Source organism: Leucopleurus acutus (genome assembly GCF_964270905.1).
Source record: "Leucopleurus acutus genome assembly, chromosome: 19".
NCBI classification, from domain to species: domain Eukaryota; kingdom Metazoa; phylum Chordata; class Mammalia; order Artiodactyla; family Delphinidae; genus Leucopleurus; species Leucopleurus acutus.
This window is the reverse complement of record NC_139161.1, coordinates 30,052,628-30,196,806: the sequence shown is the minus strand read 5'-3', so window position 1 is coordinate 30,196,806 and position 144,179 is coordinate 30,052,628. Positions and strand designations below refer to the sequence as shown.

The window sequence follows — 144,179 nt, the reverse complement described above, 5'->3', positions numbered from 1 at the left end:
GGGCCAGCGAATCCACTGCCTCCCTGTGGATTATCTCTGCAGAGACGAGAAGAAATCCAGGGACCGCCCCCCTCCTTCCTAACAGGGAGGGAGCGTGATTGGGTTTCCATTTGCGTCCACAGAAACGGCGGCCGGTGAGCAGACGGCCGAAAAAAATGCATATTTAATTATTTCTAACAGCTCTTTATGTATGTTTCCACGTTCCAGCTGATAATTTACGTTTTGTGCAGCTTTTAGCATTTAGATACAGTTCCTTTACTTAAGATCATCTGTAGGAGATTGTGTCCTTTTTTTTTTTTTAAATTTCACCCTATGGGGGCTTCCCTGGTGGCGCAGTGGTTGAGAGTCCGCCTGCCGATGCAGGGGACACGGGTTCGTGCCCTGGTCCGGGAAGATCCCACATGCCGCGGAGCGGCTGGGCCCGTGAGCCAGGGCCGCTGAGCCTGCGTGTCCGGAGCCTGTGCTCCGCAACGGGAGGGGCCACAGCGGTGAGAGGCCCGCGTACAGCAAAAAAAAAAAAAATAATTCACCCTATGGGATGCTAAATGCCTTTCTCTCTGGTTCAGAACTGGGCACCAGACAACGACCGCCTTTAACATACCTTTCCTGGAGAAGCAGAAGGGGAAAATGTGCTTTGTGAGGAGGAGAGCAAAGGACTCTCCAGGCCCTGTGGAGTTCTTCATACCTGCAATAGCACCACCTCTGTTGATCCTCGCAATAGTCCCGTGTGTAGGCAGAGGACAGTCATTTGTGTTTATCTGAATTGGAGCTTTGGGATATAAATAGTTTCAGGCCCTGCTGCTCTATCTTCCCAACCAGGCCTCCTAAATTGAAACTGAGCTTCTTCAAGACCGGTCTGCTGCTGGTGCCCGTCCCATGTCGTGCTCAGATGGGCTCTGTGACTGGGGTTAGGATGTTCTCTATCACTGCATACATTCTACCTTGGAACACAGTTCACTCGTCTCACGGGAGCTCTCCAACAACTCCGTGAAGTGGGCCCATTTCATGGGTGGGAAAAGGCCCCAGGGTATTTGAGTATACTCAAATATATCTGAGTATTTGCGCAGGGTCACAAAGAAAGTCACTGAAGCATTATAGAGTGTGAAGTAAACAGTACAATAATAGTACAGATAACACACTGAACCACAGTGAGAATCCAGCCGTGCTTTCTCTTTCCCTGATCTCACTAAACCACGCTTTTAGGGGCTTACAAGCCAAGCCCACCACTCTACTCCGTCCTTTCATAAATCAGAGCCTAGCCTCTGCTATCAGGAATAATTTATCTTTGCCCACGTAGAAGACAAAGTTGTTACCCTGAGTGACAGTCATGACAGAAGAAAACGACGAGACCAGATGGAATTTATGGATAAATATATTAGCAAATAAATACATTTCTCAACATAGTGCCTGATTCAAGCATCTTTCTGTCTGTTCAGATATAAATACCCACGTGGGTGCCTAGGTGCTAGTTCCCCACTGACTTAGAGGGAAGAAGATTCCCAGGTGGGGTCCTGTGCCCACTTTGCTCCCACATTCACATTCCAAACGGGATAATGCCTGAGGGGCCAGCAATGGTCCAACTTCCCTGGGGTGCATGTCACCCTGAGGAGGCCCCTCAGCCCTTGCCCACTCGATACCAGCTGCCCAGGCCAGGCTTCCTGCTGCAACTCCACTCCTTCCTGTGTGTCTCTGGCCTGCATGGCTTATACTGGGAAGCCGGGCCTCTGGGCCGTCTAATCCCAAGGGCCCCATATTACCTCTCCTTTGTTCTCCCGTTCCCTATCCCTGGTCTGAGAGAAAACGCCCAGAGAAAACTTCCTTGTTCAGCTGTAATTTTGCCTTTCCTACCTTCATTCCTTCCTTCTTCTTCCTAAATAAAGTACAGCAGAAATCCTCTTCTTTCCGCCTACTTTGGGACTTTGAGATAGGAGGTCCCCAAGGAAGAGCTATTCCCTTCCCACTACCCTCACCCCTACCCCCAGAGGAACTGAGGCTGCTGGAGTGACAAGGGAGTTTGACGATCAGAGGCTTCGACCCAGTTTCTTCAAGGTGCTGTACCACATCAGGGACAGAACTGCACACCCTGGCTTCCCCTCTGACTTAATATAGTGGATGTGACAAGTGCGGACAAGGAGGGACAAACATCCTCCCTTGTGCACCAGGGGAGGCCCTGCCTGGTGAAGCTGCAAAGCCCCCCTTTTCAGGGCTCAGGGCTCACCTATGCTCCTGATCTTTTTGCAAAGAAGGAAAATGATAAGAACCAGGGTTGCCGCTGATGCAGCAGTCTTACCAAGGAGGAGCCAAAGCTGGTGTGCAGGACTCTCCCAAGGAAGGAGGTGAGAAGGGTCATGCATTCAGCTGGACCCGTTTGCTGGTATGAACATGAGGCTTGGAATGAGGGAGACCTGCTGGGGCTGGGGAAGGAGCACCACCTTTATAACACCTATCTACCTATACCTAGCTTCCTGCTCTCAGAAAGTCCCAGCCTGCAGGGGAGCCAACCCACACAAGTGGTAGCTGGTTGCCTGGCTGGACACAGACTTGCTGCACTGCAGATGCTTCTGCAGACAAGGTCTGGAGCTGGGACCGGGAGACAACACCTCCTGCCGCCCACCATCACACTCCTCTGCCAGTGGTTCCAGGAAGGATGGCAAAGAAGAGGGGTGTTTTCTGAGGTCCTTTCTTTTCTCAGGAGCAGGACTCTGTGCCAGGTAGGGCCCTGAGTCATCTGGCGAGCACTCTTGGTTGGAGCTCGGCCTGAACATCTCACACGGCCTGTTCACACAGCTCCTCGAGCTCCTCCTCTTCTGAGCCTGCATTTAGAGAGAGAGGAGGAAAGAGGTCACTGAGGGTCAGGCCAGTCTTCTGCTTGTTCCACCGGCAAGAGAGTATGGCTGGGAGGGAACTACAGAGGCAGGAGCACGGAATGGGTCCAGAAGGGTGATCAGATTGAAAGCTGAGAGCAGCCCCCATTGGGACACAGGGGAGAGAAAAATGAATCTAGAGAAAGAGATACATAGATAGCAACAGTGTGTTACCCATACTTACTATTCATTCATTCGCCCAGTAAATATTTATTATACACTTGTGGATCTGGCCTGCTACCATGTGCCAAACAGAAGACCAAGAAGACTAAGCAGGGACCTGACAACCTTGTAGGAGAAAAGGTGTGCACGTAAGTGGCAATTATGCCAATGGGGGCAGGACTGGGGTTGTAAGAGATGAATCACGGAAGGAGAAAGGTCATGTCCAAGTGGAGCATCAAGAAGGGCTTCCTGAAAGTGGGGATAAATGCACTGGTCCTGCAGGAATAGGGAAGAATTAGATTTATGGGAACAGGAAGGCAGCAGAATATTCTGGGCTGCAGAAACTGCAGGAAGTGTTTACCTAGTTTGGCTAAAGCCTGGAGCAGGGGAAGGGAAGGGGAAGAGCGGAAAATAAGGTCGGGAAGGAAGATGGGGGCTAGCTGGTACTAGGGCCTTGAAGGCCAAACCAGGTTGGATTTTTCTTTACTCTGAATAAAACAGAACATCTGAAGATTTCTAGAGAGTTTGTTTGAGGAGGATGGCCCCAGCAGCAGAATGGAGGGTAGGCGAGCAGGATCACAGTGTTGCGTGGCACTACAGGACACGACACTGATGTGCAGGGCTCAGCCTTCACGGCCCTGTGAGAGGGAAGGGAGGAGCCAGGGGGCTCCCGGCCCGACCTTTAGGCTGCACCTAATACGTGGACAGGCGCCAGCAGTACTGGAGGAGAATATGGTAAAGCTAGCAGAGACATGGTTAACAGAACCTGGCGTGGATTAGATCTGAAGAGCAGGGGAAAGGGAGGCACTGAAACCAGTTACGAGTTTGAGAGAGAGAGGGGAGGTAGTGGTCTGGCACTGGCAGCACTGAAAGTATACACATGACAGGATTCAAAAGGCACCATCAAACACATGGCCAAATCTGCATTACGTGGCCCTGTGGAAGCAATTGTTTTCTGTACTATAACAGCTTGCATGCCTATCTCTCCACAGACCTGGGTCTCCTGGTTGACAAGTTCCACGTCCTCAGAGCCTGGAACCTAGCACATAGCAAGCACACAACGCAAAAAGAAAAATGGAAGGAAGAAATGGATGGACGGATGATAGCAGCTCTCAGGTCCTGCCTGTAGGATTCCTAGACCCCGAAGTCTTATATTTCAGGACCTTTGAGGGCAGAGGGGTCCTCCTAGTGACGGCTGTAGGCGAAGAGCTGTGTCATCCACACAATGGGAAAAGATGGGGGAGAGTAGGGGTTGGGGGATCCGGAAGAGGAAGAGGAGAATTTGAGCAAATAAATACCCAGCTAAAGTCAAGGATTTACATTATCACCATTGGCTGCAATACAGTAATAGGGACACACTGAGTCCCCAAGAAAATGAAGTCAGTCTTATTAACAAAGATGCATAGAAGGGAAAGCCCTAGTAGTTCTTTTCCCCGGGGGAAAGGAGAAAACCACAGGGCTGCTAGGAACCACCTGTGATCGCTCTCCTTTTTTTTTTTTTTTTTTTGCGTCATTCACATAGCTCTTCTCATATAACCCAGAATTATGGTTATCTGTAGTTATTTCTCCTGTAAGATCTCATATGGCCTGGGATTACGGTTTTCAGTAACTATTCGTCCACGCTCTCCTCAAGAGCAAGGAACAGTTCTTGGCCTTCTTTGTATTTACAGCTGATACTGAGCTATAGGCTCAGCTGTACCAATTTTTAAAATACTGAAACACTCACGATTGAGCTGCTGCCCCGAGCCGCCCCAAGTACTTTCTGCTGTCTCAGCCACACTGGTACCTCACCGGAGACCTCCCGAGGATCTGGCAACTAAAGGATTAACACCTGGCAGAGCCAGCATCCTACGCTATGCCCGTTGTCCACTATTTTGAATGTCACCCCTGTTGGACCCTCCTCAGCTTCCATCAACCCTCTGGATGACTTGACCCGTTCTGCCATACCCAACTCTAGTCTCCTGTCCCCGCCAGACCCACTTCCCCTGAAAACTCACCAGGCTGGGCTGGCAGCACCTGGCAGTGTGGGTAAGGGCATGGCCTACCCTCTGGGGCGCCAGACCTCCATTCGGAAGGCCCCTCCCCAGATGGGTATGGTCCTAGGGGCTGGCGTGTAGTCAGACACAACCACACCGGCTGTGAACTTGGGTAAGTAGGGCCTGGGGTTTCTGGTAGCAGCCTCCTGTCCAGGCCCGGAGGTCCGAAGATCAATGGGTGGGCCTCTGGGGACCAAGGATATGCCAGGCTGGGGCCATAATGGGGAAGAATCTGGCACACTCGGTGTGCGGCCAAGTCCTGGGGTCGAGAGGCTGGGGAGGGCTCTGAGGGACTCCCCCGCCGTTTCCTCTGTGTGTGTCGCACAGGGAGGCTGGATTTCTGCAAGTGGAAGAGGCTGCTGGGACCAGGGCTGGGGCGGGCGGCGTCCGCTGGCCCGGGGGCTGGCTCGGTGAGGGCCCTGGGCCGTTGCGGGCTGGGGAGCTGTCCTGACGGGGCTGCTGGGCTGGGGCTGGCTGCTTGCGGATCGGGTGAAGGCAGCTCTGGCTGGAGTTGTGTCCGAGGAATGGCAGGCCTGGACGGCGGGACTCCAGTTTCTGGGCCAGACTTCCTGCCGTGCCACTGGAAACGCTTTTTGTAGTGGCGGTGCCGGTGGCGGTGGTAGTGGACATGGCTGGAAACCTGGGTTTCCCCTGTGGGCACCACCGAGTCCAAAGAACGGGGCCGAGAGGTCATGCTAGGCTGAGCCTCCTCCCGCCGGCGCTCCCCTTCGGGGCTGCAGTACACCAGGGGGTCAAAGTCACTGCTCAGGGAGCTGCGGAAGGTAGAACTGCTGCCGTGGATGCCCTGCAGGCTGATGTCCGTGCAGTTGACCACTGAGTCACTCGAAGAGCCGTGACAGGGCCCTGAACTGGAGTCACTGGCTGGCCCGTCTGCCAGGTAGCCACTGCGTTCTGTGCAGTAGCTTTCTCCAGACCCGCTGCTGTCGTGAGGCCTGGCCCGGCGTGGGGGCATGGGGCAGGTGGCAGGGTGCTGCAAAGTGCACCGCAGGTGGCTCAGCCCCCAGCCCTGCGCAGAGGGGCTCTGGGCCACCGCCAGGCGCTGTGGTTCGCCTGGAGCCCGGGGATGTGCGCCTCTGGGGAGGCGGTGGTGCCGAGGGCCCACGCCTGGCTCCTGGGATGGTAGGAAGGGACCAGGCCGTGTGGGCCGAGCCGCTGCGCTCCGGGAAGGGCCCGACAGGTAGGCAGCAGGCAGGTGGTAGTGGGCATGGCCGGGATGCTGGCGAATGAGGTGGAGTCTTCGGCCTGGTTCTTGGTAAGATCTAGACGGTCCCAGGGACTGAGAAAGGGAATCTCCCTCTGGAAGAGAGAACCAAGAGCACAAGTGTTTGACTCCCCAAACGGAAGGAGGGTACATTCAGAAAAGCGTGGCTGTAACGTACTTATTGAGCCTGCATTGCCCGCAAGCTCCGTCAGAGTTTGGACGACCAAGGACACTCCTACCCTGCCTGTGCCCGGGGATGCCCTTGCTCCCTCCAGCCAGTTGTCTCCTTGGGAGTTCCACTGTGCATGGCAAGCCCTGCTCCTCCCATCAGCCCTTTGGGGACTTGCACCCAGGGCCACTGCTAGCCCACACTGCACCTTTGGGTGAATTAGAAAAAGGCTCTCTTTCCTCAAGATACTTCACTTTCATCTTTTAGAAGATTGTCATAATATCCTGGTTTTGTTCGAACAGGATACTTTATTGCCAGAAAAGTAGAATAATAAATATACAAATCTTGGAATTCCCAGGTGGCACAGTGGTTAAGAATCCGCCTGACAATGCGAGGGACACGGGTTCGAGCCCTGGTCTGGGAAGATCCCACATACCGGGGAGCAACTAAGCCCGTGCACCACAACTACTGAGCCTGTGCTCTAGAGCCCGGGAGCCAGAACTACTGAGCCCACGTGCCACAACTACTGAAGCCCGTGCACCTAGAGCCTGTGCTCCGCAACAAGAGAAGCCACCGCAATGAGAAGCCCACGCACCGCAACGAGAAGCCCGCGCACCGCAGTGAAGAGTAGCTCCCACTCACCACAACTACAGAAAAGCCCGCGCACAGCAACGAAGACCCAACGCAGCCAAAAATAAATAAACAAACAAATCAGTCAGATTTAAAATCAACAAAGTTGTCATGAAAATACATCATAAAGATGACTGCAATGGAATGGCCGCCCCCTCAGATGAGGCCCCTTCGAGCAGTGCACAGCTTAAAGAACAACTGAGGCAGTCCTGCCTTCTCCTCAGCTTCAAGGCAAAACACTTGCCCAGAGGGAAGCCCCTTCTAGACCCATCTGCCTGCGCACAGGGGAGTCCTCGGCCCACCTCCTACCTACGATGTTGAACATGCAGAGGGGGCAAGTGCGATGCTGGTGCAGCCAGGGGTCCACACAGGTACGATGGAACTCATGGAGGCAGGAAATGACCCGTAGCTCCTGGAGAAAACAAGGGGTCTGAACCAGAGTTGTCTGTAGCTACAGCCGTGGCCAGGAAGCAGGGCATTCCCGACTCCCTCTGGCCTCTCCTCACTGCCGCCATCTGCTTTCAAAGACCTCACGGTAGGACAGAAATGGTATGGGCTTTGATATCAAGTAGACCTGGTTTTTGCCACTTAGCTGCACGACCTTGGGCAAGTTTCTTAACAGACAGTTTTCTGCTGTAAAATGAGGCTAAAAGACTAATCTACCCCCACCCCTCCCTGTCACGAGGCTAAAACGAGACGATGCCTGTAGAGCATCCGCTGCAGAGCCTGCCACGTGGTACACACTCAACCAGCAGTAGTTCTCTTTCCCTGGAAAGCCAGGAAAATAACCAAACCTCAGGGCTGTCTGTGCACATAGATGCGGCTCGAGCACTCACACCAGCCTTAAGCGCTTCCTCCCCCAAGCTCCAGCCTCCCTCCCCAGCCTGCTCCTGGAGGTGAACCACGGCCCTGCCTTACCTGGCCCTCCGAGAACTCCTCCAGGCAGATGGCGCACACAGGGGCTGAACTGCAGCTGCTACCTGAGTCTGGCCACTCGGCCCGGGCCCTCCTGCAGCCGGGCTGGTACCTCCTGGTGGCCAGCTGGCTGATGGCCCAGGCTGTTCGCTGCTGAAGGGGATCCTGGGAAGAGGGGTGGGGCCAGAATGGGGCAAGGGCTCCTCTTCCCTCAGCCCTGGACTCCAGCTTGTACTCGGTTCCCGGCCACCCAGTTAGATCCCGTGACCGCTTGACCACTCCGAGGCGTTTGTATCCTCGGAGTTCCTACGTGGCTCTGGCCAGCAGGCTAAGCCCCCCCATCCCATTCCCCACTCCTACTATTGATTTTCCTTCCCTCGATGACCCATGAGAGCAACTTTTTATCCAGCTGCCTCCTTGACATCTCAACTTGGATATCTAACAGGCACGTCAAACTTGACAGGCCCCACGCTGAACTCCTAATCCCATGAACCGCCCAACCACACACCTGTCCTCCCGCAGTCTTCCCCACCTCAGTAAAGGGAATTCCGTTCTTTTCATTGCTCAGGCCAAGAATCTTGTTGCCATTCTTGACCATTCTCTCGCACTCCATGATCAGTCCATTAGAAACCTGTCAGCTTTGCCTTCAAAGTGTATGGAAAGTCTAACTAATCCTCACCACTTTCACTGCTGCCTCCCTAATCCAAGCTACCACTACTGTCCCCTGGATTCCTGTAACAGCCTCGGAGCTGGTTTCTCACCACAGATCAGGTGAGGTCAGATCATGGCTCTCCTTCCGCTCAAAACCCTCCCGTGAGTGAAAAAAAAACCCTGACAACGGCCTTAACAGTCCAATACCACTGGGCCCCATGAACTCTCTGCCCCCACCTGCTGCTCTGCCCTCTCACTCACTGGATTCCAGCCACAGGACCGTCTTGCTGTTCCTCAGACATAACAGGCACACTTCTGCCTCAAGGCCTTGGCATTTCCTGTTTTCTCGCCTCAATCACTTTCTCCCCAGGTATCTGCACAGATCACCCCCTCACCTGTTGAGGGTCTTACCTGTAATGTCATCCTCTCAATTAGGCCTTCCCTGGCCTTGCTTTTAAAATTTAACCCTGTCCCCTTTCCATTCCCTCCCCTTTTCTATTTTATTTTTCTCCCTGGCACACAGCACCGTCTAAATTATTGTGTATTTTACTTTTATTTATTTACTCATTCATTTTACCTAGAATGAAAGCTCCCCGAGGGGAGGAATCTTTTGTTTTTTTGTTCACTGCACTATCCCCAACGCCTGGAACAGTGTCTGGCACAGAACAGGCGCTCACTCTATTTGGTGAATGAATGAACAAATGAGGACTCTTGTGGAGAGAGGCTGCTGGGAATCAACAAAGTCATTTGCCGGGGGATTTAGGTGTAAACTGTTTCACAGGCGTAAGGGCACCTTCTTTCCTCACTTTGTCCTTCCTGCTCCCCACCTTGCCCCACACGTGCACTCGCCCACCTCCACCAGGGAGCCCACCCGCCTCACCGGTCTGCTGTGACGGGGGCGGCACCGGATGCGCAGCACCGAGGCCAGGATGACCACAAAGATGGTGCCCACCACCGTCAGGAGGATCCACACGTCATAATCTGGCTGGGGGAGCGAGCAGAGAGGGAAAGGGTCACACTTCTGGAAGGAGCCCAGGAGACACACAGAGAACTGGAGGGCCCCTTGAGTCTTCCAGCAGAGGGGATGAGGTTGCAGGTGGGCTTAGGTGGTCCCTCTCTGCCCACGGGCACTCCTCCAAACGTCTGCTGTGAGAGGTACTATCTCGAGACCCACGTGCTTGGGAAAAAGGGGACAGGGACCCCTCTACAAGGTGGAAGCTACCCAGTGAGCAGCTGGCTGAGCTTCCCAGTCGATGGAGAAATACCAGCCAGGATTCAGGGGGCCTGGGGGCGAGGGTTTCATTCTGGCTCTGCTACTCTGTGCCATGAGACCATGACGCTGAAAAACAACTTTAGAGCTCAGCTGACCCAATCTGTTCATTCTGCAGATGAAGCTCAGAGAGGGGAAGACACTTGCCTAGAGGTGCACAGCTGGTGGACAGAGTTGCGCTAGAGGGTTTCCAAGGTCTCTTTAGCTCCAGGAGTCTAAGGGCTTTTGGTGAGAGTCACCGCAGGAAAAAGTGCGGGTGACAGCAGGTGCTGGGGCCGGGGCTGGAGACCTGGCGTGCTTACCGACGTCGTGCGCTCCTTCAGCTCAATCCTCACGTGGGCCTTTCGGTTCTTATACACAAACTCCATCAGCTTCTCGGCATCATTACCCCAGATCAACACCACTGGCCACGTCAGCCCCAGGGGCTGCTGCAGCTGCAGGAGGGAAAGTGCCCACAAGGGTGGCTGTGTCCTGACTCCTTCCCCGGCACATTTCTCTTCCTTCGTCCAGCCCCCTCCTCAAACACCCCACGTCCCGGGTACCTGTTCAGCAGCAGCTCGATCCTCCGTGATGTCAAAGAGGACGGCGCTGGCTCCCCGCTCCCCCGCCATCCGGGCCTGCAGAGACACACAGCAGAGGTCCCGCAGGGGTCAGACACACAGCCCATCCACGCCCCGGCCTCGCCCCCTCACGTGCCTTCCTAGGATTTTGCACACACCACACCTCTGTACACTCCCACATATAACACACGCAAGGGGTCGGTGGGGTTAGGATCCCCTGCCCCGCCCCAAGCTCACCCAGGTCCACTGCCTTCCAGGACAACATTCAGTCCTTCCTTTCGTAATGGAACAAACCCCTAACAGGGTTTAGTAGGTGCCAGGGGCTGGACTAGGCTCTAGGCCTAAGGACAAATAAGACACAGCCCCTGCCGTCAGGGTGCCTCCAGTCCGCCTTCACGAAGAAGTGTGAGAACCGAGAGCAGGGAGCGACCAGCAGCCCCCAGGGCCTGGGGGTGTGTGGTGACCAGTCGCCAGTACAGAGAGGTGGACAGCTCCTCCAGAACAGAACTGGGCTTTCCAGGGTCCAGCCCTGCCTGACAAGGGGAGCCTGCAGAGCATCCCGTCCCCCACCTCAGGCCAAGCTCCTGGATCCTGGGACACTGCTCTCACCCAAGGCGTCTACGACAGCCCCAGGCTCAGCCCGTCTCTCACGGCTCTCTCTCCCTGCCACACTCTAGTCTGCAACTCTTTCTCTGGCTCCTATTCAAGGACCTACTGGAGTCCCTGTCTGGTGCTTTATCCCTTCACCCCCTCCCTGAGGGTGGCAGTAGAGACTCGGGTTGGGAGGGACCCGAGGGGCTGTTCCCACAAGGACACAAGTGTGCGCACGTGCACATGCACATGCACATGCGTGCTCGCCAAGGCTCTGAGAGGATCTAGCCAACCAGGCAAAGCAGAGGGCAGAGCCACAGAGAGAACACAAAGCAGGAATCTGGGGGCTCTGGGTGTGGGGTAAGACCAGGGAGATAAGAGCTGAGGGGGCGGTGGAGGCACGAGGGCAAAGGACCGACAGACAGACCCTGCTCCGGCCTCACTGTCGCCTCTCTCCCGGGCGCCAGCGCTCTCCAGCGCTCCTCCCTAGGGCAAAGGCTCACCTTGCGAAGGCATCAGGCTGGGACCTCAGGCCCCTGGGGCCTGCTGATCCTTTCGGGCCTTCCTGCAGGCACGGAAGGAGTTAACCCTTCCGCAAGTAGGGCAGTCAGGAAGAGGAGCTGGGGCTGGGGCTTACACTCCAGCGCTTTGATCTCTGCTTCCCTTCCCGGTGAGAGCCTGTTGGGGCAGGTCTCCTGCCAGGCAGGCCAGGGGAGCGGCTGGGCTCCCGCTCCCTGATCCCTGCTCCCCAGGCGGCCGCAGAGGCCAGAGGGCCCCTCAGAACAGGCAGCCTGCAGGCAGGAGAGCCCCGGGAGGGTGGTGGAGACGCTCAAGTGGGGCCTCTTCGGCCAGGAGGGTACCTTCCCTCTTCCCTCCCTCCTTCCCTGAGGAGCTGGGCTAGGCCCTCTCTCTACCAGCACCCAGGCCCAGCCCAGGCCCAGGCTCGCCAGGCTAATTGACTGGAAATTCACAGGCCTGGAGAATGGAACTGCTGAAGAAATGGAGAGGTCACAGCCTCCATCCTCCTCTAGCCTGCTTGTTCCCAGGAAGTCTCCCCCGCCGAGGCGACCCCAGGCAAAAAGAAGCTGTGCAGTCTTCAGAGCCCTCCAAACCAGGGCATGGGAGCAGCCCTAGGGGAAAAGGAGAAGGACTCCTTCTGCTAATCTCATAGTCCATGACTTAACCAAGGGGTGGGGAGGTCACCCGAGTAGTCACAGAACTGAGACTCCTGGATCCTCGGTGCTACTAGGGCCTCGTGTTTCTCATCCCCAGAATGAGACCCTGAACCCAGCCCAGCCTGGAAGAGCAGGAGGGAAGGGCAGAGACTTCCTTCTCTGGAGATGTTCTTACTTCCCTACCCCTCTCCTTTTGAAGGGTTGGGGTAGGAACGGTGGAAAGTAATTACCCTGACGTTCAAACACCCCAGCCGGTTACAGCCCATAATTACAAAGTTGTAAAAGTGATCAGAGAGAGAGGGTTGGCCAACAGGGGAAACAAACAGGCCTTTCAGACAGTGGGTGCCTGTGTTCAGAGTTCTAGGACTCAAAAAGCAAGATTTGGGGCCCGATGGCAGCCCACTCAGGGGCTACCCATGCTGCCCTGCAGTCCGCCCGCACCCAAGCAAGAGGGAGGGAGGGAGAGAGAGAAGCACTTCTTCCAGACCAGAACCTGGAAGACAGAGAGGACGGGCAGGCCCTCCAGACAGGAAGAGTGGGCTTTAGAAAGACAACCCAGAGACCTCTTTGGGAGCTGCAAAGATTCAGCCAGCCCTCTAAGAGCAGCGCGCAGGGTGCCCGTGGCCTTCAGCATTGGAAGCCAATACGTTCCAGGACTTCTGCACTTCCCTGCACCTTAGATTTTCCTCTCCAGACACAGTGACAGTCACTGTGTATCTCCTCCTCATCAAAGACTGACTGAGCACCCACTGTGCTCAGGGCACCAAGCCAGGGAAGGCCAAGCCCTCCAGAACAACTCATAATCTAGCTGTGGAGACAAAGCATATACGTACGATTATAATGCTGATGACAACATTCTAGAGTACAAATGAATGAAACAGACCAGTCGTTTCCAAACCCTTTTTTTCACTGCAGAAAGCCCTTCCCTCCATTGTGCCCCCCACAATACACACACGCGCACACACACACACGCGCGCGCACACACACACACACACACACACACAGAATGACACAAATCGTCAATACAAAACATACAAAAGCGAGCTGAGGTTGAGGGTGGGATTAGGGGTAAGAAGGGCCCTTGGCTTCCCCCCAGCCCCAGCCCCTGCCAAGGCACCTCCATGAAACCTGGTGTGAAAAGCACGGCCAGAGACCCTGGCAGCACGCCAGGAGGGAAGCCAAGCTCCCAGTAGCCCAGCTGGGCTGAGCCAGTTAGGAAAGATTCAATACAAGAGGTGGGATTCACCTAGGCTTGAAAGCAAGGGGAGGAGGAAGTAGAGGGGATATAAGCGTTATTGAGACCCACTCTGCCCAGACTGTTTAGGTTTGAGTACTAAATCTGCCATCGACCATTAGCTGTGAGACTTTGGGCAAGTCACTTAACTGCTCTGTGCCACAGTTTTCCTTTCTGTAAACTAGGGCTAATAACAGGACCTACTTCACAGGGTTGTTCTGAGGACTATATAAGTTACTCCACGTAAAGCCTTATAATATGCGCCTGGCACACAGTAAGTATTCCTTAAGTATTTATTTACTTATTTGTATCTGTCATTAGGCCACTCTTAAGTATTAGTTATCATCATATCAGCTATCGCCATGTGCTTTGCGTACATGATTTCATTTACTCCTCACAACAACTCCGTAAGACAGGCATCAGCTCCACTTTTGAATTGAGGAAAAAACAGAGGCTCAGAGAGGCTGAACAACTTGCCCAGGGTCACAGAGCTGATAAGCAGTGGAGGCAGAATTCCCACCCAGGACTTCAGCCTTCCAAGTACCTGGTTAGCAGGGAGTGTTCTCTGTGGTAAGAAAGGCAGGCCTTGCACCCAACTTTTTTGCCTCCAGAGCCAGCTCCTTCCACCAGGCAAAAGGCCACTGCTCCAGCCCATGCATGAGGGGCTCAGGGCCTGGGGAATCACAAGGATGGCTGTGGAGTTGCTAATAAAGAAACAGAAACCAATCTGGGTGACTGGGTAGGGGGAGGAAGGTGGTATGCTGACAAGAATGAGAGTCCAGAAGAACTACAGTGAGGGTCAGAGATCAAAAGAGGGAACCATGACAGAAAAAGGCCAACCTTGTTAACTATGAAAGCATAGGATGATGCTGCCAATGACAAGGACAGCAGTGACAGCTGCAGTCATTTATTGAGTGATTGCTGTGCGCTTGGCCTCTGTACTGTCTCCTCAACTTCTCATAACTACTATAAGATATGAGCCCTGTTATTGTTCCCCTTTTACAGATGGGGAAACAGAGGCTCAGAGAGCTGAGCTAAAATGTCCAGGTCACACTGAGGGGCCGTGGAGAAGCCAAGCTCCAGACCTGCGGCTGTCTGGCTCAAGAGCCCCAGTTCCCGGGGATGGGGACACCACCACTGACACTAATTGATTTGCCAGAGCAGAGCTGACTGAGGTCAGTGGTTTTTGAATTTCCTCACCAAAGACCCACCTTTCCCCGATGCCTCCCACAAGCCCTATATTTAAATATGTTTTACCAAGCTAACTGCATTTATTATGCACAATTCATTTTCCTATGAGATAACTTGTATTAACACATTGAACTGATAGAATTCAACCGAAAGCAAAAAAAATGAAGAGTTCAGTTAAGCCTGTGGGAAGTCTAAAATATTGGAAGTAGCCCAAAGATCCACATTACTACCTTCACAGACCTCCTCTGGGCCAGGGGATCCCAGGTAGGAGCTACTTGGTCAGGTCACAGGATGAGAGAGCCGGGGGATGCCTTGGACCTGACCCGCGAGAGAGCTTGGGGCCAGAGCAGTCCCGCAGAGTGACGCGGGGAGAAGACGGGCGAGGGGAAGCAGGGTGAGTGTGGTGCAGGGGGCAGGGGTGGGCACGGGAAGCTCAGGCAGTGACCTCAGAAAGAAAAAAGGTCACAGGGCAGCAGCCAAGGTGCTTCCTCTGAACTCCTGACGGGTTTTTGACTTCGTGTTTCATTTAGCTCAGGGACTATTTGGGCACTTGACGTGCACTCTTTTCATCCTCACCATGATCACTGGGGTAGGAAATAAAAGTCCCGTTTTATGGTAGTGGAAACAAAGGCCCAACAAGGTTAATCGAGTACCTCAAAGAGCACTGACCACATGTTCCTCGTCACCCAGTGTCTGTTCACATGGCTCATCTCTCCTACAGGAGAGTGGTCCTCTAGGGGCGAGAAGAAAACCTCCTGTGTGGACACATCCCGGCGGGTTGCCGAGTGCCCACACGCATGTGAAATCATACGCTGCTTCGGAGGGACAGCAGAGCTCTCAGAACTCGTCCTCCTCCATCTGTCTGTCTCCCTCCCCTCTCTCTAACTCATACTTACCTACCTAACACTGGGCACTCATCTACCAAATGAATAAATGAATGACATTTGCCCATATTTTGTCAAGCAATGGAAATGAAATGGTCAGAGGTTGGGTAGCTTCAGCCTAACAAAATGCTGCTGCCAGTAGGACGCTTACCATCCTGCGGAGACACCACACCCTCCAGCTGCTCAGGTGTGTCCTGGACCCCATCTCCCACCTCCCCAGGGCCCCTTCTGCATCAGCACCAGGCTGGGAGAAGATCTTCCCCTATCCGTGGGCACCACATTCCGAGTCCTGCCCGAGTCCCTGCCCCCTGGGGGATCATGTAAGAACCCAGGCTGTTTCCTTGAGACTCATGGCCCAGGAAACAGCTCTCGGGAGGATCACAAATGCCCTGGGCCAGAGTTCAAGGAGCAGGCGCATAGGGCGGGACTGTCACCCTCCTCTTTCACCACCCCTGGGAGCAGGACCCCCGCCCCAAGTCTGCCTGACAGTGCCACCCACAATCTAACCACACTCTGGCTTGGGTCACCATGGGACTCTTTTCACGTATGTTCAGTTTTTCCAGCCAGAATGGGAGGTAACAGAGCGCAGAGGTTAAAAGCTCAGGTTTGAGAAGTGGACAAGGCTCGGTTCAAATCTCAGCTCTGCCCCTTCCTATCTCTGTCAGCCTGGCAAGTTACTTAAGCTTTCTGATCCTCATTTGTCTTATAGGTCAAATAGAGAATAACAATGTCCAGTTTTCCTGATTGTTGTGAAAAGTAAATGAGAATTGATATATAAGAAGTATCTATCCCATGTCCCACCTGGCACACGGTAAGCACAAAGAAAATAGTAACTAATGTTAAAGCAGGGGTCACGAATGCAAACGTTTACAGGCTCTATGAGGTAGCAGGCCAGTGGGGAGCATGGCAAACCAGAAAGCCCTTGACAGTGGGAAGGTGGCAGCTGCGGCCGGCTCCAGCCAAAGGTGCCCTGAGGAAGCGTGGGGCTGCCGGTTTGCGATCTCGGAGGAAGAGTGTTTTAATGGCCTCTGTTTCCACTCTTCTTGCATGGTGCTCAGTGAATATTTCTGAGAGATGGAAAAGCCCTCCAGCTGACCCCCTCTTTGCTCTGATGCTAGGCAGGGGAAGGGATGTAGGAATGTCCAGGTGATGGGGGAAGAGCTAGGATGGGGCACGTGCTCTAGATGACAGCCAAAACGTTCTGCTGGCACATGGCCGGTGGGGAGAGGACAGTGGCCTGAATTTCCACGTCTCTTAGACCAGTCATGGGTTATAAAAGCCTGAACTGAGCACATCACTCTCAGGAAACAAGCAGACAAAGAGCACAGGACCTCTCGCGGTCCAGAGCTGGGCGCGCAGGGGTTCAGGGTGTGCGGGGGTCAAGTGCGAGTCTACCTTGCTGGCCAGTGACAGGCAGGGGCGGGGGGCCCGCTGGGGGCTCTCCAGCTTGACAATGCTGATGAATCCAGGCTCCAGATTGTCGTCGTCGCTGGCGTTGCACAGGTACAGGGGGTGGGACTGCAGAGAGAGAGGGAGAGACAGGTTAGGGGGCTCTAGGGAGCAGAAGCCACAGCTGGGAGAGCCACGCACGTCCCCACTGGTCTCACAGGTACCTGGCGGGTCTCCTGCTGCCACGAAAGAGGGGGCCTTCTTATCAGATGGCCTCATGGTAAGCCAGGAGCCACCAGCTGTCATTTCAGGGGTGCCAGGGCCAAGGACACACAGAGGTGGGGGCAGATGGGAGCAAGGGGTGTGTAAATGAAGAGCCTGCTGCAGAGCCGTTCCAACAAGCCTCAAGCCCTGCTTTTCCAAACTGGTCAGCTGCAAAGGGCTCTTCTCCTGGCCCCAGCCTCTCTCACCTCCTAATTCTGCTCCAGCAATCCCAGGCTGCGAGCCTATATCAGTGGCTTCAGAATCCTGCTTCCCTCCTCGCTCCCCCAGGGCGCTGCTGGGTGCTGCTGGGGCCTCCTGTCTCCTCGGCAGCTGTTGCCATGGAGATTCCCATCTCTCCTGCGGCTTGGGTCTTCTCACTTGGTGCCATCTTGCTCCCCTCAACAGCCCCCTTTGCTTATCCTGGGATTAAGCAGGGTGCTGATAGGGAGGAGAACTGTTTTGGCATGAGGCTTGGCTAAGGGTTAAGCCTTGAATAGCACAATCCCTAGGAGTTTGTCCTGTCCTCAGCAATGATGCGGCCTGCTCAGCCCACCTGCTCTGAGCGTATGGCAGGTCCAGTCCGAGACCCTGAGCCTCTAGCCCGGCTGGTGCTGAGCAACGACTAAGGGGAAGTGGGCCTTATACATGTTAACAGAGACCAGAGGGCCCCGCATCAAAGGGATGAGACTGCCCTTCTATGCACACTCTTCTCCTTCAGGGTGATCCTAATACCCCCTTGAATCTAATTTTCCTAGAGTCCTGTGACAAAGGATAATCCTATGGGCCAGGGGTTCCCACATGGTGGAAACCCAGTGTATTCTGGCAAGAAAGGGAACTTCCTACTAGGGAGCTGCCCACGATTCCCTGGCTACTGCTGTTAGACTAAAGGACTTCCGGAAAGAACCATCAGAGGAACCAGAGAGAATTTTGAATTTACGAAGATGTTTACGAACATGATAATGTCAATGATGGACTGAAAAGCACAGTCAGGGCTTCCCTGGTGGCGCAGTGGTTAAGAATCCACCTGCCGGGACTTCCCTGGTGGCGTGGTGGTTGAGAATCCGCCTGCCAATGCAGGGGACACGGGTTTGAGCCCTGGTCCGGGAGGATCCCACATGCCACGGAGCAACTGAGCCCGTGCTCCACAACTACTGAAGCCCGCGTGCCTCAACTACATGGCCTCCAGGCCTGCATGCCTGGAGCCCGTGCTCCGCAACGGGAGGGGCCCCCGCAATGAGAAGCCCGCGTGCACCACAACGCTCCCTGCAACTAGAGAAAGTCTGTGCACAGCAACGAAGACCCGACACAGTCAAATAAATAAATAAATAAATTTATTAAAAAAAAAAAAAAAGAATCCGCCTGCCAACGCAGGGGACACGGGTTCGAGCCCTGGTCCAGGAAGATCCCACATGCCGTGGAGCAACTAAGCCCATGCGCCACAACTACTGAGCGTGCGCTCTAGAGCCCGTGAGCCACAACTACTGAAGCCCGCGCGCCTAGAGCCCGTGCTCCGCAACAAAAGGAGCCACCACAATGAGAAGCCCGCACCGCAACAAGAAGCCCGCACACCACAACGAAGAGTAGCCCCCACTCTCTGCAACTAGAGAAAGCCCGCGCACAGCAACGAAGACCCAACACAGCCAAAAAAATAAAATAAAATAAATAAAAGCACGGTCACTTTTTGAAAGCACTTTCAGGCTATTTCCTCTCACTGTATCACTGCAGTCCCTTGAACATAGTAGGTTCTCAATACATATGCACTACCTCACTTTGAACTGTATCCTTGTGAATAGAAATCTTTGGGCAGGGGGTGATGAGATGGGAGGAGTGTCCATTCTTGCTCCCAGAAATTAAGGACTATTAGTCTGGTGGTGATCGAGGTTTAGTGTGGGAGAAAGGTTATATATCCCCCTAACCCCCAGAAATGGGCTGGGGCATGAGGTTGGGGGCTCTAGGGAAGCTGTAGCCCCCATCTCAACAAGCTCCGTTAGTCTGTCTGTCTGCCCATGCATTTCTTCATTCTACCAACACTGAAGGCCCTCTTGGTGCCAGGCACTGTTCAATGCAACGAGGAGTCTACAATGAATAAGACAGGCCCCTTGCCTTTAAAGCTCAGAAGACAAGCGTGCAAACACTGTGTATTGTGATGTTACAATGCAGGTTCATTCAAGGGCCTGGGGGAGGGCCTGAGGAGGGGGACCAACAATCCCATGCAGGAGGGCAGAGTGACCTCAGTGCTTCCTTGGGGACTAAATAGGTATGTGTTCACCCAGTGGACCCACAACCAGGGGGGAGGGTACGCTCCTGGCAGAGGAAGCGGCCTGCGCTGAGGGTTGGGAGGGGCAGTTAGGTCCGGCATGAAAGGTCGGCAAGAGCTGGGACCACAGATCTGTGTTTGAGAAGGATCTCCCTGGTGACTGCAGAGGACAGGCCGGTGTGGTGAGATGTCAGGAGTCAGCTGCTCCAGCAGAACAAAAGATGTGAGACCTCCCTTCAGGAGCAGCGAAGTCCACTGCTGTGCGTGCTCCCACACCCTACCCATGGTCCAGCTTTCTCAAGATAACTCCAAGATGCCTCTCACTAACCAGAGGGTCAGTGGAGACGGGGAAAGTCACTTTGGAGAAGAGAGGTCTTTAGAGAAGGATTTTCAAATACTTCACCACCACGCTGCCCCCAGGCCGTTGCGGGGGAACCAACGTGTACCGTACTGTGTAGTGCCACATGGTAGGATGCTGAGATAGAGGGGAAAAAACGTGGTGCAATCACCAGACTTCCGTGGTCCTGAGCTAACTACTATGGAAGAAGGAAGAGGAGGAAATGAACCATTAGTAAATGCCTTTGGCATGCCAGAGCCTGTAGATGTTATCTCATTATGAGGTAGGTGTGCTCATCCCCACTTAAAGAAGAGGAAGAAGCTTGAGGCTCAGAGAAATTAAGGTCACACAAGATTAGAACCCAGCTCTGACTCCACCCTCTGGAGTTATGCAACTCCAAATGAAACACATAGCAAACCCACCACTGTCCATGCTAACGCTGCTGCTGATGATGAGAGTGTACATTTACTGAGTAAATATGGTGGGCCAGTGAGTGTTCGAAGCGCTTTTGTGTATTACCTCTTTTTATCCTCATACCAACCCTATAATTGTCTCCATTTTAAAAAAGAGGAGGACGTCCCTGGTGGCGCACTGGTTGAGAGTCCGCCTGCCAATGCAGGGGACACAGGCTTGTGCCCCGGTCCGGGAGGATCCCACGTGCCGCGGAGCGGCTGGGCCCGTGAGCCAGGGCCGCTGAGCCTGCGCGTCCGGAGCCTGTGCTCCGCAACGGGAGAGGCCACAACAGTGAGAGGCCCGCATACCCCCCCTCCAAAAAAAAAGAGGAAACTGAGGCACTGAACAGTTAAGTAACATGCCCAGGATTACACAGCTGAGAGCAGAAGATCAGAGGAAATGGAAAGAAGTAGGATAAAATAAAAAAAAATAAAAATTAAGAACAATCTCCATTTGACTTTGAAAACATGATACCTTCCCCCAATTCATAACCAAGAAAATTTGCCTTCCTAATTATACATTCCTAAAGCATACAGGCCCAAACACAAGTCCCCGAAATATTGGTGGTAACTTCCAGGAATGTCTTAGGCCCTCTTCTCTTTTCACTTTCCATGGTCCCCCGGGTGACCCCAGCCAATCCCATGGCTTTGGTTTCCACGTAGAGGTGGTTAATTACATATGTTCAGCCCAGACCTCTCTGAGTCCCAGACCCCAGGAGGGGCCTGGATGTTTCTGCCTGAAGAACCTTAAATGAGACACCTCAAACTCAGCATGTTCAAAAATTGAACTAATCATTGTATCCCTCAAAACCGTTCCTCCAGTGTTCCCTGTTTGAGGGACCTGAACCACCACCCACCTATTACCCATGTCAGATGTTATCTTCCTCCTCTCCTCTGACCTCCTTCACGCCCTACCGCTACCACCAACCACCAATCACCGAATTCTAAAAATTCTAAACATTTCTAAACATTTCTCTTATTTGTCCTCTTTCTGCCATTCCCACCACGGCTACTCTGACACAGGTCACCATCATTGCTATCCCAATTTACTGAAATAACCGCTTAACTAGGGTCAACCCACTCCCCAGCCTCCCCCTGCCCCCAGTTCCCTATACTGAAGCCAGAGGGGTCTAAGATGCTAATTTGGGCGTGTCACTCCGAAGCACTGAAAAAGCTCCTCAGAGCTCTTAGAGTGAAGTCTGCACTTTTGTTTTGGTTTTTTTTGTTGTTTTTTGCGGTACGCGGGCTTCTCACTGTTGTGGCCTCTCCCGTTGCGGAGCACAGGCTCCGGACGCGCAAGCTCAGCGGACATGGCTCATGGGCCCAGCCGCTCCGCAGCATGTGGGATCTTCCCAGACCGGGGCACGAACCCGTGTCCCCTGCATCGGCAGGCGGACTCTCAACCGCTGCGCCACCAGGGAAGCCCGAAGTCTGCACTTTTAAACACAGCTTAAAAGACCCTGCCTGCTCCGGTGCCGTCATGGCCCGCCTCATGGCTTACCATCCCTGTCAGTACCTCTTCCCCCGGCAACCCACGCTCCAGAAACACCTTGTTTCACGTCCCCAAACACTCTGGTGCTTGCTGCTCTGTCAGGGTGGGTTGGAGGCCCTCATCTGGGCCACCCTTAGTACACTGTATTTCCCCAGTCCTATACTCACCCCAGCGTGTTTCAGTTGTCTGCGTACATCCCTCCCTCTCTCCCCCAGCTTTGACAGACCTCCACTGCCCCTCCAGTGCCTGCTACACAGGTTTTAAAATTAAATATTGAATGTCTACAACCAAATACCTATAAAGGCAGCACAATGCACACCAAATCCTGACAACCGTGGCTTTGGGAGAGGAATTACAGAGGAAATGGTGAAGAGACTTTGGTGTTTTGCTTTGAGTACTTCGATCATAGGCTAATATGTGGAGATATTAACTTGAGTTTCATTTTGTGCTGTTGTGGAAGACTAAAAAAGAATGACAGCTATTTATACGTTGTTCCTGTCTTTTCCCTCCTCCCGTTCCAAGAAGAGAGGCTTGCCTTCTATTTCCTTGCCTCAGGGGCATTGGCCAAAAGCAAATGTTGCTAAAGACCTATCTTCCTGACTTTCCATGAAAGACTGAACTCATTGAGGAAATGTGTCCTGAAAGCAGAAAGGAGAGGCGGCTTGGGGGTGGGGGTGGGGGTGGGGAGCGGCGCAGGTGGTCAGAGTCCCTGGAATCTTGAGGGTGGGGGGGAGGAGCCTGGAGATGTGCCAAGTTGTCGGAAGCTACAGCCTGTGCCCCAAAAGGGGTGGACCCCAGGAGGCTGGACCCTAGCAAAGATGCTGTGCCTACCTGGATTGTGCTCGGACAATGGGCATATTTGTGGAGACCAGAGTGAACAAGTATCAGAGATGTCCCTTAGCTATTTCAGTTTGGCTGCTCTATGAGGGGAGTTCCCATGAAAACAAATTTCCATTGACCTAGCGGGATAGGACCTTGAAGTCAGGTTTAATTCAATTAAAAAAATAATAAAGTACCATGGTATTTCTTGTATAGTCATATTTGTGGCATGAAAATCATGCTCACTATACTTCTGTCTGGTTTCTTTAACAGTGAGAGCTTCTCAAGTACATATTCTCAGATTAAAAGCAAAAGCCAAGAAAAGGCCATTGAACCCAGGGTGCTGTGCATTACCTAGCAAGGCAGTGTTAGTCTCCCTGGGGTGTAACACAGGGGCTGTCTTTGCCCCCTCCTCCAGGGAATTTTCAGCTGGGAAGAGGGCTCCTGAGAAGAAAACAGATCGAAATGCATCTGCCTCCTTGGGATGCAAGGTGCCCTAATAACAAAGATGCAAACGTGATTTCTACATCGGCCACCCGTCCTCTCAGTGACACTAGGAGAGGGCCAAGAGAGATGGGCTTGCAGGATTCGGGGTGGGTGTGGCTGGGGAGCGTTCCTGGAAAGTTGGTGAGCTTAAGGATTGGTTATTTGCATATTCCTAAAAGGCCAGGAGATGCGACACCCCCGTTCCAGATGCTGCTATGAGAAGCAGATTAAGAGGACTGGCTCACAGTGTCCAGGCCACTCTGGCTGAGAACTCCGCTTTGCACACACATGTTAAACAGCTATGTAAAGATGTAGGTCTTTAGTGGTGTGTGTTGTATTTCACGCTCTTGTGTCTGTTCTCTCTGTCTCTGTCCTCCTCCTTAAACTTATTGGTTCTGATTTTTCCCTTCCCTCCCCAAACAGACCTTACGTACATTTTCTGACTCCATCATTTACCTGTGTGACCCGGGGCAGGTTGTTACTTAGCTTTTCTGAGCCTCATACTCCTCATCTTCAGAAGGGATAAAAAAAAAACGCCTGATTATCACGAAGACCGGATGTAATGGCCATAAGCGCCTAGCCCAGAGCCCGACACTCAGTAGGGACTCGTTAAAATGGTAGTTGTTTTTATTATTGCATCTGCAATGGTAAAATCCCTCCTTATTCCTGGAAGGGACAAAGCCCCTTCTGACTACTTCTCCCTTGGCAGTCGTCACAGCGCCTCTGAATGCCAGTGTTCCACAAGGCACAGTCTGGGACAGCTCATTATCCACGGTCACTTCCCTCCTGGGCTCAGCCCTCCGAACCCCACTGAACAAGCTCTTCCAGTTCTCAGCCTGCCTCCTTCCCATGAAGGAGGCCATGTGATCTCATTACCTCCTCACAAAGGGCATTCCAGGGCTCAACTGAGCCCCGAACTTAACGCTGGTCTTATTTTATCGGTGGCATCTCCTCCTCTTGGGGTGTGTGCATTTGCAAGCAATCCTTTACTGTCTCCTGTTTCCCAGCCCAGCTCTGCCGCAGTAATCTCTCACTTCTCTGATTCCACTTACAGACCTTCACCCAGGCCTTGGACAGGTAACTTTACTGCCTGCTACAATTTTGCTTTTGTAATCAGGAACATTGGCCAGGCATCAAAGGCACCTTCTGCCCATTTCCTCTTTTCAGATTTTATAATCATCCTGTCCTGTGCAACCTCCATTACCTGAACTTGGAACTACCTGACTTTTATCTCAGGTGGCAGGACACACCAGCTTCATAAAGTCAAGCTCCTGTAGCTGGGGGGTTGGGAAAAGCAGACAGGCCTGGAGTTGCTGCTTCTGGCTCCCAGTACCAGAACAGTCTCTGAGGTCCAGTTTGGTCTTCTTGCCCTTTAGTTAAAGAGGTCAATGCTCACATCTACAGGTTGATCCTAATGGCAATTGTTTAGGCTTTGGAAGCTTCTAGACCTCATTCCCATCCATACGTTAGCCTGCATCTCTACCTCTTTGGGATGGCTGAGTTTCTTAATCAATTAAGTTGGGAGGCTGGGGAATTGTCAAGAGAAGTTTCCCTTTATCGATTTTGTTAAAATGCTTTTACAAGGAAAATGTATTCCTGCTTAACTGTGTAACTTTTTTAAGGTACAAAAGAAAATAATGTTGGTGGGGTGAGAGAAGCATAACCCTGATGGAAAGGGACTAGCAAGAGAGAGGATGGATGACAGAGGCCTCCAGTATTTCTAACCTGATCCGGAAAACTTCCTGGGGGCAGGGGCACTGGTGAGCAAGAGGGCTGTTAACAGAAGACCTGAAAGGACCCGCCAGCTTCCAACAGAAGGCAGGGCAACCGTCTGCGTGGAGGAGCTGAGCCCACCAAGGGTCCCGTCAGGGGGCTTTGCATGTTGTAGGCCCTTAGTATTTGGTGAAAGAATGAATAAGACTCAACTTGCATCCAATTGTCATACAGTTTATAAAAGAGATGTGAATTGCTAACAGCTGAGCCTGGTCCAGACCTGTAAGGGACCTTTAAAACTTGCTTTACGCAGATGAGGAATGCGAGCCTCACCTTACAGACGGCCCATGGTTACATACGGAGGCGCTCAAAGGAAGCCGAGTCCTCCTAAATTCAATCCCAGCTCCCTGACTACTCCACCACGCCACCTCCAGGTCTACGCGTCGGGAAGTATTCCGTGTGGTACAGCAAACACCAGCCGAGTACTACAATGCCTGAACAGAAGGCTTCAGGGGGGCCTACGTTTCTAGAATTTTCAAACTTGAATCAGTCTTAGCAACAAGACAGGAGCCAAGTCTGTCTGCTTCTTCTCCCTCTGGGCCTAGGCTCTCTCTGCCCAGCATCCTCAGCTTCCTTCCTCTCCCCTAGGGCTTATCTCATCTCTTCTAGCCACAGCAAGGCAGCCAGACCCAGACACTGCTCAGAGGTGCTTTCCCAGTGAAGAGTCCGTGTTTGTCTAGGATACGAAAGGTGTGTCCTAAAATTAGAGGTCACAGAAGCTCAGACCCAGATAATGGACATTCAGCTAGACTGCCATCTCCCTCACTGTCTCCCCCCCACATTAGAGCCTCCATTCTTCAAGTTAAAAATTCACCTCTGCTTGTCTCAGATCGTGTCCAGGCTCCGTGATGGAACTGGGCCTCTTTACCCTACGATGGCCCCGTGGTGGGGCTTTCCTGACCGCACACTCTGCCTGCTGTCTTTGTAAGGGTGGGTCACAGGGTCATAAGCAGAGCCACAAGCAGGAAGAAGGAAGGGCGGAGAAAGAAGAGAAAGCTAACCATCTGAGCTCTTTTTGAAATAAATTGATGTCAGAGAAGAAAACTTCTTTGGCAGTCACCAGAGAGAGAGAAGGAGAAAAGTGACAACTACCCAAGAGGTGGACCTTTTTGTCCACTATCTTCCCATATAGAAACAGGTTTTGTCCTGACTCAGTCCAGAATGACCTCTAGTTACAGGGGCACCAAGAAGCTACTCATGAAGTTAGGAGCAAAGGAGAGGGAGAAGCCCATCAAATACCATTTTAGTTACGTCAGCACGCTTTGGAGGGAAGGCTGTGAAACAGAATGCCAAGGCTCTGAGGCCCACAGACATCAAGACCTTAGGAGACACGCCAGTCACGTGGTTTGGACTCTTTCCCTCCACCAGGTAAGGCATTTACCTTGCCTCAAACTGCTAGGAATCCTACCAAGAGGTCCTGAAATGTCAGCTGAGTTCTGCACTCCGTGAGCGACCACTGTGGTGGGAGATGCTGACGCCCGCCCTGACCTCCATCCTACGGGAGGCACCGCTTTTGAGGCCCCTCATTTAGCCGGGTCTTGTTCAGAGAGGCCCCTGCAGAAAGGCTGAGGTCTTCACACAGGTGGCAGCATCGCGAGGGCTAATTCCTGCCCCTCACGCTTCCAGGGTAAGGGCCTAAGGAGGCTTTGGACAGGGCCCTTCCCAGGCACGGCCTTCACTCTTACCACAGTGAGAGAGTTCACTGAACTCTCACATTTAACCCAATGTGCTGTTTGCAAACAGCCTTGACACAGTTTGCTTTATTATTTTGTTATGCTTTGTTATTCTAGCCAAACTCATGCCAGAGATGGTAGGAATTTAGAAACCTGCTGGAAGCAGGGACTGTTTGTTTTTAAGTAATTATTTAGGTTCAGATTTTAATGCTGAAAAGGCCAAAGACTAAAACCAGACAGTCCTTGTGAAAAAGACCAAAGAAATGAAACTTGAGGAAATCAGATGATTCATTTAAATATGCCAGAGGTGTACCGGGACTATCAGCAGAGCTACTCAAGCGTTGCTAAGTTTGGTGATTTCAGTGCAGAGTGTGAAATGGCTACATTAACCTGGTTGTTTCGCACACACATTCCACGTCTTTCTGGCCTAGTCTCCTGCTCAGAGGTTGTAGGGATTTCAAGTTGCCCTGCAAACTCTGCTCCATACTGCCGTCTGCCACGACTGGCTTAGAAGCCCTTGGAGGGCAGATACTGTATCCAAACGGGCCAGCGCAACCAAATCGGTGCCCAGGTTTTAACTGTCCCATTGTGAGTGGGGATGGGGTGAAGCTATAGAGTTTGCTTGGCTGACCACAATCCCCAGCTCCTGGGCAGTAACAGACTACTCCATTTACATTGCAAAGTGGAAAAAAAACATGGAGCATGGGCCTGTGCTTCAGTACAGAAACGACGGAGGAAACACAGGGATAGCTGCACTTAGAAGTTACATCAGGAGGAGGAGGACAAAATGATTCAAGCCACAGCCAACACGGATGCCCAGGGTGTCTCCTCAAAAGCCACTGGGGTTTGAGATCAGGCCAAGGAGGCTTCTGTTCAGAAGAGGCAACTGTCAGGGGAGGCTTGTGCTGGAGGCAGCCCAAGGGCTCCAGCCTGACTGCTGACAGCCCTTTGACCACAGGTCTGAACCCCTGTCCATGGGGTGGCCCTGGGGAAGAGGCCTGCTTTGGGGGGGCTGTTTAATGATTTGCCAGCAAAGAACAAGGCAAACAGACTGCTGGCAGCTGCCTGGATGCAACAGGAGAGTAGATTTTTATTCCCACCCATGGTGCAGCCTTCTAGGCAGGGGATAAAAGAAAAAGTAAGAGTTAGTGTTGTGAGAACCTAGGAGGTACTACCACTTTGGGCTCAGCACTCCACTGGGTCTCTATGGATGGTGCCTGGATATCTTGGCATTTGTGCCATTGCTATTTCCATCCTCTGAATACTTTAGTAACTCCTAATAGCAGCAACTCTTGAGCTCCTAGGAACTAAAAAGTAAGACATCGAAGTGGCCTCCTATGGCAGAGTTCTAGGCATTAAAGAGAATGAGACCAGAAAAACACTGCCTTTGCTCTTAAGAAATCTTTTACAGGAAGTGTATAAGATGGGAAGCTAGTTTGGTTCACTGCTATATTCCTTTTACTTTCTCTTCCTGTGAACCTTTCCCCTATCTCCGTGGCTCTACAGAGAGAAAAGTGGCACCTCCCCTTCCCCTGTGAGCCAGAGACTCCAAGATCTAAGTCCTACAGCTCCCCACCCCTTTTTGCCCTTGACCTCCCAGCCCAGCCCAAACTGGGTCCTTCTCTAATCCTCTCACCAGCCTTCAGTCCCCCAAATTAAATGCTTTCCCCCATATAGTCTCCTAAAGTGATATATTCAAAAGCCTTAAATGACACTTACCTTTTACAGTTAGTTGTTTCAGTGTTCCACTGTGACCCACTCTCTTACCCATTTCCTTCAGGAGAACGCCTGGTTCTTAATAGATGTTCAACAAAACACTAGTCCTTTCCTCCTTCCTGTAAAGTAGATCCTGAGCTCCTTCAAGTCAGGGACTAGGTATTATTCATCCCTTAGTACACGGTAGATGTTAAGAAAAATATGCATGTTGAATTATCTGTTTTAGTAAACAGATCTGAGATAAATAAGTTTGGTGGTTGCCTTGTTATTTGATCAGGATATGAATATTTTCAGATTTCTGCTTTCTCTTCAGAAACCTGTATATTCCCTCTAAGTTTTAAAGTCAGCTTTATAGTATTTTGACCTCTTAGCAAGGGAGAGGTCTCTTCCTTCCCTTTTACATGATGTCTAAATCTTCTCCACAACCCTGAACAAAACTCACTTATTTTAGGAGGAACTTCCTACTTAATAACCCATCCCCGGACACTCTTATTTATTGTCTTTCCTCAGTATCAATGTGCAAAGTCGAGCATAATCCTTAACACATTTCCCTGCCAAAAAAAAAAAAAAGGGAATAGCTCCTGCCCTCAAGAGACTAGAATCTAACAGCAGATCTATAGTCATGCATACACCCGCTCATGTAAAACAGTCCTAAGACCATCTGTGAAACAAGACATGCGGAATGCAAATTCACAGAGCACAGCACGTACATACTAGGAGAACATGGAATGAACGGGTAGACTAACTTATTCTTGCTATGTCGCTTTGGAAGTGCTCTCTTGTCACTTTGGGTCCTTTAGTCTATCTCCTAGCTCTGATGGGGAGCTCCTTCAGGGCAGGAGCCATTTCGATACTATTAAAACAACTTTATTTATTTATCATCCCTATAGAATCGACCCAAAGAAAGTCTTGCTCCCCACTGGCTTTAGGCCATAGTGTCGGCTGAGTGTCTCAGGTGAACTTCAGTCCCTACCAGGATGTTATGAGGACTTGGACCAGTGATTTGCACGGAACAATTCAGAGCTGATTTACTCCCAACAGTATTCCATGCTTTTTCTGAGTGCGTTCTTTTAACTTACCTTTAGTGGAATGAGCGATGAATTATATTTCTTTTCTCCATTCTTTATACCCTAAGAAGTTGATGTGTCTGAAGTCCAGAATTTAAAGACTTCAGTTGAGGGGCCATTTGACGTCATCCCCTTGCCTTTGTTTCAGGTTCCCGGCAGCCTGATCAGCTCGCCAGCCTACCCTGCCCTGAGTAGGATGTAGGGAGGCTACCTCACGCCAAATATGACTGTATGCTCAAATATTCCAAACATCCCTTGACTTGTTCTTTGTGAACTATGAGTTCTTTGTTACTTCCTAATTGCCCAAACCCCTTTATTTTTCTTGCTAAGCGCAGATGGTAAGAGATACCAAAAGATAATCAAAGTGCTGATAAATGGAAGAGGAATCTTCTCAGTTACCAAGTTAGTTCTGCTGAATAGAAGTTCCTGTTTGCATTTGTCAGGAGATTCAGGGAGGTACCATCATCAGACTTAGTGGGTGAGGGAAGTACTTAGAGAGTTAGGGAGGGGAGCCAAATTCCTGGGTTGAGAGTTCACAGGGCAATGAGGATCGATAGCAGCGCTCTGTGATTGGTACACTGTTATCAAGGTACAAAGCGACACTACCCTTTGTCCTTTTCATTTTTACTCTGCTAATGGAACCCTTCACCCTAAATTAAGACTATTATTCAGCTTTGATGTTGCAGTTTGTATTAGCAAAGTGCTTTATAATCCTTCATTAGCTATTTTATTCTCCTTTATTAGTACTACCCATATCACAAATTAGGTTGAAGAAACAACACAATGCATATTGGGCTTGCAACCAGGAATCCTGAATTCTGGGCGTGGATTCCGTGTACTGAATATAATGAAAGGAGACTGGATGGATCACAGGAAGAATCACAGAGTCAAGGAACAGAAGCACCAAAATTACAAGAGCCTCCTTGGGAACTAAACCTCCAATGATTTAGCGCAAGACTTGAAATTTTTTACTTTATTTTGCTAGCACAAAAATTGAGAGCTTTCACTAGCTTCAATTAAAAATGTGACCACCAAACACATCCTTAATAGACAGTTCTCTTGATTTCCTGATTTCCTCCATAACAGAGTTAAAAGCAGGGGAAAAAAAAAAAATGACATATCTGAACTTAATGGTGCCAGCTGTTTCCTAAGAAAAGGGACTGAGGCTAAAGGAAGACAAATATTCCTAAATTCCTTCTGATTTGTTGACTATCCATTCTTGACACCCTCCTCACCTGCGGTTCATGACATAATGCTACTTCTCTGACTGTCCCTTATCTGTTGCCTCTTTCTTTTTCTTCTCTTCTTCCTCTCATTTAAATATAAAGACATATTCTCTGATTTCTATTATTTCTCTCTGGTATTCTTATCACCCCAATATCTTTGATGATAATTCCCAAATTTGTCTCCAAAGTCAAATTCTCCTGCACTTCAAAAGGCCTACTGGACATTATTTCTTTGTCATCTTACTGGTACCTCAAACTCAAATATTGCAAACCTACAGACCATCTTCGCCCTCTACTCTACCCTAAACCAATAAGCCCTCTTACCTTACCCTTTTTGTTAATGGGGACATCATTTTCCTAAAGATCTAGCCTGAGCATCTCAGAGTCATTATGATTCCTCCTCCCCATATCCAATCACCTAAACTCCTATTTGGAAACCAACCTTCTCTATGTCTCTGGAGTCTGAACAATTACAATAGGCTTCTAACTAGTCTCCAATCTCTCACTATTCTAAATCTCTGTATATCTCTGCAAGAACAACCTCCTAAAGATAGCACTGATCATATCACTGTCCTGTTCAAATACCATAATGACTCTCCACGGCCTTCTGAATTAAACTCAGACTCAGCCTATCAAATCAGGGCTTTAGAATCAGACAGCTTGGTTTCACATTTCAACTCTTGTCACGTACAAGATGTGTGTGACTTTGAAGGGTGGCCTAACCTCTTGAGTCTTGGTTTCCTTATGGGTAAAAAAATGAGGGTACCACCATCCACCCAAGAAAATCATTCTACAGATTAAATGAAATAAATGCAATTAAAGTACCAGCCATTCCTGCACATAGTAGCCACTCAAAAAGTACTAACTCCTTTCTCTTCTCCTCTCCCTTTTCAGCTTTATCTCCATTTCCCTCCTAAATGTACTATACTACTTGTCCAACCAAATTGTATTACTCACTATTCTCTTACATTCTCTTGGAATGCCTCTTAACTCCTATCCTGTCACTTTAAAACATCCTACTTATCTTTCAAGGACAAGCTTATATGCCACCTCTTTCATGAAGAATCTCTTCTTCAACTGAAATGTCCCAATCGACTTGCTTGTATTTATTGTAAGGCACTTTTCATCTTCTGCTTTATATCCTCATCTACTACATTGAGGTCAAGGGGCTTCTTTATATCCCACGTAACCCAGTGCCCTACCGTAACAGGCAATCAATAAATGTGTATTGAATTATTACTCGAGCTTGAGCTTTTGGTCTCCCGAGACTCCATTCATTTGTGATTCATACTTCACACTGAGAACTCTTTAGAAACAATCTCTGGCGGGATATCAGAATTCCAAACAACTTTAACAGAGAAGCTGAGTCAGTCTAGGATTAAGTTCAGCCCTAGTTCAGCCAACAGGAATTGTCTGGACCCTGTTCCTGCTTGAGATATCATAATTTGGCAACCTGTGTGAGCCATAGGGGCTCATTTGAATACATTGAAATGAAAACATACATTTGTCTTAGGAAGAGGCAAGCAAAAACGTGTGATACCTATAAAAAGCAAACACTGTTAGGTTGACAATGACAATCGCTCCACTGGTATAGAAAGGAGTCCCAAAGAGCCATTTGGCTTCATGGGTTTCGAATGTGGCTCGGCTAAGAGATTACTCTACCTTACTCTGGCTTTCATCCAGTCCATTTCCTCTTGGCTCAGTTAGTAACTAGGTAATTCTAAAACATCAGCCACCATGGGGTGGCTGGAACATAAGGTGGCTTCATGGTGCCACATAATGTGGCAGCAAGTTTCTAAGTCACTAACCACAGGTGCATCAGCTCCTCCCCTCACCGCCCCCCCATAAAAAAACCACCTTATCGGATACTGCTGTTGACACAGTGACTACACTGAGGTCCTGGGCACTTTCCTTTGCTGCTTCTTAGTGTCTGTTCGGGTGGGTACCTCTGGGCAGATGCCTATAAATGAGTTCTTACACTGCAGGAGTCATCGGGCCCCCAGTCATCGGGCCACGCTTTTGCCTTTAGGTAGGCTTACCTCAGAAAGTAGCAGCATATCTAATTGCTAAGCCCACACCTACCCGAAACGCTTCAGACGCTGAACTCCCTTCCTAGCCAAATACCTAACTAGCGGAGTTGCTGTCTGTCACTAAGTTTATTCTTAGCCTGGACATTATCAAGCCTGTTTCTGGAGCCATCTTTCTCCCTAAAATATAGCAACTGCTACAATTCCCCCCAAAACCCTTTATAACAGGGAAGATCAATAGCTCCCCAATGTTCCTTGTCAAGATAAAGAGAGTCACGTGATGTCACTATTGAGTAGGAGGCTAGATGGGGACTCATGGAGATTTTCCCCATGGGCACTTCAGAATGGGCCTGAAATACGGCCTCTTAGTTGGCAAGTATTTATAAACACCTATCTCCCTCCCAAAATTGTGTTAGGTCCTTCCCAAGAGTCACAGTTTTCTTGGGGAGATGATACACACATATACACAAACTAAATGGTGGTACAAAATGATTTATCATCAAGTGTCACATGGTGTGGTACAGCCAATAGGTCCTGTGGGCTTTGTGGAGGAGACAGATCTTAAGCCAGCCCTTCGAATAGGAGAAAAATAACTACGTAAGTAAAATAAGCAGGATTCTGGTCCACTGGCATCTGTCAAATGGATTTGGGGAACTTCCCAGCTACAGCCTTGAGAAAAAAACAAGGGTCCAAGTGAGAGGAAAAGTAGGGTTCTTGACCAGTTTTTCTCAAGTCTTCAAGGTACATGACTTGTATGACTAAAAAACAGATCTGCAGAGATGGTTTGGATAGCTGAGGTAGGGTGTCCTTGTGAAGGCCAGTGAGTGACAAGATAGGAGTTAGACCTTTTTGGCCATCTGTGAAAAAGGAATCATCCTAAACTCTGAAGCAAGGGGAGCTCATGATCAAAACAGGATTCTAAGCAGAACAATATAGTGTCAGAGTAAAAACTACAGTGGAATGAAAGGAAACCTGGGGGTAGGAAAACCAATATGAGAGCTGTTCCAGTAACCTATTACTGGCATGATGAGAGTGTGAACTCTGGTGCTAACAGTTCAAAGGCAAAGGGATGAATCACAGAAATTATGAAGGAAGTGTTGAAAGTACTTGCTGACAGATTGAACTATAGGGATGAAGGAGTTAAAGTTTCTAAACCTGGAGAACTGGGGGGAAATGTTGCATCAACCAAAAGAGGAATATAGGAAAAAGAGGTTCATTTTGAGCAGGGAAAATTTAATTCAGTCTTGGGAAGGCCGAATTCGGGGTGAACATGTAAATCCTATAGGCAATTCGAAATAAGAACTGGAGTTTGAGTCAAAAGACGGGGCTGGGGCTACAGATTTGCCAAACACTGTTTATATCTTCAGATATAGTACTACTGACGTAACACATTAAATGTTAAGTGTAATGCATGAAGACTTAAGGTTAAAGTGGCTGCATAAATGAATCCTATTAAAAGTAGAGTTTGTGGCTGTTGGTTCACTTGAGCAGGTCCCCCTACAATAAATCCCGAAGAGAAGGTGCTGTGCAGGCTGCTACACTAGAGTGAAACTCGAATCACTTAGCTTCTAAAATGATCTAATGTACAGCCTAAGGGGTTCTGTAGTTCAGGGAAGTGGAAGGAAGAAAAATGAGAATTCCTAAAGACAAGGCAACCTTGGAATCTTCTCTTTGAGGATGACACAGAAACTAATCAAAAGCACTGGTTTATTCTCCTTATGTCATATTATTAGTTCTGTAGCCCAGCTAATAGGTTTTCCAAGAGCGAGCTCCCACCTGCTACCTGCTACCTGCTGCTTAAAAGAGTTGGTAAGCCATTTGCCAGGTGCCTGTAGGTAGATGACCTAGTCTTCCGGCCGCTTAATCTCTGCAAGTAGGACAAAATCTCTTGTACCTAACTGTCCACTTCCAGACAGTAAAGCCTCAGTCACTTCAACACAAGTTGGATACTCTGGCCCTGTGAAGATGGTCGGTACCTGTTAAAGTCATCATGGTTATAAAGTAGGCAGCAACCTCAAGCACTGGATCTCAAAATGTGGTCCCGAAGACCCAGCACCATCAACGTCACCTGGGAATTTGTTTCAAATGTAAATATTCAGGGCTCGCCTCAGTCACACTGTATGAGAAACTCTGGGGACAGGGCCCAGCAATCTGTGTCTTAGGAAGCTTTCTAAAACTGATTCTGATACACATTAAAATGTGTGAACCACTGATCTAGAGGGACCAAAATAATGGTAGGCAGCTTCCTTACTAACATGTACAAGGAAAGGAATGAGGGTGGGGAGCCAGAATTTAAGACTGATCATTTCCCAAAAGACAGGCTGTATTCAGGTGGAAGAGCAGGGCTTCCTCTATTATTCTCCATCATATTAAACCTGTAAACGACCTCAAAATGAACCAAGGCATTGAATTGAGTGGATCAGATAGCAGGCCTCAAAGCTTCCTTGTACAAGTACCTTATAAATTCTGCACTTCTACAATCCTGTTGTATAAATGTGATTTAACACATCCTTTCAAATAACCACTATGTTTACCATGAACAAATAACAATGCTGAGCAATTGGTAAAAAAAACTTGATTTTGTTTGCTCTAGTGCCTCTTTTCTTCTAAAGGATTTCATTTCTTGGGGCTTCCCTGGTGGCGCAGTGGTTGAGAATCTGCCTGCTAATGCAGGGGACACGGGTTCGAGCCCTGGTCTGGGAGGATCCCACGTGCCGCGGAGCAACTAGGCCCGTGAGCCACAACTACTGAGCCTGCGCGCCTGGAGCCTGTGCTCTGCAACGAGAGAGGCCGCGATAGTGAGAGGCCCGCGCACTGCGATGAAGAGTGGCCCCCGCTTGCCGCAACTGGAGAAAGCCCTCGCGCAGACAGGAAGACCCAACACAGCAAAAATAAAATAAATAAACTAAAGGATTTCATTTCTTTCTTTAAGATTGAGCTGCTTTTTTCTATGAAGTATGGGAAAGTACTGTCATCCTAGGTAAAAGAAAGGATTTACTGGAGTTCATCCTCAGCAGACTGGTAAATCAGACTCAGAACACAGGATGGAGTTCAAGCTTGCACATCCTCAAGCCACGCCTTCTTTTTTATTCTATTCATGCTCTTCCAAAGCTACGTTCAGAATCAGCACAGAAAACTCGGATGGTAGGACAGAGGCAAACCCCAAATCCAAAATATGAAAAGGGGATGAAAAGGTGACCCAGAAAGCTGAGCAAAATGGAAAATGAAACAAAGAAAATAAGAGGCATGAGGTCAGAGCTTTCTAATAAGTCATGAGGACCCCAGTCAAGTTAATTATATAAGACAGCTCCCTCCCACCCCTCAAAACCCCTTTTTTTCCTGGAAGAATGTCTTACGGCTCTATCATTTTCCTTCAGTTGAAGGCAGTGGGGCAAGTGTTAAGATACTGCTTTGTGGAGGAACAGAATCTCGCTGCTTTATACTTAGGATTCTGGTGTAAGGGGCATAACCCGGGGCTTTGATGCTCACCTTGATTATGGTGAGTATAGGATTTTATTTCACTTGTTTATTTAAAACTACAGCCGAATCTAAATTTTGCTCCAGTGCTATGTGGAACAAACCACTTCAGCAACAGTAGCCTTAAAACTAATCTGAACAACTGTAAATATATTCATCAATAAAGGGTCCTCTGCAATTAAGACGCTTAGAATAAGTTGTGCTTGGTTTTCCTGCACCATCTTCTGGTAATTCTAAAAGAGACTTACTGATTTCATTCACCAAACACCTACAACACCCAGTGTGCCTAGCAAAATTAGCAATTCAATGAAAAAGGCCAAAGACAATGGATGAGAAACATGAAGGAAAAGAGGTCAATTTTTTAAAAGTTACTGAAAAAAGTTTTCTCACAGAATTGGAAAGGAGTTTCCCTGATCAGCCTTGTCCACACCGCTGTGACCTCCAGTAGAAACTCAGTGTACACCATATTTGGCACTTATAAATGCTCCTGGTGGTACTTATCTCCAGTATATGCCTGGTATTATCTTAAAAGTCTCAATTAGTAAGTACCTTGAGGGCAGGAATGTTTGTAATCTTCACGTTCCTGGGGCTCAGCATTGTGTCTTGCACTTCGGGTCTAGTAATACGGAATAACTTTAAACCTGGTTGGAGGCAGCAGGTACCCTGAGGACCAATCTTAAAATCAATTTGGAGTAAAGGGACAACAAAAAGGTGAATGGTTAGGTTGTAAAGCTTTCAAAACATGAATGTGGGTAGGAAAATTGAGCTGAAAAATGAAATTTCCGATCCCAGGTGATATAATTCCTTCCCCACTACTTATTCCTGGTCAAGGTTTCTTGGGTTTTCTTCGCTTCTTTTTTTTTTTTTTTCCTTCCAGCATCTTCCAGGTGCAGAACAAAAGGAAATGAATGATTTAGTTATTGCTCCAATGCTGAAACTTTGAAAGGCAGTCACTGGAGCAGGTTCCACTGTCCATCCCGGTGTGGCTCAGGCCTTGGTGGCTGTGCACAGAGCACCGTGGCTCCAGTGGCCCCAGTGGGGGCCAGTGCTGGACGCCTGGCTGCTAAGCAAGAGAGGTGAAAGGCTTCTTCTAATATAATAACTGACGGCCTCTCAGTGCCGTTTGAACTGTTTACAGACTGAGTTAACGATTACAGGCAATGTGTGTCTTGGCTAGGTGCCCGAATTTGTTACCCACCCATCAGATATTATCAAAGAGCCCTTCCATGCCTGGTTGGAGTCCTTCCAAATCACCTCACAGAGATGCCGACACAAAAGCAGGAGTGTTCAGAATGTGCTCTCTCTCCTGAGGCCAGAGCAAGAAAGTTAAGAGTATCAGACATGAATTAGGTGCTGAGGGGGCTGAGTTTCCAGGAGTGCTCAGGACTGGGAAAGGGTCAAGGTCAGCTCTGGGGCCAGGAGAAACAGATTCTTTTCTAAGCAGTTTAGGAGGTGTACAGCTGACAGCTAGAGGATAATGGCGTAGGGAAACGAGGCCTTGAGATGAAGCAGAAATCTGCACTACCACACGATACAGAAGCCTCAAAGACAGAAGATCTGTAAGGCTGGATTTATTATTATGGGGTAGCACACAGCGGAGGGAGGACAGTGTATTGTTTTTTTCTGAGAGCAATGTACAACTTGAAAAAGAACATCACCTAGAGACTAAGATAAAATGAGAGACTTCAAAAATGATAGTAAATAAAGTTAGGGGGAGCTAAGGGTGACCCTCTTTATGAGGGTGACTCCCAAGAGACTGGCATCTGTTTGAACATTATCAAAATGTTTTTCACACAAGTACGTATGAGTTTCAATATGAGTATTAATCATGAAATACAATGGGAAACCAGCTAGCTTATGATAGAGAAATAGGCTTAACCCCAATAATGCCAGAAAAGCTGTTTAGGGTCAGCATATATTAAAGAGCACTCAAACCAGGGAACATTGAGTCTAATTATTATTTAATTATATGTTAACTTATGGACTACAAAGGAAGCGAGTAGAAGTTTTGACTACTTCTTTTCTTTTGTTATAAATAAATTTATTTATTTTTGGCTGTGTTGGGTCTTGGTTGCTGTGTGCGGGCTTTCTCTAGTTGTGGTGCATGGGCTTCTCATTGCAGTGGCTTCTCTTGTTGCGGAGCACAGGCTCTAGGCGCATGGGCTTCAGTAGTTGTGGCACGTGGGCTCAGTAGTTGTGGCTCGCAGGCTCTAGAGCACAGGCTCAGTAGTTGTGGTGCACGGGCTTAGTTGCTCTGCGGCATGTGGGATCTTCCTGAACCAGGGCTCGAAACTGTGTCTCCTGCATTGGCAGGCAGATTCTTAACCACTGCTCCACCACGGAAGCCCCTTGACTATTTCTTCTTTTTTTCTTTTTTTTATTTATTTATGGCTGTGTTGGGCCTTCGTTGCTGCGTGAGGGCTTTCTCTAGTTGCAGTGAGCAGGGGCTACTCTTCGTTGCGGTGCATAGGCTTCTTATTGCGGTGGCTTCTCTTGTTGCGGAGCACAGGCTCTAGGCGCACGGGCTTCAGTAGTTATGGCACGTGGGCTCAGTAGCTGTGGTTTGTGGGCTCTAGGGCACAGGCTCAGTAGTTGTGGCGCACGGGCTTAGTTGCTCCGCAGCATGTGGGATCTTCCCGGACCAGGGCCTGAACCCGTGTCCCCTGCACTGGCAGGCGGATTCTTAACCACTGCGCCACCAGGGAAGTCCCTATTTCTTTATTAAGTACCTGTTGGCCTCTGAATACACTTGAAAGTAGAATAAATGGCAACTAAGACCTATAAGTCTAAAGCCAATATATGATAGTTGCCCATTCACCCCAAAACTGTTATCATTACTACAACTCTCTCAAAGAGGAATACCTGTCTTCAAAATCTAAGGAGGGTTATGTGGTTTTTTATTTCCATACGTGGTCTGACACTGAGGGAACAGACATCATAAAACTTATCACAAAATGCTCTCACAAGAAAATTTGGGGACAGTGGATGCAATTCGTGCTCTTTTATCCATGTATAATATTATAACAATATTATATACACACATATATATACACGTGTATATATGAAATCATTAGTACATTGTGTTTCCTTGAATTCCGTTGCTGCTTCTGTTGGCTGTGGCTGTTTTCTTCTCCTGTCCTAACTTGCTGGTAATGTTGCTATTATGGAGCAACGAGTGACCCACCCTGTGTAGTGGAGGACAGGTCTTCATGTTCAGACTATTCTTCAGACTACCTACCTTGAGGTGGAGATAAACTTGACATTACTGTTTTGATTATAGTGTAGGTCAGGAAACTGACTGATTGGATTTTTGAGATTCACTGTAATGTTTTACATTTTCTACAAGACCACAACCCAGGTGCATTTACTGGCACCATGCCTTGAATAAAAACACAGTTGGATACTGTTGGGTTGCTCCTACCTACTGGGGACACCCTTCTCTCCTAGGGAAAGATTAGAGTTCATTTTGACTTTTGAAATACAAATCGAAATCTTGGTTGCACTGAAATTGTAGAAAGAATATGAGTCAGTGGTAACCTTGAGAGGTAACACTACAAAAGTAAATCCTCTCAATTGATGGTGAATTTTATAAAGAAACTCCAGACAATCCCTTAGAATCTAGCCCCAAACACTTCTAGAAAAATAGCTTCAAGAGGAAAGAAAATATGTCTCTAGCCTCTCTGTATTGATGGTTATCAAAGACTTGACAACAGCTAGAATGAAGAAAAATGATGCATTGGATATTATACAAATGGAGAGAAATCATTTACAAAGTTATCAGAGAAACAGAAGAAATCAAGTAAGCAAGAACTTAGAGTTCTTTGGCAGTTTTGAAATACGCAGAACACGACAGTTCAACAATCCTTCTCACACAGCGTGGGTGAAAGTCTACCTAGAGTGTTTACTATTCCCTGCTTAGAGCCCTTGCTTTGTAAAGGAGATTAATACACAAGAAGTTCAAAGCAGCCAACAAAAGGAAAGAAGGACTTGAGGAGATGATTCACGGTGGAAGGGCAAGGGCCACCTAGATGAATACCTTAGAGGATAACAGCAGGAAGGCTATAGTGCAACAGTTACCTCTCCAGGAACTGGGCTGCTCCAGATGCACTGGCTCCATGGAACCCCAGAGCTGCATCTTTGAACTTTAGGACTCTTTGGGGAAATGGCCCCCTTTCATCTTCCCAATTCCTCTCGCCTTCAGGGTTTTGAAAATCTATGGAGGCTCAGTGGTTCAGCTATTTTACAGATATTCCACCTTATCTAGAGAGCTGAAACTCTACCACAGGGTTCTCCAAAGTGGGGTATGGTGAGCTGAGCAGGCAAGTATATCAAGAGGAAAACAATGTCCCTTATCAGGTTTCCATATAGTGGTTTGTTTAGACAGACTGACAATATATGGAAAATAGATAAGAAACACTGATTTCCTTCTTCACGGAGAATACTACTACTACCTCTCTGCCTCAGTACCTAGTAAAACTAGCAAATATTAAACAGGAACTGAAATTCCTTTGGGGAAAAATATAAAGTAATGGCTCTGAGGGAACCAAATAGTCTGTCATGGCATGACCTACCTATCCAAAGATTATGGAAAGGGTATTGTCGATGTGAGGCAATACGTGATGGTAAGTTCCCTAGCTTTAAACATACACATGACTCAATTATTTCAGAGGTCTGGATCCAGGGTAAGACGCATCCAAACCTACTATCACAGCAATAGCTATGAAATTATTCCTTCTTTTGAGGGATAGTTTTTTACAGTGTACACTTGAACTCCTACAGATAGTCACAGTTCCCTGATAAGTACATCGACCATGGCAATGAAATCAGAAAGCTATAAAACACAAAAATCTGAGAAACATCCTTTTACAAGGAAGATCATGTAACTTAGTCTCTCACCATAAAGACCAAGTGTTAAACTCAAAAAAAAAAAAAAAGGAAAAAAAAGATGAGTGGTTTTTCAGCTTGAGAAAGAAAAGGAATGTGGTTTCTCTAGCTAAAAGTTTTCTAGATGATGCGGGAACTGCTGCTTAGAAACTACTTTCTAAACAAACTGCAAAAGGATGACTATAAACATTCCATCAACATATTACAATAAAATCCTCTAGGAAGCTGCCTTGCCATTAAGGATAGAGAAACCGCAGATGCTGTGATTTCAGTTCTTCTCTTTCATTTTCTGTATTTTGTAATTTTCTCTAAAAACTAAGCTTTCATTTGATAGGCAGGGAAAAAGGATCATTTTCTGATGGGAAGACACAGCTGTCAGCATGTAATCTGGCATGCAGTTGCCTGTTAATGCAGCCTGCAGAAAACAGATGAACAATGGCAGCAACACACCAACCTGTTCAACACAATGATGGCTATTTGATGGCATTCACTGAACACATACAGTGAACCTGGTGCAGTACATGACATAGAAGGGAACAGACCTGGTCATCAAAATCCCAACTGAATAAGATCAACGTAATATGGAGGACACAAAAGTGGTAACCTTTCATAGTGAGAAGAGGCATTTTATCTGACAGTGGGCACAGACTTTTTTGGTGGTCCCAAAATGAAAATGAGAGAAAGAAAACAGAAGGACCCTCATGTAGGTTAAAACTCTTAAGGAGAGAGACAGCCAACACAACTGAGGTGAGATGAGTGAGCAGAACAGAAAAGAGAACTCAGCTCCAACGTGCTAAATCTGAGACAAGTCTGAAACAGAAAGACAGTTTGTGAAGAGATCACAAATAGTAATTTTTTTCTGCTAAGTGATATTAACTAAAATAATAAGTGAAAGAGGAAGCTCCAGGGAAGAGAATACAGAGGGGGGACTGTCCTAAAGTTATCCATTTTGCATGTGACCATCCTCTCAATAGGCAAAATTTCAAAGGCCAGATAATTAATTTGGCTTAAGGGTCTCCAAAGGCAGCTGTTTTCAGAGATTGATCCAAGGTTTGCTTAAAGGAAGTAGTTTCCCCTAAAGGACTGAAAATGAGTGTTTATGTGTATATCATACAAACATATACATTACCATAGTACTTTCAGGGTGGTTGCTTTTGCATAAAGCTAAACATGATGTTAATGTCAAATAATTTTCTATTCGTGGTTAACATGATATATACCACCCTCATCTTCAATTTCTGTTGCGTTCCTTTGGTTCTGATGGAAAATTTCAATTTGTTTTCCTACTTTACATTTATTTGGTGACATCTAAGCTGAGAAATAAAAAAATCTGTGCGCCTAAGTAGAGATGCTGAAATTGGGGTAGGAACTGAAAAAAACAAACTCAGTTGAAAGACTAGAGGGGAAAAATACATGTGTGTATGAGCAAATGTGACTGTAGGATAAGCATTTAAAATCTAAAACAAATAAACAATTCATTAACTAGAGTTATGAAGAATGTGCCCACTTTTTTTTTTTACAAAACAACACAGTAACCCCATAAACTCAAAAAAAAAAAAAAAAAGCAGCAGCATTAAAAAAAAAAAAGAGTGATAATTCTACTCAATTCTCAAATAGAACTGCCAGTCAGAGGACAGGATATTCTGATTAGCACAAGTTCTTGAGTATAGAAGGCACAAAATAAAACTTTGTGATTTATTCAGACTTCCAAAGACCAGAAGGAAGTCCTTTTAAATTCAATCTGTACTATTGAAAACCTTTCTAAAATATATTGGTACTGGGAATTCTCTGGTGGTCCAGTGGTTAGGACTCAGTGCTTTCACAGCCAGGGCCCGGGTTCAATCCCTGGTTGGGGAACTAAGAACCTGCAGGCCAAGGTGCAAATAAGTAAAATGTATTGGTACACACTATCACTTAAATACATTATACTGAACATAATTTAGCCTTTATTTAGTATCTTTGGTTCTTGTAACACTACAAGGATATCATTATGGTCATTTTTAGCATGAAATAATTTACATTCTGACATACAAGAAGCCGGAACTTATCGTGTCCCTAGGAAGTACTTATATTATTTCCAGAAGTTCTTACAGTATTTGTTTTTTAGATCCTTTATATCTGCTTCATTCTTTCCATTTATCTCTAATTCATAAGCACAGTACAGAAAAAAATCCTAGTTAATTTGGTATTTATTCTATTTAATGAAAAATTTCCTTTAAAACTCTGGTTCCAAGGTAGGGAATAGAATTGGAAAAAAAAAAATCAAATGATCAGATACTAAATTAAGTTTGCCACCAACATTGCCAAACTTGAACAACAGGTATCCAAAGATAGAAACCTTAACTGCTCATTTTAAACACATTTTCAGGCATTCCACCCATAAAAAATGGAGGCTAGCAGTCATTCATTCTTAACACCATATTGCTTAGGATCTCAAGACTTTGTCCAACAGCCTCAATAAATGTATAAAGATATCAAGAGGTAAAGGTCAAAAAAGGAACTAAGAACATCAAACAAGACCGCTGGAAGTGACCCAAAACATCACATGCTGGGCTTTCCTTTTTAATGATAATGACAGTGATACTGAATGTTTATCCATGTCTTTATTTCAAAGCGCTTCAAATGCTTTGCAGACATCTCTCACTAATCTTTATTAGGCCTTAAGAAGAAAACAGTTTTCCCCAAGAAGTACCTTCAGAGAAGAAGGATGTTTCCCAAAACCAATAGAAGGGAAAACATTTGCCTCTCTCCATCTTCCCCCATACGCACTTGCCTCCTGACTCCCACTATGTCCCACTGTGATTGAAATGGATTATAATACCATGCAAGCGTTGAAAGGATAATAATGGTAATTGAGTTTGTTTCTAAAAGAGTTATAAGCTATGTGTGTTTAATCATAACAGGGAACAGGTAAGTAGAAAAGATGAGAAAACCCATAATTACCTTTATCCCACTATTTACCTTTTTGGGGGGGGAGGCTTCAGATTGGTAAAGTTACAGTATGGAATACAGATTTTCCACACAGCATAATATTAGTCCCTGAGACGACTCAATGATCTTTACCTGCAAATGATTCCCAGGCCACAAATATTTCATAGGTGCTATGACTGAAACTACTTATTCTCATTTTGATCTAATACTTCTCAGATGGGGAACTGGGAGTCTTGGGGACTTGTGGGATAATCTCCAAGCAGGCTACAGAACCTCATCTGCTGAGCTTCAAAGAACAACATGTTGAGACCAGCACAATACAAGTATAATGAACTGGGTGAATTAGCTGCCTTGATAATCCCAAACTCCTTCCCTTCTAGCCCTTGGAAAATTGCTGCAAAGCTGGACAGCTGAAGCTTCAGTATTCTGAGCAGTTGTTTCAGGGTAGCAGCCGTTAAAAAAACACTCCAAAATTTCAAAAAAATGAAAATGTAAAAGTGATGTGTAACACGGCTCTAGGATCCCTCTGACTCTGAAAAGTAGAAAGTAGCTGTTTTGCGTTGTGTTGCTGATTACTACCTCATTGACCATGGAAGGAAGGTAATGGCCTTACCAATGTGCAAAGGTCCAGGGAGGGCAAGTGATTCACCACAGCACAAACAAGGCAGTTACAGAACTTAAGTTCCCACCCTAGAACCTCTACACTATTAGTCATTCTCTAAGTCACCAAGGCTACCTGTTATTACATTATGGTTAATTTAATCAGCTTTTTGGCCCACAAAATTTTTAATCTAAAGCTTTGTCTTCTTAGCTACATTAAAAAACAAATAGTTTTGCTTAGTCATTTTAGGATAATGCCAAATTGAATTCAAACAGGTTAACTGAGCCTAAATCAACAACCCTCAAACTTAATAATATTTCTTACAGTAATTAGGTGAATAAGAAAGAGCTTGGGACTTCCCTGGTGGCACAGTGGTTAAGAATCTGCCTGCCACTGGAGGGGACACGGGTTCGAGCCCTGGTCTGGGAAGATTCCACATGCCGCAGAGCAACTAAGCCCGTGTGTCACAACTACTGAGCCCAGGCTCTAGAGCCAGTGAGCCACAACTACTGAGGCCGCGCACCTAGAGCCCATGCTCCGCAACAAGAGAAGCCACCACAATGAGAAGTCGGCGCACTGAAACGGAGAGTAGCCCCCGCTCACTGCAACTAGCAACGAAGATCCAAAACAGCCATAAACAAACAAACAAACAGACAAATAAATAAAAAAGAAAGCGCTTAAGGGACTTCCCTGGCCGTCCAGTGGTTAAGACTTCGCCTTCCAATGCAGGAGTGCGGGTTTTATCCCTGGTCGGGGAGCTAAGGTCCCACATGCCTCGTGGCCGAAAAACCAAAAGATAAAACAGAAGCAATATTGTAACAAATTCAATAAAGACTTTAAAAGTGGTCCACATCAAAAAAAAAATCTTTAAAAAAAAAAAAGAAAGAGCTCAAGTCTAATTACTATTAATAACAATACTACCTTACATTTGCAATTTTCAAAGACAGTTCTCATACATTATTTCATTTCAGGTAGGCAGACTGTTTATTACTATTATCCCCATTTTACTTATGAGGACACAGACTCAAAGAGGTTAAGCAATTTTCCTTAAGGTCACAAAGCTAAGAAGGATCAGAGCTGAGACGGAAACACAAGACTACTGAGAGCTCTTTTCACTGCAGGATGCTGCCACTCATTTTACAATGCATTTTGTGCCTTATTATCATATCATCATATGTGGATACCATACAGAGAGCACTATTTGGCGGGCATATTATCTTCAATTACCTGACTGGTGATAAAAATTATGAGCTTAGGCCAGAAGGCCTCCAGCTACATATAAAGTTAGAAGATAATGAAGTAACTCTACCCTAAGGGAACCCAAGAAACACTCTGATAATTCAAAAGGAGAAAAGTCCTCATCAAGGAAGTTAGACTGCTTCCACGACAGCTGCCTAATCAGAGAGCATTCAGCTGGCGGCCCATAGGGTAACTGACATTTCTGGGAAAAGGAAAAAGAAGGAGGAACAATGGTGGCTTCTCACTCCTGGAAACGCTGCCTGCTGTTCTGACTTCAGAGATATGTTCCTGATCTCCTTTAAGTAGATCATACTCTCCTTCATGCATACGAGGTGCATAACTGCACAGGACAATTTCCAAATAGTAAAATACCAAATGATTCATCATCATTAACAGAGACTCACAAAAAGCTTGAAAACCAAGTGGACCAGAAGGTTTCATCTCCTCCATTTGACAAACAGTAAAATAATCATTGAATGCGATGCAAAAGACTACCTTTGAAGTCAATGGGAGGGTTTCCCTGGTGGCACAGTGGTTAAGAATCTGCCTGCCAATGCAGGGGACATGGGTTCGAGCCCTGGTCTGGGAAGATCTCACATGTCGCAGAGCAACTAAGCCCGTGTGCCACAGCTACTGAGCCTGTGCTCTAGGGCCCGCGAGCCACAACTACTGAGCCTGCATGCCACAACTACTGAAGCCCGTGCACCTAACCCGCGCTCTGCAACAAAAGAAGCCACTGCAATGAGAAGTTCGTGCACGGCAACGAAGAGTAGGCCCCGCTCGCTGCAACTAGAGAAAGCCTGCGCGCAGCAACAAAGACCCAAGGCAGCCATAAATAAATAAATAAATAAATTTATAAATTAAAAAAAAAAAGTCAATGGGAGAACTAGTACTAGTACTGAACTAGTACTGAATTGGGACATCCAAGTCCCAATTTGGGTTGTATGCACCCACTGTTCGGGTGCCAACTACTATAGTTTCAGGGTAGAGGTTGGCAACAGGAGAAAATCAGATCTTCTGGCAGCACTTACAAGGCAGGTGCAGTCATAAAGAACTTGACTTTGGATTCCATTGTCTCTGCCAGGACAGGTGGTTTGGTAGAAGTATGGAATCCTGCCAGACAGGCTCCAATTCAAAATTCCCTTTAGAAAACAAAACAATAAAAATGGAAGCAAAACGCCAAATCCTGTTCCATACCTTGAAGATTGTTATTGCTTGAAAAACTAGGGCATTTTCTATAATAACGTTAATTTGGTTCAAGAATACACCAACTCAGGAGAAAGGAGATGACTAGAATGAAAGGTCAGTTTCAGGTTGTGCTCTTCCCTTATAGTCCAAGTCCCTATTTATTCCCGTATATAAGTTAAAGGGACACGCTTACATTTCAGTGAATTTTCTCCATATACTCTTAGTGCTTAAAAAACCTGAAAATTACAATCTCATATTTGCATAGGAGTAGCACAGGCAAGTTAGTACTGCTGAGTGGAATAAAAACCTTTGGCAAATCCTGCCTACCCCACACAATCCTGCCTTACGTTCTTAGTACTATAAACACGTGCACTTAAAGTTTTGTGGGCATCATGAGTTGATGAGTCCATCCAAGAGACTGTATTTGTCTAAAAAAAACTATAGCATGTTAGGCCAGAACACAGTAAAATATAAAAGATTGTTTCTGGTGGCAAGGACAGAGAACTGACGTTTTTACCAGGTTTGTCTTCAGGACAAGCCTTTGTGATTGATGATGTGGGCTCCTAACAGCAAGGACACCACAAGAAGGCTACGAGGAAGAGTACTCAGAGAATCCTTGCGGGGGCACTATTGAAACTGTGAGCATTTTTGGTGTTCCTGGAATTGTACTTCCAACCACTACTTTGTGGTTGCTATGAAGGGATAGAAAGAGATTGGAAGTCTTCTAGAGCACATACTCTTTTCTGTTCATAACCACAGAGCCAAGATCAAAATAACAAGAATGTTCGTTGCCCAGGGCATAATTCTGCCTAAATCTGCCCTATCCATCACTTTATTTTTCCTAATTCTTGTTCTTGCTGTTGTTAATCTGCCCTAGGAAGGAAAGTTAGATAATGTATAAATGGATTCCAGAAAAACTTGAAAAAGTTCATAGATTCAGAGAAGGATATTTAAGAAGGAGCCATAATCTGAGAACAAGGTCCTATAAATGTCCCGAAGTGCAAGAACCAAAATATCAAGTGAATCATTGTTCTTACCCAGAAAATAATTTTTTAAAGTTACAGTCTTCATTCTCCCTAACTGATAAATTCTTCCTATTCGGGCCCCAGAGGTAAGACTGTGAAGCTGGTACTTAACATGGTTGTGCCTTTTTACGCCTGACTCAACCAAACAGTTTAAATCCAGAAGTAAGTTCCTCCTTCATTTACCTGCCAAGACCTGAGTTCAGGCCCTCAGGGTGCTGAGGGTTTCCTTTGTGGGAGAAAATGACACCAACAGCACCTCGGAGACAGTAGGGAATGTAGGGAATGTGACTCTCAACATTGGTTATATATTATCAACTGCCCTGGGAGAAGCCCCAAATTCCCAAGAGTTGAAGTATTGAAGGTTAAAAAAGAGGTTTTTTGTTTGTTTCAATAGATTTTGATGTTCCCTAATATCAGGTTTTAAAAGGGTAGGTGGAGTACGGGTACCTCTTCCCTTGGTAAGAACCTCAAGGACCAAATGTAACAGGAGTTAAGTCCAGATAGAGCTGCTCAACTCATTTGTATCTTACCGGCGTATATGCAACCAAGGAAAAATAGAGACTTAGTTATATTAGGCTCTCTCCCAGCTCTGAAATGAGTATATTCTTTGGGGGACTTGCTAATGTTGCAAGTTTGCATTCAAAATAAATTCTAGGCACTCACATAATCCCCCAGTCTCCTCCAAACTTTCTTTGATGTCCAACAACTAAGGACAAGGATCTTTGATTATAAAACAATTTCTTTGGTTGGAAGAAAATTCTTTGCAGGGCGTGAACAGCAGGAGAAAGAAAAGATTTTTCTGAAGTGCAAACTAGTTGGAAACCCCCTGGGGAAAGAATCTGATTCCCAGTCTTTGAGAGGAATGGGCCTGCCTGTACAAGCTGCCTCTGCTGCAGGCCTCTAAGAAGGCGCTTTTGTGTCTACTGTATGGCCCTCAGCAACAGCACGGCAGCCCTTCTCTTTTTTTTGCCAGCGGAAGTTTTCCAACTCTGGGGATACACAATGCAGAAAGTCACGGTTTAATAACAAGGCACAGTTACTAATCAGATGGCCCCGTTTCCACTCCTCCCAGATGCCTCCAGATGCTTACTTACTGAAGCTCCAACCCTCAACTCCACACATGAACACCTATCAGCTTTTCTGAAATCTTATGTCTAATGTAACTATTCAACTTATTTCTAATAATTCCACTTTACAAATGATTTTAGGATCAGATTCACCATCCTCCTTCTACGACTACAGCTCTAGGTTACCTCTGGCTTCTTCAAGCCTTTTCAAAGGTTCAGATTCACTTAGATGTAGGTTCGTGATTGAAGTCAGTGTGGTTTGGTCACTGGGACAGCCTTGATGAAGGATTTAGAATAAGGGTCCTCAATCCACTACACATATTTTAAAATATAAGACTCCAGAGAAAAAGCCCTTTTTGTGTGTGTTAACCGAATGTAAACATAGTATAGGACCAAAGGACTAGAAGTGCAACTGAGTCTGTGCTTAGTTTTCCTACTAATTTGTTGTGTGACTTTAAGGAATTTGGTCAGATTTTTTGTACCACCTACCAAATCAATTTTATCTCAGGGAAAAGAAATAAATAAGCAAGTTACACGTCCCTTTTGTAAAATAAGACTATTTCTGAAATAAGTATAACCTCTAAATGTCTACAGCTGGAAAGGAACTTAAAGATCATTTACTTACCCCACCAACCCTACCCCAACAGATGAAAGGTTAAGTGACTTGCTTTTACCTTTTAAATGGTCATGAGGCACCTACGGACTTTTCATATATCCAAAGGGGGACAACTAAATTTCAAATAATGTCCAATGACAATAAAAATATATGACGTATACCATACAGTTTACTAACTTCACAGCAGGTAATAACCTAATGTTTTTGTCATAGCAGACAGGTATATTCTTCTTGAGTTGGTCTCTATAGCCCTCATATTATACATAACCAACCCAAGAGAATGGGAATAACAGATAATAATGACTGAAGTCAATAATAATAATAAAAATCTTGATACTGAAATAAGTTTTCAAAATAGAGATGATATTCAAATACTTTTCACCTTCTACATAGTCCTAGTGTTTATTTCTTCCTTTATGCAGTTTACAAAGAATTAAAACGAGCCAGTTAGATTATCAATTCAAACAGAACTCCCAATGTGTTCAATTCTGTTTAAAGCTAAATTTTCTGTTTTAATTTTACTGCAACTTAACAGAAACTTCTCGTACATTTTAGAAAGTCAGTTTGCAATTTGAAAAGAAAGCCATGGTGTTTAGTTATTTGGACTTCTACAGAAAATGCTACTGATGAGTATTATACATACAGGAATATTTTTACAGGCAATATTATAAGCTATACTTAACTGATAGAAGTGAAAATTAGAAGGTATGACTGTTTGGGGTGTAGTTGTCCTCTAGATTTAAGCTCCTTGAAGTTGCCTGGGTTAAAATTTTACGGTTTTTGTTTATTTTTCCTTCAGTCATAGGGGATCTTGAGACAGAATCACCCCAGTCATTTGAATGACTCCTGAGAAAATGAAAATTGGCACGCTAACTCATTTATGCGTGCACTTCTTGTTTGGCATTCATCGCATACTGATTTCCGCTGTCGAAGGTGTAACTCCTCAGTTGGACTAGGCTAGGGTGCTGTTCTCTGTATTCCCACAGGACCTGCCACAGCGTTTGGTACACAGTAGGAGACCCACAGTATAAGACATGGAGAGACTCCAGTGCACCCCCAATCTCGGTAAGTTTCCTGGCCTAGACTTTATAAAGAGCCTCTGTTGCTTTGAGGAGACAATCCAGGACAAAAGGCCACCTGGTGCAGTGAGTCTATGGCGTAAATTACTTTATGCATATGCACCATGTAAAGTAATGCTAAATTGCAGCAAGGTATTTTTTTGTTTGTTCCTTTGTTTTAAAGTATGCCTTCTAGTTGACTAGGGATCAAAGAGGAAAGAAACCCTACGGCACTCCATATCTTCTTAATGGAATGTTCAGGGGGAAAATCTCTGCCAACATCTTCTTTTTAATCTTCCTGCAATGACCCAAAAAAGTTTAAAATAAATAAATAAGGTTTGCTAAAAACGCTGGCCAGTAAGATATGGTAGTAGATTGGCAGTTCTTTGACTGGCAAACCACTAATCTCTCTGGGTTTACTTCTTCATCTGTAAAATGAAATGATTGGATTAGGTGTTTTTCCTAGCTTGAAACTTGATGTTTATATTTTACAAACGGAATAGCCTGTGCCTCTGCCCTCCCACCCAAAACTGTATTTTACCCCAGGTATGGAAAACTGAAGAGGACCTAATTCCAGTAAAAGGACAACAAAGTCCTTCACAAAATTAAAAAGAACTTGGCCACAAGATTCTTAAAGTCAGATAACCAATATGATTCTAAGTAGAAGATATAAAAGTGAAAGAACATGAAACTTGAACCATGTAAAAGATTTCTTTTTAAGAGTGGATAATTCATAAGACTGTAGAAAATAGTTTAGGTGATAAAAGAATGGAAATCTGTAATCATTTTTTAGGAAATAGCAAGATCAGTAGGCATAAAACATAAGGCCTTCAGTCTCATCCAAATTATTCTACAGAAATAACAATAGCAACAGTGTTTCTCAATGATCATAAATTTATATACGCACAATAGTACCCTTTTGATATAACAGCATGCACAAAATTGATAGGTGCATGATAACTGAATATGCTACTTAAAATTACAGTAGTATATGGTTGGTTTCCATCATAACAGAAGTACTCTAAATTTTTTAAAAACGAACAGGGGTCTTGAAGATAGATAGGCTGCCATCTTGAACAAGGACCACTGCTTTAGATTTAGGGATCAGAGTACCTAAATAATCTAATTATTATCCAGGAAAAATGTGACACATTGTGTTTACAATTTTAAAAACCCTAATTTAAATCACTTTGATTATCTTGGTGTTTTTGAATATGCAATTTAAACACAGACTCTAATATATTAAAAAGTATCAAACAAAACAAAATGAACTGTAATGTTTAAAACCCAGATAAAAATAAGAGTATGTAAAGTAGCTTATCTGTTATTTAAAAACAAACAAGCAAGAAACAATAAACTTTTTAAAAGAGATTCAAAGTTTTCCATTATAGCGAATAGAAATTGAAGGGCCCAAGGATTCCTACACCTTAGGAAAAGCAATGGAGTCTAAAGGACAGAAGAGAAACTGATGGTAAGTAACCAAAGTTAGCTCATTTTACAGCCTCTGTTCTCTGACTTCAGTAACCAAATAAACACATAAAGCCACAATTGTTCTACTTATGTCAAAACAAATTAGGAAAATGTCTTTTATTCTTGTGGGCCTTTCAGTGAAACCACCATGATGAAGGGCTGTAAGCATTTCTTGAGTTGATGCAGTTTCACCTGATATTTGGAGAGCACAATCCCTTTACTACACTATATTTGAGCAGATCTTTGTCAGATACCAATTTTTATATCTAAGGTCATCTTAGGTCAGGCTAACCTTCTTATAATTGCACTGTAATACTGTTGTCTGTTTAACTTCTAGTAATGTACACAAATACTTTTTAAATTAAGTAAACTGAGGGTAAATTAGTTTTGAGAATTTGGTTTCATTTCTTGAAATAATTGGGATTATTCTAGGATAACAGCTCTTAATCTGGAGTCCTTAGATTACTACATGTGTCTCAGAGATTCTCTCAACTCACTGAGATTTTACGCAAAACTTTACATTAAGTACATATGGTCAATAACGTTCAGCACATTCTCAAAGGGGCCAGTGACCCCCACTCCCACCCCACCAAATAGTTTAGGGGAAAAAAGAATGGAAAAAAAAAGATTGAAAACCACTGTGTTAGGGTATCTCAAAATTAGAATTGGGAATCACAGGCCTAAGGACTAAGAAGGTGAGGTCCTTTGGATACATGCTAATATCTTATAATCACAGATTTTAAATCAGTAGTCCAATCCATTTTTCTTGGAAAATCAGAATTTTCTTTGTTTTGTTTTTTAACATCTTTATTGGAATATAATTGCTTTACAATGGTGTGTTAGTTTCTGCTGTATAACAAAGTGAATCAGCATATATATATATATCTCCCCATATCTCCTCCCTCTTGTGTCTCCCTCGCACCCTCCCTATCCCACCCCTCTAGGTGGTCACAAAGCACCAAGCTGATGTCCCTGTGCTATGCGGCTGCTTCCCACTAGCTATCTGTTTTACATTTGGTAGTGTATATATGCCAGTGCCACTCTCTCACTTCACCCCAGCTTACCCTTCCCCATCCCTGTGTCCTCAAGTCCATTCTCTATGTCTATGTCTTTAGAATTTTCTAAAAAGTAGGGGTTGGGCTAGTTATTAAACCAAATAAGTGCTGGGTAAAGGAGCTCCTCAAACATACTGATTATAGCCATATTTACAATTTGAAAATGACAATCAAGGAGACACTATGCTGTCAGTAAGTCAGAGAAATAAAGGAATACAGCATGCTCTATCAAACCCAAAGCACTCAAAATAATTGACTTCACAATATACTTTAAAAAATGTGATGAGATATAAATAAATCTGCTTCATCCTAGAGTTATGTCCAACCTATCACAGCCACTCAGCACCACCATAATGTTCCTTATATTCATTCTATAAATATTTACTAAGACCTACTGTGTCAAAGGCACTATCTAAGTAATACTAAAGCCCTAGTCCCAAAAAGCTCTGAACTAAGGAGACAAAATCCCTGCTTTCACAGAGCTCATAGTCTACTGAGGGGAGGCAGACAACTATAAAAGCATGTCACATGGCAGTAAGTTTATACAGAAAAATAAAGCAGGGAAGGAGAATATGAGCCCTAGGGGGAATAGGAAGAGTCCTTCGGAATTGGATGGTCTAGGAAGGCCTCACTGAGAAGGTATATCTGACACGGGGCTGACATTTGAGACTGAGAGAAGAAAATACCCAGGTTGTAAGTGGGACTAGGAAGTGGAAAGGCCCTGAGGTGGCAACAGTCTTGGTCTAACTGAAGGACAACAAGGAGGTCAGGGTGACTGGAGTAGAGTGAGCGGGGAGGAGGTAAAGGTGCAGGTGCCAGGCCAGATCCTGAAGGGCCTTATCGGTCACTGTAAAGACTGGCTTGTTCTCTAACAATTCTCAAAAGAACAATTAATGCAGGTCAGAGAGTTAGCTCAGAGGGCTTTTTGAGACATAAAGCTGGCAAACTGCTTCACCAATAGCTTTGAAACTGAACTGTCAAACTGAGCAACATCGGTCCAAATAGAGGATATCTCAGCCTTGGACAATATTTTAGCTTTTGAGGATTTCCCTGAGAAACCCGCATCCTTGGATAACTGAAAAAGTGGATTACTAGTCTATCTCCTGCAAAGCACACTGGGTCCATCTCTATGCAACTTTCTTCTAAGATAATTAACTTGCTTTCTCTCTCCCATTAAGTTTCCTTTTCTATAAAATGGAGTAAGTATCACCTGTATTTGGTTTGCAAGTATTTGTGAATCATTTCAAGCTTCTTGGAAGAAAACTGCTACATAAATTCGATGGAACATCATCAGCACACACTGCTCTGACAATACCCTGCTACCAATTCTGGTTCCTGACAGAACATTTATAATCGTACATTGCTCATTTATAACATCTTTTTTCCTCTACTGTACTTAGTAATTTGAAGGGAGTAAAAGGAGGGAAAAAAAGCACACGAAAGTTCCAATAAACACTTTCCAGTGAATGAAATGTAAAGCCTTTTTATTAAAAACAAAAACAAAACCTTGAGCCCCAGGGATATCTTTAAAACTGTATAAAAAGCTAACTATGGCTAATTTGTAGATAAAGAAAATTACAACACACACACAGAGTTTACCACAAAAACCAAGGAAATGCATACCCCTAGAATCCGCTCAAAGGACACTAAGTAGCCTGATAGGGGCAGTAACCAAGGGCACAGCTCATTCATTACCTCCGATTAACCACAAAGATTAATGAATTTGAACTTACAACAATTTTGCTGGATTTCCACATGAAGTACGGAACTATTATATATACAAATTTGTCTGATAGGTACTTTTATATAAATGAGATATCTCCTTAACTTGAAAAGTTATCATTAAAAATATTCTGCAGCTTCCTTCTCTCTTCTGGGTGCCATGCTTCTAACAACAAAGCCATATCAAGAAGGCTCTGAGCTGGGATCATAGAAGGCAAGCACCTAAGATTGCTTGTGTGCACAGAGGATTTACATCTGACGGTGTACTTCTGACTACACTCCAAAGTCAATTATAAATTAACTGAATTTTCTGCACCGCCATTAACATAAATAACCAAGAGTTGACTGTACCTTGAATATTTATACTTCTTTTAAAGGCTGGCCTCAAAGCAAAATCACAAAATCTTTGAAATCTCTGCTTCCAAGGAATTCTAACAGTTAGATGCATACTATGACAGTTAGATGCATACTATTTCAAAGTTTATTATTTTAGGTTCCCATATAAGATAACTTACCACAGACTGTTATAAAATGAAAAGAAAGGTAATGAAGTTGTTCCACTCAAACGGAAATACTAAGTAAATAAACATTCTGATTTGTAAATATCTTTGTAAATGTGTAAATGAAACACAAATGAGAGAAATAGAAGAAATACAGAGATTATTAGAAGTTAGCAGGATATTATATAGTTTGGATCAATTGCAGAGAATAGTAGTCAGCAGTTTCATTCCTTTCTATTCTGGAAACAAATTCATCATTTAGACAAAGCCTACACTGGTGTTTTGTTCATCTTTGGCATTTGTAGATGTACAGAATTTTATTTTTTTTAAAGTCTCTATTGAATTTATTACAATATTCCTTCTGTTTTATGTTTTGGTTTTTTTCGTCGTGAGGCATGTGGGATCTTAGCTCCCCGACCAGGGATCAAACCCACACCAACTGCATTGGAAGGTGAAGTCTTAACCACTGGACCACCAGGGAAGTCCCTGTACAGAATTTTAGAGTTAGAAAAGCATGAGCTCTGGGGTTCAAGTTCCAGCTATGCCCCCTACTATTAGATCTTAGCAAATAGCTTTGAGCCTCACTTTGAGCCTCAGTTTCTTTACCTATAATATGTAAAAATAAAAGTACTGTACTTCTACTGTATGATATCACTTGTATGTGGAATCTAAAAAATACAACCAACTAGTGAATATAACAACAAAAAAAGAAGCAGACTCACAGATATAGAGAACAAACTAGTGGCTACCAGTGGGGAGAGGGAAGGGGGGAGGGGCAGACTAGGGGTAGGGGATTAAGAGGTACAAACTGCTATGTATTACAAAATAAGCTACAAGGATATATTGAACAACACAGGGAATATAGCCAATATTTTATAATAACTATAAATGGAGTATAACCTTCAAAATTTGTGAATCACTATATTGTATACCTGTAACTTATATAATATTGTACATTAACTATACTTCAATTAAAAAACATCTGCCCTAATCTCAAAAAAAAAAAAGTACTGTATTTCTCTCATGAAGGTATTACAAGGATTCAATGAGTTAATACATGTGAAGTGCATAGCACAAGTTCAGTTTTACAGATGGGAAATCTAAAAAGCCTAGAAAGGTAAAAAACTATTTTGTCCCAAATCACCCAACTACTTAGTGGCAGAGTCAAAGCTAAAAGTCAAGTCCCTTTAGTCACAGTTTAGGCACTTTGTCAACTACAGTTTGCTATAAAGCATTGTCTCTCTGGCTTTGGCTAACACTTTACTTATAAAGTTTTCTCTTCCTCCCCAAATAATTCACTTCAGGCCCTGACTACAAATAAAGTGAAAATGGAAAGATGGGATAACTATGTGTTGACTAATAGGTAAAATGAAGGGGCAAGCAGAGACATTGTGCAAGGGGGAATTTGTCCAGGAGGTGTTCACTGCTACTGGCCAAATGCTGCACTACCACAGCTCCCATTGTAGGTCTGAAGCCTCAGGGCAGCACATTCTAATCTTGATCATAACTTTAACCTGGAGTCTAAGAAAATCCAGGACAACCAGCTGAGCAGGAAGAGTGTGATAGTTAAAGAATCGGTGACCTCTCCTGCGCTACACAAAGATCCTCTTGCTCTTTTGCTTTGAGAAGAAGGAAGATTAATTTGAGTTGTCCCTCTAAGTAACATTTATTAATAAAGAACAAGAATTGAGAAAGAAAATAGGACTGTAATCATTTTTACAGTGGTAAAATGGTAGCAACATTATCACTTAGAAATAATATAAACAAATGTTGATAAGAGGTAAACAAACCAGAAAACTGGACAATGAGACAATGCACAAGCTCCAGCTCATTTTCCTTCTACAATGGTATAAACCAGGAGAAGAAGAATTAGTCAAATGAACAGTCAAAATAGTAAGAATAATAGTAAAACCACTATCATTTAGTCCTCTTTATCAGTCACTGCCAAGTAATGAGGAGATCCTTGAAAGTTTCCTTGACATGGATTTTTTTGTGTGTGTCTCCCACATTCTCTCTTTTTTTTTCTTATTGAGATATAATTGACATATAACACTGTATTAGTTTTAGGTGTATAACATGATTTGATATATATATATATATATATATACTATATATATAGTAAAATGATCACCACAATAAGCTTAGTTAACATCCATCATTACTCATAATTACAAAAAAAATTTTTTTGGACATGGATTTTTGAGGGCTAGTTAGGGAAATACTGAGGCAGAATAGTGGTGGAAGGTTATCCTAAATATAAAATTTCAATGGGAAACAAAGATTTAAAAAGTAGAAAGAAATCAGAGGAGAGGGAGAGACAGGATTTTGGCAAATGTAGGGGAAACCTAAGAAGTAGACACTTTAAAGACAATGACAAAGGCGCACAGGGATTTGAAATGATATGGTCGTGCAAAGAAGCAGCTCTTGGGCAAAACAGAAAGGAAAGCAATATAATTTGGTCAGGGCTAAGATGCGGAGTTTTGAAATGGAAAAGAGAAGACTTGAGAAATGAAAGGAATACAGCCAAGGCAACATTTCCTCTTCTATTTTGACTTTCTCCTAGTACTTTAAAGAGAATATTATAATTTAAGACTCTGAACATATCTTGTACAATGGATATAACTGTTGGTAAAGAGAGACCTAAGTACAAAGAGTGAGGAATAAGAATCAGGACAAAAATTCACCAAGGCCTAGCCTTGTACATACAGCCATCAGATGAAGCTGAGACAAGCAAAATTATTTTAGAGACAGTTCTACGGCCTATTTTATTATTAAGCAAATTGGGGGCACATTGTCATGGGATGTTTCTCTTTGTCTAAGGAAAATTAAAATTGTAATACAAATGAAAGTCCAGTTAATTTGGTCCTTATGAAAAAGTACATACCCTGAAATAGTTGAGCAAAATGTAAAGAAATGTCAGATTTTCTGAAACTCTCTGGAAATTCCAGAAACCACAACAAGGTCATTATGATTTTTGTAAATCACTGTTCTCATAACTTTACATCTCCCAATGCATAGCATGCCCAATTTTACAAAGACCTGACTGCATCTTTGAAGATAATCAAACTTAACAGGCAACTAGAATGATTCATAGGTAGAAGGATACACAGAATTATCCCAAATTCTGCAAAGCCAACAGAGAAGATTGCCTTTAGATCTGTGACACCAGGGAACAGATACCCATCAAGAAAGCTAAAGTGCAGCAAAGCACAGCTCTAGGACATTTAAACAGAACTTCAGTTGAGTGGAAGGCTTGGTTAACCACAGTTGAGTAAACCTGTGTTGCAGTGTAATCTGATAAGGAACAAACAGCATGGATTCTAGAAGTGTAAACCATGTGTCCCTAACATGCTAGACTTCTTTGAAAGAGTTAATCAAATAGTGGATAAAAATGAACTGAGGCATATCATCCAAAAGTTTTTTTTTTAAATAGTCTCTCATAAGAGGTTATTAAGAAAATTCAGTAATTACTGTAGATTAAAAACTGATTAATAGAAAATAAACCAGGACCAATACTGAAAGTCTCCAGAGACTAATACTAGGCTAGTGTACAAATTTATTAATGACCTAGACGAAGCTTGTATGGAGAGAAAAGGTGAAGACAGACTGAAAATTGCCAATGATGCAAACTATCTATTGGAAAGCCTGGAAAGGCCTTGCTAAATAATAGATACAATGAAATTCTCTCTTCACAAAGTAAAGAATCAGTACTTAAAGTACACTGATAGATTCAAAGTTAATAGGTTAAAAAAAAAAAAAAAAAGGATTAAGCAACACTTACCAGAGTGAGAAAAAGGGCAAAATAAGAGAAGATAGGATACAGACTGGCAGAGAATGCCAGCTAGTATCTCTCATATACCTTTTCCTTTATGTGGAGCTTTATGATAATAGAAGGCAAAACATTTAAAATAAAAGACACTATTTTAAGCAGCATATAATTAACCCATTGAATATGCTGCCACAGGACATTAATAAGACACAAAACTTAGCACGGTTCCCAAAGACCTCAGAGCCTCCAGAATATGGTTCTATAGTAAAATTACTTAGGGCAAAAAATTACAATGGAGCACATACCTCATGCCTCAAGGTATTAACTAGGCAAGGTCAGGATGGAAGTTTCCTTTCCAATTGTTGTATTCAAAATGATTTATGGTTTCAACTTTTAAATATTTCTAATTCTATCCTGAAGTTCAACTTAAGTGAATAGACTCTTATCCAAAAATTCTTACACTTTTTTCCAGATATATTCTTTTTGCCTGTTTATTTTTCTAAATAGCACAGCCTTCCTTTTCACCCAATTCTTCTTCCACTTCACTTATCCCAGCTTCAAAATATTGCCTAAGAAGTGATCATGAAGAGCCAATAAGTCATATATGTAAAAATCCGTGTTTGGCAAAGAGAGTTCTATAATTTGTTAAATTTTCTCATCTATTTCTTCTCAGTGGACAAAAATTTAAATTCATACAATATTTTGGTTCTGTTCATGTTACAAAATAAAAATCTGAGCTTAGATGCTGAGATGAATGATATTTAACATTTTTCACCTGTGACTAAGAGCTACAGCAAGAAATGTCCTTTTATAAAATGAATTTTAATCAATAAGCAACATAATTTTATAGAGTAAGATACTAGAATGCCACATGAAAAAGGTAGGGCCCTCAAGGCTCTATCTTCACCATGGGGAATGAGCAATTCATCTATGAAATGCTGTGGCTTCAGTCAGTTCATACACTAAACACATAAAGAGTAGGCTATGAATGAGTTATAGGCAAAATTCACAACGTGAAAGCCTAAGAAACTGTGTCTGAAAAACTTTGTGGGTCGATAAAAAACATGTTAAATTTAAAATTTTTGGAAGTAATAAAATTATGTGTAGACAAGGCCAAAGTGATCAGGAGGCAAGTTTATACCTTGTGTCCATTTTGTAATCCAGTCCTCTCCATTTTGGGCTTAGCAATAGGGTGCCACACGTGGTATAAGGCCAGCCGTAGCATTCAAGCTTGACTGAATTTTAAAAGTGACACACTGATCAAATCTGCTCCAAGGACATTCTAGAATTTCAGGGTGCTACTGACCATTAAAATCAACCTCCTCGGTGCTCACTTCAAATCGAAACATGATGTAAAGTACAATCCTCAGGTTCATTAAATACAAGCCCATATATTTCATCTATAAAAAAATAGTGTCCAAAATATATCACTTGCAAAGAAAGGACTTACTATGTAATGCAGTGTAGTACGAGAGTTAAAAATAAGCAGATGATCTTATAAAATACAGGATTTATACGTTTCTTCTCGAGTATAAAATAAGAATTTGCTTTAGAAGGCCAGTAAGGTAATATACTTAACAAGATGAAACACAGAAAGCTAAGCAGCAGAGCCCTTGTATGGAATTTGGTTTGGCAGACAAAAGAAGAAAGGCATATTTCAAACAGATGGAAAGTGAAAAAAAATAAAGTCATCCTTACCTGCATTAATTTTCCTTCTGCTGGAGTTATTTCAGCAACACCAGCAAACACACCTTCCAAAGTGAGATTCAGTTTTCCTGTGGGGTCCATTTTCAAGGGGATCACTCTGATAATAGCTTTATGCTCAGCTGATCTTTCAGACTCCACTGCTGCTGCCAGTACCAGTCCTGTGCGTCCAAAGCCTGCCTGCAGGGTAGCCATCAGCAGCCAGGGCCAGAGGGCAGCCAGCTGTAGCTGGTGGCCACCACTCATGCTACCAGCTGCAGCAATGCACTTCGGCCATACATACTGCTTCCACTAGCTAATACCAAACACAGGTTCCTAGATCCTGACAAACGGAGGAAAAGAAACTTATGCTTCAGCTTCAGAAAGCCGAGTCGTAGTTCTGGTCCTTCCTTTCTCTAAAGTATATTCCCAAGAACAGGTGGTATTCCTGATCTGGCAGGGAAGAAGGTATTTTCAGCCTACTTCTGCTTCAGGTATGTCATTTTCTCCCATCTTCACTATGATTAGTAAAGATATCGCCGCTTCTCTTTGGAATTTTCAATTTTGCTTGAGGTTGAATGTCACATCCTGAATTTTAATTATGTCAGATCACTTGGTGCTGGTCTTCCATATGCATCAAGTTCTCGAGCCACTAAACCCAATGTTAATGAACAAAACAAGGCAAAGTAAATGACTAAGGCCATGCATCAAAGGTGAGAGTGAAAATCTCCAGCTCAGAAAACGAAGAGATGGTCCTTTAAAGCCACAAAATTTGTCAACAGTAAAAGACTAAAGATCACAGGAGAATTTTTCTTAAAAAATGGGGAAGGAGAGGAAACACTATTTCAGGCCACACCTTGAGAGATGTCCAAAGATGCTACAACATGTATTCATAAAAGTTTCAACATTAAACTGTATTTCATTGTAGCCAAAGTTCCAGGCCCATTGAACTTACAACACTTTTCATGAACTTAAATATACTATGATTTTTAGATTTTCTACCTAGATTTGCCTGTAAACTAGGTGCTAATTTATATGTCTTCACATAGTCACAGGATAAACCTGAGCATCACAAGCTTTTCCAACTTTCATAATTAGAAGAATATTTGAAAAGGTTGGCTTTCCAATTATTTTTCCCAGTTGACATTCATATTTCTATCTTTATTTTCCCTTCTCTCTTTGGGATTCCAGCTTTTATGCTCCTGCTTGAGAATGCCAAGCACTTTGATTTCCCATGAGATGCTTTTGGAAACTACTTTATTATCCAGATCTTATAATCTGTAATTTTCTAGGTTCATAAGTAAAACAAAGGACTATTCCTAACACGTTTTCAAATTCCTTGAGGGGGTGGGGAATAAAAGGGGGAGTAAGGAGGTGATTAGTCTACAGCCTCTAAGTAGAAAACCCTGAAAAAGTAAAAATAAACCTGAGTAGAGTAGATCTGTGCTATTTCTAGGCACACTTGAGAATTTGGGTCTTTGTACAAACAACGTCTTATTCTAAGATTTCAAAATGTGCACCCTTAAGTAAATACAAATGCACTTCAACCACAAAGCCCACTGTGTTCAGAGGTCAAGTTAAAAAATCTTATTAAGTCTTCAGAATAAATGCTGAAAAGCCAAGCAATGGAACATGAACCTGTGATATAGATTCTTTTCTTTTGCTGAGGCAGAGGGAGAAAAAAAAAAGAATTTCGAAAGAAATCTGCAAACCTGTTGTGCTGTCAGGCCCACTGGAATCCACGGGGGTGAAACAAATTCAATTATGCTTTTAAAGATCCTGCTCAAAAAAAAGGTTTCAACTGCTTAACCAAGTACAGCTCATTCTTCCACCTTCTTACTCTGCAACCAAACCAAGTGCCCCACACTGCAGCTAGGTGCCGAGAAATTCCGCAGCCCGAAAAAATAATCCATGCAGGTCAAAGGCAGAAACTTACTCCAAGGTTAGAGCTACTGTCCCCAAGAACTCTAAAAACACTTCTAGAGGATCCAAAACCATTTCTGAAATCTCCTTTCTAACAAAAGTCCTTTTTCTCCCCGAACAGCATGTAAAAATGATCAAATCTTGAAAGAGAAAAGAAGCAAAGTAGCAAATACATCAGCAACAATTCACTACCAGGAACATAGAAAATCCCAGAGGGCAATGTCTCTGCATCATGGATAGACTTGGAAAGTTCGGAAGGATTCGAGTGCTTCCCTTCCAGAAAGACAATTCTGGATCAGCTCCCTAGAGGAGGAAGCCTGTGGTTTGTAACTGGTGTTCTAGCTCTGACTCCCTCCCCTGGGACTGCAATCACGCTCTCTACCTGCTGACACAAAGTGAGGGTGGAGCAGCTAGAGGCAACCACCCCCATCCCGCCCCTCCTCCGCCTGGCTGGCTGGGGCCTGGTGCGCGCACACTTCACCAGACACGTTCCGGTGCTGAGAAGAGAGCCTCTCTCGGCTCCTCGACTCCCTCTATTGAGCCACAGCCAAACTGCATCCAATTCAATCTTCAATACCTTTCTCTGGGTAAGCAAGCTACCACATGTAAATCAGGGCCACACAAACAGACATGTAAGCAGCTTCTGCCCCCAAGAGACATAGATGGTGGTATAGGAAATAAAGACAAAAAAAAAAAAAAAAAAAGGAAACCCAGAAGATAAAATAATGGACACAAGGTTTTGCAAATATAAATTCAAAGGCACTTCTGCTCTTTCCAGGTTTTAGTGTCTGTAAATGCCACAAAGCCAGAATAAAGTGATCCTGTGCTATAGTTCTTACTGATTTATTGCTGTCTTAAGTCTGCTACCCTGGCAAGAACTCTGTCCATTTTATGCATAGTTTTTCTTCAGCCCTTACAAATTTAAATTCAGTAGCTCTTTTCTAAACTGTGCCTGTACCAAGCTTTTAGATTAGGTGATGTCAGAGGTCTGGAATCTGTTATTTTCTTCTCACATCCCTGGGAGGTGAAATAATACTATGGATCAGACCTGGGCCTTCAATGTGAGACTGCAAGTAAGTCTATATCATAAATACAAACAAAGGGGTAAAATATATATGCTTAATCAGAATATAGGCAAAAAGAAAACTAATTTTTGGTTAATTATCACACTCATGAACAATAACCCTTCTAGTAGCCCTGTCTTTAGAAATAATGCAGAAGTTTCTAATATATGTTTCTAAAATTTGAATTTTCATGTCGACCAGATTATATTTGACTGTGCCCAGACATTTTATTTTGACCTGCTGCCAACAGTCTTTCCAAATTGTACAAATGAACAATGATGTGAATATGGTTAACATTGCACTTGAAAATGGTTAAGATTTATGTTACATGCTTATTGTGGTAAAAAATCACATTTTAAATTGTGGTAAAAAACACATAAGAAAATTTAAAACAATTTTTAGTTTGTACAAAAAAAATTGTACAAATTGATCACTTGTAAAACGTGGAGAATAATAATTGCATTGTAGCTTTGTTGTAAAGATTAAATGACATAATGCCTCTGAAGGCAAAAAGTATGAGTGACCTAGTCACCTTGAGAATTTCATCCCTAAAGAGGGTCTACAGTCCAATTTGAAAAGATACATGTACCCCAATGTTCACAGCAGCACTATTTACAATAGCCAAGACATGAAAGCAACCTAAACGTCCATCGACAGATGAATGGATAAAGAACATGTGGTACATATATACAATTGAATATCATTCAGCCATAAAAAGGAATGAGGGACTTCCCTGGTGGTCCAGTGGTTAAGACTCCACGCTCCCAATGCAAGGGGCCCAGGTTCAATCCCTGGTCAGGGATCTAGATCCCGCATGTTGCAGCTAAGACCTGGCACAGCCAAATAAATAAATAAACAAATAAATATTTTTACAAAATGAAATAATACAATTTACAGCAACATGGATAGACCTAGAGATTATCATTCTAAGTCAGACAGAGATAGAAAAATATCATATAATATCACTTATATGTGGAATCTAAAATATGACCCAAATGAACTTATTCATGAAACAGAAAGACTCACAGACATCAAAAACAAATTTATGGTTACCAAAGGGGAAAGTGGGTGGCGGAGGAATAAATTAGGAGTATGGGATTAACAGAGACGTGCTACTATACGTAAAATAGATAAACAACAAGGACCTACTGCATAGCATAGGGAACTATATTCAGTATCTTGTAATGAACTATAATGGAAAAGAATCTGAAAAAAATATATATGTATATGTATATCTGAATCACTTTGTTGTACACTAAAACTAATACAACATTGTAATTCAGCTATACTTCAGTTTAAAAAAATTAATAAAAAAAATTTTAAAGAGGGTTTATGGGGATAATTTTGGCATTTTAGGCCTAATAACACCTAGAGCAGAGAGAGAAATTCTAAAGTAAATTCTTAATTTAGCATGTTTTCTTTAGTGGTTGGACCTTAAGAACATAATGCAAGTATAGACCTTTCATAGCTCCTTTCCTAAAGAAGAGGAGTAGCTCTAATTCTTCTGGAGAGAATTTTTTAAAAGTCTGCTCTGGTTTTACATTTATTTAAAAGTATTTATTTATTTATTGGCTGCATCGGGTCTTAGTTGTGGCACGTGGGATCTTTCATTGCAGCATGCAGGCTCTTCTTTGCAGTGCACAGGCTTCTCTCTAGTTGTGGCACCCGAGCTCCAGAGCGCGTGGGCTCTCTAGTTGTGGTGTGAGCGCTCGGTAGTTGCCACATGCAGGCTTAGTTTCCCGGCGGCACGTGGGATCTTAGTTCCCCGACCAGGGATTGAACCGGCGCCCCCTGCATTGCAAGATGGATTCTTTTTTTTTCTTTTTAATTAAAGATTTGTTTTTAATTAATTAATTTATTTTTGGCTGCATCAGGTCTTAGTTGCGGCATGCGGGATCTTTGTTGAGGCATGTGGGATCTTCATTGTGGTGCACAGACTTCTCTCTAGTTGTGGCACACAGGCTTCTCTCTAGTTGTGGCACACAGGCTCCAGGGTACATGGGCTCTGTAGTTGTGGCGCTCAGGTTCCAGAGTGCGTGGGCTCTGTAGTTTGCGGCAGGCAGGCTCTAGTTGAGGTGCGCGAGCTCAGTAGTGTGGCACACGGGCTTAGTTGCCCCGCAGCATGTGAGATCTTAGTTCCCTGACCAGGGATCGAACCCATGTCCCCTGCATTACAAGGCGGATTCTTTACCACTGGACCACCAGGGAAGTCCCAGCAAGACGGATTCTTAACCACTGGACCACCAGGGAAGTCCCTGGTTTTACATTTTTATTTTATGCATGCCATGTAAAAGTATAGCATAAAATGTGTAAAATATACATTATTATATATCTGATATATGTAAAAATATCTTTAGTGTTAAACTAAACAAAAAGTAACCTACTAATTGACTTTGCCTCACCTATTACTGCTTGAAACTTGCAAAGGAATTAAGACACACAAACCTGAGACTTAATACAGATACTTAGCTGAAAGGAAAAGAATATAGATGTGGTTGCCCTCTCTTGAGCAAACTCTGAGATCTGAGCATGACGATAATAGGTATCATGAGTCTGGGTACCTTGAGCTACTCAGGATCAAACCAAACAGCTCTATATAGCTTAGTTCACTGATATATTGTGTTTATTTAAACAGTATTGACAAGCAAAGTCACCAGAATAAATAAGCAAGAGAAATTATTCTCCGGCTTCAAAGTTTTGGCGTTATCCCTCAGGGATTGACAGACCACAACTACCATAGAGATGTCATAAAGATGCCATCACCATGGTAATGAATCGCCCATCTCACTGACACCTACTACCTAACTTTACACGAGACAGATCACACCTCAGGATCTACTTTCACATCTGCATTGACTAAAGTTACTGAAGACCTTGATCCTTTTCCAAAAACCTAGGTTTCTATAAACATGTCCAAGAATCGTCCTTATCCATAATGGCATTTTAAGGATTCAATCTCTATTCAAGTGTAAATGAAAAAAACTCAGGATTTTTTTTTTAAAGTCAGATTCTATGGAAAACAGAGCACATTTTCTTCTGAACTTTACTATTATGATTAATAGTTATAATGACTGAGGTTTCTGTTGATCACCAAACAGTAAAAACAATCAAGACAACAAGTCTAGTTGAAACACTTTATTGTTGACTGACTGAAATTTATCATGCTTAAGGTGCTGAAATACTGAGGCACTAGTCAGGAGCCTTGTTAGCATGTGTCAGACCCTACTGACTAATTCACACAAAGATTTTATTTTATCTTTTGCCACTTTGTCCAAGACAGTAATGATAGCTTTAGCTGATAGGTAGCAGGCATGTGAGTATAGCAGTAGATCCAGCTCCTTGGTCTGTTGTATTCATATATAAAAAGAGGTTTGGAAAGCTGATAAAGGTATTTCATTAATTAAGCCTTAAAACAATTGAAACCAAATCCATGCCAAGGTTCCTGCTTGACACATGTTCCTCAAAAGATATTATCTCTTTCAACATATACAAAGCCAAGAAAGGCATATTTAAGGGAAGGAATGAATATCACCTACATAGTGTATCAGCTTTTCAACCTGACAGAGAAAAGGCAAAGTTCCTTCATATAGAACCTGGGTCTCCTCTTCACATACTCTGCCAAAATACACAGTCTGACCAAAAGATGTAGGAGTCTTGATAATCTGTTCCTCTTTTAAACCTTGCTAATAAAGATGAATAAATGTTCATCACATGGACATCGTCTAGTCTAATCAGATGGACCAAACAGGTCACTTTTCAGAACCTATTTTCATATCTAAACTGAGTCACTGCAGACCAATATAGAGCTCATCCTTTTCCAAAAAACTACTATCTCTGTAATACTTCTGGGGAAGTACATCATTGGGAAGGCACAATGCAATTTAAGAAATGAATTGCTACATCCACCGTGGCTTGAATAGTACTTATGTCACATCACTAAGGGCCTTTCCTTTTTCACTAGTTTCATATTCCTAGGCTTTCCTTTTGTTTCTGCAGTGCTTATTAGGAAAACTGAGGCAGAATCTAATAAGAAAGTTCTAGTCAATTTAAAAGACTTTAAATCAGAAATTTTCTGCTGTCATTGGATTAGCAAGTGAGGGATCAACCACAGAAAGTGGACATCCAAGATACCTCTCCTAAAAACCAGTCCCATAATCCTACTATTTGAATTTAGGATCCTAAAGAGGGGATAAGATAAAAATGTTATAGTCTATCCCACTACCCAAACTTCTCTCAGAAGCTTAAACCATACATAAACTATTAAAAATATCAGAGGTATAGCTTCTGTTAGGTGACTACTAATCAGCTTCTCCCAAAATTTGCACACTATCTTTTATAGATGAGAATTTATACTTACTGAATGTAAAAATCTAAAATAAGAAAACACTGTGTTAAATCTCTTAATGGTTTTGTTCACACATTGTACATTCCCGTTTCAAAATTAAAATATTATATATGCATCCTTTATCCTTCTACCCCTCAATATTAATAAAAATATAAAGCCTTAAAACTTAAAAATCTACCAACATTTTATAAATACAATTATATTCAACAAGCTAAATACTTTTCTTTAGAAGATATATTAAATAAGTGATATATTAACAAAACCTTCTTACCATTTATGATAATGTATCATTAAAATTAAAGAAAGATATGAAAATAGAAGAACTCTCCCGTAAATATAGAAGAATCAGGGGCTGTTAAGTGTGATGGATGGTCCAAGTCCGGACGCCTTGCTTTTGAAACAGAATGCTGGGTTAGGAAGTAAGAGCATTTCCTGGTTAATCACTTAGAAAATTAACTCTTTCCCAGGGTTTCTCCCTGGAATTCCTGACCCATTTAGACCTGTGATCTTGGTTACCTCACCGGCCTTTGTTTCTCACACAGTTTTCTCTAAAAGGATCACACTGTGACTTGAAACAGATAGACTGAACTCCCCACTGGAGTTGTGCTGGCTACTTTTGAGAGCGGCGAGACGACAAACCAGCACACCCACACAGATTACTCTCCGGTACCATAGATGCAGCTGTTTTTAGATGCTTTTTGACTGTAACAGAAGACCAGGAACTTTCATTTGAAAGGGATCTGGGCAGCAAAAAAAAAGACTGCTAGATGGTTGGTAGTTTGTCCAGGTAAACAATCTGAACTGAACAGCTGTAGTAAATACAAAATTCCCAATTCTCAATTAACAAAATTCTCAATTAACAAAACAAAAATACTTTTTTTCCTTAAAGAACTGAAAGAGCCCTAACAGTGTGTCATGTGCAAGGCTAGTCGGCCTCCAGCTACAGCCAGAGCACAATGTCACGTTCGTCATCCATTCTCACTCTTTTAATTCTTCCTCCTGTGGAAAGTGCTCCTGTTTGCAGGCCACATCCACCAGCAGATGAAGATCTAGAAAGAAAAAAGATTTGTTTACTCACTCTTAGCTTCTCGAACTGGAGAGTTCAATAGACAAGTCTTTAGACAAGAAGAACAAGTTGCTATGTTTCACCTGTAGAATGGGCTCTAAAATCACATTACCTCATCAGATTCTCAATTTGGGGGGCATTCCCGTACCTCTAAAGCACACAGATGCAGCCCAGTTGTTAACCCAAAGAGACTAACAAAGTTTAAAGTTTCTCTCCTTTTAGTGATGTGGATAAGCCTCTTTTCAACTGACTTTTATTATAAGTGAAAAATTAAGGAAAAGTGCCAAAAAGATCAAAGTGAAATAAACACACACAAATGAAAATTCATTTCTTCGATGCTATAAAAATAGATAGGTGGGTTTTGGGAATATGAAAAAGTAATGCCTTCAGAAATACAATGTTAAAATAAGTAATCACTACCTTTCCAAAGTTGATTGCCTCCCAAAAATTTCCACTTATTGACTAACACAACTGATTCTCTTATAAAAAGGTCTACCTGAATTTTCTGTTAAAAATAAAGTATAACCTTCAAGGAGGTCAAGAAACAAAGAGTGGTCATTAAGACTGGAAAGAAGTAAAAGAGTGAGCTCTCAGTTCAGGCACTAGGTTCTTTAACATAAAAAGCTAAGACCATGTACAGAAATAGAGTTAAGTGTTGTATGAAAGGAGAGAGAAGGTTAGCACTCCCCTTGACAAGGATGGAAAAGGCCTTCGGGCCTGACAACACGCATGCGGTTAAGGCACTGCCACCTACTTCATGGCATCTAACCACTGTTTTTAGCAACCTAAGTGTCCATCGACAGATGAATGGGTAAAGAAGATGTGGCACATATATATAACAGACTATTACTCAGCCATAAAAAGAAACGAAATTGAGTTATTTGTAGTGAGGTAGATGGACCTAGAGTCTGTCATACAGAGTGAAGTAAGTCAGAAAGAGAAAAACAAATACCATACGCTAACACATATATATGGAATCTTAAGAAAAACAAAAAATGGTCATGAAGAACCTAGGGGCAAGACGGGAATAAAGACGCAGACCTACTAGAGAATGGACTTGAGGATATGGGGAGGAGGAAGGGTAAACTGGGACAAAGTGAGAGAGTGGCATGGACATATATACACTACCAAACGTAAAATAGATAGTTAGTGGGAAGCAGCCGCATAGCACAGGGAGATCAGCTCGGTGCTTTGTGACCGCCTAGAGGGGTGGGATAGGGAGGGTGGGAGGGAGGGAGACGCAAGAGGGAAGAGATATGGGGATATATGTATATGTATAACTGATTCACTTAGTTATAAAGCAGAAACTGACACACCATTGTAAAGCAATTATACTCCAATAAAGATGTTAAAAAAAAAAGATGTGGCACATATATACAATGGAATATTACTCAGCCATAAAAAGAAATGAAATTGAGTTATTTGTAGTGAGGTGGATGGACCTAGAGTCTGTCATACAGAGTGAAGTAAGTCAGAAAGAGAAAAACAAATACCATATGCTAACACATATATATGGAATCTAAAAAGAAAATTAAAAAATGTTCTGAAGAACCTAGGGGCAGGACAGGAATAAAGACGCAGATGTAGAGAATGGACTTGAGGACACGGGGAGGGGGAAGGGTAAACTGGGACAAAGTGAGAGAGTGGCATGGACATATACACACTACCAAATGTAAAATAGCTAGTGGGAAGCAGCCGCATAGCACGAGGAGATCAGCTCGGTACTTTGTGACCACCTAGAGGGGTGGAATAGGGAGGGTGGGAGGGGAGGAGATATGGGGATATAGGTATATGTATAGCTGATTCACTTTGTTATAAAGCAGAAACTAACACACCATTGTAAAGCAATTATACTCCAATAAAGATGTTTAAAAAAGAAAAGAAATAGAGTTAAATGGCCTATCTGAATACGTAGTCAGGAATGAAGGAATCCTAATGTGGCTTCTAGATTCAGTCTAATTAGTTTGCAATTTCTAGAGCAACATGACCAGGGAGCCTTTTTTAGGTTGATTTTTAGGCTTACAATTTTGTCCTAGTAGCATTTTGGAGTTAAACTAAATTATACAGAATGAGTCCTTTATTTCCTACTAGACATACAGAGACTTTTGTTACTATATTTGTAGAACACAACCTTTGTAGGATTGATCAACAGCCTGGGCAAGACAGCTGATACAATAAAATAATTCTACCACCAACTATGAGTAAATCTAGAGGGCATTTGGAACAGTATCTAATTTTTTCCATATTTTGTGAAAGGAAGACCAATCACTAGGAGAAGGTACTAGCTCATCTGGTGAACAACACTACAACCTATCCATAAAGAACAAGCAATTTCAGAATTCCCTGGCAGTCCAGTGGTTAGGGCTCCAAGCTTCCACTGCAGGGGGAAGGGGTCAGTCCCTGGTTGGGGAACTAAGATCCTGCATGCCATGCTGTGAGGCCAAAAAAATTAAAAACAAACAAACAAACAAAAAACAAGCATCTATCCAGATAAGCATCTTGTAGAGGGAGAACAGACATCAGTTTATCACTTAAAAGTGGCTTCTTGTACATCCATGATCATGGCAGCATTATTTACAATAGCCAAAAAGTGAAAGCAATCCAAGTGTCCATCGATGGATGAATGGAAAAACAAAATGTGGTAGGTACATACAAGGGAATATTACGTAGCATTAAAAAGGAAGGAAATTCTGACAAATGCTACAACATGAGTGAGCCTTGAAGATATCACGCTAATTGAAATAAGTTAGTCACAAAAGGATAAATACTGTATGATCTTACTCATATGAGGTAGCTAGGGTTGTCAAATTCATAGAGACAGAAAGTAGAATGATGGTTGCCAGGAGCTGCAGGGAAGGACGGAATGGATATGGAATTTCAGTTTGGGAAGATGAGAAAAGTTCTGGAGATGGAAGGTGGTGGTGGTAGTACATAATGTGAATGTACTTAATGCCACCAAATTGTACACTTAAAAACGGTTAAAAAGGTAAATTTTATGTTATGTATATTTTACCACAAAAATGGCTTCTTTACAGTCTAAAGAACAGTGACAATGATTACAGTAATATCTTAATTTATATAACATCTTTTTTTCAAGTAACTAAAATGCATTATTAGAAGGTCATCTAATTAATCCTGAGAGGTGAAGAGATGACTGAAAGAACCTCTACACTATATGGCTAATAAGCAAAGCCAATGGTTTCTAAATCTTGCTGCACATTGGAATCACCTGGGGAGCTTAAAAAAAATACTGAGATCGAGGGCTTCTACCCCCATACATTCTGATTTAATTGGTATAGAGTACAATCTAGGCATCAGGATTTTTAAAAGCTGACCAAAGGATACAGAATGAGTAATACCTAATTATGATCATTCTCTACACACTTCAACTCCATATCAGAATAAGAAGGAAAGGCCATATGGTGACAGAAAACACGAAAATAAGAATTTGGAAAATGAACAGACCCAACTGCAACCCTGCTTTGAAAGCAGATAATGACAAAGGTAAAGACTATAAAGCACCTACAGAGCTCTTATGGGGAGGCAGACTGAAGAACAACAACAACAAATCCTCTTTTTTTCAGTGAACAAATGTCATTTATTTAACTGACACTTTATTGTATTGATAGGTTCAAATAATGGACAACAGCACATCACAAATAGGCATGTTTAAAGAAACAGTAGTCTGTATGGCTCTGTAATAGTCTCAGAATGAGTTATGTAGTGAGTTATGTATGAGCAACAAATCCTCTTAGCCTTAATGATTGGGCTTTAAAACAGCATTTGTCAGTACTTCCCTGGTGGTCCAGTGGTTAAGACTCTGCGCTCCCAAGGCAGGGGGCCCGGGTTCAATCCCTGGTCAGGGAGCTAGATCCCACAGGCTGCAACAAAGATCCTGTGTGCCACAACTAAGAACCAGGGCAGCCAAATAAATAAATATGTTTTTAAAAAAAGCATTTGGCACACAGCTTCTAAGAACAAGCATCTAAACACAATAATTTTATTAAAGTGAGCTTCCTTCATTAACAAAGCTGCCAATCAAGGAATTAAAGTATAGAAACCAATAAAAATGCAAAAAGACAGAGACTAGCCTGATGTTACTAGAGGTTTATAGGACTCCGTTCAGGAGAGAACCATGATCCGCCAGAGGGCAGACAGCAGAAGCAAGAAGAACTACAATCCTGCAGCCTGAGGAATGAAAGCCACAACCACAGAAAGATAGACAAAATGAAAAGGCAGAAGACTACATCCCAGATGAAGGAACAAGATAAAATCCCAGAAAAACAACTAAGTGAAGTGGAGATAGGCAACCTTCCAGAAAAACAATTCAGAATAATGGTAGTGAAGATGATCCAGGACCTCGGAAAAAAAATGGAAGCAAAGATCGAGAAGATGAAAGAAATGTTTAACAAAGACCGAGAAGAATTAAAGAGCAAACACCTAGAAGAATTAAAGAACAAACAAACAGAGATGAATTATACAATAATTGAAATGAAAAATACACTAGAAGGAATCAATAGCAGAATAACTGAGGCAGAAGAACGGATAAGTGACCTGGAAGACAGAATGGTGGAAATCACTGCTGCAGAACAGAATAAAGAAAAAGGAATGAAAAGAAATGAAGACAGCCTAAGAGACCTCAGGGACAACATTAAACGCACCAACATTCACATTATAGGGGTCCCAGAAGGAGAAGAGAGAGAGAAAGGACTCGAGAAAGTATTTGAAGAGATTATAGTTGAAAACTTCCCTAACATGGGAAAGGAAATAGCCTGCCAAGTCCAGGAAGTGCAGACAGTCCCAGGCAGGATAAACCCAAGGAGAAACACACCGAGACACACAGTAATCAAACAGACAAAAATTAAAGACAAAGAAAAATTATTAAAAGCAACAAGGGAAAAATGACAAATAACATACAAACTAATCTCCACAAGGTTAACAGTTGATTTCTCAGCAGAAACTCTGCAAGCCAGAAGGGAGTGGCATGATACATTGAAAGTGATGAAAGGGAAGAATCTACAACCAAGAATACTCTACCCAGCAAGGATCTCATTCAGATTCAACAGAGAAATCAAAAGCTTTACAAACAAGCAAAAGCTAAGAGAATTCAGCACCACCAAACCAGCTCTACAACAAATGCTAAAGGAAATTCTCTAAGTGAGAAACACAAGAGAAGAAAAGCACCTACAAAAACAAACCCATAACAATTAAGAAAATGGTAATAGGAACATACACATCAAGAATTACCTTAAACGTGAATGGATTAAATGCTCCAACCAAAAGACACAGGTTCACTGAATGGATACAAAAACAAGACCCACATATATGCTGTCTACAAGAGACCCACTTCAGACCTAGGGACACATACAGACTGAAAGTGAGGGGATGGAAAAAGATATTCCATGAAAATGGAAATCAAAAGAAAGCTGGAGTAGCAATACTCATATCAGATAAAACAGACTTTAAAATAAATAATGTTACAAGGGACAAGGAAGGACACTACATAATGATCAAGGGATCAATCCAAGAAGAAGATATAACAATTATAAATATATATGCACCCAACATAGGAGCACCTCAATACATAAGGCAAATGCTAACAGCTATAAAAGAGGAAATCGACAGTAACACAATAATAGCGAGGGACTATAACACCTCACTTACAACAATGGACAGATTATCCAGACAGAAAATTAATAAGGAAACACAAGCTTTAAATGACACAATAGACCAGATAGATTTAATTGTTATTTATAGGACATTCCATCCAAAAACAGCAGATTACACTTTCTTCTCAAATGCACATGGAACATTCTCCAGGATAGATCACATCTTGGGTCACAAATCAAGCCTCAGCAAATTTAAGAAAATTGAAATTGTATCAAGCATCTTTTCTGACCACAATGCTATGAGATTAGAAATAAATTACAGGAAAAAAAAACGTAAAAAACACAAACACATGGAGGCTAATAAACAATACACTACTAAATAACCAAGAGATCACTGAAGAAATCAAAGAGGAAATCAAAAAATACCTACAGACAAATGACAATGAAAACACGATGATCCAAAATGTATGGGATGCAGCAAAAGCAGTTCTAAGAGGGAAGTTTATAGCAATACAATCCTACCTCAAGAAACAAGAAAAATCTCAAACAATCTAACCTTATACCTAAAGGAACTACAGAGAGAACAAACAAAACCCGAAGTTAGTAGAAGGAAAGAAATCATAAAGATCAGAGCAGAAATAAATGAAATAGAAACAAAGAAAACAATAGCAAAGATCAATAAAACTAAAAGCTAGTTCTTTGAGAAGATAAAAAAAAATTGATAAACCATTAGCCAGACTCATCAAGAAAAAGAGGGAGAGGACTCAAATCAATAAAATCAGAAATGAAAAAGGAGAAGTTACAACAGACACCACAGAAATACAAAGTATCCTAAGAGACAAGCAACTCTATGCCAATAAAATGGACAACCTGGAAGAAATGGACAAATTCTCAGAAAGGTATAACCTTCCAAGACTGAACCAGGAAGAAATAGAAAATGTAAACAGACCAATTTCAAGCACTGAAATTGAGACTCTGATTAAAAATCTTCCAACAAACAATAGTCCAGGACCAGATGGTTTCACAGGTGAATTCTACCAAACATTTAGAGAAGAGCTAACAACCATCCTTCTCAAACTCTTCCAAAACATTCCAGAGGAAGGAACACTCCCAAATTCATTCTATGAGGCCACCATCACCCTGATACCAAAACCAGGCAAAGATACTACAAAAAAAGAAAATTACAGACCAATATCACTGATGAATATACATGCAAAAATCCTCAATAAAACACTAGCAAACAGAATCCAACAACACATTAATAGGATCATACACCATGATCAAGTGGGATTTATCCCAGGGATGTAAGGATTCTACAATATATCCAAATCAATCAATGTGATACACTGTATTAACAAACTGAAGGATAAAAACCATATGATCACCTCAATAGATGCAGAAAGAGCTTTTGACAAAATTCAACACCGATTTATGATAACAACTCTCCAGAAAGTAGGCATAGAGGGAACCACCCTCAACATAATAAAGGCCATATACGAGAAACCCACAGCAAACATCATTCTCAATGATGAAAAACTGAAAGCATTTACTCTAATATTAGGAACAAGACAAGGATGTCCACGCTTGCCACTATTATTCAACATAGTTTTGGAGGTCTTAGCCATGGCAGTCAGAGAAGAAAAATAAATAAAAGGAATACAAATTGGAAAAGAAGAAGTAAAACTGTCACTGTTTGCAGATGACATGATACTACACATGGAAAATCCTAAAGATGCTACCAGAAAACTACTAGAGCTAATCAATGAATTTGGTAAAGTTGCAGGATACAAAATTAATGCACAGAAATCTCTTGCATTCCTATACACTAACAATGAAAGATCAGGAAAAGAAACTAAGGAAACAATACCATTCACCATTGCAACAAAAAGAATAAAATACCTAGGAATAAACCTACCTAAGGAGACAAAAGAACTGTACTCAGAAAACTGTAAGACACTGATGAAAGAAATCAAAGATGATACAAATATATGGAGAGATATACAATGTTCTTGGATTGGAAGAATCAGTATTGTGAAAATGACTATACTACCCAAAGCAATCTACAGATTCAATGCAATCCCTATCAAACTACCAATGGCATTTTTCACAGAACTAGAACAAAAAATTTCACAATTTGTATGAAGACACAGAAGACCCTAAATAGCCAAAGCAACCTTGAGGGAAAAACACAGAGCTGGAGGAATCAGACTCCCTGACTTCAGACTATACTACAAAGCTACAGTAATCAAGACAATATGGTACTGGCACAAAAACAAAAATATAGATCAATGGAACAGGATGGAAAGCCCAGAGATAAACCCACGCATCTATGGGCAACTAATCTATGACAAAGGAGTCAAGCATATACAATGGAGAAAAGACAGTCTCTTCAATAACTGGTGCTGGGAAAACTGGATGGCTACATGTAAAAGAATGAAATTAGAACACTCCCTATCGCCATACAAACAAAAAAACTCAAAATGGATTAAAGACCTAAAGGTAAGACCAGACACTATAAAACTCTTAGAAGAAAACATAGGAAGAACACTATCTGACATAAATCACAACAAGATCTTTTTTGACCCACCTCCTAGAGTAATGGAAATAAAAACAAAAATAAACAAATGGGACCTAATGAAACTTAAAAACTTTTGCACAGCAAAGGAAACTATAAACAAAACAAAAAGACAAGTCTCAGAATGGGAGAAAATATTTGCAAACGAAGCAACGGACAAAGGATTAATCTCCAAAATATATAAACAGCTCATGCAGCTCAATATCAAAAAAACAAACAACCCAATCAGAAAATGGGCTGAAGACCTAAATAGACATTTCTCCAAAGAAGACATACAGATGGCCAAGAAGCACATGAAAAGCTGCTCAACATCACTAATTATTAGAGAAATGCACATCAAAACTACAGTGAGGTATCACCTCACACCAGTTAGAATGGGCATCATCAGAAAATCTACAAACAACAAATGCTGGAGAGGGTGTGGAGAAAAGGGAACCCTCTTGCACTGTTGGTGGGAATGTAAACTGATACAGCCACTATGGAGAACAGTATGGCAGTTCCTTAAAAAACTAAACATAGAATTACCACATGACCCAGCAATCCCACTACTGGGCATATACCCAGAGAACACCATAATTCAAAAAGACACATGCACCCCAATGTTCATTGCAGCACTATTTACAATAGCCAGGTCATGGAAGCAACCTAAATGTCCATCGACTGACGAATGGATAAAGCAGAGGTGGTACATATACACAATGGAATATTACTCAGTCATAAAAAGGAACGAAACTGGGTCATTTGTAGAGATGTGGATGGATCTAGAGATGTCATACAGAGTGAAGTAAGTCAGAAAGAGAAAAACAAATATTGTATATCAACGCATATATGTGGAGTCTAGAAAAATGGTACAGATGAACTGGTTTGCTAGTCAGAAACAGAGACACAGATGTAGATAACAAATGTATGGGCACCAAGGGGGGAAAGTCGGCAGGTGTGGAAGAATTGGGAGATTGGGATTGACATATATACACTAATATGTATAAAATAGCTAGCTAATAAGAACCTGCTGTATAGCACAGGGAACTCCACTTCGTTGTACAATAGAAACTAACACAACATTGTAAAACAACTACACCCCAATAAAAAAATAAAATAAAATACACAGAGAGAGGGAAAAAGAAAAAAAAGAAGAGAAACTTGTATACTCCTCAGAGAAGATAAGTGTTTGAGAATCACAGTGGCTGAGTTGATTTGAGAGCTGAAAGGCCTCCAGGGACAGAAGCATTGCATCTACTCATTTGGGATTTTTTTTTTTTTTTTGGCCGCACCACACAGCTTGTGGGATTTTAGTTCCCCGCCCAGGGATCGAACCCAGGCCCTTGGCAATGAGAGCACGGAGACCTAAGCACTGGATGGCCAGGAAATTCCCTGGGAATGTTAACTCCTACTAAGAACACTCTCTAGGATTTGGAGGCTATTACCTTAACGAAATCTCATCCATAATCCAATAGCTACAAAATGAGAAGTCCTTTCTTCAGGAGTGGCCTGAACTTTGCTCTTAAACATTCAGTTTCCCTTAACTATAAAGTAACCTATCAGAACATAAGAGAGTGTAGCTTGCACAATAAGACTGATATCTGGGTGTTATTAGGGTGATTAATATCTGGCTGATATTACCCTATCTTGGTTTAGGGTAATATCATTGTAGAAATTGGAGCAGCATTATTGAGTCTAATTTTCTGCACCTCTTGATGTTTTTTTATCCAAAAGGTATTTTCTTAAGTCAACACGTGTTCAAAAGGCCTACACACAGCATGCAACGACTGTGATTAACAACCTCCTTCTAACAAAACGCACATCTATTGAAATCAGTACAATCTGGATACCTAACCAACTTGAAGTCTCCTACTTGAAAAAAAATTCAAAGAAAGCTTAAAGTGTAAGAAGATGCTCTAGGGAAGACAAATTTTCAAAATAATTCAGTTACAGAAGGGCACTGATAAGTTCTGGGATACAGGAAACCCCTGTTCAATGGGATACTGAGCAACATAATGACATTCCAACAGTTAATGGTGGAATCATAGTACTTCAGAATTTGGGGCCAAAGGAGTCTCTAGAGGTGATTTCAAGAAATTCTCTTATTTTTACCATAAATAATGGGAGAGTTGGAACTTTATTGAGGGGAGGTACTGCTAATGATAGCGACAGTTGAAATTTAAGTGATACTTTAGAAATTTTACATTTAGTTCCTACCTTTAATACTTTAAAATTGGATTTAGTATACATCATCTACAAGAACTAAACTGAATACTAGTTCATTTTGAGTCCTCCCACAAGTATCTACTGACTCTTTTTTTGTGTGTATGTGCTGAAACCCGGGAACAAACCAGGGACCCCTCCTGACTCTTAATGGCTTCTCTGGCCATCAATGATCAGGACTGTGAAAAATTAGAAGGTAAGAATGAGGACTTTCTAATACAGGGTATAACAGACTGCATGTTTATATCTCCTCAAAATTCATGTATTAAAACCTAACCCCCAATGTGATGGTGTTAGAAAGTGGGACTCTGGGGAGGTGATCAGGTCCTGAGGGTGGAGCTCTTATGAATGAAATTAGTGTCCTTATAATAGAGACCCCAGAGAGCTCCTCTGTCCCTTCTGCCATGTGAAGACACAGCAAGAAGACGGCAGTCTCTGAGCCAGGAAACTGGCTCTCACCAGACACTGAATCTGTTGGCACCTTGATCCTGGATTTCCCAGCCTCCAGAACTGTGAGAAAAAATTCTGTCATTTATAAGCCACCTAGTCTATGGTATTTTTGTCATAACAGTAGAATGAAGTAAGACACAGAGTAGGCAAACTTTTTCTGTAAGGAGCCAGATAGCAAATACTTTAGGCTTTATGGGCCACATGGCCTCTACTGTAACTACTCAACTCTGCTGATGCAGTATGAAACCACAGATAATATGTAAATGTATGGTATGGTTGTGTGTTCCAATTCAACTTTATTTATGGATACTGAAATCTGAATCATTTTCATGTGTCATGAAATATTCTTCTTTTGATCCCCCCCCTTCAACCATTTAAAATGTAAAAAAATTTACTTAGCTTAGCTACATGCTTAGCTTGCAGGCCATATAAAAACAACCAGTGAGCTAGATTTGGCCCATAGGCCACAGTTTACCAACTTCTGCTCTAATAGCACACACCACAGCTTTAACCAAGAGAAATTTAACCAAAATAGGAGAATATTTCATCAAATCAAATATTATTATACAGTTGTCCAAGAAATTATATTTTCTCCAAAGAAGATCTACAAATGTCCAACAAGCACATGAAAAGATGCTTAACATCATTAGTCATGAGGGAAATGCAATTAAACCCACAATAAGATAGATACCACTTCACACCTACTTAGCATGACTATAGTGATAATAAAAAGCGGAAAATAACAAGTGCTAGGGAGGATGTGGAGAAATGGGGACTCTTGTACACTGCTGGTGGGAATGTAAAACGGTTCAGCCATTATGGAAAATAGCTTGGCAGTTCCTCAACAGTTAAACATAGAATTACCAAATGATCCAGCAATTCCACTCCTAGGTATATCCCCAAAAGAATTGATATCAGATATTCAAATACATGTACAATGTACAATGTTTATAGCAGCACTATTCACAATAGCCAAAAGGTAGAAACAGCCCAAATGCCCATCAGCAGATGAGTGGATAAAAAATTGTCATATATACATACAACATAATACTATTTAGCCATAAGAAGAAATGAAGTTCTGATATACATGTTACCTTGTGGATGAACTTTGAAAACATCATGCCAAGTGAAATAAACCAGACACAAAAAGGTCACACATTGTATGATTTCATTTATACAAAATATCCAGAATAGGTAAATCCACAGGGACAGAACACAGACTGGTGGTTGCCAAGGGCTTGGGAGAGGACGGAATGGAGAGCAACTGCTTCATGAATATGGGGTTTTCTTTTGGAGCGATGCAAATGTTTTGGAACTAGATAGAGGTTGCACAACATTGTGAATGGTCTAAGTCCCATGGAACTTTTCACTTTAAAGTGGTTAATTTTCTGTTATGTGAATCTCCCCTAAAAATGTATGCTTTCCTATCAGTTTGAAATGATGGGACAAAAAGAAGGGGAAAGCAGAAAATGGCCATAAAAATAAAACTCATAACCAAATATATCTCAGTTTTCAATGTCAGAGCATAGTAATGAGATATAGGATGGTTGTCTTTAGTAAAACATATGCAATTTTTAGTTCCAGCAGAATAAAACTGTACAGGACACTACCTTTGTATCCCTAGTGTACCTAGCACTGTACCAACCCCAGAGTAGTTGTTAATAAGCACTCATTAAAAGCAACCTATGGGTTGAAGTTGACTCCCCAGATGTTCAAAACTTATCTTTTGTTGGCTAATTAAAGATTGTTCATTGAGACAGAAAGTAAAATAGGTTTTCCAGGGTCTGGGGGGAGAAGAGGAATAGGAATTGTTTAGTGAGTATAGAGTTTCAGTTTTGCAAGATGAAAAGAGTTCTGGAGATGGATGGTGGTGATGGTAGCAGAACAATGTGAATGTACTTAATGCCACTGAACTATACACTTAAAAATGGTTCAACTTTATGTTATGTGTATTTTACCACAATTTTTTTTAAGATTGCTTTTTTCCAAGGATCTTTTTTAAAAAGTATATTAGTAAGATAACAGTGTATAAACACTGAGCGCCACAGGTAATACTCCAGGTGCTGGAGATACAGCAATGAACAAAAGAAAATCCTTGCCCTCATGGAACTAACCTTCTAGAGGGGGAGAAAAATAATAAATATAAAATGTCAAGTAGCGATGAACATTATAGAAGAAAACCAAGGAAAAAGAATAGGGACTGAAGGAGGGCAGGACATGGAGAATAGGGTGCTATTACAGAGAGTAGGATCAGGAAGGTTCCTATAATGAGCTAGCATTTGAGTAGAGAACTGAATGAAATGAAGGAGCAAGCCATGTGAATACCTGGGTGAAGAACATTTCGGGCAGAGGGAACAGCAAGTGTGAAGGCAGGACCATGCTTGGTGCGTTCAAACAATAGTGAAGGGGCTGCTATGGCTGGAATAGATGAGAGAGATAGAAGGTGGCAGGAGATAAAGTCAGAGCAGTTACTAGGAGCCAAATCATAGTAAGGATTTTTAGATTTTATTCTAAATGTGATGGAAAACCACTGGAAAAATTTAAACAGGGAAATAATTTTAAAGTATCACTCTGATTGCTGTGTGGAGAAAAAACTGTAGGGGCACACAGTGGAAGCAGAAAGATCTAGGCAAGAGATGTAGTGGCTTGGACCATGGTGATAGCATGTAAAGGTGATATGAAATGGTCAGATCCTGGATCTACACTGAGATAGAACTGACAGAATTTGCTGATGGGTTGGATGTGAGATGAGAGAGAAGAGAGTCAAGGAAGATTCCAAGACTTTTGGTTGACTAGAGGTGACTAGAAGTATTATTTCCGGAAATAAGTAAAACTGGGGAAAGGGTGGCATTATAATGCATTTGGGACACTACTGGACATCCAAACAAAGAAGTGGCAAGGGGAAAAAGGTATGCACACCTGGAGTTCAGAGAAGATAGAGGCTTAGATATAAATTTAGGAGTCATCACCATTTAGACAATAAAAGCAGTGAGACTTGTTGATATAACCTAGGAAATGAATAGAGAAGGAAAGGGGTCCAAGAATTGTGCTCTGGGACTCATCAATATTTAGAAGTCAGGGAAGATAAAGAAGATTCAGTAAAAGAAACTACGGAGTGGCCAGTGAGGTTGAAGGAAAACCAGGAAAGGGTGATGTTCCAGAAGCCAAGTGAAGAAAGTATTTCAGGAAGGTTGAGGTAGTCTGTTCAAATGCTGCTGAGGTACAGTCAAGTGGGACTGAGAATGGACCACAGGATTTGGCAACATAGCAGTAACTGGAAACCTTGACAAGAGCAGTAATTGGAAACCTTGACATTGAACAGTTTCAGCTGAGTAGCCGGAATGAAAACCTGATTGGAAAACCTGGTTGAGATAAGGATAGGCTTTCAAAGAGCTTTTCTCTAAGGGGAAGAGAAAAACGGAGGAGTAGCTGGATGAAAATATGAATGAAGGGAAGGTGAGAGGAATTTCTTTTAACATAGAACCTATGATGGCATGTTTGTATGCTGATGGGAATTATCTAACATAAAAGGTAAGATGTAATTGTTGAAGAGTAAGGGAGGATAACTGTTCAGGGCTAAGTCTGTGAGTACACAAAAGGGGACTGTGTACACATATGGGAGGACTGGCTTTCTTCCATTATAATAGGAAGAAAAGCAGAGTGTAGAGTTACACAAGTGGTAGACTGATAAATTTGTTGGTGGAAAGATATGAAAGTTCTCTTCTAGCTGCTTCTATTTTCTCAGTAAGAAACAAGGTCATAGCTGAGAATGAAAAGAGAGGAGTTGTGTTGGAAGTTGGAGCAGAGAGAAGATATGATAAAGTGGCTTTGGAAAATGGGGAGTGTACTGACTAGGGAAATATTATAGAACTGCTGGCAACACTAAGAGCCCACATGAATTTAAAGTGAGACCAGTCATTTGAAAAGCATTTGACAGTAATAAACATCAAAATAGTAAGTATTATGAATATAATAATTTTGCTAAAATTCTGTTGCTACCATGTACTTACTATATGCCAGGCACCATACTAAGCCATACTATATGCCAGGCACCATACTAAGCCACCATATCTTCATTTTACAGATGAAGAAACTGAGGCTCAGGGAAGTTAAGTAAATAGCAGAATCCAGATTTTAATTTAGTTTTTTCTAACACCAGAAGCTTTCTTCCTGTTGACTGTGCTGTACAGCCTCTAACAGATAGTATATAAATTTTATACTGACTTTGGTTAAAATCTTTTAATGTCACAGGACCTTATATGTAGCCATGTTTTCATAGATCAACTGTTTGTTAGGCTAAGTTCTATGAAGGAAGAATAATTGGCAACTTCATGAATTGTATTTCTCCTTACACTTTCATTACAAAAGCTAACTTTTTAGCAAACAGGTTCTAGTTTAAGCATAAGTTATTTGCTCCCTTTCCCTAATAAAATGAAAATGTGATTCGATGTCATAATAATGCCAACATTTCACAACTCCTCTCTTTCACAGCAGGAAGCCAAGGTCAGTTAAGACTCACCTGCCAACACCACTGACCAAAGGATAAGGCTTAATTAAAAAAAAAAGGAAGAGTTAAAAAAGATAATTAATGTGCTAACTACTTTATCAGTTACACTTAAAACCATAAGAGAGGTTTTTTTGTTTTTTTTTTTTGCGGTACGCGGGCCTCTAGCTGTAGTGGCCTCTCTCCCGTTGCGGAGCACAGGCTCCGGACGCGCAGGCTCAGCGGCCATGGCTCACGGGCCCAGCCGCTCCGCGGCATGTGGGATCCTCCCGGACCGGGGCACAAACCCGTGTCCCCTCCATTGGCAGGCGGACTCTCATCCACTGTGCCACCAGGGAAGCCCAAGAGAGGAAATTATTTTAACAGCAGAAACCAGAGTTCCTCTTGGGGACGTAACTGTCTGTTGAGGAATATATCTTGACAGGTTGTTTTGGTTGGGCAAGATAAGGTCTCAAGGCCTCATCAGGAAACAGAAGAGATTCCTAACCTTCTCTGCCTAAGACACAAAATTCAGGGCCTGATTGAAGAACATGGAAAAAAAAAAGATATCAGAGAAGAGAAGGTATGGTGCTAGTACAAGGAAAGAGGACAACATGACAGGAGGCCACATTGACTACTGACAAGGAAAGGTGAGAAAGCGGTAAACTGACTGAAGGCCCTTTAAAAAGAACAATGGCTAACATTCCATTTTTAATTATTTGCAATATTTTAAATGCAAACACTTTCTACCTCACCAAATCTTCAGAAAAGTGTGCTACACATACAAATACCTAATGTAAATGCTCAGGGGAGGGGAGAAATCAAAGTAAGGGGGCTGAGCTCTGCATCTGGTCTGGCAAGGAGCAGACAGAACACCTACAGGAGGTGAGAAATGGATGAATCTAGAATTAAGCAAAAGCAGAAACTCAAAAATAAAAGCCACTGTAAGCCCTAGAAATTCTCAGAAATTTTAGAAAAGCGTTTTTGGTGTGGGATAAGGTTAGCTTGAGTCAATCATATCTAAATCTCAAAAGTCAGGTTAATATCTGGGATATAAATTTTTTTTCAAAACATTAAATTGCTCATTCCTATTATTTTGAGGCTTTTATATTCATACTATAGAAAACTCTTTACAGTATTTAAACTATTTAAAATATTTTTCAATTTTAAAAATCTAGACAAACACAAAAAGGGAGATTTCCCCATAATTCCACCATTGTGTACACTCAAACACAAATTAAGAAGCAAAAAAATACCTCTCTACACCTCCAATTCTACTTGCCCAGAGGTGACCACTGTTATATGTATCAGTTTTATTTACTTCCAGACTTTTTTCTATAATTTTACAGTATATATATATTTTTTGTCCTAGAAAGGGGGTTGTACTAGACACAGTATGCTGCAACTTGCTTCATTCACTTAACATATTACGAACACTTTCTATCTTTCCAAGTAACAACATATCAAGCTACTTTATTTTGTTAAATGGTTGCACAGTGTTTCATTACATGAACTTATCGTAGTTTGTCTAACACTCCACTGTCAGGCATTTATGCTTTTTTTCCAAATGTTTACTATTATAAATAACACACTACACAGAACTCTGTAGGAGAGATTCCTGGGAATGGGATTCCTGAGTCAAAGCATATAAGCATTTTAGTTATTTACAGATCATGCCAAATTGCCCTCCAATTGGCTCTACAAATTTACATTCCAATTACAGTGTAAAGGAGGTTCCTTTTTCCCTACGCCTTTATCAACCTGGATATTATCAATAATTTAAGTTTTGTCAGATTGGCAAAAAAAAATTTTTTTTGGTTGATTTATAACTTGCATTTCTCTGATTACTGATTTATCTGAGTGGTTCAACATCTTTCTATACACTTATTGGTCATGTGTATTTCTTCAATTGAACTGCACATTAATATTATTTTATTTCTTTTTATTGGATTGCTTTATTTCTTAATGATTTGTAGAAGCTTTTATGTATTATGAATACAATGCTTTATATTTTGTGTTGTAAATATTTTCTCTTAGTCCATGTAACAGAGACTGCTAGTTGTCTCCTAATATTTATTCTTCTTTTAAATCATGGTATTGTTTACACAGGTAAATGGACACAGCTACAGACCACATTTCCAAGCTCCCCTGCAGCCTGTTCATGTGACTAAGTTCTAGTCAAACTGATGTGAGCATAAGCAGTGATTATGCTCATAAAAGGAAGGGATATTTATAGCACCCTGGTGGCTGACATGAGGATAGAGTGGTGGGCCATCTTTCACCACGTAACACCTGAGGGCTAGCAGAGAAAAGCGAAGCTGCCACATCAGCTCTGGACTGTTATTATGAGGAAAAAATAAACTTCTAAATTGTTTAAGACACTGGTTTTTCTGTTTTGTTTTTTACAGTAGCCTAACTTATATGTGGACTAATATGGAATTTGGAATCTATAAGTGAGGCGCTGCTGTAATTCAAATTAAAATACGTGGTACTGGCTTAGCAGTCAGACAGCAGGTGGTTAAGGCACATCAGGCTAGAACGTTGGTGATCATTGAAATCTATTTCAAAACATTTGGTAAAATCACTGCCTGTGATACCCTGGAAAGCAGACCACATGCCAAGCGAGCATGTAACCATACGGGGAAAGGCTGACAAAATTCACAATGTGTTGGCTGTTTTCTTGACGATTCAGCAAAGCCCTAAAATAAGAGATGAACTCAGGCTAGAGGTAGCCAGTGTGCAAGCAGAGACAGAAGGGAATATTCCTCTGTCTGTGGTTGAAAACCAACTGACTAGCGTTCAGTAATTTGGGGTGTGCATCGAAGTAATTTACTATCCCAACTTGAAACAGTAGTAAGAGGTACCTCTAATGAGGGCCTCAAGCTTTTCTCAAGTATCTCTGATAGACTATGGCAAAGGTGAGATTAAGGGTGTTATCTTCCCAATCAAACCCTCGTTTTCAGATGATCTCAATATAGGTGCCATTAGGTTGAGAGAAGAGGATGGACAAAGTTTAACTTGATTTTATATATTTAACTTAATTTTTAAGAAACTGTCTAACTGTTTCCAGAAGTGGTTATACTATTTCAAGTTCCCACTAGCAGTGTATGAGAGTTCCAGTGCCCTATCAACACCTGGTATGGTCATGGTTTTTTTCCTTTTTTAAAAACTTTAGCCATTCTAATTGTGTGCAGTGATATCTCATTGCAGTTTTAACCTGACTTCTCTGATGATTAAACATCTATTCATGTGCTTACTGGCCATTTGTGTATCTTTTGTGAAATGTCTGTTCATATTGTACCCCATTTTTCAACTGCACTGTAAGAGTTTTTATATTCTAGATATGTCTTTGTTTTGATATTTTGATTTTAATATTGCTGTCAATATTTATTCCTAGGCTTTGGCTTGCCTTTTCATTTTCTGAATGATATCTATTGAAGAGCAGAAGTTTTAAATTTTGATGAAATCCAATTTATCATTTTTTTCTTTATTGATCATACTTTTTGTGTTCTAAGAAATCTTTGCCCGAAGTAGCAAAGTTTGCTCTTATTTTTTTTTCAAAAAGTTTTAGGTTTTATATTTAGGTCTGTGATTCATTTTCAGTTAATTTTTTTTCCTTTTTTTATCCCTTTTTTAGTTAATTTTTATGTATGGTATGAGGTATGGGTCCATTTTTTTTGAATTTTAGAATTTCATTTATTTTTTTATACAGCAGGTTCTTATTAGTTATCCATTTTATACATATCAGTGTATAAATGTCAATCCCAATCGCCCAGTTCATCCCCCACCCCTCACCCCTCCTTGGTGTCCATACGTTTGTTCTCTACATCTGTGTCTCTATTTCTGCCCTGCAAACCGGTTCATATGTACCATTTTTCTAGGTTCCACATATACGCGTTAATATACGATATTTGTTTTTCTCTTTCTGACTTACTTCACTCTGTATGACATCTCTAGATCCATCCACGTCTCTGCAAATGACCCAATTTCGTTCCTTTTTATGGCTGAGTAATATTCCACTGTATATATTTACCACATCTTCTTCATCCATTCGTCTGTCGATGGGCATTTAGGTTGCTTCCATGACCTGGCTATTGTAAATAGTGCTGCAATGAACATTGGGGTGCACGTATCTTTTTGAATTATGGTTTTCTCTGGGTATATGCCCAGTAGTGGGATTGCTGGGTCATGTGATAATTCTATTTTTAGTTTTTTAAGGAACTGCCATACTGTTCTCCATAGTGGCTGTATCAATTTACATTCCCACCAACAGTGCAAGAGGGTTCCCTTTTCTCCACACCCTCTCCAGCATTTGTTGTTTGTAGATTTTCTGACGATGCCCATTCTAACTGGTATGAGGTGATACCTCACTGTAGTTTTGATGTGCATTTCTCTAATAATTAGTGATGTTGAGCAGCTTTTCATGTGCTTCTTGGCCATCTGTATGTCTTCTTTGGAGAAATGTCTATTTAGGTCTTCTGCCCATTTTCTGATTGGGTTGTTTGTTTTTTTAATATCGAGCTGCATGAGCTGTTTATATATTCTGGAGATTAATCCTTTGTCCGCTGATTCGTTTGTAAATATTTTCTCCCATTCCGAGGGCTGTCTTTTCGTCTTGTTTCCTTTGTTTTGCAAAAGATTTTAAGTTTCATTAGGTCCCATTTGTTTATTTTTGTTTTTATTTCCATTACTCTAGGAAGTGGATCAAAAAAAGATCTTGCTGTGATTTATGTCAGAGAGTGTTCTTCCTATGTTTTCCTCTAAGAGTTTTATAGTGTCCGGTCTTACCTTTAGGTCTCTAATCCATTTTGAGTTTATTTTTGTGTATGGTGTTAGGGAATGTTCTAATTTCATTCTTTTACAGTAGCCATCCAGTTTTCCCAGCACCAGTTATTGAAGAGACTGTCTTTTCTCCATTGTATATCCTTGACTCCTTTGTCATAGATTAGTTGTCCATAGATGCATGGGTTTATCTTTGGGCTTTCTATCCTGTTCCATTGATCTATATTTTTGTTTTTGTGCCAGTACCATATTGTCTTGATTACTGTAGCTTTGTAGTATAGTCTGAAATCAGGGAGTCTGATTCCTCCAGCTCTGTGTTTTTCCCTCAAGGTTGCTTTGGCTATTTGGGGTCTTTTGTGTCTCCATACAAATTGTGAAATTTTTTGTTCTAGTTCTGTGAAAAATGCCATTGGTAGTTTGATAGGGATTGCATTGAATCTGTAGATTGCTTTGGGTGATATAGTCATTTTCACAATATTGATTCTTCCAATCCAAGAACATGGTATATCTCTCCATCTGTTTGTATCATCTTTAATTGCTTTCATCAGTGTCTTATAGTTTTCCGCATACAGGTCTTTTATCTCCCTAGGTAGGTTTACTCCTAGGTACTTTATTCATTTTGTTGCAATGGTAAATGGGAGTGTTTCCTTAATTTCTCTTTCAGATTTTTCATCATTAGTGTATAGGAATGCAAGAGATTTCTGTGCATTAATTTTGTATCCTGCAACCTTGCGAAATTCATTGATTAGCTCTAGTAGTTTTCTGGTGGCATCGTTAGGATTCTCTATGTATAGTATTATGTCATCTGCAAACAGTGACAGTTTTACTTCTTCTTTTCCAATTTGTATTCCTTTTATTTTTTTCTTCTGATTGCCACGGCTAGGACTTCCAAAACTATGTTGAACAATAGGGGCAAGAGTGGACATCCTCATCTTCTTCCTGATCTTAGAGGAAATGCTTTCAGATTTTCACCATTGAGAATGATGTTTGCTGTGGGTTTGTCATATATGGCCTTTATTATGTTGAGGTAGGTTCCCTCTGTGCCCACTTTCTAGAGAGTTGTTATCATAAATGGGTGTTGAATTTTGTCAAAAGATCATCATTTCTTTTCATTCATTTTTTTTCTTTATTCTGTTCCGTGGGAGTGAATTCCAACATTGTGTCTCCCAGGTCACTTATCTGTTCTTCTGCCTCAGTTATTCTGCTATTGATTCCTTCTATTGTATTTTTCATTTCAGTTATTGTATTGTTCGTCTCCGTTTGTTTGTTCTTTCATTCTTCTAGGTCTTTGTTAAACATTTCTTGCATCTTCTCAATCTTTGCCTCCATTCTTCCGAGGTCCTGGATCATCTTCACTATCATTATTCTGAATTGTTTTTCTGGAAGGTTGCCTATCTCCACTTCATTTAGTTGTTTTTCTGGGGTTTTATCTTGTTCCTTCATCTGGCACATAGCCCTCTGTCTTTTCATCTTGTCTATCTTTCTGTGAATGTGGTTTTTGTTCCACAGCCTGCAGGATTGTAGTTCTTCTTGCTTCTGCTGTCTGCCCTCTGGTGGATAAGGCTATCTAAGAGGGCTGTGCAAGTTTCCTGATGGGAGGGACTGGTGGTGGGCAGAGCTCAGTAAAACTTTAATCCGCTTGTCTGCTGATGGGTGGGGCTGGATTCCCTCCCTGTTCGTTGTTTGGCCTGAGGCGACCCAACACTGGAGCCTACCGAGCTCTTTGATGGGGCTAATGGCAGACTCTGGTAGGGCTCATGCCAAGGAGTACTTCCCAGAACTTCTGCAGCCAGTGTCCTTGTCTTCACATTGAGCCACAGCCACCCCCCGCGTCTGCAGGAGACCCTCCAACACTAGCAGGTAGGTCTGGTTCAGTCTCCTATGGGGGTCACTGCTCCTTCCCCTGGGTCCTGATGCACTTACTACTTTGTGTGTACCCTCCAAGAATGGAGTCTCTGTTTCCCCCAGTCCTGTTGAAGTCCTGCAATCAAATCCCGCAAGCCTTCAAAGTTTGATTCTCTAAGAATTCCTCCTCCCATTGCCAGACCCCCAGGTTGGGAAGCCTGACGTGGGGCTCAGAACCTTCACTCCAGTGGGTGGACTTCTGTGGTCTAAGTGTTCTCCAGTCTGTGAGTCACCCACCCAGAAGTTATGGGATTTGATTTTATTGTGATTGCGCCCCTTCTACCATCTCACTGTGGCTTCTCCTTTGTCTTTGGATGTGGGGTATCTTTTTTGGTGAGTTCCAACATCTTCCTGTCGATGACTGTTCAGCAGTTAGTTGTGATTCCGCTGCTCTTGCAAGAAGGAGTGAGCGCACGTCCTTCTACTCTGCCATCTTGCTCCTTCAGGCTGAGGTATGGGTCAATGTTAATTTTTGTTGAAAACACTTTCCTTTCTCCATTGCACTGCCTTAGCACCTTTGTTGAAAATCAATTGACCACATATGTGCGGATCTATTTCTGGACTCTCTATTTTGTTTCATTCATCTATAGGTCCCTCTTTTCACCAATACCAAACGATTTTGATTATTTTAGCTTTATGGTAAGTCTTGAAATCTGGTAAAGTCTCCTCCAATTTTTTATTTTTAAAAATTGCTTTGCTTAATCTCTGTCCTTTGCATTTTCTTTTAGATTTTAGAATCAGCTTGTCATTAAAGAAAAAAAAGTCTACTAGAATTTTGATTAGGATTGCATTGAATTTATAGATCAACTTGGGGAGAACTATCACTTTAACAATATTGGGTATTCTTATCCATGAACATGGCACATCTTTCCATTTATTTGTCTTCTTTAATTTCTTTCAGCAAAATTTGTAGTTTTCAGCGTAGAGGCCTTAGACATATTTTGTTCAACTTATTCCTAGGTATCTTATGATTTGGGGCCTACCATAAATGTTTGATTTGTTTTAAATTTCATTTTCCAATTGTGTGCTTTCCAATCTTTACACCTTTTACTTCTTTTTCTTGCCTATTGCAATGGCTAGGTCCACCAGTACAATACTGAATACAAGTGGTAAAGTGGGCATCCTTGCCTTGTTCCCAGTCTCTGGAGTAAACAATTTAGTCTTTCACTATTAATCATGACCCTCACTATACATATTTTATAGATATTCTTTATCAGTTTGAGAAATGTTCTACTACTGCTACTTTGCTGAGAGTTTTTATTACAAATGAGTGCTGAAGTCTGTCAAGTGCTCTCCTTGAATCTATTGAAATCATCATAGAGTTTTTTCTCCTTTACTCTGTTAATATGGTGAATAATATTAGCATTTGAAATTCAATCAAGCCTTGCATTCTTGAGACAAACTCTACTTTGTCTATCAGCCTTTTTACATATTGTTGCATTCAATTTACTTATATCTTGTTAATTATTTTTGCATCTATATTCATGAGGATTATTAGTCTGTAGTTTTCTTTCTTCCTTTGAGGAAAATGTTTGATAACCAACTTCTTTAATCTATATAGGGCTATTCATTGGTTCTTCTTGTGTGAATTTTGACAAGGTGTATTTTTTAAGAACTGTGGCTATTCCATTTATGTGGTTGTGTTCATTAACTAAGACTGTTCATAGTATTCTCTTACTATCCTTTTACTATTCACAGATTCTGAGGTGTTAATCTCTTTTCATCCTTGGTAGTTATGATTTTTGTTCTCTTTTTCCTGATCAGTGTAGTTAGGAGTTTGTCAATTTTGTTGATCTTTTCAAAAAGCCAGTTTTATATTTGTTAGTCTTCTCAATTGTCTGTTTTCTGTATCATTGATGTCTATTTTTATTTTTAGTATTTACTTTGGGTTTACTTTCCTCTTCTTTTTCTAGTTTCGTATGGTAAAACCTCAGGTCATTGATTTTAGATCTTACTTCTTTTCTAATATTAGCATTTAAAGCTACACATTTCATTCTAACACTGCTTTAGCTGCATCCCGCAAACTGTGATGTTGTATTTTCATTGTCAAAATATTTTCTAATTTTCCTTGTGATTCTGTCTTTGATTCACAAATTATTTAGAAGTATGTCACTTTATTTCCAGATATTTGAGGTTCTCCTAATTACTCTGTTACTGATTTCTCATTTAATCCTGTTATATTCAGAGAGTACACTTTGTATGACTTCAGTTCTTTTAAATGTATTGAGACTTGTTTTATGGCCCAATGAATGACCTATCCTGGTAAATGTACTATATGCACTTGAGAACAATGTATATTCTGCAGTTGTTGGATGCTCAGTGTACTATAAATGCCAATTAGATCAAGGTGTTTATGTTGTTCAGATCTTCTATGTCTTTACTGATATTTTGTCTAGTTGTTCTATCAATTGCTTAGATAGAAGTATTAAAATATCCTAGTACATTGACGAATTGTGTTTCCCCCTTTAATTTTTGTCAATTTTTGCTTCATGTATTTTGAAACTCTATTACTACAAAAAACACATTTACAGTTGATACACCTCCCTGATGAACTGTTCATCATTATGAAGTGGCCCTCTTTATAACACTCTTTGTCTTAAAGTCTATTTTTTCTGATATTTAAAAATAACCATACCAGCCTTCTCGTTCTTCCTGTTTGCATGTTGTATCTTTTTCTGTCCACTTACTTTCAACCTACATGTCTCCTGTAGCCAGCCTATAGTAGGAGTTTGCCCTTTTATCTACTCTAGCAATCTCTGTCTTTGAGATTTTAAGACCATTTACATATAATAGTTGTATTGGCTAAATTTGGGTCAACCATTTTACTATTTGTTTTCTCTGTCTTCCTTATTTTTAATTCCTTGCTTCCTCCTTTCCTGCCTTTTTTTTGGATTATTTCTATACCAATTTTGGTGATTACCCTAGAAGCTACAGTATGTCTCCTTGTTTCCTGCTGCCTGAAGACCACCCTGTAGAATTTCCTTTACTGTTTATCTGCTGTGGCACATGCTCTCTATTTTGTGTTTATCTGAAAATGTCTTCATTTTTGCCATCATTATTGAAGGATCTTTTGGCTGGGTAGAGATTTCCAGGACTGCGGATTTCTTTTAATATATTAAAAATATGATTCTACTCCTTTCTGGCTTCCACAGTTGCTTTTCAGAAATAAACTGTTAGTCTAACTCAGGGGTTGGCAAATTATGACCTTTGGGTCAAATTGGGCCCAGCAACTGTTTTTGTAAATAGTTTTACTGAAGCATAGCCACAAACATTCATTTATGTATTATCTATGACTCCTTTTGTGCTACAATGGCAGAATTGATTGGTTAAACAGAGATTATATGGTACTGGCATAACGACAGAAAAATAGACCAGTGGACTGGAATAAAGAAACCAGAAATAAACCCTCACATATATGGTCAGATGACTTTCAACAAGGATGCCAAGGCCACTCAGTGGGGAAAGGTCTCTTCAACAAATGGTTCTAGGAAAACTGGATGTCCACATGCAAAAGAATAAAGTTGGACCCTTACCTTACACTGTCTACAAATATTAACTCAAAATGGACTAAAGACCTAAATATAAGACTTAAAACTATAAAACTCCTGGAAGAAAACATAGTGGAAAAACTTCATGACACTGGACTTGGCAATGCTTTCTTGGATACAACACCGAAAGCACAGGCAACAAAAGGAAAAGTAGACCAATGGGACTACATAAAACTTAAAACTTTTGTGCATCAAAGGACACAGTCAACAGAAGGACTGTGAGTAGAATATTAGCTAAATTAATGTGATCTTGAACAAGTTACTTATCCTCTCCAAGATTAAGTTTCCCGATCTTTAAGATGATAATACCAGTTTCATCAAGTTTGCTGTATGTCATAAAAGTGAGTGTGTAGTAAATATTCATCACTGTCCTTTTCTAAATTGCCTTCAAAGTCTGTGCCATTGCTTTGAACATCTGCAGTGGTAAGAAATCTTAATCTTTGATCGTAGATTGGATCATATACTCAACTAAAAGCAACTGTGCAAGCTAAGTTTAACAAACAAAATGAGTGATCAAGATAGCTTTTAGTCTAAAAGGCATTTTGCAGAAAGAACCCAATGAGTCTAAACAACATCTCGATCATATTACTATTAGTTTACTTTTTGGAGAAATTCTCACAGAAGTTCCCAAGATTTTTCCAATTTGTATGGGTTAAAATGATTGCTTAACCTGATTCATTAATTCACTGAATTGCATGCCTCTGACATACATATAATTTGAGAATATTCAAGTTGTCCACTGAAGACATTGATGACTTGGTTTTGGATCATACAAGAAACATGTTTTATTGGATGTCACCATTTTCTTAAAAAAATGATTCTTCCCAATTTCCCTAGAAAGAGTAGCAGCAACTGTACTAAAACAATCACTCGGGCTCCTACAAACCACAAGAAAAATCCCATTGATACAGAGTCATACTTCAGAGTATCTTTATAATATGCTCAGGATAAAGTCCTTAATGTCCATCTAATTTTTTCCTGCCACAGTTTAAGCATATTCCCTCTTGTACTATACTCTGCTAATAAGAGAACAAGTACTTCCGTAATTACAAAGTCTTTGGCATCTGAAGCAGTTATTGAATCACCCTTCATCGTTGCATTCTCCAAGTTAAATAATCCAAATTCCTTTGCTTTTACTTACCATGTTCTCTTTTCAAAAGCTCATATTCTTACATGCAATACTGGAATATAACTTTTACATACTTTAAAAGGATGATTAAGAAAAAATAAAGAGTTAAAATTGCAGTTGTATGAAACAGCAATGTGATTAGTATATTACAATTATGAATAATAAATGAAGACTAGAAAAACTATCATTCATATATTAATTCTACACTATGATTCTACTGCTAGCATTCTAGAGCACAATAATCCTTACCAGGGGACTTTCCTTGCTGTGAGTTGCTTCTTCGCTCGCTGTATCTGGCTGGAGTGGATAAACCTGTGTCTTTACTAGGTTTGCTAGCAGGCCCCATTTCTGAAATAAGGAATCCCATCTGTTCTGAAGGCAAGATATTCTCAGGTGTTTTCATTTGGCATTTTATACTGGCATCCACCTAAAATATTAAACCCACTCATTATTCCAAATTTTCCCCAAATATCTACTAAAAGCTAAGATATTTTATCACAGGAGTTCTACTATAGAAACATGATCCAACAAATAAGACTGTAAGGCTTTTCATCCTTAAGAATGATACCACCCAGGCTTCCCTGGTGGCACAGTGGTTTGAGTCTGCCTGCCGATGCAGGGGACGCGGGTTCGTGCCCCAGTCCGGGAGGATCCCACATGCCACGGAGCGGCTGGGCCCGTGAGCCATGGCCGCTGAGCCTGTGCGTCCAGAGCCTGTGCTCCGCGGCAGGAGAGGCCACAGCAGTGAGAGACCCGCCATTCTCTTACCGCCAAAAAAAAAAAAAAAAGAATGATACCACCCGATTTTGTTAAGCTAATCTGAATATTCGGTAGTAAGATGTATATTTCCCCATCCACAAACTACTGAAATGTCTATGGAGCTACAATATTTACTTACGATCAGAGGAAGATTCACCATGAAGTTTCTTTTTTCTTTTTTGGTAAAATTCACATCACACAAATTCACAATTGGTTAATACCACTATCTTTTCCCACTCTAACATCCCTTCCATCAGATTGCCTGCCCCTCTTGGTGATACTGGAATGGCCAGAGGCATGACCCTGTTGGATGATGTCAGAGGGGTTATAAACACTTTATTCTATTAATTTTGTATTCTTTGGCTTAATGAGGACCTCAAATTTGTATAAGCGTCACTCCCTATGAAATCTAGATCTGCTCTGCTTATGACATATGAATTTCTCTCGGAGTTCCTATGTTTTCTTTGGAATATCAAATCCCTTTGTCAAGCTGACCAACTTCTCAAATACTCTATTTGTTTATGAATTTATTTTAAAATAAAACAATATAGTGAAGTAGAGCTAGGAGTTCAAATTATAGCTTTCAAAAGCTGTGATATCCAAATTAAAAAAAAATAACTGTGTGAATGCAATTTTAAGGTACGAAATCTAATCTTTTGGATGTGACTACGAAGGAATAAAGGCAAATTTCACGTTCTTTTCACAGGCATATTTGAAACATAATGGGACTATCTTTGGTCTACTGAATTTATAATATTAATACACAGTATACCGGGTCTCAACAGTTGGGCTCAAGAAGGACAATGAGTTGATAAAAACCATAAGATAGGGTTTCCCTGGTGGTGCAGTGGTTAAGAATCCGCCTGCCAATGCAGAGGACCAGGTTCGAGCCCTGGTCCAGGAAGATTCCACATGCCACGGAGCAACTAAGCCCGTGTACCACAACTACTGGGCCTGCGCTCTAGAGCCCGCGAGCCACAACTACTGAAGCCCGCGCACCTAGAGCCGGTGCTCCACAACAAGAGAAGCCACTGCAATGAGAAGCCCACGCACCACAACGAAGAGTATCCCTCACTTGCCGCAACTAGAGAAAGCCCATGTGCAGCAATGAAGACCCAACACAGCCAAAAATAAATTAAATAAATAAATAAACCCAAAAACCCCATAAGACATTTGGATCTAAAGTTAGAGCTAGAAAAGAATGCATTTTAAAAACTGCCAGAAATTCCCTGGTGGTCCATTGGTTAGGACTCTGCGCTCTCACTGCTGAGGGCCTGGGTTCAACCCCTGGTCAGGAAACTAAAATCCCACAAACCGTGCGGTGCGGCCACAACCCGCCCCCCATACACACACGCAAACTGCCAAAAAGTTATCTTGGGAATCTCTAACAATGAAGACATTTTCAGTTCCATTAAAGAAAAAAAATCCAAAATGAAATACATATGTATCAGGCTAAGATCAAGAAAAAAAATTAAGTAGGAAAAAAAATAATCACAAAAGTGATTTTAATTTGGATGTACTTTTATTTTTTAGAATCAAAGTTTATTCATTTCCTGGTCATAAGCTAGCAGCAATAAAGGAATTAGTCTCTACCTTCAGAATATATCTCTCGAACTAGAGTCAGAATTCTGCTTTAGGAATGAGAATATTAGTAGGGAAATTCAAACACAGTATGCTGTCAAGTCAAATTAGAATTCTATAGGGACTTCCCTGGTGGTCCAGTGGTAAAGAATCCACCTTACAATGCAGGGGATGCGAGTTCAATCCCTGGTCAGGGAACTAAGATCCCACATGCCATGGGGCAACTAAACCCTCACGCCACAACTACTGAGCCCGCGCGCCTCAACGAGAGAGCCGGCGTGCCACAAACTACAAAGCCCACATGCCTTGGAGCCTGCACACCACAACTAGAGAGAGAAAACCTGCATGCCACAAAGAAAGATCCCCCATGCCTCAACGAAAGATCCCACATGCCTCAACGAAGATCCCGCCTGCTGCAACTAAGACCCGACAAAGCCAAAAATAAATTAAGCAAATAAATAAATCTTTAAAAAAATTTGGAATTCAATGATGCTGTAAGAAAGTATAAAAACACCTCCAACCATCTCCTTACCTCCATGCTACAAATGGCCAGGAAAGTCCTGATATTATCTATGAGATAAACCATCCCTTCTGAGGAGTGGAATTTAATCAGCCAGGCACACCTAGTCCATCCAAACTAAGTTAGGAAGCAAAACTCAAGGGATGCTTTTAACATGCAAATCAGTCATACCACAATGCTCATTCAGACTGCCTCTCTAGAGGCTGACTTCAGACCACAACGTAGTGAGAGGATGCCTGAGGGTTAAGGTTACTTCTTTCTGAATCTTTTGTGCAGAACCACTGGGACACGATCCTTCTGAAGAGCATAATGAACTGGTATTAAACCCAAATAAAACCTGGACAAAGTCTCCACTAGAACAGTCTTCAGCAAGAAGCACTAGGTACCTTTGAGCTCTATTAGGATTTTTTCTTTGCCTCTTACCTCGTGTGTGCTGAACGGTAACCCTTCCTGCACAAATACTACTGAAGACGGAGATGGATTGTGACTTAGCTGCTCCTTCGGTTTGATGTGAGCTTGCTGACTGGCTGCAGACTCCTGCATTGTAGTGTTTTCAACAGGCTGAGCTGTGTGGATGGTATAGTTGTACTCAGGTGACTGTGGTAGAGAGCAGGTAATTGCTTGTTCTGTTCCAGCCACAAAAGACGTAATATCTGAGCCTACAGCAGTAAGTGGCTCCAGCTGGCTAGCCTGACTTGTGGAAGATGGATTGCTGTTGTTTGAATTAGCTAGGATATGTTGGCCTCTGTTAGACTGAGATGTTGAGCACTGATTCTCAACAGGCTCCACCTTTACCATCTCCAATTTAGGGGAGGAATGCAACTCATCTACTATCTGAAAAGCAGCCTCTAGGTTTAATTCTGACTTTTTATTTTCATCAGTAGCACTGCAAGGCCAATCAGAAGGCAGAAATTCAACTGGATAGGAGGATTGCACTGGAGGATTCTGGGAAAAGAGAAAATAGGACTGTTTGGATAGAAAACCAAATATGAGATTAAGGAGGAAAGCAACAACATTTAGGCTGATGAACACTAAATATAAACAAATTAAACTTAAAGCTCACTAAGAAAACTTGAATGCCAATCAACTTTTCAGCAGTAGTAGCTTCGACTCTATTGTTAACACTTACACAGGAACTATTATATGTCAACCACTATATTAAGTTTAATACTGGAATGGACCAATAATTCTCAGGGTTAAAGTACACAAAATCAAAAAAGTCATAGTACCCAAAAACCTATTTGTTGATAAAATGTCTATAAACCAAACTCTTCCATAAAGGCTGACAGACAAAAACGTCACTTGTATCTGTAATATACTGTTTTAGGAAGGTAGTAAGGAAATGTCAAACACAGGATGCTCACAAGTCCACCATTGCTTCTATAGATTCAGGGGGGAGGTACTGTTATTCTGTTCCAAATGATCTGGGAAAAAATGTATGGAATATCAAATGTCCTTTGGTCCTGAGATTATTTATTTTAACAATAAAACAATAGATTAAAATAGCTGTCACTTTTAGACTGATATCTTCAAGATGTATTCTCTTATACACAGTACTTTGCACAGAGCAGGCACTCAATAAATGTTTGCTGAATATCTCAGGTTATAAACATAAGATATGGAAGAGTTACTATTAAATAAAACATGTAGTGAGTCAATATTGCCAAACACATTAACAATGATTGCGTCAATGATTTGAAGGCCATAATGCCAAATAATGTAAATCCAAATGGTTTAAGCATCAAGCTACTTTACTATAGCTGACAGCCCCACTTATTGAGATCTTACTATGTGCCAAGCACATACAAAGTGCTTTACATACATTATTTCATTTAATCCTCACAAGAGGTCTATGAAATGTGATCATCTCTATTTCCAAAGGATGGAACTGAAGTTCAGAGAAACTTCATAATTTATACAAAGTCACAAAGAAGTAACTGACAGAGTCAGGTTTCAAACCTAGGTGTGCCTGACTCCAGAGTTCTTGCTCTTAACCACTGCAATATACTGACCATTCATGCACACTCATATCTGCAGGCCAACAAAACTAACTGCATTTATTTCCAGAATGTTATCTGAAATACTTCCCTTTTTTCCATTTAAAAATTTTATGTCTACTTATCTCTATTTTCCTACAGTGAACGTGTATTGTCTTTGTAGTAAGCAAAGGTCTTCAAAGATGTTTTAAATGATTTATTTAAAACATAAATATAATCAAGATATAACACCAACAGAGTATCTCCAGTATGATCCAGGGGAGAGAATGCCTGGATCTACAGACAAGAGCATCTAATTTGTGAGACAGATATGTCCTTCCAGTGAAGATGAATCGGCTAGACTAACATGCTTGATGACAGCTGCCATTAAAAATGTCCAGCTGGGCCTCCCTGGTGGCACAGTTGTTGGGAGTCCGCCTGCCAATGCAGGGGACGCGGGTTCGTGCCCCGGTCCGGGAGGATCCCGTGTGCCGCAGAGCGGCTGGGCCCGTGAGCCATGGCCGCTGGGCCTGCGCGTCTGGAGCCTGAGAGGCCACAACAGTGAGAGGCCTGCATACCGCAAAAAAAAAAAAAAAGTCCAGCTAAGTCTCCTTGATCTGATTCTATACTCCTCAAAAAAAGAAAAGAAAGAAAAGACAAAAAAGAAAAAAGGAATGTTCTTTTGAGTACTGGAATGTCAATAGTAAGATATTCTCTAAAGAACAGAAGCTATCATGACTACATGATATCAAAGGAAAACAATTCCAATCTTTAAGCAACTATAGCATAAAAATACAAACATGGGATTTAATCTTATCCTAGAAGTAGTAGTCTACAACATTTAAATCAAAGCAATTGCTTCCTAACAAATATGAGAAAAAATTGAAGTGCAGTGTTTACAACATGGGGGCTTTCTCATTTTTGACATCATTTTCCTTTCTCCTTTAAAAAAAAAGTAATTGTACCATCTTGGAAGGATCTGTCATTTGGTGATTTATATACTTTTAGAGTTTATCTGGTATTCATTTTACCATGGTAATCAATTTTACCATTGTTGACAGTTAGTTGAACAATATTGTTCCAACTAACTGTCAGCAATGATGAAAATGTTCTCTATCTGTACTATAAAATTTGGTAACCACTAGCCAAACGAAACTATTAAGCACCTGAAATGTGGCTAGTGTGACTGAGGAATGATTTTTTTTTTAACATCTTTATTGGAGTATAATTGGTTACAATGGTGTGTTAGTTTCTGCTTCATAACAAAGTGAATCAGCTCTACATATACATATATCCCCATATCTCCTCCCTCTTGCGTCTCCCTCCCTCCCACCCTCCCTACTGAGGAATGAGTTTTAAATTTTATTTAACTTTAATTCATTTAAATTTAAATAGCTACATGTGGCTAGTGCCTAAGAGTAGGCCAAGAAGATAGTGTAGGCCTAGAAGAATCCTCAGACATCATTTACATCAACTCTTTTTTTTTTAGAATTGAGAAAAACTAAGGCCATAATCCACAGCTTACCTCTGGCTACTCATTAAGATAAAATTACACTTTGGAATTCTGCAAGGCCAATCGTATTGTACCTGACGCAGGGTATGTCCATTGTTCCCAGCATCTTACCTGGAAGTAGTTGCAGTGTGCATAGGAAGGGGCAGTGGGAGTCACACAACTACTGAGCGCATCCATGTGGGTAGGAGAGCAGCACTGCAGCACAGCTGGAACAAATCCAAACACAGAAAAGCCGTCAACCCAAATCAACCTCTACAGCATTCAAGGCACTCCTCTCTTTCAACTTGGAACAAAAAATTCCAAAAGTTTTCCTTTGTGGGTGCAATAAAATATATTTGGTCCAATTAGGTGCCCTTATTTGTTGAAAACAAATGGTAATAAGGCAATATTAAAAGTCATTTAAAAGGGTCATGTCTACTTTTATAAATGATTTCTTTAGCACCTAAACATTTTGTTGCCCTTCTAACCAAACATTTATTCTTACTGAAAGTAGTAATTTCCTTTTACTGAAGATATCAGAACATATTCAGAATTCTAAAATAATTATTTCAATCATTTTAATAGTAACAAACATTTGGAGGAAGGTTTTTAAGGATAAAATAAGTATAAGTACACTCCAAGCACTCCTACTGTTGTACAATGCATCCAGTGGAATCTATGAAAACAATGTTTTAACAATTTAGACAAGTGGTTAGGAATTCAGATTCTAGAGCCAGACTGCCTGGCTTTGGAGCCCAGCTCCAAAATTTTAATAGCTGTATAAACTTGAGCAACGTTAATCCCCTTGGGCCTTAGTTTCTGCATTCTGTTAGAATAGGGAAAATAATAGTACCTACCTAACATGTTTGTTGTGAGGAGTGAATGAGTTAATATGCACAAAGCACTAAGAACAGTACTGGCATACAGTAAGCAAGCAATAAGTAAATAGCTAACAATGCTATTATTTTAGCTAAGGAAATACATTTTCCAAACTTTCTCTTTATAGTTAGGATACCATGAAAAGACTGAACTCTTTCTACTGGTAAAGTCATACCTACAGATGTAGCCTTAATAATAGGTTGAGTCTCCTCTTTTCCAGAGAGAGGCCCTCCAGAACGACTGAGAATCAGTTATAACATCACATCTTTGGATTAAACAGAGGATGACATTTGTTGAACACCTACCATATTCCAGGCACAGTCCTAGGCCCTTTACATATATGGCCTCATTTAATCCAAACAACAATTGAATGAGGTATTAACATTACTTTACAAAAATAAGGAAACTAAAGCTCAGGGATGTTAAAAAATGTGCCGAAAGTCACAACGCCGATAGTGACAGAGGCAAACTCCAAAGTACATGCTCTTTAATATATCATAATACTTCCCTAATCTTTTCTTCTTCCTAAATGTAATATTTTAATTTTACTAGAACTCCACTTGCTGAATATTTTTAAGGTATCCTTTTTGTAAGGTGGCAACTTTCTCTTTTTTGGTCCATGTTTTTCATATTTTGAGTATGCTAATAATATTACTAAATAATCTTATTCGGTAAACTTTGAAGTGAATTAGCCTAAGGATTGTAAAAATTCATTAAAATGCTTCCCTATTTCTCCATTACTGACTACTGAATTTTTAAATGTCAGAAGTTCATAAAGGTATACAAGAAATAAATATTTTATTTTATCATGTGCATTTTAAGGCATTACATTTTGCACACAGAAGTAAACAATTAAAATGATGGATAGAATTCTAGTTCAATTACAAACATAAGGGTTGATGTTTTCTGAATTATTACATAATTTTAACAAGTCCAGTGGTTAAAAAAGCCAGATATTACTAGAATGGTCACATAAAATTCAAGCTGTTGTCATTTCCAATATCCTTGGAGATTATTCAAATACACAATTAAAATGTTTTGGATTTGAACTTGGTTTCCCATAATATTTAAAGGCACAAATATCCTGGGACATAAGTTAAATCCAAAAAGCAAAACAGCAAGGAGGGGTCTGCGGGGTTCGCCAAAACTGAAAAACACTGGGATCTTTAGTTTTAACAGCTGAGGAAAACTTAGCCCCCTAGTGGCAGTAAAGGACTCAGTCAGGGGCTGCAGGTTTTCACCCATCAGGGCACCATAAAAGTGTTTTGTTACAAATAAATCAGTGAACGGTATTAGCTTTATTTTTCTGATATTGCTATGATCTGACTCCATTATTTACACATTTTGAATAGTTGTTAAAGTGTACTTTAAAATAAATTTCTTGGAGAAATAGAATATATAACAGAGAATATATTAATAGATAGTTGATAGCTGATTTGGAATCTAAGGAAACATCAAAATAGTGAATATCCTTTAAAGTGTCCAGTTACAAATGGAAAGTAGAAAGGTACCTGCATGAAGAAAGGGAGGACTTGAACAGATAATCCAAAAAGATTCCTCAATGGCTATTTCCTTACCAGTGCAGTGCTACTTCGTATAATCAACAAAATAGAACAAAACAAAGTATTAATAAGTTTACTGAATATGAAAACCTAGCTATAAAACTGCAACTGGGTGCTTAATACATGACAAATTCATTTAGCATGTATTATGAAAGCACTGTGAAAGCACTAACATTTATAAAACTGAGTTTATCGCTATGTCCTAAGACACGTTCATCTGCATAAAGATCTTCCAGTATTTTCCTGAAGGCAGTGTTCACTTAAGGCATTAAATTGCATATAGAATAAAAAACTGGAAATAATGAACAATTTCTATTCCATATATAAATATCAGAGTTGATGACATTTAAAAAAACAATTCTAGGGCTTCCCTGGTGGTGCAGTGGTTGAGAGTCCACCTGGCAATGCAGGGGACACGGGTTCGCGTCCCGGTCCGGGAAGATCCCACATGCCGCGGAGCGGCTGGGCCCGTGAGCCATGGCCACTGACCCTGGGCGTCCAGAGCCTGTGCTCCGCAACGGGAGAGGCCACAACAGTGAGATGCCCGTGTACCGCAAAAAAAACAAAAAAACAAAAAAACAATTCTAGTAATAAAATAAAGACAGGATTACTAAAAATTTATCTAAAGGTAAAAATTTTCACATCCACTATAGGTTAGGAAAAGAGGTTCATATACTTTATCCTATGGCGGTAATTCAAATCTATAATTAAAATGTTTTGGACGTGAATCTACTCTCGAATAGTACAGTGTCAACAGTAAGGAAATACCCAACATAAATACTCAAAAGGAAAAACATCCTAATAAATAGTAAATTTAATTTCAAGATAAGTTACTACAGCAACTAGAACCCCAACATCTCCTCATCTACAGTGAGGTAAAGATATGGTTTTCTAGGGACTTCCCTGGTGGCACAGTGGTGAAGAATCTGCCTGCCAATGCAGGGGACATGGGCTCGAGCCCTGGTCCAAGAAGATCCCACATGCCGCGGAGCAACTAAGCCCGTGTGCCACAACTACTGAGCCTGCGTGACACAGCTACTGAAGCCCACACGCCTAGAGCCCCGTGCTCCACAACAAGAGAGGCCACCGCAATGAGAAGCCCGCGCACTGCAAAACGAAGAGTAGCCCCCACTCGCCACAACTAGAGAAAACCCGCGCACCGCAGCCAAATAAATAAATTAATTTAAGTTAATTTGAAAAGAAATGGTGTTCCAGCCTATACCCAAAAGAAGTGAAAGCAGAACAGATTATTGTACAACCAAGTTCATAGCAGCATTATTCACAGTAGCCAAAGGTGGAAGCAACCCAGTGTCTATCAACAGGTGAACGGATAAACAAAATGTGGTCCATACATATGGAAATTTATAGAAAATTATTCAGCATTAAAAAGGAAGGAGGGACTTCCCTGTTGTCACAGTGGTTAAGAATCCACCTGCCAATGCAGGGGACAGGGGTTCGAGCCCTGGTCCAGGAAGATCCCACATGCCACACAGCAACTAAGCCCGTGAGCCATAACTACTGAGCCTGTGCTCTAGAGCCTGCGAGCCACAACTACCAAGCCCGTGTGCCACAACTACTGAAGCCCGCGTGCCTGGAGCCTGTGCTCCGCAACGAAGGGTAGCCCCCACTCACCGCAACCAGAGAAAGCCCATACACAGCAACGAAGAACCAATGCAGCAGGGAGGGAGATACAAGAGGGAAGAGATACGGGGACATATGTATATGTATAACTGATTCATTTTGTTATAAAGCAGAAACTAACACACCATTGTAAAGCAATTATACTCCAATAAAGATGTTAAAAAAAAAAGAACCAATGTAGCCAAAAATAAATAAATTTATAAAAAATAAAAAGGAAGGAAATGTTGACTCATGCCACAGTATCAATGACTCTTGAAATAAGTGAAATAAGCCAATCACAAAAGGACAAATATGTGTCTGCTCTTATACGAAGTCCCTAGAGTTATCAAATTCTTCAAGACAGAAAGTAGAATGGTGGTTGCCAAAAGATGGCGAGAGGGGAATGTGAAGTTAGTGTTTAATGGATACAGATTTCAGCTGGGGGAAGACGAAAAAGTTCTGGAAATGGATGGTGGTGATGCTAGTACAATAATGTGAACGTATTTAATGCCACAGAGCTGTACACTTAAAAATGGTTAAAATGGTAAATTCTATGTTACATATATTTTACCTCAATAAAGAGAAAGGAAAATATAATTGTGCTTTTGCTTAGTTTCTTCTGGCAGCTAAAGAAAACCTCCTGGTGTATCTATGCCAAGTCCCTCTTTCCATAAGAACAAAATCAGCCCTTTTCAGAGAAACTGACAATACAGGCTACCTGAGCATCAGAAAGCTCCTATAACTTGAGATTCCATACTTGTTTATGTACATTATGTAGGATTAGAAGCCTAGAGATCAAACCTTTAAAATTTAATGTACGTTAAAACAATAATAAGCAACCTTCTTTGCCCAAGAGTCAATTCAGAAAAAAATTTTAATAATGATACAAAATATGTTTTTCAATAAACATATGTACCTTCAGGGGAAGGCTATGTTCTTACAAATCACTTTAGTTAGCCTTTAAAGTATTAATATCTAGGCTCATTTTAAATACAGTTTTTAAAATGTTATCCTTTATATGTAAATAGTGTTTTAAGTTTTATAGTCTATTCACATACATTAATTCATTTAATCCCCGACCCAAAATATTATTGCCACTTTATAGAAAGGGAAACTGAGGCTGAGTGACATGAAATAATCCACAGAATGTCACAATGCCCGTCAGATGATTAACTGCAAAGCTGAGACTAGAATTATTTCATTCATTCAATAAATTATTTACTAAGGGCCCATTATGGCCAAGCACTATGGTAGGTGCAGGGGGATACAAAAATGAATTAGACACAGCCCCACTCCTCAGAGGCCCCCAAACTGGACCCCTGACTCCAACAGCTGGAGTATGTTCTCTCTGCTTGAGCAGGGTGAGTCAATAGCCCAGGGCCAGTCCCACTGTCACCGGCAGCACAGAAGGGGAGGTCCCCCCACCAAACTCTGTCATCTACCCTATCTGGAAGTAACTAACTCTGGGTAAGAGATATATCAGGAAAGAGTCTCTCGCAAAAGAAAAACAAAAGTCCCTCTTTGTATGACAGGCAGGCAGGCGGCAGAGCACAGTGGCCAAAATAATGAACCCTTGAGTCAGTTTGCCCGGATTTGTCCCCCAGCCCTGCTTGTGCCTGGCTGTGCTTCAGTTTCTAATCTATAAAATGAGGATAACTACATTCCCTATCTTATAAGGTTGTTGTGAGGATTAAACTAATTAATATTTGGAAAGTGCTCAGAATAGTACCTGGTCGCAGTGATTGTTATACAAGTATTTGTTAATTAAAATATGAGATAAAAGGCAGCTACAAATTGCTGATCACTGCTGTGAGCTTAAAACTTAATGCAGAAAAAAAATCAAAGTTGATTTTGAGTCAATTCAGCATTACAACATGAGTCAAAGGAAAACAATTCCTCAATACAGGACTCTCTATATAAATATGAATATATTAATATTCTTATGTATGTTCAAATATATAGAGAATGAGTAAAATAAAAAGGTCTAAAATGAAGTTTTTCATAAAAAAGGGACATTAAATTATAGCAGCACACTGTGAAAATAGCATTAGAGGAAAAAAACTGAATTCAAGATAGGGTAAGCCTAAAAAGAGTCAAATAGCACTGGATCTACAACATTTTGTCTTTGAAGAAGTGATAAGACTGGAAAAAATATAAACGATCTAGGCAAAGAAAACAGATGCTTCAGGACTTCCTTGGTGGTCCAGTGGTAAAGAATCTGCCTTCCATACTGGGGGGCAATTAAGCCTGCATGCCACAACTAGAGAGAGAAAACCTGTACGCCACAACTAGAGAGAAGCCCGTGCGCCAAAATGAAGAGCCCGCACCACAATGAAGACCCCGCGTGCCACAACTAAGACCCTACGCAGCCCCAAAAATTAAATAAATAAATAGAAAAGAAAACAGATGCTTCAAGAGAGGAATGACAAATAAGAAAGAAAGAAAGAATTCAGGTGAGTCAATTTAGGAGTCAGTCTGATAGCAGTTTTTTAGTCTCAATATTTCGCTTTACTAGAGAAATTAATAATTTATGAAATATTACAAAATTCAAAATTTACTGGTTATACCATTTGAAGACCAGATCCAAGTTTATTGTCAATATAACTAAGGTGTTTTTTTTTTGTTTTTTGGGGTTTTTTTTTTGCGGCATGCGGGCCTCTCACCGCTGTGGCCTCTCCCCGCTGTGGCCTCTCCCGCCGCAGAGCACAGGCCCCGGATGCGCAGGCCCAGCGGCCATGGCTCACGGGCCCAGCCACTCCGCGGCATGTGGGATCCTCCCGGACCGGGGCACGAACCCGCGTCCCCTGCATCGGCAGGCAGACTCCAAACCACTGCGCCACCAGGGAAGCCCTATAACTAAGTTTTTTTTTTTTTTTTTTTGCAGTACGCGGGCCTCTCCCGTTGTAGAGCACAGGCTCCGGATGCGCAGGCTCAGCGGCCATGGCTCACGGGCCCAGCCGCTCGGCGGCATGTGGGATCCTCCCGGACCGGGGCACGAACCCGCGTCCCCTGCATCGGCAGGCAGACTCCTAACCACTGCGCCACCAGGGAAGCCCTATAACTAAGTTTTAAATGAAGTTGAGTATTGTTTTTTACTAAAATTTGATCCAAACCTCAAGTCATATAGTTCACTTTGAAAGGATACAAGTATGACCATTACTCCAAAATTAGTTACTTTATTAGGATTTGGAGAGCTGGATTTGGGAGTGATTATCATCCTGCCTCTGAGAATAGTATTTTACTTAACTCTGGGAAAGTCATTTGTAAAACCCTTCATAAACAGGTACTCACTAAATATTGGTTAAATTGCTCACTACTTTTTGCTTCCTTCACCTAAAATTTGGAGGAATTAAGTACTTGTACAGTATTTCTTTAGCACTTTCTTTTCCATAGCAGGTCTTATGTATTTAACAATACAACTTTTTATTTTTTTATTTATATAGTACTTCAGAATGTTCAAAGCAATTCTGCCTACATTGTATCATAGAACTCCTCTATATATTTGAAGTCACCATGAAATCATAAGATTTCTTTTTCTCGTAACCTCAGAACCTTCATAGTCATTTCAATTATCCATATCAAAGAAGACAAAACAAAAAATTCACATAACCCCAGATTCTATTTCATATTCACTCTACATTATCAAAACATCAGCAGCATTTACTTGCTCTTTTAATGTGTCTCTTCCCTAGTCCTTACCTTGGACTCTTGGAGACGATTTCCAGTGTAATTATCAAATTAATAAATTTATTTATAAATTTAAATCCAAGCTAACATAAAATATTTTAAAATAACATATATCCTTAAATCACAATAATTTAACAAACAGTATTTCCATAATGAGGAATAGTATTAACAATCTGTAGTGTTTTCTAGTAAATACTATATAACTAGTTCTCATAAAATTTAGAACTAGGAGCTTCCAAGAGGATTGTTTGGAACTTGGAATACATTTTCCCGTAGAAACATCATCATATAGGCTAGTCTGGCTCCTAAGCCAGACTATAACCATCTATACCTTAACAGAAGGACCAACAGTAATATAGAACCTAACCACTATGTCTAATATGTCCATAGGAAAATTTCTCCAAAATTCCAAATTAGAAGGCCAAGAACATTTCTACATCTCTCTGTTGCAGTCCTTCTAAATTTCAACTCCCCAGAAGCTTTTTGAGTCTTTAGTCTTTAGTAGTGTGAGGAGGGGGGTTTGGAGGGAGGTTTGGAAAAGAAAGAGAAACATTTATTGGTAAAAGGAGGGGAAGTAGGGGTATTGTCCAGTTGACAGGCTATAGAACATAAAGCAAGTGTAAGAAAGGCACAGACTGGCTCTCTGTGTGTATGTGTGTATATATATATATATATATATATATATATATATATATATATATATACACTATGCATATATGGAAGGCAGCCAAAATTATAATTTAGATAGAAATGCCTAATTTGTTTATTAAAATATTGGATTAAAGTCCTCAATAAAAATCTGATACTATTTGTTGCTATACATAAGATATACAACTTATAACATGAAATTAGTCATCTTCTGTTTTTAAAGATCACCAAGATATTTTTGTTCTTCAAAGAAGTAGCTGAAAATCTGGGGAAAAGAACTAGGCCTCAACTTTTTTTTATATAATAAGGTAAAAAAAATTTTTTTAATCTCTAATAGGTAAATGATTAGAAGTGCTATATCATCTTACTCCATATAATTCCTTCCCCTTTACCTTCTCAACTCCATCCTCCAAAACAGTAGCAGCTCCAAAAATCTATACAACCCAATCTAATTTAAACTCTGGTTTTATTATTTTAATATTATTAAACTTAAGTGCTTTGAGAAAATAAAGCAATCCCTTTTACTGGCCATATTTAGGTAAACCGCAATGAGCCAATAATAAAACAGTATGTTGGATGCTACCAGCTAGAAAATAGTGAGTATTATTACAAATGGAACAGTTCCCAAATTTACAACTTTTAAAAGGCAACAAATTATTTACCCCCTTATCTAATTCACATGCCTTCCACTTATTTTAGCTTTTGATTTCGTCCTGCCTGGGAAAAATGGTCTAACAAAATACCTCTAGAAATTGCTTCCAGATGTACTTAATTAATATGCCTAGAACCTTAATTCATAGGGCAAAGGATTGCCCCCTTTCTTCTCTTCCCAGTCTTTTCTGAAAGCCTTGACCCTTGACTTGTTTCTATTGCCCCATTTCATCACTCTGGGTAAACACTACATGAAAACACACATCACCTCTATGGTGCTTCTGCAAAACCATGAAATTGTTCTGAATTAAATGGTAATGCTATCATTTTGCAAAAATGTACCCCCCCCCCCCAAAAAAAGACACTCCCTAGCCCCAAGAAGCTAAATAGAGGGTCACTATCTTAAGGATTCCCAATGAGTGGCTTGAGATCTACTAGCAGGCCTTCCATGCCCTTGGCTGGGCTCTGGGTCAGTTGTCATTGTCAGGCTCTCCTCTCTGCTACTCCCAGTTCTTCAGTGGCTGGGATTAACACTGCAGGGACTGCACTGCCAAACCACACCATCACATTTTTACTACAAGAATATAATTTAGTCTTAAGAGATGGTGAGTTGCTCTTTTATTAAACTTCGTTACTGAGATACTAACATGATTTCATTATGAGGTAGTCTCACCTACATAACTAAAAAATAAACAATGTAATATGTATATAAGCAGGTTTTCTAAAAAAAAAAAGAAACCCACAAAAACCAAAAAACTACTACACCAAGAGCAGGAGTTATACCAAGGTCTGATGTACTAAGTCTTAATTTTATTACTAGGACATATTTTGAGGATACAACAGTTTCATTAAAACCTACACCTTTACGCACGAACAGAATTTTCACAAATTTTAAGCATCAATGAAATTTTACATTATTGCTAAATAATGTGTACTCATGAGAAATCTTTGACATTTCTTAAGTGCATATTCCTATTTTTGTTTAGGCATACAGAAACACATTAAAAAAATATAAATTCTCATTAAAAGTACCTTAAGAGAAGCCACTGAACTTGAATTTCTCATACCTGTTGGATAGTAGGCTTGGGAGTACTGCGCTGACGGTGTGTAGTTACTATATTTCTGGGAGGAGCTGATCATTGTTTGAGGACCTTGTTGAACATGTACGGATGTGGCACTGGGCTGCAGGGTATATGTAACCTCAGTTGGAAACCTCTGTAGTACAGGAAATGGAACCCCTTTATCTGAAAAAGTGAGAGACGTTTCCACTTGTCCTGGGTGCATTCCAAGAGAGTTCTGCCATGTTCTAGGAGGAATCGGGGTCCGATCTAAACCTTTCAGAGGGAAAGGACCGTGGTTGTGGGATGGAGCTGATACGTAGGAGTAAGGAGACAAACTATCTCGCCGGAACGACCGGTGGAATTGTCCTACAGCCACTGGTCCTGCATAAAAGAGGAGGAGCACATTTACTAATCTTACATTACACCACCAGACGTAGTAAACCAAAAGTCACAAAATATGTGCTTCTCTTCACTTGTGGCTATGTTGAGTTCTCAGCCACTTTTAACACAACAGAAATTTATTGGTAAAAACAAGTTGTTCAGAATCCAGAATATGAGATTACACATATAATGCTGAAAAAATAATCAAATAACTTTTGTCTGGTTCTCAATATGACTGTCATAAGAGACAAAGTAGCCAAACTCTAACATTAAATCAAATGTTAAATGTCATCTTACCTTTCACCTCAACTGACTGACCCAGATTTTTCCAATCTGTAAACTACTTCCTAGAAGTTTTAGAAATTCCAGTCTTTCAAATCATTTAGGAACCTTAATAATAGGCACAAAAATAAGCCCTCAACCATATATGTAAAAGATATAAGTGTGGAAGAAATAAAAAAATTATAACACACACCAAAAAGTAATTTAATGTTCTTTGTTCCCTTTCAATTTTTTCAAATTTTAATAAAAATCTTTGCAGAAAAGTCAAGCTTGAAAACTCTGGCTTGTTCATTCCTTAACTCAATCAATAATTTTCCATGGTCTTTATTTCTTCAGAGTATCTCTAGTCGAGTCCCTTCCTAGATATCAATGGCTCTCAAACACTGATTTACATTTGAATCACCTGGAGAGTTTGTTAAAAATCCACACACTCAGGCCAAGAGATTCCAGTATTTGCTTTTTCTTACCTAGCAAAGTAGAAAGGAATTAAAAAGTGGAGATGAGGAAGAGAGAAAAAGGCCAATACTATGCAATGCGGAAAAGGAAAATATAAATGTTGCAAGCTGAACTTATTTTAAAGACTGTGGTTCTTGAACATATAGCTAGCCTAATTTACTCTTAGGAAGGGCTTTACGCACTAAATTATTTAGTTCACAAGGTTTTTTCAACTTGTTTTATTAAACTAATCCATAAAACAGAAGGAAATCTAATTTATGTGCTACTCATCTGCTAAAGATGGCACTCAGGTACCTACTTTTCCAAACATTTAAACTGTAAAACCATTCTACATGTTACACTTCCTTTGTTCGAGTATTTCTATAGTGTTTAATTTCCTCTAAAGAATAAAGCATTAGGGAGCGCTCTTAACCACTTCTGGTTTGCCGCTGCCTGATTCAAATTGATTTTGGCTCAAATAAACTCTTAAAATAAAATTTAAAAAGAATAAAGCATTAATGCCAAAAATAAACAAATATATGCATACATATATGTAAACAATTCTGGAACCTGGAAATCAAGAGCTCTAAATCTAATGTGGAAAAAAAAAATCTTAGCTCAGAAGATGAAATGTATTTAAATGATACACCTCTTAAAAACTACTTTTCCTTTTTTCCTTTAAAATACAAAAATAGTTTTTATGCTACTTGACTAGCAATTCCACATGTATACACACTTTGAACTACCACTGAGAATTCTTTGTTTTAAGACCTAAAGAAACATTTTTTTGCTCTTCACAAACAGGTGTTTCTGAGGTCCCAAACTACCCACCACTTGATTTTTTCTTGGATGCTAAAACTTCAAGTTGCTACAGTGTGCCCTTCTTTACTCTCTTTAGGGTTAAGTTGTTGATGAATTTTCAGACTGTCAATAACTTAAGCAGATAATTAACGAATGCTCTACCTCGATTTCTCAAATTCTGGTTTAGATCTGAATTAAAATATAATTCTGGTTTAGATCTGAATTAAAATATAATTCTACCTCTACTACGATAAATTCTGAGTGATGGCCAAATATTTATATTCTTTAGATGCTGCTAACATAAGGACACGGTTAGGATTAGAAGGACATTCCTTTCAATTTGTTTTTTAAAAATAAAGAACTAAAACATTCTCAGCTCTTATTTATTCTTCTGTTAAGGGTTCTATTCTGATCAACTTTATAGAACATCACCTACATGTCTTCAGAACATCTAAGACATATTTGGTAAAGATTAAATCCAGAATCCTGGAACTGTAAGGCAGGCTGAATTTCTGTTCTTAAATTTTCTATTGCATCTATAAAAGTGAATCTGAGCTAATCAATCCCCAGGAAAGAATTGCCTCCTTCCCAAAACTTGCCTCTTGAGAGCTTGTCATCCCCAGGCAAAAACAGATTATCTAGTGCTCAGACTTGCTGCTTAGTTCAGAAAACTTTAACAAGTAGTGTAAAATAAACTGCCACTAAAAACAAAATAACAACAGTGGGCAAACAAAACAGGGAAAAACATGTGATCCTCACATTTCTTATCAAGCACATTCTCAAAAGGTGAACAGGACAGCTGGCTCAGTGGATCTAGGTAAGACAACTAGGTCCGAAAACAGAGGACTCTACTGTAAAAGAGAAGTATTTAAACCAGAAGCTGCAGCGGAACACAGAAAACAGAAAGGAGACTGGGAAGGAGCAGTGTAGTCAGGCATATAACCAAGGCAAGAATCAAGCAGAATAAAAATTAGGTGCCGCAAAATAGAAGAGCCAAGGACTTAGAACATGGAATTAAAGCAAAACAAAGGCGGGCCGGTATTCTTGAACTTAACATTACATTCCACCCAAACCAGTAACACAGTTCCCAGGTGAACCAAGCCTGTGGTGCAGACAACCCACACCTGACACAGCTCCTGCACACACCGACAGGGAGAATGTAAAAAACAGGAAAGGCATGAAAACTACAATAATTCAGGTATATATGGATTGATGTATTATCTACACTGAAAAAGTATGAATTAAATTTATGTTTGTCAACAAATAATCTTGAAAATGCTGACCAACTGAACTGTAAGTGAAGAAAATCAGATCCTATGTAGTCCCTGTATTTCTTCAACTAAAATGAACTCTATCCTTAGACTACAACTGGGTTTAAGATAGGGGAGAGGAAAAGAAAATCAGAGAGGAGTTGGCTTGTATGTATGTATGTTTCTTTCTTTCTTCCTTTGAAGTGGTTATCCTATTTTTCCCACGGACACATTTTCAGTCTTTTCTCCTTATGCCCACCAGACACACAATCTGAAAAACAAATATCCATGTCAGAGATTCTACCAAATGAATGCCAAGGGATTGTCTCCACTGCCTTTTCCCATTCAATTCCCCACCAAACTCAATGACCATTATATGGAAGTAAGCGGCTTAATATTCTTTTAGAACATTCCTATGCCACTGCTGTTTTTCCAACTGGTTACTAGAACTCTAACCTAATCTCTTATCTACTAAACTCCACAGATACACAACCTAATCCCTTATCTTCTAAATTCCAAATGAACATTGCTTCATTCATAACCCTGGGCCTAGGTTAAACTGAACATAGTGTTACTTTTATTCGTATATCTAAAGTTTTTCCATAACTGAGAAGTAACCCAGACACTTCTGTGGTGTGCTCCAAGGACAAAGAACAAGATAAACTCAAAGGGTCAATACTGCCACAACAAAGAGTTACAGGACTCCTATCACTCTGTCACAATGTGACCACTGCGATGTCCCAGAGCCCTCCCAAGCAGCATGCCCTGTCCCTTTCCCATCCCATTTAAGGAAAGACATTAGCCCCATTTTTCTCTCGCTCAGCACACTGAAAGCATAGGTACTCTGCCCAGTCAGCAGATGACTTGCAGGTTCCCTGGCTATAAAAACAGACAAGCAACCCATGCTCATCGTCGACTTTCCCTGGCTACCAGGAAGTCGGCCCACTGTTCTTGCAGCGACCCTTCTCTTTAATAAACTCTACCTTCCTTAACATTCTGCCTTGTGTCTGCGAATTCTTTTCCAACCCGCGCTTGGACCACAACAACTCTTATGTTAAATCCATGTTAACATGATGAAAATGTCTCTATTACTCTTTTAGTTGAAGGTAAAGAATGAATTCTCGTTATTATATTCTGTTGCTTTCTTGGTATGCTGCTTCATATCACGGACTCTTTAAACAACGAAAGGGAATACTGCCACCCTCACCTTCCCGGAAGAGGGGGAAGGGCATCAGAAACCAAGTTTATAAAATAAATTTCTATCAGAGAGTTTTTGAACTTTGAGTAAATACAAACTTATACATAGAAAAAATTTTCAAAACTGAAAGACTGAAGGCAACAGTGAAAAATTCAAAGGCTGCAAATGTGAGCTTTCTAAAATCCTGTTTAACTAGAACTTGACAGCTGTAAAGAAAACCATTTGTGCCTTGCATTTGTCTAACCATAACACCTAAATAAGCATCAGGTCTAATCAGCTATAATGAAAGAACTGTTTAGCCAATTCATTCTACACAGGAACAGTATCTGGTAAACAACAAAATATATTATTATATTTTTGCTTTTAAGATATATAAACGCCTATTGTTCTACACCTTACTCCAGAATCTACAATGACTGTTGTCAGAACACGTCTCCCAAGATTTCTTAGATGTGTCATTGGGTGGAAGATGGCATGTATCTTCAAGAACAAACTTCCACTCGAGGCACCTTGTTCACTTTCCCTTGGTTGGCATAAATGTTCTAAGTTCTCTTGGCTGTGACTGTTCCCTCCCACCTTGACCTTTGCCATATCCTCACCCTGTATAGGAACTCTGTTCTGCTTCCCATCAGAACAGAGGAGCCCCTTCTGTGTTTCTTCCAGAACCAGGGCTCCAACAAAGGCCTACTTATTTGAGGTGTCCGCCTTGGAGAGACGGCGTCTCGAGAAGGTAAATGGCTATGCAGGTTTGGAGCCCAAAGGGTTCCGGGAGGACTAGAAAGCAAGCCTAACGCAGAGGTTCCTGTGGTCGCTAGTGGACACAGAAGGGCCTCAATCTTCACGGAGGACTCAGCGCAGAGGCGGTGCCGGCGGGGAGGGGCGCCGGCACGGGTGAGGGCGGTGCAGGTGCCGCGGCCAATTCCGGGCAAGCACCGCGGAAGCGGCTCCCGGGGGCATTCCCGACACAGCAAAGGAGAGGATGCGGAAATGCCCTCGGAAGTGGCGGTTGCCCCCTGACGGCAGTGCGCCCGGCGCGGGGCGAGACTCACCGTGCGACTCGGGTTGGGACCCCGCGGGTGGCGGCGGCGGCTCCTGATGTGGCAGCGGGGAGGTGGCGGCCAAGGCCGAGGCTGAGGCTGAGGCCGAGGCTGAGGCGGAGGCTGAGGCCGAGGCCGAGGCCGAGGCCGACGTGATGAGGAGCCTCTGGAAGCGGTTGGGCGGCCGGCAGGGCACCTCCAGGCCGGCAGCCAGTTTGGCCTTGTTGGCGCTGGTGAGCCTCTTGAGGTGCACGAGCAGGTGCGGCTGGTCGCGGCGGAAGTGTGGACTGTGGAAGTGGTGGAGGGGCCCGTCGCCCGCCGGCCCGCCGCCCCCAGGCCCCGGCTCGGGCCCCGCCGCGCCCGGCCCGCCCAGCACCACCTTGCGGAAGCCGTAGAGGTTGAGCTGGCGGATGAAGCTGGTGAAGTTGGTGGTTTTGAAGAGCTCGGGCTCGGCTCTGGCGCCCCGGACGCCGCCGCTGCAGCCGCCGGCCCCCGCCACGGGCGGGCTGAGCAGCTCGGCCTCGAAGAGCGGCTGGTCGATGAGCAGCCCCTCGCCGCGGCCGTCCCAGCGGATCGAGCGGTACCGGGGGCTGTTCACCAGCCGCCACAGTTTGGCGGGGAAGTTGTTGGGGTTGATGGGGGTGGAGAGCAGCGCCTCCTCCATCGCCCCGCCCGGGCCCTGGGCCTCGCCCCGCCGAGCTTGGCTCTCACACCCCGTTCTCGATCCCCCCCAACCCGGGCCTTCGCTTCTCCCTGCCCCCTTCTGCCAGCGCCAGGCCGCCGCCGCCAACCCGAGGACCGTTGGTGCGCGAGCCCCCGCGGCGCCCGCTGGCACAGCCAATGGGGCCTCGAGTTCCCGCTGCGCGGCCGGATGCACCGCGATCGATCCACCCCCTGAGCCCCAGCGGCCTGGCCACGTGCAGTGGCGGGGAAGTCGCGCTTTCTCGGCGTCCTAAACCCGCCGGAAGGGCTGGGAACCGTCGCCCGCCAGGTAGTGTTACGTCCTGCAAAGAGATCGGCCCGGTTAACCCCCGTGGAATGCTGAGACCCATATTTCCCTGCGGCCGGCGGAGCTGTGGGACTTTAGAATTAAGCAAGTGAGCAGTGGGGCAGTACAAAATCGGACGTTTCTCGACAGAAAAGGGCACAACTCTATAACCTTAGTCCTAACAGTTGAATTGCTTGTCTCTCCAAATAAAAATGGTGATGGTGGTAAGGTATCCTGAATACACAAATTCACCTTTTAGAGAGTAGCATTTTACATGTTATGAAATATACTCTTTTCAGCCAATATTTTTCCCAAGACCGTTTACCCAAAGTGGAAAGAAAACGGAAGGAGCCTGTGAGGAGGGAAGCAGGAAGCAGGGAGACAGGTACAATCCCGTGTGCCTGATCAACCAGCTGGTGAAATTTTAGATATTAAAGAGAAATAAACCTCACATGAGATGGGCTAGAGCCCTGTAGGACCCATAAGCGTAACTCCCCTATCTGATCAATAACTAAGCTTGTGCTGATAAAAAGAGAGGGCCATTTAAAAAACGGAAATGGTTGGGAGGAAGGGGTATAATGTTTCAGTCCTTTCTCATGGTCAAAGAAAAAATGAGTATTAAGTTTTCTTAGAAACTGAAAATGAAGAAAAAGACCCAACAAAGCAGCACTAATATAGAGATTTTATTTAAATTGTATCGAGTTTTTACAGCACATTGCATGTTTGTCACAACGCAACTGCACAGTTTGGATTTTTGGCCACATCATGTCACTTACACCCACAAGAGCTCTGAAAGGAGTATTTGATGAATACATCTGAGCTGAGAGCCCAGAGTCTCTCTCCAAGGCCATGCAGTATGTTCACTGATGGGACAGCCCCTCAAAACAGCCACACAAAGTAGACAGATACAGTCTCCTCAAACGTTGCCAATCGAAGTGCAGTGAAAGTCAAGTTAATTAAAAAGCCACTCACAACTGGCAGTAAATTTTAATGACTGAGAAAATGCTTAGAAGAATTTTATTATCAAGACAAGGAATAGTTTGTTATTTTTTCAATGATCTCAGGAATTTCCCGGACACAAAATCTCCATTATTCAACTCCATTTAAACGAAAAAAAGTTCCGCTAGACTGACCTAGATACGCCAAAACTTTTTAGGTTACATCCATGGCAAGTATAAAAGCACAGATGCTTCTCAGTAGGGCTGAAGAAAAGGTCAGGACAAATAACAGTTCTTGTTCTAAATGCAGATCCTAGTTATTTTCGAATGAAAATTTTTTTTCTAGGAGGAAGCATGAACAAGTAGTAGTTAGACGGCTACCATAATTTTAAAACAGGGTAAGCCTAAGGGTAATTTACCTTCCATACACCAACGAATTAAGTAAAATATATAAGGAAATCCTAGTGGTTTCATTATAGGTCAAGGAGACTGTATCTGTCCCAACCACAGTACATGGCTATATCACTGTATCTTTTGGTTAAGTGCCACTGGTACATATTAAGATGGAAAAACAAAAACAAAAACAAAAAAAAACCCTTTGGTCCAAATGGACGCATTTTCTCTCCCAATTTTGGTATCGAGGCTTTATTCTCTTCTGTTTGGGTTCCATTGTTAAGTGCACAGAAATAGACAGCAGCATTTGTACTGAAACCCTCACATACCAAACAGCGTATTCTAGGAGGTAAAAACCAAACACTAGATTCTACCCTCAAGGTGTCAAGTGTTCAGGATAAGAAGCAGTGTGACCCAGAGGAGGCAGCAGCCAAGGGAAAGAGGACATGTGGGAAGAGGGCAATGGAACAACAACCAAAATAAACAGTGTTTTATTTTCATGCCAGGAGAGGATCAAGGTGTAGCTCCTGTGTTAGCACCAGGACAACTAGGAAAAGTCAGGCGCAAAGGGTAGGGCACAATCAGCAAATATTTCACAAGGATAATTTCTGCTTTTCCCTTCTCATTCTTCACAGTGCATACCTCGAGAGCTGCCACTGAGTAACAAAGACTCCTGCCTTCACAGCTCAAAGTAACTGATTTCTGCCAGGACTGAACGTCAGCAGAGTTTTCCTCTGCTCCCAAAAAGGTCTCACTCCCTAAAACTGTCCCCCTAAACTGAATATTCACTGATGCTGGCTGATGAGCCAAGTGAAAAATACAGCAAAACCTCCACTTGCTGAACCAGTCTTTAAACCAAACTCCACAGACAGACAGAGCTAATGCAACTAGAGGGAGTGCCTCTAAGGACTGAGCCTTCATGCACAGACACAGAGCACAGAGGTACAGGGTATAGTTCATTTCAAATAGGATAGGAATTCCTATCTTATATGCTATAATCTGCCTTTTTCAAGGTGGAGGAGAGATGGATCTGGTTATCATTTGGAGTTTGGTTATACATATGCCTTTCTATTGCTGTTTGGGGCACACATCACCAGGCAGTATCTATGAAATCATCGTCTTGTGACCCCAGGAGAGAGAAACTGGAGCCACCAACTCAACGTTAAGCTTCCAGACTCTGGGTCTGGATCAGGACCATTACCCCAAGGTAAGGGTCTCACCAGTAGAGGACCTCCTGCCAAATTGGAATTCCTCTGCTCCAGTCTCATGGTACCAAGGAGGATTTCTCAAGACTGTATCTTTGAGCTCTGTGATTTCATGAGCCACACCAAGGAACCTTCAAAACTACACCTGAAGCAGATCCTCCCTTCAAACCTGCTAAAACTGGACAGGTCTTCTCCTCTGGCATTCAACTGGAAGCTGTAGCAATGGGTTTCTTCAGATGTTGGCTCATGAGTTCCCTGGCCCGAGATACTTGGATATGTTCGTAACATGAGTTACAGACGAGAACTGGATCATAGAGTTGTTGATCAGGAATGGGCAACTTCAGGTGGCAGCAGCCAGCACAAAATACATTCCCACAATTTCTGCCAAAGCACAAAGAGGGGAGAGTTCATCAGAAATGCCGATATACTGGGAACGAATGATACTCTAAAAGGCCTTACATGAGTAAAGAAAAAGTTGGGAGAAAATAAAAATAGTTCCTATTAAGATATCTCCATTTTCAGGTTAATTCAGTTTAGTTCATAACTATGTCCCTCAGTAGGCTTTACGAGCCATACTGAATCATAGGCAACATCTTACCTGCAATGGTGTCTGCGTTTGGCCAACCAGAATTCACAGTCACAATTATAGCAATGTGATGCCATATGGTCTGGAACCCAGCGAGTCACCTAACAGAAGGCAAAAGGAAAAATCCCAGGTCCTTGTCAACAGAGTGGAAAAGCAACACTGCAACAAGGAAAGCATCCCAGAAGAAAATGACAAGGTCTAGGCAGCTACTACTGCCCTACAGAGAGACTCAGCTGGGGAAGAACAGGTCAGTCATCTCTGAGAAGTATGAGAACTCACTGGCTTGCAAAAGGACCTGCCACATATTTGCCTGGACATACCTCAGTCTCTTTCTTATCAACAGGTTCCCAGCTTGCTTCTGAAAGGCAGTCTTCACTGTGATCAGAACCAAAATCTTCTGTATCACTGCCATCTGACTCCTTCAAACACGTCTAAAGGAAAAGCAAAGGCATCACCACCATCATCATCATCATCGCTAACATTCATTGTTTACTATGCATCAGGCACTGATTCTAAGTGCATCACATGCGTGACCTTATTTAACTCCTCACAACAATCTTATGATGTATGCTATTATTATCCTCATTTTACAAATAAGGAAACGAAGCCATAGAGGGAGTTAAGAGCTAATAGGTAGTAAACGTGGGATTTGGACCTAGCGTCTGGCTTCAGACCCATGCTCTTTTTTTTTTTTTTTTTTTTTTTTGCGGTACACGGGCCTATCACTGTTGTGGTCTCTCTCGTTGCGGAGCACAGACTCCGGACGCGCAGTTTCAGCAACCATGGCCCACGGGCCCAGCCACTCCGCAGCATGTGGGATCTTCCCGGACCAGGGCACGAACCCGTGTCCCCGGCATCGGCAGATGGACTCTCAACCACTGCGCCACCTCGGAAGCCCCCAGACCCATGCTCTTAACCAATATGCTCCATCACAGTATGGAAAGAATATTTCTCCTGTTACATTCTAAATCAGGAGTTCACAAACTACAGCCCACAGGCCAATTTGGCCCACTGCCTGTTTTTGTAAGTCAAGTTGGAAGACAGCCACGCTCAATTCATTTACACATGGTCATTATGGCTGCTTCTGTGTAAGACAGAAGAGCCTAGTAGCTGCAAAAGAGACTATATGTCTCACAAAGCCTGAAGTATTTACTGTCTGGCTCTTTACCAAACAAATTTGCTGACTCCTGTTCTAAACCATCACCCTGAATAGTAAGAAGTTGTTAGCCCTGACCATCCCACCAGCAGAGGAGTGGGCAACAGGCAAGGGGGAATGTCCTAGAGCTGGCTTCTAGAAGCTCCCCGAGGGCTGCTGTCCAGAACCCAAGGCCTCCCGACCCAGTGAAGCCTAGATAGTCCTCATCATCTCTCACCTGGCTTATTCCAAAACATCCTAACCAGCCTCCCCATCTGGGTTTCATCTGCTTGACACGCTGTTGCTAGGGTAGTAGCACTCTTTTTAGTACTCAATTGTTTTTTTTTTTGGCCGTGCCATTCGAAGTCCCTCTAGGGTAGTACTCTTAAATGCAAATCTGATCATGTGACTCACTAGCCAAAATTTTATTGCCTTGAGGGTAGAATCCACACAACACAGGCACTCAGGCTGACCTTTCTAATCCCTTTCCACTTCCCAAGGTCACCTCCCACCACACTACCAACTCCCTCCCTCACAGTCCCAGCACAAGTGTGCGCGCATGCACACACGCGTGTGCGAACACACACACACCCCTTTATTCAAGCCGTACCGCTGGAGTACCTATTGCCTCCATGCTTCTGCAAATGGTATTTCTTTTTCACTCTCTACATGGCTAAAAGCGACACATTCTTCAGCACTCGGCTCAAGCATTAGCTTCTCAGGAGAGACTTCCCCGAAATTTGACTCCACCCAGGCCCCCAACACCTGATGCTTCCCTCAACACTTAAGAACAGCATTCTAACTGTCTACTTGTCTCTCCCAATAGACTGTGAGCTCCTTGCGAGCAGGGACTACGTCTTTCATCCTACAGCCCAACCCCCTAACTCTGGCACACAGCAAGTACCCAATGAATGGATATGGAATGGGTGAAAGGCTGGATGGAAGGACAGAATGAGTGGCTGCGTGGCAGTAGGCGAGTACTTACAAAATCATCCTCATAGTCCATGGGGGGCTCTGCTGGAGGGGCGCAGCAGTGGCGGATATCCAGCCTCATCTGAAGCTCACGCACCTGTCGACGTAGCTGTTCCACCTCTTGCTTGTACCCCGCTTCAATCTGCCGTAATCTGTGCTGGATCACATCCGTGGGAAAGGGGAGTCCATCGTCATCCAGGTAGAGAGGAGGCACTGGAGAAGGGCAGCTTAGGGGAACAGGCTTCGTGCTGGAGACCTGCTTTGGGTGACCAGACAACCACATCTGGTTGTTTTTTCCTCCTGGACCAGTACAGTGTCCATTGGAATGAGTAGAACAGACCGGTGACCTCACCCCTTCTCTCTGAGCCCACTGTCCCCCGAAGCAAGACCCTGTTGCCCGCATCTGCTTACTGCTCAACCGCTTGCTACAACAGCCGTAGGAAAGCAGCCGCCGAGGGGTGGTCTCCCCACTCGGGAATGAAGTCACCATCCCTTGGAAGCTGTCCCAGTTGGACCCTAAGAAAGAGAACTCACTGATCTGGCTCTGAGAAATTGGCTTTCGGGCCAATTCCAATGGCACCTTTCCAAAGCGAGGGTTTTCCAATAACTGCCCATTCCTATTATTCCCTCTTTTGCCCATGTCTTCTTCCCCCTGAATCAGATCTGCCACAGAACCGGGCTGTTCCTGGTGGGAGACACTTGCCACAGACCCTGGGGGGTCTTGGTTGAGAAAGTCAGTGCTTGGGTCTGGAGGAATTTGGCAGGTAGCACTCAGTGGGTTGCAAAGGGTGCCCAGACCGTGAGTTGCAGCACCTCTGGAGGGCACACCTAGCACAGAGTCTAGCTGGGCCTGCTCGGGGGCACCTGTGAGGGAGTCCTGGGAAGACTCAGGAAAATCACAAGTTCCGTCACGCTTTTTGGAAACAACTTTAGAGAGTGCTCGGACAGCTGCTTTTTCAGGACAATGTTCAGGTGGCTCCTCTGTGCCATCTAAAGTCCTACCCAGCTCATCCTGGGCAGGAGGGTCTGGAGCTGGTGCCTTAGTCTCTTCTAGGACTTTGAACTCAGGATCAGAGGTGCTGCTCCTCGTTTCCTGGGGCACTGCAGCATTAAGCAGCCTGTAACTTGGAGAAGAGCTTCTGTGACTCTTGAAAGGTTTATTGCTCAAGTAGTCTTTCTGGCCGCTGGGCAGAGACGGAGGAAGAGCCATTTCTCCTACAGTCTGCTGAAGACCTCCTAGCCCAGATTCCACGAAGGTTGCCTCTGATCCCTCAGGATTGCCATGCCAGGGCTCCAGGCCTGCTCTGGCCTCCTGACAGCGGTTATTCAGGTTGGGGTCACTGGACGTGCGCGTCAGGGGGCTGCTTGTGTCACAGGCAGAAAGAAGATCATCCACAGATCTCGTTTTAGGTAATCTGGAATGACAACACACCGCCTCCAGGTCAGGAGCTGAGCTACCTCCCATATACAGGAATTGGGTCATCAAAGCAATCAAAGCCAGAGTTCACAAGAAATAACAACATTTAAGATTACAGATGACCAATGTGCACTGCAAAGAGTCTGCTCTGCAAAGAGTGGAGGACATGAACTCCGGAACCCAGGCTCTGTCCTCAGCTTTCATCAGTCTCACCCCACACAGTCTCCCTGGCAATCTCAACCACTCCCGTGGCTTCAACTGCCTTCTAAGCTGATGCCTTCCCAATCTACCCTTCAGGCCAGGACTACATCTCGGCCTCACACCTAATGTCCAACCGCCTCTATCACACATGGCAAGACAGAAAGAAGGTGGGTTCTGGAGCTTGACGATGCTGGCTCTGACACTGATAAGCTATGTGACTACAAGTAAGCTATTTAACCTCTCAGACACTTGGTTTCTCTCCTCCATAAAATGACAGTAAATTACCTTGCAGAGATGCTACGAGGATTCAAAATATAGGCAACCAACCGCAAACTAATTAAGACTACACTCACAGGACTTCCCCAGTGGCCCAGTGGTTAAGACTCCGCGCTTCCACTGCAGGGGGCCCAAGTGCGATCTCTGGTTGGGGAACTAAGATCCCACCCACATGCCGCAGGGTGCGGCCAAAATAAATAAATAAATACATAAAGGCTACACTCACGACTCCTCATTTTTACAGCTTTCCTTATTATAAATTATCCCTCCATCACAGGAGTAACCAGCACAGCTTTTTACAACCACTTAGTGGCCGCGTGCTCCTATGAGTCCCAAGTCAGCACGGAAACTTCCCCTAGTGTACAGCACGCAAAGTTCTAGAGGCATTCTGGCACACCAAAGGGGTAACAGACATTTGCAAGAATGACCGCCCTAATTTTTAAAGTTCTAAAGTCCTTGGAGCAACAAAACTTGAGGGAAATTTGCCAGGAAACAGTGGAGACTTCGCTGGACTCCTATTTTCAGACGCCTCAGTCAGCCCAGCCCACACTGAAAAATCCCTCAAAGGTGCAGTTACAACAGAGCTAGCTGATTTTTTTTAAGTGTTTGGTTTTTGAAACTTATTAATACTTCTTTAAAAGTATTCTTGTGTTTGATTTTACTTTCGTGATCAATGTGTGTTTGTGTGGTAACAAATTCCAGGAAGGCAATGACAACAGTTACAATTACAGTCTCTGGAGTCCCACAGCAAGAGCTTGAATCTCACAGCTTGGCAACTTGTTAATTTTTTTCTTTTTTTTTTTTTTTTTTGTTTTACTTTTTACTATGGAAACTTTCAAACATACAAAATAAGTAGAGAGAAGAGTGTGAAGAAATCCAGTGTACTCTTTATCCAGATTCACCAATAGCAACAGCCTGCAGTCGCCCACAGCTGACGCCTATGTGGACCGAAGGTCTAATTAATAATGCTGGTAGAGACAATCATGCCTGAGGAGTTTGGAACCACGAGAGAGCTCATCCAGCTAATGTGGTCAGGGAAGGCTACACAGACAGAGGAGGATCTGAGCTGGGGAGAGAAGAATGGGTTGTTGCACTTTAATGGAAGAAGAGGAAAGAGAGCAGGACGTTTCTGATCTAGGGAAAGGTAGAACCGAAGGTGAGTCAGGTCAGCTGTTAGAGAAACCATTTCCTTTAAAACCCTTATACAACTACTCCTCTAAATCCAACCCTATCTCGAACTGCCTGCAGCATACCTCCTGTGTGCTGTCAAAATATTTCAGTCCCAACCTGCCGGTATCTCCTCCTTCTCCCTGAACTGACGCATCTTCTCAACTTTTCAGTGTCTATAGGTGGTACTAATATCCTCCTCCTGGTTTCTAAGCTCAGAGACTTGGGACCTTTTTTTTTTTTTGCGGTACGCGGGCCTCTCCCGTTGCGGAGCACAGGCTCCGGACGCGCAGGCTCAGCAGCCATGGCCCACGGGCCCAGCCGCTATGCAGCATGTGGGATCTTCCCGGACCAGGGCACGAACCCGTGTCCCCTGCATCGGCAGGCGGACTCTCAACCACTGTGCCACCGGGGAAGCCCTGGGACCTGTCTTTGACTGACCTCTTTACTCTTCACTTCCACCCTTCAATGTTCAGGCAACTCCACAGAGTGCTAATGACTTCTCAACAACGTCTGAATTTAATCCTTTCTCTTTTCCAAGGACTCTTCCTTTCATATCTGAATTACAACAGTGCTGGCTGGTCTCTGTGCCTCCAACTACATTGCTCACTGATTAATTCTTGAAAAATCCCATTGTTACCAGGTCACAATGACTTACTATTGACAACTGAATCAAAATAAACTACTCAGGGGCTTCTCTGGTGGCGCAGTGGTTAAGAATCTGCCTGCTAATGCACGGGACACAGCTTCGAGCCCTGGTCCGGGAAGATCGCACATGCCACGGAGCAACTAAGCCCGTATGCCACAACTACTGAGCCTGCGCTCTAGAGCCCACGAGCCACAACTACTGAGCCCGTACGCCACAACTACTGAAACTCACGTGCCTAGAGCCCGTGCTCCTCAACAAGAGAAGCCACCGCAATGAGAAGCCCACGCACCACAACAAAGAATAGCCCCCACTCACCACAACTAGAGAAAGCCCACACACAGCAACAAAGACCCAATGAAGCCAAAAATAAATAAATAAAATAAATTTATAAAAAACAAAATTAACTCCTCAGTATAAAAGCCCTCAATGAACTATCCTGTTTATTTCTTTCTATTCCTCAAAATACCTCTTCCCAAACCCTGCCAGCTCCAGAGAGGTGGTTCTTCTTTTTAAAAAAATTAGAAACTCTCTCATGCTTCTAATTCTTTTGGACCCCTCTCCACTAACCTTGTTACCAAGCTCATAACTCCCATTATTCCATTCATTTGTTTGTTCATTTAAGCATTTACTAAATCACCTATTATGTGCCAGGCCCTGAGCCAGGCACTAGGGACAGTAAAAAGCCATGGTTCCTGCCTGGTCTTCCACGAAAACGTCTCTGAGTAAACAGTCACCCTATGACCCCTTTCTTACTTCTCATTTCTCTAGTAGCTTTGAACAAGACACACATTCTTATTCGCTTAGATGCTAACTTAGAATTGTTCTCTAATTGTCCTATGCCTGATCTTACAGCTTTTTAAAGGTATCTTATAGGATCAATATCTTCTATGTCTTTGGTACAGCCCATAAAACCCAGTACAGTACTAGGCAACTTGTAGGTATTTAAGAGACATTTATTGGTTTGAAAACTTAGGTATTGATTTAAGGCCATGGTTGTTAAATGGGTCACAGAACTTATTAAGAATCTGATAAAAAGTTATGGCCCCTCTCCCTAGAAAAGCAAACTTATGAACCTATACCCAAATTCTGCATAGTTTGTGGAAAGAGAAAAATCACAGAATTCCTGAAGCCTATCCATAGGCCCCTGACAACGGACACAGCTCCAAAGACCCTAAAACTAGTAACTTGGGGGTTGGGGGTTTTTGTTTTCCTTTATAATATTCAACCAATTATGTAAGTTATATTTTAATTTTAAAAACCTTCCACCAGTAAACAAAGATCAAAGTTAGAAATGCACATATGCTTCGAACCAGGCATTTTCATTTCTAAGAATTTATCTGGCAGAAACACCAGCCCAAAAGCAAAGGTATACATATACGGTAACACTACTGAACTGTATACTTAAAAATGGTTTAGGGGACTTCTCTGGTGGCGCAGTGGTTAAGAATTCACCTGCCAATGCAGGGGACACGGGTTCGATCCCTGGTCCAGGAAGATCCCACATGCTGCAGAGCAACTAAGCCCATGCGAAACAACTACTGAGCCCATGCGCCACAACTACTGAAGCCTGCACACCTAGAGCCCCATGCTCCACAACAAGAGAAGCCACCGCAATGAGAAGCCCTCACACCGCAACGAAGAGTAGCCCCCGCTCGCTGCAACTAGAGAAAGCCCGCATGCAGCAATGAAGACCCAACACAGCCAAAAATCAAGAAATTTTTTTTTAAAAAATGGTTCTGATGGTAAATATTGTATGTATTTTACAAAAAAAATTTTTTAAGATATACATATAAGGATGTTAACTAAAACACCCCTTATAATGATTAAAAAATGGGATAAACCTAAATGACCAATCGAAAACTGGTTTTATAAATTTTGATGCACTCTAATTTTGGACTACTATGCAGCCGCTAAAAACAATACAGCAGCTTTATGTGTGCTGTCATGGGTGACATCCTGACACACAGTGGGGAAAACAATTTGCAGAACGGTACGCAAAATATGATTGGTTTTGGATTTAAAAAATGTTTCTACACGAGATTGTGAGAGTGGCTGTATCAGTGTAGAGATCAACATCTAGAAGTGCACGCACCAAAGCGCCAGCTGTAGACACCTGTGGGGACAGGGAACAGGGAGGCAGAACTGCCATTTTCTACTGTTATACTGCTTGGCTCTTTTTAAAAACAAAGAACAGATATTACTCTTATAACTTAAGCAATCTCCATTCTACTTCCCCCCAAATATTCAGCCAGAATATAACTTTAACTTTTATGTCTCCCTTTAAATTCTGAGGGAGTAATGTGAAGGCTGTTCTCTTTCTGGGAACCCATTTCTCTGGAAGCTAATGCTGGACATAGCAAAGGTTATTACTAAGATAGCAAGGTTCCCACGCCAGTGAACATCGATCAAGACCATTCCCACAAGTCTTCCTGAAATAGTCCTTTCTGTTCTGTTCTCCTCTCCCCTGGGTCTGTCACAAAGGGTAATAGCACCTTGGAAAAAAGGTAACCACTCTTATCTTAAGGACGGACCTTGGGAACATACAGAGTGCCCTCCAAGCTAACTACGAGTCTTGGGCCAAGTTTGGCCTTCAACTGGCTCAAGAGGTTGCTTTAAAATATCTCGTAAAAGGAAAAGAACAGCATTTAGGCAAGACACAAAGCAGTTGCTGCCTCCCTAGGGAAGAGAGGAGAGAGCAAAAAGGGCTCTTCTTACCTGTCCAGAGAGCGGCCAGAGAACTCCTGGCTCTGAGCCACCGGGGAAAGGTAGAGGTCCATGCTCTCCTCCCCGAGTGTGCATGGAGATGACGCTGGCAAGTAAACAGCTGTCCAGAGGTGCAGCGCCCGGACGTGACACACGGGGTGCAGGACCTAGGGAAGCAGCCCCGTACGTGGGTTCTGTGAGATGTTTCAGGGCCCCCTTCCTTCCTAAGCCTCTGGGCCTGAGTCCTTCCCGCTGACTCGGCCTTTTCTCCCTGTAGGTCCCCAAGACGCACCTACAGGATAAGGGTGTGGACTTACCATTTCTGAGCCTGATGTGTAGAGGAAGTTGTGGAAGTTCTTATTGCCAGCTCGCAGAAGGGCCCACACGGAGCAGGTTCGCTTGTAGATGTTGCGCTTCTCTCGCTCACAGGGGTTGTTGGCCAGGAACGTGCCGTAGAGACAGGAGTATGTGTGCTGCACCAGCTTTACCTAGACGGCCAAGACAGCTTGCACCGGGCCTGGGCTGCCAGCCCCCACCCTGGCCTCAGGCTCACGGACTTACCAGGCTCCCGGACTTACCAGGAACGCTTCATTAAACTCAAACAGGCAGGGAAACTGCTTGAGCAACTGGTGAACAGAATCGAGCCACTGGAGGAACACAGGGCACTGCTCGTTCTGGTCCTCTGCGTTCTCCTGGTGGCCACAGCGGTCTCCAAACTTGTGCCCAAAATCCAGCCAGTCAGATTCTACTAACACTTGGAAACCCTGCAACAAAGAGGAGGTTCAAGTGTAGGGCCTCTCTGGGAAGGCTACTGTGCTCCTTCCAGGGATGCCTGAAGCAGGGGGCTGGCAGCTTCAGAGAAGAACATGCCCAAACCTAGAAGAGGACTTAAAGCCACCAGTGTCCTCTATGGAAAGACCCCCCCAAACGGATCCAGAGGGCCTAGTACCTTCCCCAAACGCCCCCTTTCCCTCTGCTCTTTCCCACCCAACCCCTCCGAATACCTCCAGCGTCCTGTAATACGGGTCCAGTAGTATTTTGGCCAGGGCTACGATCTGCGGCGTCCGGTCCCAGCCATCTGAGCAGTGCACCAGCACAGGCCGGCCCTCCCGGTCTACTGTATTAGCCACGAGCACAGCTGCCTTCAGCATCACCGACAGGTGCTGCAGCCATTTGGTGCTCTCCAGAGCCGACAACCAGCTACAAGAGAGCAGAGGTCACACCTGTCACTAAGGGCGCCGAGGCTACAACAGTCTCTCTGCCACCCACGGCCAGCCACACCTTAACACAGTCCCCAGTGAGAGCTGAAGCTAAGAGGCCCAGCCCATGGCCTTTCTGCCAAGAGGTGTCTAGCAAGAAGGTAGGGAAAATGGGACCTGGGGTGGACAAGACAGTCTTTGGATCAACAGAGGAATTTGGAAGCATCACACGCACATCTAGAAGCCACTTTCTCTCCCCAGTTCTCTGCGTCCTTGAGGACAACTCATCAAAACAAAAGGAACCCAGTGTCCTGTGGCCGTTCCAAAGCGTTGGCTGAGAAGTGGAAGAAGTGTTCTTGGAACTAGCCCATTGCACCTAGGCCCTCGGGTTTCCTGTGTCTCACACTCCCCAACTCCCCACCAGACCTTCCAAGCACGAGAAGTACTGGGTAAGGGATGAAACTGGAGGGTGGATGGAATCAGAACAGGGAACACCTACTTGCTGGGATCGGGCATCTGGCTACACACAGCGCGGAGGTACTGGAAGCTGTTCCGGATGGCATGGATGTTGGCCATTCCCATGAACACGACCTCACAGTTGGGGTAGTACTCTGCACACATAAGAGGAGAGTGGAGCATAAGAGCGTGTTCTGGAAACAGGCATCCAGGACGAGAGCAGCCCAGTGGGCAAAGCTTCCCTGCAGGGCAGACCACTCCAGGACGGGGACTCGATACACTCTGGAGATCTCAATACCCTTTTCCCTCCGGGTGCTCAAGTGCCGTATGCTAATAGCGATGACGATAACCTCAATGACAACGATGCTCGAGGACTACTAGTAACGATGACATATAGTAAATCCTCAACAAACAGTAGCTGCCCTGTGCCAGTAACTTTATATATGTAACCTCTCTATCGTCCAACAACTTTGCAAGGCATGTTTCAGCCCCACTTTACAGATGAGAAAGTCAAACTCAGACAGATTAAGCAATTTAAGCATAGTCCCAGCCATTGAGTGGCAGAGTCCTGATCCCAGGCCAGGTTTGTTTGGCTCTTTCCACCACACAAGCTGTCCCCAAAGCCACCAGAGCACAGGCTGGCTGCAGTCACTGAGGTAATAGCAATACCTTCACATTCACAACCTCCACCCTTGGCCCGGTTGGCCACCGCCGCCGTGTAGGATCGGGCGTCCAGAATCAGCAGCTTCTGGGGGGCAGCTGTGCTCTCCACTCCAGAGCATGCAGTCAGGGAGGAATCTAAACACACACACAGCAGGGAGAGGACCCTGGGTCGGCCATCTGCCCAGGCGCACCCCACCCTAGGGCACTCCCTTTGATGAGACCCCTCACACCCCATCACCTTTTCGTCCCCACCAAAAGACAGGGACCCAGACACCTTGTATGTTGTCGTCTTCGTCCCACCCTCTCACTTGGAGCCCAGGAGGCCAAGGTGGGAGCCTAGTCCCCAGGGGGCCGACACCACCCACACCTTACCGAAGTCAGCGTCACATGCCTCGCCGGCATCACTATTCCCGGTGCTGACAGAGCCCCCAGTGGTCCTTGTCCCTGGGTCCAGGGCACAGGCTTTAGCAATGGACGTGACTAAGTACTCATCATCGGCATTGCGCCAGCCCCACCAGCTGATCTCGGGCTGGCTGCAGCGGGCGATGGCAGCCCCGTTGCGTAGATGTCTGACAAAACAGAAGAAACCATCAGGCCCTTGGCCTTCACAGCCCCCAGAGGCCTACTGCTGAGACCCCAGGGGGCCAGACCAAGACCTCCAGAGTGAACAGGGGCCACCAGATCATCCAGGCTATGATAACAGCAACCAAAAGCCCTTAACATCTCGAGATGGCTTTACAGTTTACAAAGCACTGTCACACATACTTCTCAAATGGGCTGTGTATTCCCAAGGTGACCTTGACTCATCAAATCTGCACAGCACCTGCTCCAGGTACAGACACCCAGCAGGAGAACAAGCCTGGGCCCAGAGCATGAACAACTCCAAACTTCATGGCTACTACCTGCCTCACAAATGTTTTTTTTGTAAAGAACCAGGCAATAAATTTTCATCTTTGGGAGTCACAGCCAATCTCTGTCGCACATTCTTCTCTCTGTGTTTTCTTTTTTTAAATAACCTTTTAAAAATGTAAAAACCGGGACTTCCCTGGTGGCGCAGTGGTTAAGAATCCGCCTGTCAATGCAGGGGACCCAGGTTCGAGCCCTGGTTTGGGAAGATCCCACATGCCACAGAGCAACTAAGCCTGTGCGCCACAACTACTGAGCCTGCGCTCTAGAGCCCACGAGCCACAACTACTGAAGCCCGCGCACCACAACGAAGAGTAGCCCTCGCCCGCCACAACTAAAGAAAGCCTGTGCGCAGCAACGAAGACCCAATGCAGCCAAAAATAAATAATTTTTAAAAAAAATGTAAAAACCATTCACAGCTCACAGGCTATACACAGAACAGGATACAGGCCGGATTTGGTTCACAGGCCATGGTTTGCCAACCCCTGTTCTAAAGCAATGTTTCACACATACACACACACACACACGCGCGCGCGCAGGTCCTAAAAAGAAAGAAAGAAAAAAGAGAGAGAGAGAGAGAGAGAGAGAGAAAGGAAGGGAGGGAGGGAGGAAGGAAGAAAGGAAGAAAGAAAAATGTGTAAACTCCCCAAAAGCCTCGTCCTCAGGAGAAAGAAAACTGAAGCAGTTTTTCTTTTAAAATTATTTCATAGCCACTTCCCGGAACAGTGTCAGTTCCCAGTCAACCACACTGCCGCAGACCTCCACTTCTGACTCTCCTCACTGCACGAAAAGCATCCCCCCACTTCCCCAGCCCCCACCGCCTCACCTATACACAACCACAGGGACCCGCTTCCAGGAGCGGAAGGAAGCCACATTCTGCAGCTCTTTATCTGTGATCCACACGGGAACCAGCAGCTTCTGGGGGTAACTGGGGCACAATCTGAGAAAAGACCAGATGGGGTCATGGAGCTTGATTAAAGACCTGTGATCACAAGATCCCCAGGGATGGCCCTGTGGGCAGAGGGACCAGGAGCCCTCCTCCCCTCACAGAGCCAGGAGCTGTGCCCACCGTGCTTTATCCACACGGGGAGGAAGTCTGGGTCTGGACAGGTGTTTTGGTTCCCCACCCAAGACCCTCTCACTTGTAGTTGCTGTTGATATGCGAGACTCTCCAGACGTTCTGCAGGTCAAAGCCCATCCTCGCAAGCTCGGCCTCCTGCCGACATCGTATGTGCTCTCCTGCAACACAGCCCCCGTGCCTGTCAGCATCCGAGAGCACGGGGTCCAGGGCGGAGGAGGGGTGAGAAGCAAGAGACAAAAAGAGGTCTCCTAAAGAGAGCAGCCTGGCCTCACCTGGCTGACACAGGTGGGTGTGCTGGTCCTCCTCAGTCAGCCCCAGGCACCAGGCATGGTAGGCAAAGGCAAACAGGTCCTCAGGCTTCGCAGGTCTCGCCGTGGCCCGACTTAGCCGCGAGAGCCACTCTTGGCACTGCTTGAAAGTGGAGAAGTGGCACCTGCCAGGCAAGAAGCCACGAAGTGAGGCAAGAGGTGAGTGAACTCTGGGGCCATAAGGGTCAAAGACCCAGCCACAAAAAGGCTGTGGGGAGGGGAGACTGCAAAGCAGGAGGTAAGGCATGGGGACCCTGGGGAGGACCAGGGAGACTGGGCAACACCCAAGGGACATTGTCTTGCTGTAACAATTCTCTTCCCAAGAACTCTTGTCCTTGACACGTAAGGATCCCCTCTAATGGGGCCCGACCATTTCTTATATCAAATCTGAATGCTATCAAATCTGGCCCTGAATGTCTGCTACCCCTTGTGTCTTCTCCCATGACTCTCCAGCACAAACCTTCTGTTTCAGGGAGGAAGTCCTACCCATGTCATTCCTGTCTCCTTGGTTTTTCACTTCCGCTTAATAATGTCTCCTCTCAGCCTAGCCATGTCCTACTGATACTCTGAAGAAAGTTGCAGTCCCACCTCTTCCTTGAGGCCTTCTGAGCCTAACCCATTCCACAGACCCCTTCCTCTGTTATTCTTAGTATGCTGGGAGTATTAAACAGTAAGTTTTCCCAGAGCATATTGCCAAAGGTTAAGTCTTCCTTTAGCAACTAGACTTTAATCTCCTTGAAGGGAAGGGCAATGCAGATTCCTGTTCTTAATGCCTACAGACCCGAGTACATGGCAGGCTCTAAACTAGGCATCTTTTTTTTTAAAATTAATTTTTATTGGCATATAGTTGATTTACAACATTGTGTTAGTTTCAGGTGTACAGAAAAGTGAATCAGTTATACATATACATATATCCACTTCTTTTTTAGATTCTATTCCCATATAGGTCATTACAGAATATTGAGTAGAGTTCCCTGTGCTATACAGTAGGTTCTTATTAGTCTGGGCATCCTTTTAATAATCCTTGGAGTGATTCCTCTTTCTCTCATATCCAGTCTGTCAGCAAATCCTATCATCTCTACCTTCAAATATCTGACCACTTCTCACCATTTTGATTGCTACCAACCTGGACCAGCCACCATGATTTCTCACCTGGGTAACTGTAAGAGCTTCTTAATTAGTCTCCAGTTTCTGCCCTAGCTTTTGTCTCCAACCTTCTTCCATCTTTTCTCAATATAGCAGCCAGAGTGATTCTATAACAGACCACGTCACTCCTTTGCTCAAAACCCTCCAGTGGTTTTCTCACTTCCCTCAAAGTAAAAGCCAGTCATTATGACAGCCTGACACCCCTCTTACCTCTCAGATCTTGTATCCCACTATCCTGACCCACTTGCCCTCCACTCCAGCCACACTAGCCTCCTTGCCATTCTTCCATTGTGCCAGGCTCATACCCACCTCAGGGCCTTTGCATGCACTGTCCCCTGTCTGCCACACTCTTCCCCCAAATACCCACATGGTCACTTTCTTCAAGTCTTGACTCAAATGTCACCTTTTCAGTGCAGGCTTCTCTGGTCACTTTGTTTAAACCTACAACCTTCACCCCCATAGCACTCCGTATCCCCTTTCCCTGCTTTATTTTTTAACTTTACATTACCATGATTTAACATATTTTACTTACTATTTACCACTCCTATCTCCCCACTGGAATATAAGCTCCATGAGGGCAGAAAATTGTGTGTTTGTTCCCTGCTGTATCCCCAGTGCTTAGAACAGTCTGGCAGAGTAGAGTGCTCGATAAATACATGTTAAAAGAATAAATAAATGAACCAACAACAATGTGAGTGCTCTGCACCAGACATCACCCTATGTGCTCTCAGATGCATCTTCTCATTTAATCCTTATGAAAACTCCGTGAGCATTATCCCCATTTCTTTAGGTCAAGACACTGTGGATCAGAAAATTGACCCCCCAACCCAGACAAGGTTTTCACTGTTTCTTCCAAATGGGGAAAGGGAGGCAGTATTTTTCCTTCCTTGCTCCAGAGAAACCCTGCAGCAGAGAGGTCTGGACAAGACTAGGGCCAGAGGACCTGAGCAAGGCTCCGTCGTTCTCACCTCACCACTTTGGAGTCCTTGCAGGCGATGTGCAACTGGAACATATCACGGCTCTCCACGCTGTCAATCATCCGGAGGGGGACCTGGAGAGGAAATGCAGACTGGCGCTCACATCCCCCCACTCCACATCACTCCTCATCCCCACCCCCACCCAGATGCTGATGTATCAACAGAAGGAAGGAAACCAACATTTACTGTGGGCCTCCTAGGTGCCTGGTAACGGTGCTGGGTCCTCTACTTATGTGACCCCAATTAATAATCACAAGAAACCACAAGGCAGGTGTTTTCACACCATATTATTAAGGAGGAAATTGCACCTCAGCTGGGTGATTGACCAAGGTCACACAGTTGTAAGTGGCACTCTTCCAACAAAGCCACTGTGCCCCTAGAAGGGCCAGCAACAGAGTGAGGGAAAGACAGAGAGGGGAAGGGAAAATTAAGTGAGAGAGACAGAAAGATAGACCTGCCGTTAGAGGAAGGACAATAAGAAAAAGAAGGGAACCCCAACTCTTTGGAAACATGATCAAGTAGAGCATTGGAGCAATCCCACCTTGAATTTCACAGGGATTCTGGCTTGGGTGTGGGAGAACAAGACAGAAACTCACGTTGATAACAGAATCCTTGAACTTGATATGCAGCCGGTAGTTGGAGATGGCAATGAGGGCATCGGCTGCGCGGCCCAGGAACTCCACTCCCTCACCCTGCAGCACTGTGAAGGGCACCTGCCGAGGGGCAGAGGGGCCCTCAGTCCAGAAGTCAGTCACCTCTCCATCCCCTCTCCAACCCCTGATCTGTAGGATCTCCTCTGGAAAAGCTGGGCCAAGGCAGGACAAAAGTTCTCTCCATGGTAACAGCACCAGACAACAGCTATACAGGAAAGCTGCCTTTCCTTCCCTGGGGCCAAAGTCTCCATAATGCACATACAGACAGGCTCCCCTCCCTCCAGAGACCAAGGAGCAGGAAGCCAGAGCTCCCACACTAGATCCCCTTGGAGATATTTGGGTTGCGGGAGGGAAGGGAGGGTGTTTTTTAAGCAGGCAGGGAGCTCTACCCACCCTGGGCCCCCAACTCTTCCTTACCTGCAGATTCTCCTCCTCTTTCACTAGTTCCTTGGGGGGGAACAGATCCTTGGCTTGGATGTACTCCAGGCTGGGGGGCCCCTCCTCACCCTGTGGGGAAGGCCTCAGCCCTAAGTCACCAGGCTCCGCCTGGCCCATTAGGCCTCATTCTGCTCCCCTCCCCTCAATAAACCCACATACACCCCATACACACTTATAAACGTTCTGGTCACCAGAGAATGGAAGAGAGACCTGGTTTGGTGGGAGGGGTGAAGTGGAGGGGGAACTCAATCCTCTTAAGCCTAAGAGAAGAGTAAGGTCCACAGAGTAACTGGGAATCTGCGCTCCTCAAAGAGGGAATCTCCTGTAGAGCCAAATTTCCCAAATGAAGGAGAGAAAATGAAGGAAAAGAAAGGCGAATGTAAGGGTAAGACAGAAGTGGGAATGGGAAGTGCTGCCCTGAGAAACAGGAACCAGGTGTGCAGCTGGTCACAGAGACAGGAGGGGACGCAGGCCCCTGAGGCCACTCCACTGAGGCTTCAATCTGGTGGGTGAAGGAGACAAAGAGGAGTGGGTCATGGGATTCAGTCCCAAGCCTCTAGAGGGCCTTCACGGATGCTTTCAAAAAGAGGATGTGCTTTGGAGCTGAGCTTCTCTTCCAGTTAGGCCCGCACTGCTAACAAGCTCCTGCCACCTGCCAAGCACCCTGCCCTGACTGCCGATCTGAGGGGAACTCCTGAGGAATACCCACAGCAAGCAGAAGTAACTCCCTTCCCAGCCACCAGGGAGGGAGGGGAGAAGAGGGGATCCACGTGCCCGGGAAGAACCAGGGGACCCAGGACAGCCAGGGGAGAGAGAGAGAGGAGGTCTGGCAGATATTGGGGGGGGGGGGCGGGAAGGGGATAGATAGGGATATCTGAGAGGACAGATGGGGGAAGCTGGGAAGGAGCATTAAACCAGAGGGGGAGGGGGGGTGGCCTGGGAATGATGCAGAGGTACGGAGGCCTGCAGAGGCAGAGAGGCAGGGAAGATGGAGAAGAGAGGCTGGCTGGGGGACAGTCAAGGAGAAAAGACAGGCGTGTCAGGTGAGGGATGGAGTGGTGGAAGGGGGAGGGGACTGGAGCCAGGGAGACAGCTCAGACATCCTGTGCTCCCCGACCAGCCCCCTAACATCCCAGGCGGCCTACTAGCCACATCCCACATCCCCAAGCAAGGATGCAGCGGGTGGGCCCAAGATGGAGAGGCGGAGGTAAAAGGATGTACCCCTGCAGGGCGGGGCCTGAAGATCTGCAGTCAAGGGCAGCGGCTTCAGGGCTAAAATGATGGGTCACAGAATTCCAATCCCCGGCCTTCGACAATCCCCGGCACCCGAAGATTAAAGCAAGTCCAAGAAAGAAAAGGGATTATGTCCCTTCCCCTGCCAGGGCCCTTGGTAAGGGGGATGGGCTGAAATTCGGGATCTCAAGGGCCGGCCCTGGGAAGGGCGGCGGGTGCAGCCAGCGTCGGGGTCCCCGGCCCGCCGCAGGCGGGGCCGGCACTTACGAAGCAGCTGAGCATGGAGCAGGAGACGCGGGCGGTCAGGCTCATGGTCGCGGGCAGTCTGGGCCAGCGCACATGTCCCCGGAGCCGCTGCGCTGCCCGCCAGTCTCGGGCGTCCGCCGCATCCCGGCTGCGGGGCCGGCCAGGTGCAGCCGCTGCGGCCAGGAGGCGAGCGCGGGCGGCGGTGCTCGGCGCGCGCCTCTCCCCTCCTCTCCACAATGGAGCGAGCCCAGCTCCGCCCAGGCGAGGGGAGCTCCCCGACCTTGCCGCGCCGGGAAGGCGGGGGCGGGGCGGGTCCCCGGGCCCCGCCCACAGCCCCCTACTCCTCCCTCCCCACCATCCCTCCGCGGCGTGGGAGAGCGTCCTCGGCGGGCTCCTAGGGGCTCCCAGGAGTCTGGGCTGCGGGACTGCCCCGCCCCCCCCCCCACGGCGTGGGAGGGGGCGGCAGGACCGCCTACATCTTTTCATTTCCCATCTTCCCACGTGAGCCACCCCACACCACTGTTTCAGACGTCTGTCCCCACGCCCTCCCCTCCTCTTTGAGTCCCCCCAGTGCCTGCTCGGATTCCCAGGATGAGGCTCACCTCCCTCCACCCGAGGCCCTTTCTAGTTTCTAGGCTTCCTCCTTTCCCTCCAAAACCACCACTCACCATTCCCCAGTCCATCAGTGTCCTCCAATCCCCTGACCTCACTAATCCCACTCCCTTTTTGCCCCTTAGAATGGACACTGGTCTAGTGACAGTTTGGTCATTACACACTCCTGAGAGGGAAATTCTCTGGGTTTTTTATTCCAAGGTCCCTGCCCAGCCCTACTTCTTCAGCTCCTCCTCTCCCCTTGTTTCACATCCTGTGTCTTCTGGGTAAGAAAGTCCTTGGAGAAAGACTTTCTTAGGCTGGGAAAGAGAAGTGCTGGAACTATGGACCACAGAAGCTATGCAAAAACAAAACTCATGGAGGAGGGAGGGAGTTGGGTAGAGGGCCAGAGAATAAGGGGCAGTGATAAGAGGCTCAAAATGTCACCAAGAGTCACAGAAGGAACCGTTTGGAACCCCACACTCCCTGTCCCTGGTAACTTTCAGAAACCAGGGCTTTTGTTTCGGTTTTGGTCTTGGGGGGGGAAGGGAGGAATAGGAGAAAAACCTGACATTTTATTAAGCGCCTACTATGAGCCAGACATGTTTCAAACATTATCTCACTAAAACCATTCAACTCCCAAAGAAATTAGACTTCAGGCTTACGGAGAAAGTATGCAGTTCACCTAAAGTACTTAAGTGGTGGTGCTAGAATTCAAAATTAGACCAGGCTGACTTTTCAGTGCATCACAGAAGAGAAAAAGGAAAGGGGCTATCAGTTGGTGGGGGTCAGGACCAGCAGGCTTTCTGAGAAGAGACCAGAACAATACTGCACACCCCACACACCCATGTGTCTGGGGAGGAAAAGAGCGAGTCCTCTCACCAACTGAATGCCTTGACCTGTCCCTAAGCACAGGGGACACGTGAAAGAAATAAAAAGATACAGCCAGAGCAAGGACCTGGTCTGGACCCAGGCTTGTAGCTCCCCACTCCCTTCTCATCTCACTGCTTCCTCCCAGCTCTCAAGGGTTAAGGGGTTCCCTGAACTTGGGATGAAAGAAGGGCAGTTACAGTTAGTGGAAATTTTATGGGATCATTATAACACACACACACACACACACACACACACACCGCCCCCAGTGATATTCTGGGCACCTTGAGGGTGCTCTCCTGCTATATATTCAGTCAGCTGTTGCCTACAGTAGCTTAACAGACAGCAGGACCTTGGAGGTAGAGAAGCCCCGCAGTTTTAGTGGAGTCGCTCCTGATACAGCACCCACAATATTCAAGGGACCCAGTAGGAAGTACAAGGATCTTGATATAAAGGAGCCCTTGCTTTTCAGACCAGAACAGAGAGCTTCACCCAGGGACCAGGAGAGGCAAGAGAAGGGCCATTATGAAGAGCTAAGGGAGCCAGTGGTAGTGTGGGGAAAGCATGGCATAGCACATACAGAAAAAGATGTCTAGAGGCTTCCCGTCCCCGTGCTGTATATCGGCTGATGTTTTGCAGCCTAAGGAAGCCCTAATTTATCTCCAGGGCAGATGAACCTGCTTAGTTGCTGAACAGAGTAGCCTGGAGCTCAAGGTCCAGGAGGGGCGGGCAGCTTCATGGAGAAAGACACAAGGATTACAGAAAACACAGTGGTCTGAGGAAAGCGTACTCACCATTCTACCGTGGTGAGGGTCCTGGCTACCTGCTTCTCACTGTAGAGCCCGAGAAACATAAGCATAAAGAGCAACATTAACATCACCACAGAATCAACAAATGCCACACATCTACTCCTGAACTTCCCCACAACTCTTATTTGCCTTCCTCGCAGAGCATCCAGCCTCTCCACAAGTCACCATGCTAGACAGAGGCAATGGGAGCTACGTGAGGAGAAGGCAACAAGCGACTCTGCAGGGCATGAAGGCAGCCATCAAGTTCTGGAGCAGGACTCAAGAGTCCTGATTCCCAGTCCCAGAAAGAGAAGTAAAACCCTCCAAACCCTGTTCTTTGTGGGAGAGCAAAAGAACTGCCAACTCTGAAGAGAGAGAGGCTGCCCAGCCAGGGCTCACTTCTGGCCCTGGTGGGAACGTGAATCCACAAGAGCGCTCTGCCAGCCTTTGAGTCTGGGAGTAGCACCCACCTGACCTGTTTGCTGGGGGCAGAGTCCAGAGCAGAGGACAAGAGGGAGGGGACCACAACCTATGATCAGACGGCAGCAGGGCTGGACATGCCTTGCCGAGTGTACTTGACACCAAGTGGGGTGCAGGTTAGTGGGAGGAGGCCACACAACGGGGACAGAATCAGGCCAGTGCAGGCCTCAGAGTCAGTACCTGTCAAATGGGCCCAAGCAACAGAAATGTCAGGATGGGCCTCCTTGGCCCACTTAGGGAACCACTTAGGGAACCAGGCCCAGGTTTCACTGACATTTTTCTTTATGCCTGCTATCCGAGCTCAGGGGCAGTCCAGCAGTGCCCCGCAGAAGGCTGTGGGGATAAAAGTCTCCATCTGTGGCCCTACCTGCCTCCGTAATCACAGCCCACCCTCCCCATGGGGGAGCCAGCAGACTGCAAGCCAGAGGTGCTGCCTCACCGCCCACTGGCAAGCAGCCTCAGGGAAACGGAGAGAGGGAGAGACGAGGACAGGCCTGGGAGGCCCAGGGTTCCCGGACCTAGGTGATCTGGCCACCGGGGGGGGGGGGGGGGGCGGGTCAGGCTGACAGGGGAGCCCAGGTACCCAGGTTCTAGGGGCGGAGCCTAAAGACTCGGAGGCGGAGCCCCGAATGACAGAAGGCGGGGCTCACGAAAGCCGGTGGGGCCGGGGCGGGGCCGGGCAAGACGCGGTCGTTGTGGCTCCCAAACTGGCAGTGCACGGGGCACGGTGACTCACCCAGGTGGCGTCCGCCCGACCCTCCGAGGCCGCGCTCTCACTACTTCCGTCTCCCGCAGCTGCGGAGGCCGCGCAGCTTCGACCCCACCACGGTGCCCCTCTCCCCAGCCAATCCTATCTCTGGCCTGTGCCCACCCTGGCCAATAGCCACACCAAGTCCCGCCCTGCCCCCCACCACGCAGCCGCCGCCCTCACTCTTCACGCCGCTCATTGGTCAAATTGGGCAGACGCCCTCCCAGCCTTTAGCCTATCGGGTGCCGGAAGACGAGACTGTACCTGGAGGGAGGAGGCGCGGCGCGGGAGAGGAGACGCGACCAATGGGAAATCACAGCGCGTCCCTGCGGTAGCCAATGGGAGAACAGTAAAAGGGGGGTCGCTAGCTAAGGCGCCAGGGGCCGGAAGTGGGGGCGGTCTGTCGCCTACTGGTAGCGCAATTGAAGGCGGGGCCTTGTAGGGACAGAGGCCTTACAGCCACTTCCGGTGACCACCCCGCCCCCGGGTTACTTCTCAAGTAGATCTCCGGTGGCACTTTAGTTTATTCATTTTCCGTTTTGGTTTCGCCGCGGTCATCCGTCCCAAAGCTGGAAGGGAGAGAAAGACCTCGAACGCTAAGAGAGGAGGGAGGGCTGGGCCTGAGGCTCCGTCTGGGTCTTCGACTGGCGCGGGGTGGGGGAGGGTTTCCCTTCTTCCGCACCTTGACGTGTTCCTCCAACCTTCACTTTTCATCCGCGAACCGACCCTGCTCTCCGTGACCTGAATGAACGGTGCCTTCAGTTTTGAGAAGACCTCTCACCTGAGAAATAGGACTGAGACTGCCACGAGCTAGCTGCGACCTTCTGGTCTGTAAAGGGTGTGGGGAATAGGACTCTCCCGACGATCTAGCTCTTCGCTCCTCCCTTCCTCTCTCCCACGGGGAGCCAGAGCAGGCAGCAGGGCGGTGGGTGGCCGCTGGAGGTCGCCGTAGCCCCGAGATACCACCAACCCGACAGAAATGGAGAACAGTTGATTCAGATTCTCAACCGATAGCTTCAGTTCAGGAGTGGGCCTGAATGCTTTAATA

General features: G+C 43.5%; 3 protein-coding genes across 7 annotated transcripts; all 3 read right to left on the bottom strand.

Moving 5' to 3' along the window:
* Positions 1 to 1,251: 1,251 nt before the first annotated feature.
* Positions 1,252 to 63,084, bottom strand: RNF43 (ring finger protein 43). Of its 2 annotated transcripts, XM_082861306.1 has the most exons (10): positions 62,530 to 63,084; positions 60,833 to 61,469; positions 16,950 to 17,072; positions 10,462 to 10,536; positions 10,222 to 10,353; positions 9,530 to 9,634; positions 8,002 to 8,163; positions 7,393 to 7,495; positions 5,024 to 6,379; positions 1,252 to 2,813 (listed from the first exon to the last, which is right to left on the bottom strand). In XM_082861306.1, the coding sequence occupies exons 2-10, from the start codon at positions 61,082 to 61,084 to the stop codon at positions 2,767 to 2,769; spliced, it is 2,355 nt and encodes a 784-aa protein (XP_082717432.1). In that variant the 5' UTR covers positions 61,085 to 61,469; positions 62,530 to 63,084; the 3' UTR covers positions 1,252 to 2,766. The 2 variants fall into 2 exon arrangements, with proteins under 2 accessions (XP_082717432.1, XP_082717433.1); XM_082861307.1 differs by lacking the exon at positions 60,833 to 61,469 and having other exon boundaries at positions 62,530 to 62,579.
* A 6,043-nt stretch (positions 63,085 to 69,127) lies between these two features.
* Positions 69,128 to 118,382, bottom strand: HSF5 (heat shock transcription factor 5; the record flags this gene model as incomplete). Its single annotated transcript, XM_082861428.1, has 6 exons — positions 69,128 to 69,198; positions 96,148 to 96,325; positions 99,182 to 99,703; positions 102,359 to 102,453; positions 112,341 to 112,715; positions 117,731 to 118,382. The coding sequence occupies 6 exons, from the start codon at positions 118,380 to 118,382 to the stop codon at positions 69,128 to 69,130; spliced, it is 1,893 nt and encodes a 630-aa protein (XP_082717554.1).
* A 998-nt stretch (positions 118,383 to 119,380) lies between these two features.
* MTMR4 (myotubularin related protein 4) lies at positions 119,381 to 143,850 on the bottom strand (the record flags this gene model as incomplete). Of its 4 annotated transcripts, XM_082861418.1 has the most annotated exons (21): positions 119,381 to 121,623; positions 121,841 to 121,929; positions 122,149 to 122,259; positions 123,949 to 125,350; positions 130,361 to 130,515; positions 130,666 to 130,836; positions 130,927 to 131,112; positions 131,353 to 131,548; positions 132,047 to 132,158; positions 132,673 to 132,801; positions 133,039 to 133,235; positions 134,399 to 134,512; positions 134,715 to 134,811; positions 134,926 to 135,086; positions 137,076 to 137,158; positions 137,681 to 137,797; positions 138,155 to 138,244; positions 141,910 to 141,948; positions 143,396 to 143,457; positions 143,649 to 143,700; positions 143,814 to 143,850. In XM_082861418.1, the coding sequence occupies 18 exons, from the start codon at positions 141,910 to 141,912 to the stop codon at positions 121,446 to 121,448; spliced, it is 3,591 nt and encodes a 1,196-aa protein (XP_082717544.1). In that variant the 3' UTR covers positions 119,381 to 121,445. The 4 variants fall into 4 exon arrangements, with proteins under 4 accessions (XP_082717544.1, XP_082717543.1, XP_082717545.1 ...); XM_082861417.1 differs by lacking the exons at positions 143,396 to 143,457; positions 143,649 to 143,700; positions 143,814 to 143,850 and adding an exon at positions 143,120 to 143,225; XM_082861419.1 differs by lacking the exons at positions 143,396 to 143,457; positions 143,649 to 143,700; positions 143,814 to 143,850 and adding an exon at positions 142,233 to 142,312.
* Between the last annotated feature and the right edge of the window lie 329 nt (positions 143,851 to 144,179).

What these genes read in the sequence shown, in the direction of transcription:
- RNF43 (XM_082861306.1), bottom strand. Translation starts at nt 61,084, where the DNA reads ATGAGTGGTGGCCACCAGCTACAGCTGGCTGCCCTCTGGCCCTGGCTG. An exon ending in GCCCCCGTCACAGCAGACCG is followed by an intron (nt 8,164 to 9,529) that starts GTGAGGCGGGTG and finishes CCCTCTTCCCAG; the next exon opens with GATCCCCTTCAGCAGCGAAC. An exon ending in GGTGCTGCCAGCCCAGCCTG is followed by an intron (nt 2,814 to 5,023) that starts GTGAGTTTTCAG and finishes CTCTAAATGCAG; the next exon opens with GCTCAGAAGAGGAGGAGCTC.